The following is a 144,179-nucleotide window of genomic DNA, read 5'->3' on the forward strand; positions in this document are numbered from 1 at the left end:
TGTTTTATAGACTGTACAGTGGGATCCATGACTATTATCGTGAAAATTGTCCATCACCATGTTCGTGCACTTTATTCGACCCAATAAGAGCTTCAAGAATTAAAACAAAACTCTAAACAAGCTGTTGACAACTTCTGCCCCAGCATACATAATAATTCATTGCTTAAAAACACACAGGATGTGAGAGACAAATTAATGAAAATAGTCATGGATAATTTGCACGGTAAAACTCATGGATCCCAATGTACAATCTTTATATAAAAAGTTATATAATACATACATAATAAGGTTGTATGATAAGTTAACTACAGAGGAATGGATAAATTCATTTTGCATATATACCAGCACATTCAGGGTTCCATTATAATGAAGTGGCAGATAAAAATGCTAAAGCAGCAAGAATAATGGATCACAGAACGAATATATTACCATCACGTACAGATTTGTTACCAAGAGTTAAAAACAAAATTCAATAAGATTTGAAGGTATGGGTTAAACAAAAATTTACATGTTATTTACATAAAAATTTTCTAAATTTAAACAGTAAGACTCCATGGTTTTATAAGATTGAGATCAGGTCATCATCAGATTAAATCACCATTTATATGAAATTTATTTAGTTAATTCACTTTTGTGCAAGTGCAAAATAGACCAGGAAGATGCTCATCATGTTATATTTCAATGTCTACTTTATACCAATGAACAGTGTGCGAATTAACGGGGGGGATGCAGGGGATTCCCCCCACAAGAATTGTTATCGCCTCTAGAAAAAAAATGATTTGAAAGCATACAGTAGCTATACTATTTTTTAACTATGGAACAATCACACCTGAAAACAGTTAAATAACCTTTAAAACAATTGTATCCTACTTCGCGTCTGAAGTTCTATTTTTAGCCCATTGTTGTCGGGTGCAGAGGTTTTACAGAAAAACTTCCAAAGTAAGGCCGTTGCTCTGTCCATTGTCAAAAAATAAACTACGGAAGCCGCCATGGCAAGAAGAGCTAGCTGGTTTCGATATGATTCACATCTACGCTCAGATCACCTTCCGCTCACGGTCCGGTGAAACATTGTTGAATGATTCTTAAATAGAAGTATTCACACCTAGGGGTCCGATCACACTCAGCTCGCGGTCCGGTCAATGATGGAGGTGCTGTTCAACCCTCTGTCATGGGGGAAAATCATTCTTGATATCTATACCCTGTCCAAGATAACTGTGGAGCAGGGCCGCGCATAGCGGCAGAGGAGGAGGAGGGAAATCGGGTAATGAAAGCACAGCGTTGCCAACCGTACGGTCCTTACCGTACCAGTACGGAAATTTCATGGCATGTACGGACGTACCATCCAGACCTTAGTCCGTACGCTCAATGCACGGCTTGTCAAAATTTGCTCCTGCAGTTTTATCCCAAATATTTCCCTAAGAAATTCTTAAACCAATCGTACGGACCTGGAGACAAAAATGCGGTTCGTTTACCATGTGCGTTCGGTATTGTCACTTTCAAAAGTTTGCAATGCTTACAGAGGGAAGCAGGAAATCGGGTAACTCCAGTCGCCCATTACGCAATCCCGTTTCTCTCACTGTTCATTGGTGGAGCCATCTCGAGTCACTACTTGCGCAGAGACTTGTTCTCGTTCGCCTGGTCTACAGTTAGCTGGTACAGGGCATAGCTCCGAATCAAGATTAACAACCAACTTGTCCCTCGTTAACGAAAACGATACAACATTATTGCGCATTTAAGTGCAGGAAGGGGAATCATCACACAATGTGCGTATAGTCGACGTGCTAGCTACGTTAACGAGCGGCTGGCTTTGAAGTAGACTGAGCGCGCCCACCAGCTCCAACAATACATTCACCGCACGGTTGAGACTCCACGTGGACTACACGAGCAAAATGACAGCTGCGCCCATTGACTGGAGGCTCAGTTTGATTGGACTAAAACAACTCGCCCGCTGTTTATCCCCATCCACGTTCGTGGCAGCATCTCGCTTCAGATCTTACACGTTAACCAAGTGAACACGTCAACTATACAGTATTATATTTATAATAGCCAACCTCCGTGGCCGAGTGCTAGCACAGCCTGCTACTATACGCCAGGTATCCCGGGTTCCAATCCCGGCCTGGGCATGGATGTTCTTTGTGATGACCCTTCATCAATTTCACCATATCGTAACATACGGTAAGGTATGTGGGATCTAATCTGGGTGATGTAGTTCATTCATCATTCATCCTGACTATTGTCATACTCACTGCTCATGGTTGGCTTGATGGTAAGGTGCGAGAGGTAACTAGCCTATACACTTAAATGAATGGCAATTCACAACTCTTGAGTTAAAACCAGTGATGTGCGTCTACGCGTAAACAACGATAGTCTACATTCTACACGTAGACTATTTTATACACGTAGATTACGTAATCTATGTAAACAACATGGCGAAAGATGATTACTTAGCAAAGGGCAACGTGGAATTAAAAGAAAATTATACTGCGTATCAGTTGCTGATGTGTGAAGAGAACCTTTCATACTCTTTCTTCCAAATTCGAACAATTTCTAACCTAGGAAGAAACCTAATATAGGAAATATTCTAGTGTTTTGTGGGGAAAAGACCACTATTGCCTCACGACTGACATATGTTGTCTTTTTTGTATACTATTTATCTTCTTCCATAGTTGGTAATAGAAGAGAAGATACATTTTATTGTAAATAGGGTTCATTTCATTTCGTTAGGAACCAATATAGTTGAAAATGTCACTTTTCTTTCATGAAACCCTTGAAAATTAATTTTAACGCACTTTAAATTGTCTACGTAGTCTATGTAAACTACAACCCAATGTAATCTACGCGTAGATTACGTGTAGACAACGCATGTAGACGTAAACTTATAGTCTACGGCACATCACTGGTTAAAACCCCTACAGACTGGATCTGCATGGTTATGAATCAGGGGCGGCGCCAGTGGGGCGCGAGGGGGTTGCTTGTGCACCCCTTAATTTTCTTCCTCACCCCCTTCAGCACCCCCTACGTTCAACTAAAAACACTAACCCTTAGGGTGTCGTTGACATGTTGAGCGCCGAATGTTAAGTACTGAAGTGAGACCGTTATTATTGCAACAGGCAAGTACTGAAAGAGATGCCTATACACATACTTTCCTGTACTGGCGGCAGACTCTATACAGAGCAGCGGCTGTTTTTACTTTCGTCATCATTGTTATGAATATTTCTTCGTTTGTTTCTTCATGTGGTCTGTTTGGTTTTCGATAATTGCCTATAGCTTAATGTGAGTTGTTCATTTTCCTCCTGCTTGTTCTTCCTCGCACTGAAGCAAAAATTTCAGCTGCTTTCAAAGGTAAGGTATCGGGAAATTGTAGTTAATGCGAGTTGTAACGTGAAGGGCAGTTTTCTTGTTAACACGTTCTATGTATTTGTTCCACGTAACATGTCTAGTAAACGTACCATTTCAGGCTTTAAAACAAACTGTTAGGAAGATTTCCTATGTTCATGAAGAAATTTTACAGTTCGTTGTTGGGGATAGTGCGGCAGAAGGGATTTTAACGAAGACGAAGTTGCTGTGCACTTCGCGTTTTGTCCTGAAGTAGCAGACGGAAGGTGTTATGTATTTTGCAGTACCTCCATTGGTTACATTGAAACGGTTCAAAAATCGTTTTTAAATACAAGGGTAATTTCATTTTGTATTTCACTACATAGTTCAATAAGACTGTAACATGTATCTGAATGTTTGTACTGTATGACCACTATCTTGGAGTATAAGACTTCATCATGGACGTCCAGGGGGAGGGCAAGGGGGCACAGTCTCCCTGGAAAATGGATGTCAATCTAAAGTTATATACTTCACACATATAATTTCATTTCAGTCAGTAATTTATGTTAATCAGAGGCGGCGATTAGGAGTGTATGCTCCCCGCTTTTTGCTATTTTTGCCCCGCACTATGCTAAACCTTATCTACTAAGAGAAAGTAAACTGTCCTTGCTTCCCTTCCCCAGATTTGGCACCTTGCTTCCCCAGTTTTGAAAGGTTGCATGTGTCATGTGTGTTTCATGTTTTCTTTATTTTCAGCATCGCACCCCCTAAATTTCTTTCCGCACCCCCTCAGCACCCCTAGATGATTAATCCTGGCGCCGCCACTGTTATGGATAAATATACCTGTCTCTTTATGGCAGCTGAAGTTCTGCGAGGAGCTGGTTATGGACGTGACCGTACAACAGAGTCTGACTCGCGACTCGCTCCAACACATTCTTCCCCAAATCGTACATCTGCCTCTCTCTCCGCAATGCTTGCAACTGACCACTGACCTCTCTCTTCCAGACATTGATTCAGATTGATTTTACTAAACAAATGCAGAGTCAGACCTGTAGTCTCTTCCTTGGTTGCAATTGTTTACATCTGTTTACAACGATGGCGATCAAGGAAGCTTGGCAATGTCTGACAAGGCATTCCTCAGATGCTTCTAGATATTTCCTGTCTGGAAACATGATGGCTAAATGACTTGGATTTGGAAGTTCATTATATTGATATTTCTAATTATTTTATACAAGGTTCGCCCATAAAGAAACCGAACTTTTTTTTTTCTTAAGAAAGAAAATTTTATAATCAGCAAAGGAGGCAATACACTTTGGCCAGCGTTTGAACAGGTCTTGGAAACACTGTTGACACTAAGTATTCGCCAAAGGCGCGTAACATTTAATTTAATGTCCGCGACGTCGTCAAATCTTCTCCCTTTCATAGCCATCTTAATCTTGAGAGGAGGGAATAAATTAGCAGGCCATAAGCCCGGAGAATATAGAGGTGATTACTTTGAAGGTGATAAAGTCATTTGAAGGTAATTACTTGTTTTCTTTCCTAAAGAATTCGTTTATTTATGGGCAGAGAATGTAGATCGTTACAATATCACCATCCTCGCGATTAGCCAAAACTGACGAAAAAAGAGGGAGGGAGAGAGAGAGAGAGAGAGAGAGAGAGAGAGAGAGAGAGAGAGAGAGAGAGAGAGAGAGAGAAAGTCGAAGTGAAATCAACCAAATGAATAAATCTCCGCTTTCAGAATTCTTTTTATTTGTCATTTTCTTCGACCGCCAGTGCTGTAACTAAACAGCCGCAAACGGCAGGCTATTTATTCCGAAAAGTCTGTATAAGTGGATCACATTTCCAGCCACACGCCGTCTTTGAGTAGATCGCACAATGGGTATTTGGTCAAGTTTCGGTGTTACTAGTTCAATGGCTCTTTTGTGTATGGGTTTGGGTTTTCTTATAATGAAAATACAGTCAAACGTCGTTAATCCGGACTAATACGGGGTAAGTTGGCCGGTTTATCGAAAGACCGGATTAACTGAAATAACCTAAAAGAACAGAAGAAAGTGCATTAAGACTCCGTTTATAGCAACAAAACACGTTTATTATCGTGTATTTAAAGGGCATAGGCCAAAATACACTATAGCTACAGTGCAGTAAAGTACAATGCAATACGTACATACGCGATATTATGATGATGTGCGATTGTTGACTTCTAGCCACATTTAAAACCTTGGATTCTGCTTCTTTTCCATTTTGCCTTTTGCCTGTCCGGATTAACGAGGTTTTACTGTATACTGTTCTTAAATTACGTCTAAATGCTATCATCAGATTTAATGTTAGGTACTTAGAACTGGAAGCCAATAGTAGAGTTTACTATCTGGCAACATACACAAATTTGCATAGCCCCCCCCAAAAAAAAATAAAGGGAACAACCCTACAGATGATTGTACTGGCCGCAGCTCCAGACGCCAGAGCCTCGTTAGTCTGCAAGATGCAGTCCGGGGTGTACTGCGTGGAATACACCAGTGCTGTTGAAGGAGGACAATCTTCCACCACTCTCGTGGAGAGTCGGCGTCATCCAAGAAGTGTTTCCGGGAAGGGATAACCTAGTGCGCGTAGTCACCGTTCGTACTAGAAACGGAGTCTACAAGAGAGCATTAAGCAAAATTGTGCCTTTACCACATTGGGAAGAAGACACTCCATGAGCTAAATCATTGACAATATATCCCCTAGTGTTAGGTTGGATGTGAACATTCCAACGGGGGGGGGGGGAGTATGTTGGAGAATTATCTCTAGAAACTAACCACGATATATCTTTTTATGTATTCTTGTATTCGCACTTTTCTCTTGCTCATTTTGCTATGCATTTGTTCCTATATAACCAATTGCTTATTTTGTGTATATCCAGTGCTTTAAGAAACCTGCACTCCCATTGGTCAGTTCATATCGGGTGCGGTGCCTAGTTGCCGCCATCTTTGCGCGGTAGCTTAATTCCGCCAGTGTTCGTGCAGAAGTCACTCCGCCAACAGCCGAAAGTCACCGCGTTGCGGATATTCGTCAAAAAACTTAAGCCTAACGTGGTTACGTTTCATTCAGCATATCAGTGAAGTGCAGTGATATGTAGTTCAGTTTCACAGGAACATTACCGTGCTGATATCATTCAGTGAAGAACTAGTGACGTGTTATTGTAAAACCGGCTTCCAATTTCCTATATAAACAGTTTAATGAGGTAGGAGTGCAGGACAGTGTAATTACGTGTCATGTGTACATATTTATTATTAATATAACGTTATAGTTGTAGTAAGTGCCTTCATTTTCTTTACACCTTAAAAAGATCGCGGTGAACTCAGCTCTATGGTGATACAATCCATTCCAGGGAGACAATCAGGGTCCTACCGGGCAGCAAACGCAATCATTTATGGTCCTCCGCAGGCCGCGATCTCCTTTGTATTGGACATGAGGTACGTTACCATCAGTGATTTTAGTGACATTGTGTTGTGCAAACATTTTTTTCAAGTACAGTAACTACAAGTTATTGAAAGCATTACGTCATTCGTTGTAGAGCGCGAGATATTTTCCACGTGGCTGAAGGACGATCGGGACTTCCCCGACCGACAGCGCTCTCGCTGTTCACTTGTCAATGAATTTTCACACTCCGCTCCCTTCTCCCCTCCTGCTGTGTGAGGAACAGTCGGCGACCAGTGACATGACGTCATCCACCCGTGGTGTGTCGCTGAGTTATTTTTAGACTGCAGTTTTCTGTTCCCCCGCGGGACTGGCTTTTTCGTTCGTTTTCGTGCGGGAAACTTCTAAGCGAGAGAAAGTATCGCGGAGAGGTGCATAGCAGCCCACGCGTGCAGACGTGACATCACCATAGCGACCGTGAATCAGCTGTTCCAGTACTCGTCAGTGTCAACGACTACCCGCAGTGTTGCAGCCTAACCAGGATTTCAGATGCCTAGATGGTCCAGTGAATGCCAGATCGGTGAGTACAACAGTGTTTGGTTCAATATTTCCTCATTTTTTCCTTTCATTTCAATACGCATTGCTTGTCCCTCCCACCTTGCGGCAATGCAGACTTAGCACATCTTCTAAAGCAACGTGCCGCCTACAGGGGGCAAATAACGAGATTGCAGTCGTATATTAGCAGTGTTGATCCAGAGGCGCCGAACGTTCAACTGATCAAGGTTCGGCTGGAGCAACTGAACACATTATGGCCCAAGATAGAAGAAATTCAGGATTGCATTGAATTTGAAGCCACAGACGATGAACACACGGCAGTTCGAGAGACAATCGAACTTTCATATTTCGATCTCAAGTCGCAGATGCTAACATTAATTGAGGGAAATCATTCAAATACAGACGGCGCGGAAAATGAACAGAGGGCTTCGTGCAAGTCTGAAGTCAAGTTGCCATTAATAGACCTTCCACATTTCAGTGGAAATTACACCCAATGGGTATCATTCAAAGACACATTTTCTTCGCTCATACATGATAATTCGAATATTTCAGATATTCAGAAATTCCAGTATTTACGTGTCGCACTGAAGGGTGAGGCATTGCAAATCATTGAAAGCATACCAATTACAGCATCCAACTACGGTGTAGCGTGGAAACAACTCCAAGACCGTTTTGACAACAAGCGTCTCATAGCTGCTTCACACGTCAATGATATTTTGCATATAAAACCAGTGTCGAGAGAAAACGCAGAAGAGTTGCGAGCGTTCACAAACACAGCAATCATTTCCATCTCAGCGTTAAAATTATTAGCAGGAGATAGTTCACTATCAGATATAGTGTTAGTTCAACATCTTACCTCTCAGCTTGATGCCACCACATGAAAAGCTTTTGAATTAGAAGTGAATGATTCTGAATTCACCACTCTTGACAGTTTGTTTCAATTTCTAGAGCACAGAACTAAGGCTTTAGAGAAATTCAAACCAATTTCCAATGAAAGATCAACATTCAAACCACAGTTTAGTGGCAACACCAAACAACAAAGTCACAAACCTGCGCATCCTTCTCCTTCAAGATCGTATGTTTTTACTGTATCTCCTTCATGCCTGTATTGCAAGGATACTATGAAGAATAATAAGCATCCGCTGTTTGCATGCAGTTCTTTCAAAGCAGCTACTATAGCTCAGAAGTACAAATTTCTTCGAGACAACCAGATCTGTTTCAATTGTCTTGGACAGTCAGATCACCAGGGATTTAGGTCAGGATGCAAGGCAGGATCTTGCAAGTATTGCGGCGAGAAACATAATTCCCTTCGTCATGAAGATAAGAACAGCAGAGAACGTCAAACACAGAAGCAGCCCAGTAAATCCCGAAGTAAATCGGCAGTAGGCGATGATACTCGTTTTCAGGATAATGATGCCCAGACTAAAGCAACATATTGTTCTATCAAGAACAGAGAAACTTCGCAAGTTCTCCTAGCCACAGCAGTCATAAAATCAAGAACGCATACGGCGAGTGGCTCCCATGTCGTGCACTTTTGGATGGAGCCTCGCAGAGTAATATTATGACAGAGCATCTTGCTCAGCAGCTACGCATCAAGAAACAAAAACGCCGAATTCCAATCCAAGGGATAAATGAAGCTACAGTGCAAGCCTTTCACACCCTGGAGACGCAGATTAAATCCAGCATAAGTGGATTCACCATGGATATATCTTGTTCCATCTTGCCAAACATCACAGGTTCGATGCCAGCGCAGAGGCTCGAAACTTCCACATGGGGAATTCCGAGTAACATACATTTAGCAGATCCTAGCTTCCATACACCTGGCAACATTGACCTACTTCTGTCTGCAGATGTGTTCTACACGATTCTCAAGCCAGAAAAACGTTCAAGAACAGGAAACTATCCAGCGTTGCAAAACACTGAATTTGGATGGATTGTGGCAGGAAGGATTCCCAATGCACAATCTACGAACGGACCTTCGAAGTCAGTCTTTGTTCGCACAGAAGATACAGTCAATTTCCATTTACAGAGATTTTGGGATTTGGAGGAATTCCATGATAAGTTGCCTTCACCAGAAGAAATCGCCTGTGAAAAACATTTCCAGGAAACTACATCTCGTGATCGAGAAGGTCGATACACAGTCAAGCTACCCTTGAAGAAGGACAGATCCGTTCTTGGGGATTCTCTGCAAACAGCGATTTCACGATTTAACCAATTAGAAAGAAGACTTGATCGGAACGTGGAATTGAAAAGAGAGTACACATAATTCATGGTTGAGTACCAACAACTCAAACACATGCAACCAATTGGGACATTGGAAGATGTATCCAGAGACAAGGAGACAAGGTACTACATTCCACATCACTGTGTGATCAAGGAATCAAGCAAAACTACACGTTTAAGAGTGGTTTTTGATGGAAGCTCGCCAACAACTACGGGGGAATCGTTGAACAGTATACAAATGATTGGTCCCACGATACAAGAAGAATTGTTTTCAATCCTGCTCAGATTTCGTAGTCACAAAATCGCACTGGCTGCAGACACGGCTAAAATGTATAGGCAAATTAACATGCATTCAGAAGACAGACCACTTCAATGCATCTTATGGAGAGCATCACGTGACGAACCGATCCATGTTTACAGTTTGAACACAGTCACTTATATATTAAATTCAAGTTCATTCTTGGCCACAAGATGCCTCAAACAGTTGGCAGAAGATGAATCATCAAATTTCACAGTAGCCACTCATGTCTTAACACATGACTTCTACGTTGACGATTTTCTGGGAGGAAATCATTGCATTGAAGGTGCAATAAAGCTGCGTGAAAGTCTCACAGAATTACTCCAGAAGGGAGGATTCAATCTACGTAAATGGTGCTCCAATAGCAAGGCAGTGTTGCAATCTATTCCAGAAGAATTGAAGGTAGTACAGGACCTAGTGCAATTCGCACAGAAAGCACAAAAACATTAGGAATTTCATGGCGCCCATCCACGCTGAATTTCTTATGGACAGCAAGGTCGCCACAACAGTGGATGTAGGCTCGTTGAAGATCTTCTCAAAGCGCCAAGTTGCCAGCATAATTGCACTAGTGTTCGATCCAATCGGACTAATATCGCCAGTGGTGATCACATACAAGTCATTCCTGCAGCAGTTATGGCTCCACAATGTAGGATGGGATGATCCGATTCCTATAGATTTGCAGAAAACATGGCGTCGTCTTCATTCCCAGCTCACATGTATTAATGAAGTAAAAGTACCACGGTTCGTTTTGGCTCCAGGAGACATATAGAAAGTTCAAATTCACGGTTTCTCTGATGCATCAGAGAGAAACTATGGCAGTGTTCTCTTCGTAAGATCAATTGATTCAGAGGGACACATAAGTGTGAACTTATTGCGTTCAAAGTCCAAGGTGGCTCCGGTGAAGGGAACCACTCTTCCACGTTTGGAATTATGTCCGGCAGTTCTACTAGCCAAACTGGTACACAAAGCATTACCCATACTGCGTCTATGTATAGACATCATTTACCTATGGACCGACTCAAAAATCGTCCTAGCTTGGCTGGCGTCACCAGCCAGTAAATGGAAACCTTTTGTTGGCAACCGAGTTGCTATGGTACAGGAACTCACACAAGTCAGTGATTGGAAGCACATTCCATCAAAAGACAATCCTGCAGATCTGATCTCACGAGGAGTCGATGCAAAAACTATCAGATCACTTCAGCTTTGGTGGCACGGACCCACCTGGCTCCAAGAAGATGAGACACAGTGGCCATCATCCAGTTTAGCATTCCGTCCAGACGACAACACTATTCCAGAGCAGCGTAAGGTAGCAGCTACCACATTGGTCACTCATGTAACAACTGAAGAAGAAATCATATCTAGATATTCAAGTTTATCCAAGCTACTGAGAGTAGTGTCACTCTGCAAAAGGTTCATCAGCAATTGCAGAAACTCAAGAGAGAAAAGGAGTGAAGACCTTACCACCTTTGAAATTCAAGGCGCCACACTTGCTTGCATCAAGATAACACAACGTGCATTCTTCTCTCAGGAAATCAAAGATTTGTCTGACAAGCAGCAAGTACACAACAAGAGCATTTTGAGGAACCTTCATCCATTTCTCGACAATGAAAAAGTAATTCGTGTCGGAGGAAGATTGGAAAACAGTGAATTGGAGTTTCAAAGCAAACATCAAATTATTCTTCATCCGAAGAGTCATTTCGCGCAAATTCTGATAGCATCAGAACACAAGAGACTTATGCATGCTGGTCCACAGCTTCTCATATCATCACTTCGTGAGAAATACTGGATACCTCGCATACGACAAGTGGTCAAACAGATCATTCATCAGTGCAACATATGCTATCGTTTGAAGGCTTCAGCCGCCCAGCAGCTGATGGGGCAGTTACCCTCCAGTAGAGTGAGACCCAGCAAGGCATTCCATCATGTAAGCGTTGATTACGCAGGGCCATACCACATCAAGACCGGAGCCGCAAGAAGCAGATCCACAAGAAAATGCTACATTGCAGTTTTCACTTGTCTTGCCACAAGGGCAATTCATCTAGAGATTGTCTCAGACTTGACATCACAAGCCTTCATCGCAGCTCTACTGCGCTTCACGGCGAGAAGAGGAAAGTGTGCAAGTATTTTTAGCGACAATGCTACGACGTTCCATGGTGCTAAAAACGAATTGCAGGAATTACGTAAACTCTTTCAATCACAAGAGTTCAACAAGGACATCAACAGATTTGCAGCAGAAGAGAATTTCCAATGGAAGTATTCTCCACAACGCAGTCCATCATTCGGCGGGATTTTTGAAAGTGCAGTGAAGTCTATGAAATACCATCTTCGCAGAGTAGCAGGAAACGCCGTGCTAACATACGAAGAACTAGTAACTCTGCTATGCCAAATAGAGGCCTGCCACAACTCCCGTCCTCTTTCCACACTCATTGATTCTCATGATGAATTCAGCTACATTACCCCTGGTCATTTTCTTATTGGAGGTCCTCTAACCTCATTTCCTGAACCAAACATTACAGATCTGGCTGCCAACAGATTATCCAGATGGCGGCGCATACAGCAGTTCCAGCAGCGAATGTGGAGGAAGTGGTCTCAGGACTACCTGCATTGTCTGCAGCAGCGACAGAAATGGACAGCCGTTCAGTCGAATTTGAAGCCTGGCACACCAGTGCTATTGAAGGAGGACAATCTTCCACCACTCTCGTGGAGAGTCGGCGTCATCCAAGAAGTGTTTCCGGGAAGGGATAACCTAGTGCGCGTAGTCACCGTTCGTACTAGAGACGGAGTCTACAAGAGAGCACTAAGCAAAATTGTGCCTTTACCACATTGGGAAGAAGACGCTCCATGAGCTAAATCATTGACAATATATCCCCTAGTGTTAGGTTGGATGTGAACATTCCAACGGGGGGGGGGAGTATGTTGGAGAATTATCTCTAGAAACTAACCACGATATATCTTTTTATATATTCTTGTATTCGCACTTTTCTCTTGCTCATTTTGCTATGCATTTGTTTCTATATAACCAATTGCTTATTTTGTGTATATCCAGTGCTTTAAGAAACCTGCACTCCCATTGGTCAGTTCATATCGGGTGCGGTGCCTAGTTGCCGCCATCTTTGCGCGGTAGCTTAATTCCGCCAGTGTTCGTGCAGAAGTCACTCCGCCAACAGCCGAAAGTCACCGCGTTGCGGATATTCATCAAAAAACTTAAGCCTAACGTGGTTACGTTTCATTCAGCATATCAGTGAAGTGCAGTGATATGTAGTTCAGTTTCACAGGAACATTACAGTGCTGATACGAGGGGCGATCAGGTTGCTCTGACCCTAACATAGAAAGAGCAGCAATAGGGTTTCAATTTTGTTTTTATTTTTCAACATACTCCCCTGCAACTCCAATGCACTTTTCCCATCGGTGATCCAACGCCTGGATACCTTGCAAAAAAATTCTTCCGACTGGTCCTCCAACCATGAGTCCACAGCCCTTATCACCTCAGAATCATCAGAAAATTTTTGCCCACGAATGTCATTCTTCAAATGTTTGAACAAATGGAAATCACTGGGGGCCAAATCTGGGGAATAGGGTGGGTGGGGCAACAATTCGAACGATGCATCTGCAATAGCGGCCCTCGCAATGCGTGAGGTGTGGACAGATGCATTGTCCTGGTGAAGGAGCACACCGCGAGTCAACATCCCACGCCTTTTTTCTTGATGGAATCGCGTAATTTCTTGATTAGGTCACTGTAGTATGTGTCAGTGATGGTTTGGCCGCTTTGTAGATAGTCCACAAGAAGGACACCCTTGCAGTCCCAGAAAATTAAGGCCATCACCTTCTTGGCTGACGTTTGCACCTTGAACTTCTTCGTTGATGGAGAATGTGGGTCTTTCCACTCCATGCTTTGTGATTTTGTTTCTGGGTTGAAGTGATGGACCCATGTTTCAACCATAGTTACAAATCGGGCAAGGAAATCGTCTATATCAGCACGAAACTTGTCGAGAAGTTCTTGACTGATGAGCACTCGTGTACGCTTCTGATCTGGGGTGAGGTTTCGAGGGACCCATCTTGCAGCATTTTTTTTTATTTGCAATTCCTGGGTAATTATGTTTTTGACAGTGCCATATGACAGGCAACACATCTCAGCAACATGACGACGGACTCGACTTTCCTTCAGCACCATATCGTGGACTTGGTTAATGTTTTCGGTCGCCATGACAGCTTTTGGTGCTCCACCTGCATGTTCATCCTCACACGACTCTCTCCCACAATTAAACTCACGACACCATCTCTTCACCATACTGTATGAAGGAGCAGTGTCCCCTAGTGTATCCACCAAGTCCTCATGAATTTTGGATACCGTCCACTTCTTCTTCTCAAAATATTTGATCACCGCTCTCACCTCAGTTTTCTCCATTCTGGCACATTGACACAACTTCACTCAGTTATATCCCTGTAAAAAGGAAACTGTACGCTACTCAGACTTGCAATTCAGAATGGAAGCATACTAAGGATCACTAAACAATAACAAAATAAAAAATCAATCATAACGTCATTCCTTCTATGTTAGGGTCGGAGCAACCTGATCGCCCATCGTATCATTCAGTGAAAAACTAATGACGTGTTATTGTAAAACCGCCTTCCAATTTCCTATATAAACAGTTTAATGAGGTAGGAGTGCAGGACAGTGTAATTACGTGTCATGTGTACATATTTATTATTAATATAACGTTATAGTTGTAGTAAGTGCCTTCATTTTCTTTACACCTTAAAAAGATCGCGGTGAACTCAGCTCTATGGTGATACAATCCATTTCAGGGAGACAATCAGGGTCCTACCGGGCAGCAAACGCAATCAATAATATATTTATATAACTTTAATTTGTATAAATTTATAATGTAGAATTTATAATTTTATATGTGAGTGACACGTGGCACTTTCGAGGAGTACAATTAATAATCATCATACAAAATTTGAAGTTTCCATTTATTCGGCAGAAATATTATGCAGAATTGCGTTTTTTATGATTACATAAGAAGTACTTTAATGTTCGGATCCCACTTTAGACTGCAGGTCCAGTCCCGATTAGTCTTTCTGTGCATAAATTGGATTTAAAAAACAACAAATCATATCAAATTGTTACATGTTTCAAGCATAATATAAATTAGGTTAAGATTCTCCCCAAAATAAAATATTTCTCTTTGCTTAACGTGGACATTTTGTCTGTTGCTCTACGACACAGGACAGCGAGAACTTGGCTGCTGTTCGAAAGCTGCTGCTCTCGAAACCGATCGCCTGACCTTGGGGTGTTGCAAACCCATTGCAACGACCAAGCCGACTGAAGCAGGGGATAGGAAGAACAGCGTTGAACTTCGCTCCAATACTCCTCGCTGTAGAGATCAGGCCGTTGCTCCGGCTTTGCAACGCCTAGCTGTGCGTCTACTCATACACTGTGAAATCTCGCAGGTTTCCTCCTTCTTCTTTAACAGATCATAATAGAATTTGCTTTATGAAGCAATGAAGGGCAAAATTGTTTGTTTATGTTCAATATATTTAATAGGAAAACAAATGAAAGAAATATACTAACAAAACGTATGAAATTTTGTTGTAAAATATCCGGTCGTTGTGCAACACTGCAACAATATCAGTAACCGCCCCTGGTTTTGACTGTGGTAATTCAAGGAGTGGCGCTTTTTATGTTATTTTGGAATGTTCTATTTACGCAGAGATACGAAAGATTTTACTTTAAGCATCATCAGAAATTAATATTATTTTTCCAGTATTAAATTTGATTTCATAATTATGGGTACCAGATATTCGCATTCCATGCATTTAGTTGCTTCTGTGAGACGAGATAATATGAAATTACAAAAAGATGAAGGTGTAAGTTAGTTTTTTTGTAGAATAAAATTTCAAAACTTCTATTTCATCTGGGCATTGATTGAACATAGCCAGATGTCGGACACACCTGATACTGCCCTCTGACACGACCAGTGTTGCCAGTACACGTAATTTCGAAAAAATAAACACCTGTTTTTATGGGTATGTCATAATTAACACCATGGTTCGTCTGTAATGCATAAAATGCGTCAGAAATTGTGGATCGTTGGTCAATTCGATAAATAATCACACCGATAATTATCGAATTATTGCAAGTGACTCCTCAGATGTCCTTATCCATCTTTGTTTTTTCTTCGTACAAAAACGTTTTACACCTTAGTAGCTTTCCACCCATATTGAACGTTCATGTAGATAATAATTTTCTTGTTTAATGTTTAATACATATCTACATAGATACAGATAATGGCCAGTACAAGGTTCATGTCTCCATTGCATTTGTACAAAAGTTACGTACTTTCAATATTTCGGTTGCGTGTAAATGTTACAACTATGTCATCGGTAAGGCAATACGTACTTAATGGACTGGGTCGTATGTTCTGTATTCATCCCACGTTTGAGGTGGTGTGTCTTTTCGTCACTGAGGGAGCGAAGGGTTAATTTAACCTTGACAAAAACCCAGGAGAAACGTCACAGGCTGCGTGTTTGTAGTGAATATAATATACAGGGTGTCATTTTAATTACGCCCACGGACCACAGATTCGTATAGAGGACATCAAAACAAACAACTTTTCTCAGTACCATTTTTCTCATTGGTGCGTCGATTAGACGCTACAGCCGTTCAAAAATGACCGTTTTGCCGCCTGGATGCTGGCAACCCAACACAACATTTGATCGTATCTGTGACGTAATTTCCTGCGGCGAAACAGCACACGGCAGGGTTACAAGTAACACGCAAATTTTGTGAAAAATGATAAACTACCAACCACATTATTAGCTGTAAAACGAAGCGAGAAACGCGTCCAGAAGACCGAACATCATAGCCTACCAGCCAGAAGATAAGCAGTCATCTCAGGGGAAGGGAGAAGTGAACCAACGATATGAGAATGGTAAAAAAAAAACGCATTCAAAATCAAGTGTCAATATCGGATTTTGTCTCAGCCTACATATCAAATATCAACAACAATAGATTTTATTGGACTTACAGCTTACATGTTGCTGTTTACGCCCAGCTACATGTCAAATATTTTCAAATCTCGTTGCAAGGTTGATATCTACAGGTTTGTGTCCAGATGCCTTGTGGTACTTTTGTGCTGATAACGGAAGTAATCGAGCTTAACATTGTTACATTAGTGCTAAAACACGTACAACCACAGTAGCAATGTAATTATGAATCAGTAGCGAATATACTGTCCTGTTCACAGTTGCAAACTAATATATGTGTATCCGGTGCATAGATAAACACAGTCGTCGGAGAGCTTGTATCCCTGTATTTCCAACAATTTTTGCGCCACTTGCCTCATAATGCCCTGAATATACATTATATTAACCTATGTGTTGCTTACCTTTGGAATTTTGAGTTCTTTCATTTCTATTTTGTCATTTGTTCAGTGTGTCACAGACAACTAGTATCAGAAGGACGAAGTGGATAAGACTAAATTGTAAATGCCAACTTGGTAACTAGATTTGAAAATATTTGACATGTAAGCTGAGACAAAATTCGATATGACCACTTCCACTTGAATTCTATTTACTTTCTACCATTTTTCGTATCGTTTGCTTACTTCCTGTTAGGTTGCAGAATGTGTTTTCACGTTTCCTTTTACGGTACATAATGTGGCTGATTGTAGCTATGTCATTTTTCACAGAATATGTGTGTTCATGGCAACCCTGGGACGCATCGCTTCACGACGGGGTATACCGTCACAAATGCAATCAAATGTTGTGTGTGGTTGCCAGCATTCAGGCGGCAAAACGGGCTTTTTTGAACGACTGTAGCGCCGAAACGATGCACCAACGAGAAAAATGTTACGGAGAAATGTTGTTTGTTTTGATGTCCTCTACACGTTTCCGTTGTCCGTGGGCGCCATTAAAATGACACCCTGTATATGTGACAAGTGTTTGTAAAGAAACAGAAATAATTAAAATATAGACGTTTCTACTTGTAATTCATTCATGTATTTGGCTTTTTTTTCGAAGTGTCGCATTTGCCTGGCTTCTATCTATACTGGGAGAGTTAACTAGTGGCGTGTGTTGCTTGATGTATCTGCTAGAACTGCTGCTTCTTCGCCTGAAGTTCTATCTGTTTTAGCGGTGTTGTGGTAGATACTACTACATTGTTGTCCTAATGTAGTCCAACAATGTATTGGTTGATGTTGATTTTGGTTCACCTGCTTGTAAGTAGAGCTATTTCTTTCCGTTTCCTTTTTTTTACAGAATAAGTGGCCGTGAATAGAGTAAACGTACTGTGTGATGCAGACGTATTGCTCATGAAGTGCATTTTTAAAGTTTAATTAAACAAAATAATTATGCTTTTCACTATTTCTACATAATTAGAACACTCTCCTGCAGAACATTTAGGTTTTCAAGAAATATTAAACTCTGCACCTGTGCTGCCATCTCTTGTGTGAAATATGAATACTGTACATAAATAGCAGTCTCTTAAACTGGAGATTTCAACAGGTGGTTCTGAGGTATCCCAACAGGAAATCCTGTGAATAATTTCCAAGACTGGAGATAATAATTGAAAGTCAAATAGAAAGCAAATCCGTAGACAATAATGGTAGTAAGTTCATTATACAAGGGAGGAGAAATGTAGAATGGAACAGTACAATATAAGTCTTTTCTTTTTGGCACAGCGAAAAAAAGGGAGAGAGGAAGATCCGACATCGCCATGATAATTACGTCATACAATTATATGCTTTGGGGCAGATGGAAACCTTTTCCCTTTCACTTAGGAACAGTGTTTCCATAAGAAGAAAAAATCCCTTTCGTAGAAGAAATTTCCCACTGTGCACAGAAATATTCCCTTTGTGGGAGTAAACCTTGCTCTTCTGCATGTAAAATTTCATGTGGATTGGTTTGCTCTTCATTTCAGGGAAATAAGTCTCTCCGACCCAATTTCCGTCTTATCGGTTCACGAACATTTTAGACTGTTTAAGTAAGAATTTCTTTCTTTGCAGGAGAAAAATGTCCTTATGTGCAGAATTTCCTCTACTCAAGTAGAATTTCAGTCAGTTCAGGGAATTTCCTCATGTGCACGCTAAGGTTTACTTGTGTACAGGGGAATTTCCTTCTGGTTAGGGGAAAAAATGCCTTTTCTACATTTCCCTCGGTGCTAATAAACTTTCCACACTAAATTTGTAGCGAGAAAATCTAATATAATTTTATACTGGGAAACTTGAAGAACTTAGATTTTGTATTTTTATATTTCTGTCCTAGTAAAATTAGAATACCAAACACTGTTTATACATTTGATTTGGTTCATTTTGCTTCGCATTTCTGCCACTTTTGGCTAATCGCGAAGATGAGAATGAGTAATGATGCGATGAAACTGATACAGGACACTAAAAGGACGGGATTCGAACCCGTGACCCCCTGACGTCGTATCCCGCAGTGATTATTATTTTGCTACGGAGGTAGGAAATAGGCAAAACAAAAGTAAAGCAATAAATTAATTGAGTCCATTCAATTTCATATATTTTAAAGGTCTTAAACTAAAAAGAATCTGGTTAATTTAGAAAACAATTCCCAAAACCACTTTTCAAGGATTTGGTCAGAATATTTTTTTAAGGTTTGCTCAAAAAGAGGGAAGAGTCTAGTATGTTATACTCTGTCCCAGCTAACTGTGGAGCAGGTGAACAAAAACAAGTGTCTGCGCTAGTAGTGACGCGAGACGGCTCCACCAATGAACACGTGAGAGGGAACGGGATTGCGTGAAGGGGGAAAAGCGACTGTAGTTCGAGCAGAGTCTACTGCTTTACTCTGGCCACTCGATTCCCGTTGCTTCTCTGACGCTATGCGCAGCCTTGCTTCACAATTAGCTGGGATAGGGTATATATACTGGACGGAAATAATTCAGCGTGTCTGTCAGTCAAGAATATCAAGAAATTGACAGGTCAGGAAAAAGTCAAGAAATTATGCTGGTCGTGAAGAATTTTTCCTATTTTTTTACACTATAGAGAATTTACAGTGTTACATATATGTACTAGGATTTATTAAAATTGAATATTTGAAAATCTAAAATTGTAGAGAGTTGTGGTTAATATTTTTTCACTGTTTCTTAAGAATTAACATTCTTGTATGCGTGATGTTTTGTAAAAATATTAAATAAAGTAATGTGCCCATTCCACTTCCAGGATGAATTTTTACATGCATTAATAATTAAATCTCTTGTTTAAGTACAGCGTCAGATTTCCCTTGTAGTAGGGGTTTTTCATTGAATAAAAATATCTATTGGGGCCTTCCCGATGGCGTAGTAGCGTCGTCGCCTTGTAATCAAAGGGACACAGGTTCGATACCCGGTGGAGGCACATGCCCACTGTGGTTCTGATCCAACTTTAAACCGTAGGTCCAGTCCCGATTAGCCTTTCTGTGCATAAAATGGACGTAAATCAATAAGTCAATCAAAAATATATATTTTCTAAATTTTGGAAGTACACCTAAGAGGAAAGGTCAAGAAAAATTCAAGAATTTGGGATTTGTTATTTTGGTAGACAGCCAGTAATTTATATCAGCCACGACAATGCTAGAAAGGGTCCCCAAGTGAACGTATACAAGTGAAACGTTACGATCCCATTCACACAGGAGGAAGTGTAATCCGGTCCTTCCTATAAGCTGATGAATCTCGTCCGCGGGTGCCCTAGTGTCCGGGTGTCATCCTCCTTGGCCACCGCAAGAGCTTTCACCCTAATTGCACCGCAGGCAGCACTTTCTACAATAAATTATTCCGACCAGGAGTTGATGCACTTTTTTTACTGTCATTAAGATGACTGTTCCATTTCGTCAAAATCCCTACCTGCCGTTCGTCCGTTGCGAAATGATTCTGGAATGTCCAGTAGAGACATTGTAATTTGCCAATGACTGAGAAAGTGAAGAGTGATCTATTGGCGGAAGGGAGCAGAGGGGGCTATTATGAAACGTTACAGAGCAGCGCAGTTTAGTATGTCGTTGATCCTTTGCTAGAAAATCGATTGGCTGTTCTTCGTGCACCACTGCTGGGTGTCGACCATTGTCATTCCTACAGTACGTAGGAGTCATGTTTCTTACGGATTGTCACGCTTTCACTAACCAGATGGCAAGTTGATAAATTGATCATCCACATCTGTGTTTCTGCTTGTAGAATTAACATGTAATTCTTGTGAGGGAATGTCAACCTCCCTTTCACATAGTACATCCTCGACTGGAATGCGTTTCTTCCTATGATAGTCAACACTGAAGAATTATCAGTACCAGACTACCCCGTGCTGGCTTTCCCTCATAATAGTCTTCATATCTTCACTCACTAACATACAAAGAAACATAATCTTTATTTTATCTAAACATGTTGAATACATGTACAAATGTGCTAATATGAAATGGTGTTACAGTATTTCCCAGTTATTGACCAATTATCACCCATAACCATGTATATATAAGGTTTTTCAATAAGAACTATATGCTTTTACAATGAAATAAAATAAAAACTATTTCAGACACAACCAAACTTTTTGTATTATTTTGAAGCATAGTTTAATTACATTATGTTTTGAATAACACATCATGTAAAAACTAAATATGCTGGCCAAGGCAGAAATTTATTTTATTATAAAACATAAACTAAACGTAACGTTTCAACCTTCTAGCAAGGTCTTCTTCAGACTCTGTACCAAGTACAAATGTAACCAGGTACACAACAGGACGATATGCAGATATATACACAAAAACACTCCCCTCCAGACTATTAGAAAGTAGTTCTGGAACAATCTAGCAGGTGGCCTATAATGTAAGTGTCCACCTCGACTTCGTGCACACGAGTGAATTCAATGAACCCAATTTTCGATGACTTTGTGCAATAACTCGGGCCTATTGTCCCGAATGCAGCGTTCGATGTTCAATCTTAATGCATCAAGGGTTCGTGGTCTGTTTGCATAGACTATAGATTTCAAATAACCCCACGAGAAGCAATCTAAAGGAGTTATGCGGGGGTAAACCCAAGTCTTTTCCCAAAATGCACCAAATTGTCGTTCTTGAAACCCCTAATAGTTGAGCGCGACGAGGAATCTATAAATTTGGAACCTTCGCAATGCTACCTCTTACAGCAGCAATGTTCCATACACTTCTTGCATTTCGACCTCTTGTTGGTATTTTCGCATCGTGAAGAGTAAAATCCCTTAATTTGTCAACGGTTCAACGAATAGCAAGCACAGAAGGGCGATTAAGTGGACCGTAGTTTTCGCGAAGTGCACTTTGAGTATTCACAAAAGAACGTATATTTTCATATTTTTTTTTAGATAATAACCGAACGTTCTTGAAGCGTGTATTTAGCCATGATGAATTGTCACAGTATACTAAACACAAGTGACACCTAGTGACAGTTATAACATTTGAAGCATAGTACATTTCAAAATCATATCATTCTTATTGGAAAACCCTTTACAATATAAGTTATACTTTATATTACTTTACCCCAATTACTACTACTATAGTGCAGGAGGCCTTAGAAAGAGCGTTTCGCGGACTAACAGCAGACGTCGCTCGCACACTATTGCCGATACTCTCGTGTCGTCTGCTCCTCAGCCGAACAAACAGGCCGAGGTAGCAAGAGGCAGAGGTCACTCACCCTTCCAGAAGGGTGCAGCGAGCTAGCTGTGGCAACCGGGCTCGCTCGTTCGCGGACCTGATTGGTTCTCGCAGACACACCCCCTTATTGTCGCCTGCTGTAAGCCCGCGAAACGATCTTTCTAAGGCACCATGCAGTATAAACAACAAAACTAACTCTCACTAGTTTCCATACTAAACCACTAATTTTAAAAAAAATAGAAAAATATAAATACCTCTTCCACTATGTTTCATCATCAATGAAAAATACTGAAAGTCTAGTTGAATTAATTATATTAATTGTATTATACAATTAACATCATTGTTCTGGATCTCCGAACAACGATGTACGTGTAATGTTCATTTGAAAAGATAAAAAAATAGAGAAAAACTTAGACGGGGAACCGAAATTCAACGTACTGGTGTAAATTTCAGGTTCCAGGGCAACACGAGCATACCACTGAATATATGCGGGAGGAGGCTGGTGTACTTTCGGGTGTTCCCTTCCTCTAGTATACTCTGGACTACATTTTTCAGTCTAGCGAGGCTCTGGCGTCTGGAACCATGGCGAGTAAAATCTTCTGCGGGGTTTGTGATTACGTTCTGTCCAGATGTGTTTGTCCGTTCATTCAATTTCATACTATCAGCATTCTCATCTTCGCAATTAGCCCAGAATGGTAGATAAGCGAAGTAAAATAAATCAAATTAATCAATCAATCAATCGAAAAATATTAATTTTCATGAACACAGATGCAACATAAAGTATAATTTCTTGGAAAATCTATTTGGTAGCGGCTCCTTCGTGCACTATGTATTTAACCAGGGATCGGTCGGGTCGCTTTAGCCACGTCGTCGGTTGCGGGTTACTGCAATTTCTTTTTTTGAAAATTATTTTTTTGTACTTCTAATGAACTGTTTATTATATCTCTTCTTCCTTATTACATTTTGTTTCAAAACAACTGGTGTGACTCAGTTGTTAGCATATGCAGATGATGTAGACTTTTTAGGGGATGATATAAATACAATCAATTTTTCAAAACTGCTAAAGAGATAGGTTTGGAAGTTAACAAAGATAAAACTAAATATATGCTTACAGGCCGAAACCAAGTGTTAGCTAATAATCAAGATCTAATTATTGATAACAACTCGTTTCAACCAGTTTCCAAATTCAAATACTTAGGAGTAATATTAACAAATGAAAATTATATTAACGTGGAAATAAAAAGTAGGCTTAATTCGGGAAATGCATGTTACTTCTCTCCTCATAAACTTTTGTCTTCTCGTTTAATATCTAAGAAACTAAAAGTTAAAATATAAAAAACAGTAGCTTTACCTGTAGTATTATATGGGTGTGAAACTTGGTCCCTTACATTGAAAGAGAAACATAAATTGAGAATATTTGAAAATAAGGTCCTCAGGATTATATTTGTACCTAAGAGGGATGAGGAGACAGGTGAGTGGAGAAAGTTACATAATTTAGAACTACATAATTTCTATTCATGTCTAGATATTATTAGAAAAATTAAATCAAGAAGACTTAGGTGGGCAGGTCATGTGGCACGAATGGGAGCGGAAAGAGGAGTTTACAGGATTCTTGTTGGGAAACCTGATGGTAAGAGACCTGTAGGAAGGCCAAGACGAAGATGGAGGGACAACGTTGAGATGGACCTAAAGGAAATCGGTAGGGATTGAAAAGAGTATATAGATCTTGCTCAAGATAGGGACAGATGGAAGGCCTGTATTGCTGCAGCCATGAACCTTCCGGTTTAAGAAGGCTTGAGAGTTAGTTCAATTCGTTTAATGTTTTCAAGCAGCGTAATAAATCGTCGACACGATAACAATAGCGCATTTTTCTCAAAGCTGCCCTGAAAAACTCTGAGGCAGATCCACATGTGCAAATCTGATATGATATAATATCACGTAGACACTCTTCTAATTTTCTATTATATACCAAAGAAAGCATAGAGGCATTGGCGTACAAAGAATTCTAAAGGTGCTAGAGACAACAAACCATTAGAAAGAAGATTTGTGAACATTTCTCTACCTGAACTTAAAACCTACAGTTCGTTCTCTAAAATTACATTATATTATGTAAGTTATGTTATATTTCACCAAACCTAACCGTACCAACACAAACACACTTATTATTCTTTGCTTGACACAACGTAGCAGGAAATAAACCAATAAGGTCAGGGAATTGACCTTGTTCGTGCACCACTGTTCTTGTGCATTAACTAGTAATTTGTATTTATATAGTGCTTCCATCTACTGTACAAACACAGAACAGTAACTATTGTAATTGATGCCAGAGCATTCTGTCCCATAAATCTCTAGAGAGAGCGAACAAAAATAAATTACTGCGCAAGTAGTGACTGGAGGTGGCTCGATCAATGAACGTGCTAGAGCGGAAGTGAGTGCATGGAGGGGATAACGCGAGTGCACTGCTTTTTGCTTCCCACTCGTTCTCTCTCCTCATCTGCCATTATGCGCGGCCTTGTTTCATAGATTCCCAGAATAGAGTGTACAAATACTCTTGGAGACTATTCTTTCAGATTTAATTATGTGAGCTTGGCGAGTGATCCAAATTACAGGCTACCTCTTATTAGAGCATTATTGAATGAGCTATATGTTGTCATATTTTCCACATCAGAGGGGGAGAAATTGAATATCCCTGAGTTATGAAAATGTACACCAAAATATTCCCCCCGCCTGATTGTCGTCATGTTAAATCAGCTACCCACAGAGCACGATAAATTCGCACCCACACTTATAACGCTGACCAAAGTTGCAAGTGACACTTCACCACAAACTCCACTATCAGCAGTCTGGTCAAAGCACTTACTGCGCATGCGCGATAAGTAGGGAGGGATTTCGTCATGCATACCTTACGGTACAGTAGTGGATAGTTTCTTGTGCAACGTGTTGTGTTGCTCCGGTTCAAATATTGTATTGTTTGTGCTACATGGATCAGTGTTGCCACAACCAGTGAACTGAAATGCCCTTTCCAAGTTACAAAATTTCCCTTTCGCATTGAAATTCTCCCTTTATTTCAGAAAAAAATGGAATCGCCATTGTAAAACTTCAAATATTATTATACTTCCATGCAATAGAGAATATCAGTTCACAAAATACTATTATCGATTATAGAACTCACGATAGTCTAGGCGGTATGACGTCGGGCTGTCAAGCGGATACCCTGGTTCGATTCCCGTGGTTTGGGATCGAAGGTCGGGATTTTCAGGTCTTGTCCGGGGTTCACCCAGTCTCGAATAAATAAGTAAAGGCGACCGGAGCGTGGTGTTGATCACATCACCTCCAAAATTACCGAGATCGAGAATGCGTGGAGCCCTACCTCAACACCCCACCCTCGTATATGTGCCTTAATGGCACGGTGCAATGTACACAGTGAACTTTACCTTTTTCTAGGATCGACTACATTATTGAAAAAAAGGTGCCAATAAGAAAATATTAATGACAGCAAAAAATATACGAAATACGAATACTTTTTGGCATTAGCTGAGATACTACAGGCTGATTCAAAAGTCCCTTAACACCCCCTATGAAATGCAAAGGAGTTAGGCTGGGTACAAATGGTCATGATAGAAACAGGTTGAGCCCACGGGGAACCATATTAGTGTGTTCCAAGAGGACGTCCGCCATATTGAATTCAACTCAAAATTTTGAAATGGGAAGGGCGTGATGTGATATATAAAATTAGGCTAGAATTTCACGAGAAATGAATTGGTGAAGATACTTTCGACGTATCTTTAACCAGTAAAAAATTTATTAACGAATGCTTGTATACCCATTTCCTCCTTTTTGAGGGGTCTCAAGAAAAACATTAAAATACCTCTAACGCGTATCGCATCGAGATCATACCGACGTCTAGGGTGAGAAAGAAATTCACGTGCCATTGCACATGATTTCAATCTGATACATCCACGAAGAGTTGAGCATTAGGAATGGTTGTCTCGAACAATTAAAGTATGACGCTTTAATTGGAATGAAAAGTTCTTCACAGTGACTTAACTAATGTTTACCTTAATGAGGAAGTTAATAAACAGAATGTGCAGCTCTGTACAACAATTTAGTTGCTAGGTAATGGAAAGTTATTATTTGTTCCCAAAAGTATAATTATAGTATCTAGGGAATAAATTACTCACGAAGAATGTCCATTCATACTCTGGTATCTTTCATAAAATTTCCCTTTTCACCGTAAATTTTATTTCCATGTGTCGACAAATATATCCCCTCGTCTGGCAACACTGTCACGTAACTTCAAATGTTCAGATATTAGAGAAAGTGCCTTGCTGTGAAATCGGATAAGCTTCTATTTTGAATAGGAAGTTCGATGTTCTCCCATATGTGTGTTAAAGAAGCAAGGAAGAACTTTTGAATCAATTCAAATAGAATAGAAAGTATAGTAGATGTATCGAAAGGAGATTTTTGTTTTCCATCAGCTTCGGGGGAAAGATTTGCAGTTTTCAATTCCTCCATTCTTTAAGCACTTAAATAGCCTCATTAGGCATGTACTGTGGCGGTCAGGCGGAACTAACAGCATGGAAAATTATCCCTTCCTCACCAATTAAGTGACAATGCCCTGTTCCCACTTTTGTTCAAGACCAAGCCCCATGCAACACTTCTTGAGATTGAAAGTGACTTTCAATTGGGTCCAACAACCTTCGAACGTCTTAATATTCCAAAGGATTATCACCTCTGGGAACAAGATACATAAATGTAAATGCTTTCTCCTACAATCATTTTCTTTCCTCTCTAACTTTGCCTCTGGTCAATAAGCTAACGAAGCTATTAACAGGATATCCTATGTCTTGAAGACATATCATTGCCATCCAAACTTCAGAAATATAATTCCAAATACAGGGTGTCCACATGAAACCTCCCTGATTTCAAATTACAATTGTGAAGAAACTATTTGACATAGAGCCTTGTTGTTTTGAGTTGCCTTACATGATGCCGCAAACCGGAAGGCTCTGTGTCGAATATCTTCCTCACAACTCTAATTTGAAATCATTAAGGTTTCATGTGGACACCCTGTACATTGTATTCATTTAAGTTAACAATGTGTCATCATCTACGACATCTTCAAATTTTAACAGGCCTTTTCCTGGCAATACATTACATTAAGAATGTTTCACTATTTTTTTCAACCCTTATTATTTTTTTACAGTTTGAAGTGAAAAACATAATTGTCCTCTTTAATTTCGTGCAAACATGTTTTTATTATTTTATATATATGACCAAGAAAGTATTTCAATTAGACAATTACTTCGTAATGTTCTTTATGTTAAGTACTATTTTCTGGTAATTTTTTTTCAGACTTATAATTGAAAGTTGAAATTGTTGCTTACTGGCAAAACTGTAGGTAGGTAGGTGGCTGGACCTTGACTGGACTACTTTCGTGGTTGATTGATTGATTTATTTGGTGTTTTAAGTCCACTTTATGCACAGTGAGGCTAATCGGAACTGGACCTACAGTTTAAAGTGGGATCCGAACTGCTAGGTGACTCCACCAGGTATCGAACCCGAGACCCCTTGATTACAAGACGATGACTCAACCAGCGCCTATAGGGAGGCTACATTCGTGATGTCAGCTTTAGTATATTCTAAAGCCTACCCGGCGGATGCACATAGTAGTTTGGATCTCACTTTAAACTGTAGGTCCAGTCCCGATTAGCCTGTCTGTGCATTTAATGGACTAAGAATTCAATCAGTTAATCAATCTATCAATATATGTAATCATTGCATAATCTCTGTACTTGCCCCCCACCCCTAATAAATACCCAACTACGGAAAGCCCTGGGGTCGAGGGTAAAGACGACCGTCGATAGATGTCTCTCAAGTCCAATGGAGGACTAATTCGTCGAAATATCTGGATACTGTAAGAACTTCACGTCAAGAGCTCCGAGTTTAAGTTAATTATCGTAGTGACAGTGTTTGTGATTACGTGGATAAAAGTTTGCCCTAAATCGTCCTCAATATAGAATATTTGCCTCAATTTCAAGGGAAGTTTTGCTGAAGTACACTTCATGTTCTTTTATGTCGATAATTTTGGTGTATTTTCATTCAAATCTGTGTGAATTGTAATTATGTGATAGATAGGGAACGGTTATTGAAGTGTAACACCTTTCCAAATATAGTAGAGCGTCGATTATCCGAACGTCGGTCAACCGAACGACCGCTTAACCGAACTGTGTACTCGCTCGCACCTGTTACTCTCCCACCCTACCGTCCATCATCCCCCTCACTCCCAAACCAAGTTTCCCACAGTAGTCGCCGCACTGAGCCACCGCTGGCGGAACATTGCTTCTAATGGGGCCTTCATGAGGCGCTGCTGACCGGCCAAGCCGCCAGTCGCTGTGTTTCAACAATCAGAACACTTCTGTCGGTGTATGTATTGTTCATGCAAAATGCGTATGTAATATGTACATATTTTTGTTTAATAAACTGTACCACATACTATATATTCCTACTAAAGTTGCCTTTGTACGTTACTTTGTAATACTTAAAGAGATGCCTGTTTTTATGAATAAATTTACTGTACAGTACTTCTTTTTGGCAAATAAACATGTACAGTTCGATTATCCGAACAAACCAGTTTTCCGAACACCCATGTCCCCCAATTACTTCGGATAATCGACGCTCTACTGTATAGTGTATTTGGTGGCTGCACCGTTTACACCACGTTCTGGAGCGGTGTAGTAGTGTGTGGTCACGTGGTGCGTGCTAACTAATCAAATGAACGTTTAAAGGAGCAGACAGGCATTTGTTGAATCTTCTGAACTTGAACACCGCTATTCGCCTACTTGGTTGAACGTAATTTCCTTGCACCATCCTCACACCGTGATACATCTAAACGCACTGCCATGAAATTATGCGGGTGGCAGAAGTTCGCCTTGTTGCCACATATCTTTGTAGATTTGGTCTTTGTAATCCACTTGATACAAACTGACAATATTTGCTCCGGAGAAGAGTCGGTCTGATTCTCGTATAGATGACGCGATTACTTGGTTAACGTACAAGATCTGATAAACAGTGGGCGAGTTGTTTTCGTCCAATCAGACTCGACCTTCAGCCAATGGGCGCAGCTGTCATTCTGCTCGTCTACTCCACGTGGAGTCTCTGTCACATGACTGCGGATACGCTGTTGCCGTACTTTGCAACTTCAATGTGGAGACCGTGGGAAGGCGGAGGGACAAGGCAACACTGTGGGTTGAGAGTGTATGTTGCAGCTGGTGGGCGCGTTCCGTGGACTTCAAAGCCAGCCGGTCGTATAGCTAGCGCGTCGACTATACTAGGCAACGCAGCCCGGTTGACGTTGCCACACATTACGCGGGAACCAGCGGCTTTTGTCCCGCTCTCGCTTTGCTTTTCCCATATGTGGCAACAGCGCAATTCTGTCCAGCCGCCAATTTTCATGACCGTGCGTTTAGTGTCCAAACGTTCAGCGAACTTGACGGGGTTGTAAGCTCGCTTTTGGTGTGAGTGGTCTCGTGTTCGATGCCCTCTGGGAGATCCAAACTTTCGTGTTTTCCCAACATCAGAGGACAAATGGAAAGCTACATGAAAACCAGAAAACAGTGGTACTCGACGCGCTGACCATGTGACATCAAATAGAAAAATCGCTTGGTAGGCCTTGCTTGAAGGAAGGGGGGGGATTACTCCTAGTTTATGTAGAACAGGTGAAATGGTATTGATAGTCCAGTAATGCTAACAATCAAAGGTCCATCTTTGTCCATAGGAAGAGTAGTTTCAGGGATTGATGTAATGAAAGATGATCTTCAACCATAAATAGACGCAACGCAAGTCTTGAGGATGGCGGAAGTCTTGGTGCTCTAGTCGGTCGGACGTCTGTCTGCCACGCGGGAGGCTCGGTTCGATTCTTAGGGTGGTCGATCTTTATTTCTTGCATAAATCAGCTCTGGAGTTCATCCAGACTCGTCTACATTGATACCTGGAATTAACCTTGGATGATAAAGCCGGCAGGATCGTAATGCTAATCACATCACCTCCAAGAAAAGTGCCGTGATTGTGAATGTGTGGCGTGGCGCCTAACTTCCACATTCCCCTATGTGCCTTCATTGAGCACGGGGGACTTTTAACATGGTATTTATGCTTCTTAAGCTAAGAAGAGTAATGTCTATTAATGATCATAACATTAAAGTAGAGTAATTAATAATAGAGAGTATAGCCATTATTACATAAACAGGTTAAAATATGTTACAAGAAAATTCTAGATAAAATTATTATTCCATCGTTTTGCATCCATTTCCAGTAGTTTTTACATCCGAGGGCACAAATCAAGGGAGGTACTTAGTACCACAATGCCTTATAATAGGTTCACATTAATCTGAATTATTTTGTGTAGGGAGATAATGTAGACAAATGAAACCTTTTGCATTTAACTACAAAACAGAAATTCTTCGAACTCCAGCCTCTTGCGTCTGTCAAATTATTTTAGGCAGTAGATGCAGGGTTGTTCAAGTTCCAGGAATTTTAAACAAATTCAATTCCGGTCCAGGAGAGAAGATCAGCAAGCGTAAATGGGTTCTGGACCGTAAAAGAACACTTTCATCTGTAAAAAAATTCAATTCGGTTCAGGAACCTTCATTCCGGATCAATTTAAATACAGTCTAGGAACTTTTTCTTGCCCAAATTCGTATTCAAATGAAACAATACGCAACTTACACTGTGTAAGACGGCAATTATTCGGATTTAGGGTGTGCTGTACCCGGCGATTTGTGCTAAAAAAGCATAGTCTAATTTACTTGTATACTGATATGAGCGTAGAATGGAGCGCAGTATTGGACTGTAGGGCATTCGCCTCTCCGTCCCTCCCTCTGGCAACGTCACTGTTAACCCAATACTAACACTAAGCGACAAAAGTAAATATAATTCTGTACTAAGACGTGCTGTCTAGTTAAAATAACTTCAGTTTATATCTTCTACAAAAGAATGCGATTTCCTACGTTAATTTATCAGAAAATACTATACATTTGTATGTTATTATTATAATTATTAATTAACTTCCGTAGACTAGGCTTTTGCAGATGTTATTTCGAATCTAGATGTATTATTTTTTTATCGTGCTTTTGCGGCAAAAGTAATTGCAGTCCAGCAAGACGTGGTTTCTCAATACGTCGGCAGGTGGCAGCTCGTTGTTAAATCTGCCATCTGTAGCAAAGAAAGTGAACTACGTGAGCAGTTTATATCCATTAATACGAATTTCTTATGAATTTTCTTGACGTCCATGGATAGGCAATAATTTCTAAAGCAGCCAAAATTTTTGTCGTCTAAATTTTCACTTCTATTGGATGATTAAATGCTTCCTGATAGTAAGATAGCATGTGTAATATTTGGTCGGCATTTCGATATTCCTGATTTTCGACCCTAAAAACGGGAATGCGATTTCTAAAAATAGCAAATTGGGCCGTTGTTTTGCATTCCAAAAAAAAAGTACAATTAAATTTCGTAATCATCCAATATACTGGTGTCAGTTGTGGATCATTTTCATCCTTTATTTACTTATGTTTTCGTTATTTTTTATCCAAAACTTGTTTTTTCTACACTAAACAGGATATGAGCGACCCCATATATCTGAGAGTAAATATAGCTTGTCTGTCTAACAATCTTTACACCGTGCGAACTTGAAATTTTGTATTTTATGCAAAGCCTCATGTCACGACGCTTTATCCAGGTGAGAACTTTATCGTTTTAGTGCCATAAAAGCCTATGTGATGTAATTTATGTAAGGTACATGAACCCAATATGGCCTACATAAGGTTTGCGGTTGTTTCTAGTGGTGTACAAAGGCAGAAAGATAAAACTAGTGGCAAGATTCAAAAGGAGGGGGCATTTCTAGACTTTACTGAAAATTGGAGCCAATTCAAAGTAATAACATGGCTGCAGGAATGATTTTATTAAAAAGTTACATTTAGGCCATATTGGGTACATATGTACATGGCCTAGTCATATGTTTGTTCTTTCACGTCAAAATATGCAACAGCAATTGTAAAGAAAGTACAACTATGTTGTTTTTATAGGTAGATAAGTATATTGATGCACTTACATTATATTTACGTAATGATATATGAGATTTGCACAAAGAAATAACATTGTTTACAAACCAATAATCAAGGGAGTGACATATCTGGCCTTGTTACCAGAAGACCATGGATTGCACAACACAGTCTAGGCTAATGAAAGGTCCTATATATTCCTTATAATCCACACACTCTACGTCAGCGTAAGAGTATCAAATGTCACATTTGCACATGTCTTTAGGCCATATGGAGTACACTTTACATACTGTTCGTTATGAACAGTACTTTAGATTAATGTCTAAACTAAGTACATTGTTGTAAAGTACAAATCATGAGCTGTACTAGAGATATAAACACCTGTAACTTGGAAGATGTAGTAAGTAATAACTCGACTATGTAATATTAGGTCACGAAGAACACAATCTCGCTTCCTTGTCCTCAAGTTACTTCACTCTAAGTACAGCCAACAGGTTCAATCACGTCATTCGGACAGTCTAAATGACACAGTAGCGTCATCTGTTGAATTAACCTTGTAACTACTTGGAAACAGCAAATAGGCCATATTGGGTACTAAGCCATATTGGGTTCAGTTACCTTATATTTTGGCTCCAATAACACATTAACGTGCATAAACTGCAAATGCTCTTTTTGGTGGGTCAAAATACACTCAGAAATGCATAAATGAGCACTTTTATCAGCATTAAAATGCATCAGTTGGGAAGGTGTCAAGTGCATATTTTGGGTTCCGTGTGTGTCTGAGCTAAATGCGACGGTGAGGTTGGATGGTGTACAAATTATAGAGAGAAGAAGCGCACATGCTTTTACGGGATTCAAACCCATGATAATTCAATTGAGCATATAGTTGGTTCTACGGCGCAAGCGGAATATTATCTTGAACTGTAAACGCTTCACAGCGCTAAATGTAATCACTCGACCTGTCACCCAGTAGCTGGCTGGCATTTTTGATGATATAAGAGTTTAGTTCCGGCTCGTCACAATTTGGAATATTATAGGCCCTACTATAGCTCTGTCCAGTCTTATGGCGGGCGTCCTACATGCTGACAAGGGGAACGGGGAAGCGACCAATCCAGCGCGATTAGAAATACAGCAGCCTGTAGAACGAGGTGAGCACAGCACTTTCTCTCCGACGCGCTGTCTGGTTGGTCTGCTGCGAATTTCCCGCTCCTCACTTCCCTTGCTAGCATGAGGGCTGGCCACCGTAATACTAGACAATACCTATAAGCCCTGTTTTCATACGTTTTCTCCAACCTTTAACAATCATTCACACACAGTATATAAAAGGAATAATTTATAAAAGTTTCCGAGTTTTTCCCCAGGTGGCATAAACCTGGCAGGGCTCATCTGGGACAGCCCTGGTTCTTGTACGGGTGGGTTATGATCCTCATTGTACAGTCACAGACAGTGTTGGCGATTGGGTTCTAAAACTGCGGGGAGGGGGCAAGGACATTTTAATTGCCCTTGGTAGATAAGGTTTAGCATAGTGCTGGGCCGAAAGTGGCAAAAAAGGGGGGGTGGGCAACCGCCTTCCGTAATCGCCGCCATTGGTTACAGTGAAGTGTAAATTCGATGTAGGACTTCCTGTTATCATGGTAAATCTTGTATTTGATTAAATTTTAACCTGAGAAATTACGTCGGAGCACGATAGATGGCACACTCAAACAAGGATTTAAAAAAAGAAAAATCGTCAATGACAGAAAAGATATTGGAAATCAAGGATGTTAACAGTACTTATTTACGCCACAATTTAAGACCTTTCTTGTTTTGTGAGTTTAGTGTGTTAAAGAGTAATACATAATAAATCAGTACAAGTCAATTTATCTTATTATAGTTAATGTTATTAAGTGACTTATTTTTACATGATGTCGCACTTCCCGACTAGTGCAATGGAATGGTCCACTTTGACATATGACTTCTTTCTCACGTTTCGTAACTTCTAAGGCGGCGTTATTATGCAGGAATTAGAATTTTGAATGTGCCGTTGACAAGGAAAATAGATGAGCAAATTGTTGGAGACGAGATAGTGCATAATAATATTCATACTCGTACGACACTTAATACATTTGGGTTATCTGAAGATATTTTCTGTGTAAAATTTCCGCTGTTGAATTACACTATCAAACTAGAAGAGAACATAAGAAGTGTTGTAGAGTCAGAAACCTTGTCCTGGGTAATTCCATGTCAAATCATCCAGGTAACCCACCATCCCAGATTTTTGATGAAATTCAGTATACTTATAGAGCTTTTGATGCTGGTTACAAAAATGATATTTTTTTTAGATTGGTCAAGGGGTTCTTAAATAAGAAGCTTTTTAAAATCTCCGTGAAACGCCACATGCAGCTCCACTTTGAATGACACGAAGTAGTATATACATGATCGTATCTTCCCTCAGGTTTGACGTAGAACTTTCAAGTTTGTTTTCTTTTCTTCAGACTAGATGAAGCTTTCATTTAAAGAAGGTTTCAGATGAGTGTATCAATAACCATGTATTTTTATGTATTCTTTAGAAAAGGAACGAATGACTAACTTCAACAGTAAATTTCATGCAATGCCCCCCTTCAATTTCTCCCGAATTTTTTATACAGGTAGCACAGAACGTGTACTAATGACTGATGAAAAAACAAGGATGGACGGTTCAGAGACAGGGTGATAAAGAAATCGTTTGCATCAAATGATATTAAAAATTATTCTTATTAAAAAGGGTTATGTATTTAGTACAAAGCGTGAAGTACAATATGTTTCGAGGTATAAACTAACTAACTAACTCTCTAGCCTTCTTAAACCCGAAGGTTTACAGATTTTCTTTAGGTCCATCTCAACGTTATCCCTCCATCTTCGTCTTGGTCTTCCTACAGGTCTCTTACCATCAGGTTTCCCAACAAGAATCCTATAAACTCTTCTTTCCTCTCCCATTCGTGCCACATGGCCTGCCCACCTAAGTCTTCTTGATTTAATCATGCTAATAATATCTAGACATGAATACAAATTATGTAGTTCTAAATATGTAACCTTCTCCACTCACCTGTCTCCTCATCCCTGTTTTCCTAAGGATCTTATTTTCAAATACTCTCAACTTATGTTCTTCTTCCAATGTAAGTGACCAAGTTTCGCATCCATATAATAATACAGGCAAAATTACTGTTTTGTATATTTTAACTTTTAGTTTCTTAGATATTAAACGAGAAGACAAAAGTTTATGAAGAGAAAAGTAACATGCATTTCCTGAATTAAGCCTACTTTTTATTTTCTCTTTAATGTAATTTTCATTTGTTAGTATTATTCCTAAGTATATGAATTTGGAAACTGTAGTTATCAATAATTAGATTTTGATTGTTACCTAACACTTGGTTTCGGCCTGTACGCATATATTTAGTTTTCTCTTTGCTAACTTCTAAACCTATCTCTTTAGCTGCTTTGAAAAATATCTTAGCATTATTCTTGTTTGTATTTATATCATCCCCTAATAAGTCTACATCATCTGCATATGCTAACATCTGAGTCACGCCGTTTAATTTTAGTCCTTTGTTAGTTTCTTTTACTTTCCTAACAGCATATTCTAAGGCAAAATTTAAGAGCAATGGAGATAATGCATCTCCTTGTTTTAACCCATCATGATTTGTAAATTTGTCAGACACATTAATACCCACACGAATTTTACTTTCTGTTTCACTGGTGATGCTTCAAGGTATAATATTGAATATTTCCATTCACTATTGTGTGAAGGTAAGCATAGGCGTAACCTGGTGGGGGCAAAGGGAAGCGTTGCCCTCCAAATATATTAGTTATTTAAAATTTTCAAATGAAGTGTATTTTGTTCACCTCCTGGCACTTGAGAAACAAACAAATATAGAGTTATAACTGTGATTTTGCAAATGTATTTAGCAAGTAATCCTGGACATTATTTTTATGGGATGGAAACATTTTTTATTCTCTCACCCTAAAGATGGTTTCCAAGTAACGTACATGAAGGTACTACCTTATAATTTTTACTCTATTGTACTCTATGCATTGCCAAAATTTCATGTACTAAAAATTGTGCCGTTCACATTTTAGAGGAATATTTTTACCATTTCGAACACACTAAAGTATTTGACTTATCACGTTACCCTCTTTGACCCTTCCTGTGGACGCCCATGTTTCTTATCTTCGTATTGAAGTAATAATGTCTGGTCACAATGTTTAAAAGCCTTACAAAGTACTATACTAGCCCCCTCCCCTCAATTGATTAACTGAATTGATTAATTTTAGTTCGCTTGTGTGCCACTTTTTGCTAATTTGCGAAAATGGTTATGAGAGATAATATGATGAAATTAATGAATGGACACTCGCAAACATCCATGCCCAGGCCGAGATTCGAGCCCGGGACCCCTGGCGTCGAGTTTGGCAATGAACAGCACCATTGGCAAATATCAGAGTTGTTAAAATCCAGGAATTTTAAATAAATTGAATTCCGGTGCAGGAGAGAAAATCAGCAAGGATAAATGGGTTCTGGACCGAAATGAACCTTTTTATCTAAAGTATTTCAATTCCGCCCGGAAACTTTTTACCACCAATTTAAATACGGTCCAGGAACCTTTTATCAGACTGAATTTAAATTCGGTCCAAGGACCTTTTTTAAGGGTTAATTTAAATACGATCTAGGGAGACCATTATTCAATGAAACAGCGCAACTTGGATCGAATTTAAATTGTGCGAGATAGAAGGTTCCCGTTCTTCTGTTACGGAACCAATCAGAACGCATTAGAATGTATGGATCTCTAGATCCTTAATAATCCCAGTGTGATTAATTTCCAGGAATTGTAAATAAAGTCAATTTCCGTCCGGAAATAAAAATCAGGTACCTTTTTTCAGGATTAATTTAAATACGGTCAAGGAACATTTTTTTCTGGATCAATCTGTCCAGGAATCTTTTTCAATGAAACAATACGCAACTTGCACCGAATTTAAATTGTGTCTGAAAAAGTTTCTGGTCCTGTTGCTGGACCTTTAAGAACCCTGGTAAATACCCTATGCAGAAGGTGGACATCGCAATGGGAACCAGAGGAATCTGTGCTTTCTCCATAAACTTCTCCAACGCATGGAGATTTTGTCCAGTGCCCTAGCAGACACTGAACAGGGAAACACCAACGGTGAGAGGCTGTTAAACTCTTGCGTGCCCAATTATTCCGTTTCCCCCTCCCATTGAAGAGAGGAGTTCGGAAACGACCGCCTTTAACGCCCTTCGACGGTTGTCGGATGCGCAATCGAAAATCTAAAATACTTTCTCCGTCTTCCTGTCACACCCAACGGCGAGGAGAAGCGACATCTAGTGAGAATACTAACAGCGGACCAATTCCGATAGGGAAATTCATCGTTCGGTGGGATGTATAAGTATTCCCATCAACATTGGTGTCCGCAGTGGTGGTTAATAGTCAGCTAAGTCCCGTTTGGAATCATGCAAAAATTGGTTACTCATTCTTACCTATTCTCTTATGCATTTAATTTATCTTGTATCTTCTTTCTAGTTTTCGATTTTGTTTTTCTTGATCATTTCTTTTTCTCTAATGTCCGTCTGACCTTCATGGCGGAGTGGGCCTCCCAGATGGCGCAGTGGTAGCGTCGTCGCCTTGTAATCAAGGGGTCCCGGGCTCGATACCCGGTGGAGACACATAGCGGTTCGTATCCCACTTTAAACTGTAGGTCCAGTCCCGATTAGCCTTACTGTGCATAAAGTAGACTTAAAACACCATTTCAATCCATGGCGGAGAGGTTAGTACAGGGCCGCTACGACGCCTACGTTCCCGGGTTCTAATCCCGACATAAGCCTTCTTTGTGAGCGTCCCTTCATCAATTCATCATGTCATCTTCATCTTCGCGATTAGCCAGAGGTGGCAGAAAAGCGATGTAACATAAACCAAATCAATCAATCTTCCACTTGTTTTATGATCGTCTTTCGGCTCAGTGGAAGCGTCGTCGCCTTGTAATCAAGGAGTCCCGGGTTCGATACCCGGTGGTGGCACATAGCGGTTCGGATCCCACTTTAAACTGTAGGTCCAGCCTCGATTAGTCTTACTGTGCATAAAGTGGACTTAAAAAATACTAAATCAACCAAATCAAATCAAATTATGATCGTATTTCCTGTCTTCCTTAGAATCGTTCTTTCTTATGACACGTATACATGATGTCAGGATAACAGGTTTTCAATTTTAACCTTGCATGCTTCCTGGTGGAGGCACATAGTGGTTCGGATCCCACTTTAAACTGTAGGTCCAGTCCCGATTAGCCTTACTGTGCATAATGTGGACATAAAACACCAACTCATTCTATCAAACCTTCGATTCTCAAGTAATGAGAGTCACCTAAGTAGTTATGTTTCATTCCTTACAAAAACACCTAACAGGATATGGCGTGATTTTTAATTTGTCTCGAAATATTTATGCATCGCACTGTATTCAACTACTTAAGGACATTCGTCATTGTTTTAGTGAGATCTAAGGTTTCTTCTCCCAGTTGTCAACATAAAAAAAAGAAAACTTAAAACATTTCTTTCGCGGAGTTTTCGCTGTTGAGTTTGTTTTTTAAGTCCACTTTATGCCTTCAAATTGCTGGCCCTTGTATCTGAATGATTAGCCTATAACGATACCAGGAGTCTTAGTGTCGAATCTTATAGAAAAGGTTTCATCAGTTCACTCATCCTTATCGTTGCGATTAACCTAAAGGGTATAAAAAGTGACTGACTTCCAAATGTCGACCGGGGATAGCACTAAGTTCTTCACTCTGAAGGTCCGGGCCAGAGCAATGGTTCTCAAACTGTGGTACGCGTACCCCTAGGGGTACATGAACGACTTGAAGGGGTACGCGATCAGCTCGGAAGAGAAATGTCGAGAATACCCACACGACAACATGTTTGCTGCAGGTGTGTGGAGGAGACATCATTGTTTCAGACTTCATAGTTTTAACACTCAACGGAAACATAAGGCTGATTTTGTCACTGACACTGTTATCTTTGTTTCATATGTTTTGAAATAAAATACTCGTTCGAAATCTATAAAAAAACTAAATTTGGAACTGAATCTCAGTTTGAACGGACAGACAATGTTAATAACTTACGCAAACTCCGCGATCTAGCATGTAAATATTTAGCTACGAAACTTAAGAAGCATTTTTTTATGCGAAAGGAACTACAGTAGTACGACTAGCAGAATATATGTGCACAACCCGAACCATTTACTCTCTTCAGGCAAAAGTAAATACAAATGCAAGGGTCAACTGTGAAACTGTGCCGCGTGGTTGCATACATCCAAGATAGAAATCGATCTTTTCTGGGCTCCTACAATATAAACTAAGCTTCAGCGAGCAAAACATTTTTCTCCTTTATATCCTCTACACACTGAAAATTTTGTAAGTCTAGTTTGCAGCACTTCTTGACACTATGTGTAGTGCAGGTGTATCCTGGTATCAGGTTGTTACAAGGAAATGACGTTCAACCAAATAGACGAATAGCGGTTTTCAAGCTCAGAAGATTCAACAAATTCCTGTCTGCTGTCTGCTGCTTTACACGTTCATTTGATTGGTTAGCACGCACAACGTGACCATACACCACATTTACACCGCTCCACAACGTAGTGCAAACGGTGCAGACACCAAATGCACTACTCGACACCAAATCAACGAAATAGATGATTGCACCGTGTACCTAACTACATTGTATCAGGGTTTTTAAAGGTTCAGGAATTTTAAATAACTTCAATTCCGGTCCAGGAGAGAAAATCAGTAAGCGTAAATGGGTTCTGGACCGTAAAGAACCTTTTTATCTGTAAAGTATTTCAATTCGGTCCAGGAACCTTTTTACCAGATCAATTTAAATACGGTCCAGGAACAACCTTATTTTCAATGAAACAAAACTCAACATGGATCTAATTTAAATTGTGCGAGAAAAAGTTCCCGTCCTGTTACGGAACCCAATAGAACCCATTAGAATCTATGGGTTCCTAGACGTTTAACAACTCTGCCAACTGGACACGCGGTTGCAGAGAGTGTCAAAGAGTGCAGCGAACTAGACGAGGCTTGGATGAAATTGAAGAATGCACAATTTCAAACACATATGAACAGGACCCCCCCCCCCCCAAGCACAAGCCCCACAGAATATTATACTAGCTGTGAGTCCAGACACCATATACTCGTTAGTCTGTAACGATGCAGTCCACGGTGTACTTCGGGGAAGTAAGGATGACACTTGAATGCTTTCTGTGATCAAGGGGTTCCGGGTTCGGTGCAAGGTGTAGGCACATAGTAGTTCGAATCGAACTTTGCCTCCTCGATGGCTCAGTGATTTCGAACTAATGTAGTGTGGTCAAACGTATGGAGAAATATATCTGCCTCTCATCTTTCTAACCGCGTTCGATCTTTGTGGTATCTAGTAGTTCACGACGCCATTGCGACTGGTGCTCGAAAGTGGCGCTACCAAATGACTGACAGTGCTGTATGTTCCAATTGTCATCAAGCTGAAGACACTTTACGACATCGCCTCGTAACATGTCCCGCAACGGTAGATCAATGGAAGTATTTGTGTAAATGCCTTGGTACTATATGTAGAACATCGCCCGATACATTTACTGTAGATCATTTACTGTTACCAGACTTTGTGTTCTTCCCTCTTACTAAAGTACGAGCGGTCCAGATTTTAGTAGCTCAATATATTTATTATATTTTAGGACATAATTCAGAGTCAATGCAAATTTCGCTGCAATATCACTACAGTGAGAATTATTACCAGATGGACCAAGCTAACCGCAAAACACTGTATGCCTGCAAGAAATTTGCATACTTATTGTGTAAGTACACCTAATTATGTAATCTAGATCTGATGTAAGTGTAATGTTATCATAGGATCACGTAAGTAGTCACTACTGTATAAAATAAAGAATTAAAACAAAAAAAAAGTGGTAGCGTTGTTGCCTTGTAATCAAGGGGTCTCGGGTTCGATACCTGCTGGAGGCAAATAGTGGTTCGTATTCCACTTTAAACTGTAGGTCAAGTCCCGATTAGCCTTCCTGTGCATAAAGTGAACTTAAATCACGAAATCAATCAATCGAACTTTAAACTGTAGGTCCAGTACAGATTATTATCTGCGCATATAGTGGACTTCAGCATAGTGGACATGTACACTCACCTCAATTAGTACTCCGGCAGTTTGTTTCTTCATACAGCAATATATTGAGCATATTTCGAGGATATAAATCGTTCAGAGTTTGCCTTTCAAGTGGCACTAGTTACACAACTATTGGCATGGCATAACAACAAACTTTATCGATTATTTACGAACACCCTGTAGAAAAACAATTTAACGATAGAAAAATGTTTTGAATCGTGGCTGGAAATTACATGAAAAAATCATGATTGCACCATTTCGTAGTGGATTGGAAAAAAAATGAACACGAATTCAAAAGAGGAATGATTTACTTTCATGTAACCTCGAACGATTGTTTATGCTGCCACGCACGACACCAAAGGCAAAGAACTACTTTCGCTTGCATAGAGGAAACAAAAAAGCAAAAGTGAATGGCTGTAATATGGGCGAGGGGATCTGTTTAAGAAGGCGAGCATGTAGAGCCACGGGGCAACAAATCAAGAATCGTCACGGCTTGACAAGATTTTCTTCTCCTATTAAGTGAAGAGGCGACGAGGTTGGGCGTTCCATGCAAAGTAACTTTAAGCAAGCTTGTTATAGAGAGAGTATTTCCGTAACATCTTTGGCTGTTATGCATTTGAAGCATCGGTACGAGTCACAACTCTCGAAGCAGCCAATTAACCAAGCGAGCCGCTGACGTCATCTTAACCCCAGAACTTATCGCTAAGCTCCTTGCTCAGGTTCTACACGCCCACTAGGCTCGCTAGACAGATTCGCGCAGTCCTCTGGAGATGTTCCAAAAGTAATTCGACTCTACTTCAGCTGAATACAGTTAAGGCAGCTTGAGATCTGAAACCCAGAAGTTGCTTTTGCAGTAACGATATGATGTCATCGATACACACATCCATCCATGGTTGAGTTAATTGATCGATTTGGTTTTTACGTCGCTTTCCTGCCACTCTAGTAGATTAATCGCGACGATCAGAATGGTGATAGGATGAAATTACTGAATGGACAAACACAATCCGTTATGTATACCGTCAAACCAGTGGCGTATACGGAGTCCAAGATCTGGGCTATCTCACAATGTGACGTGGTCCTAGGCTATGAATAGAAATAAATTTACCAACTCCTAAGACACCCGGTGGAGGCACATGGCACAGTGGTTCAGATCCCACTTTAAACCGTAGGTCCAGTCCCGATTAGCCTTACTGTGCATAAAGTGGACTTAAAACACCAACTCAAACCAAACCAAACCAACTCCTAAGAAACCAGGTTGCCAACTAATAAGAAATCAGGTTAACAACTCATAGGATATCAGGTTGCAAACTCATAGGAAATCAGGTTGCCAACTAATAGGAAATCGGGTTGCCAACTCATAGGAAATCAGGTTGCCAACTCATAAGAAATCAGGTTGCCAACTCATAAGAAATCAGGTTTCCAACTCCAGAATCAGCATCACAATCTCACTGATGTGAATAATATTACTTACAATTTCTGATCGATTTTCCTCCTGTATTTTATTCTCTAGACTTCAGGCTTCGCAGATTGCCTGGCTAGACTAGAATATACGCTCCTGCGTCAAACGGAGTAACTTCGTATAAATTTTGGCAGAGATGTTCATATCGTAGACAGTGAGAAAATCGACAGTATAGCAGCGGAACTATTTTCCGCGCGCACGTTTGGGTCTATACATGCGAAAAGTTGCTGCACACTTAACCTGCCGCGGGGCTTAGTGATGTTTGTGTGTCCTTTAGTCTTATTTTTTAAATTATTTTATTGATTTTCATACATTCAACAAAACAAATTGAGCACATGTATCATAAGGAAACAAAGAGCAAGGTGTTTCGGTACAAAACATAGACAATACAATCAGTCATCATCTTCACTCCTACCGACATCTATCGGTCTCATGACGAAGTTACCCCTTTTGGCGGTATTCTATCCCATATATCTCTGGAGGAAGCGAACGAAAACAACTCTCCGCGCAAGTAGTGACGGCTCCACCAATGAACACGCGAGAGGGAAGCTACTGCAGTTACCAGACTTCAATGCGGCGTGTACTGCTTCGCTCTGCCCACTCGATCCCCACCCTTCTCTGCCGCCATGCGCGACCTTGCTCCAGAGAGAGAACCGGTGACCTTCTGGTAAGACATCCAAATATCAACCTAGTATACTCCGGTAATTGATCCTTCCAGGCCAACGATGCTCTGGCAACTGGACCCAGCATAACCCTCCGTAGAGCTGTGTATTGTCCTGTGTTTGTCGTCATACAGGGTGTATCATAAGTTATAGCGCAAACTGACACAGTTGAGAGTACACCATAATAGAAGAAAAAACGTCTCAGTAAACATGGGTCCGAAAACGAACCGTTTTCGAGATAATCGCGAATGTGTGGTTACAAGCCGCCACTGACTTCATTGTTTGTAAACGTCGTCCTAGTTGGTAAAATGCTAATAATGTGTGCGAATGTGTGGTTAGAAGCAGTCATTGATTGCATTTTGTAAACACCGAGCGCTTTACTCCTTGCGCGTTCCGAGGTCTGCTCTTTGTTTACAAAACATAACATTTCCGAGAGATGGCGTTGTCATCAAACAGGATGGATACGCAGTCTAATCGTACTGTGGGAGTCACGTCAGTTGTGCTGTACTGTGTAGTGAAATGGAACATTACAGCAACGAAGAGTACATGTTACCAACTAGGACGACGTTTACAAACAATGAAGTCAGTGGCGGCTTGTAACCACACATTCGCAAGAAAACGGCTTGTTTGCAGACCCATGTTACTGAGACTTTTTTGGTTCTATTATAGTGTACTTCCAACTGTGTCAGTATGCGCTATTACTTATGCTACACCCTGTGTGTGCTGAGTGACCCTTTACAGCCTCAGCTATTAATAGGTAAGGAGATTTTAGACCTCGGAGACAGTGAATGAATTAACTAGTTTCTAAATTGAATGAGGAAGTTTTAATTGACATATCTTATTTTCTTGTTAGGGGCGTGTCCTAAATTTTGCTTTACTTAAGGAACGTTTCCCGTGTTATGTGACGGCAAAAATTCCTCATATGTCCTTATCAAAATCAATCAATCAACCATAATACAGTAAAACTTCGTTAATCCGAACTAAGTTGACAGGTTTAACGAATGTCCGTTTATAGCAACAAAACAAGTTTATTCTTGTGTATTTAGAGGACATAGGTCTAAATACACTACAGTACAGTACAAAGTTTGCAAGAAATAGAATTTCATCAGTGGTTGACTGCCTTTTCTTTGGGAAGTTCTCTTGTTGACTTCTAGCCACATTTAAAACCTTGCATTCTGCTTTTGTTTTTCTTTTGCCTACCGGATTAAGCTAAGTCCTGGTTATCGGGAGTACAATCTAGTTCCCTGCACTTTTTGACACTTGTGTAGTGTCAGGCTGGTGCAAGGAAATCATGTTCAAGCAAGATGTACGCAAGAATAACGGTATTCAAGTTTTTAAGATTCAACCAATGCCTGCCTGCTGCTTTCCAAGTCCATTTTATTGGTTAGCTCATACCACGTGTCCATACTGAACACTATACACAGCTCTGGAACGGTGAAGACACCAAATACGCCACTTTACACCAGTGGTCGATTCGATGTTGCTGTTTGTAACTTACTAGACACGCAAGGTCAGTCAAAGAGTGTTGGGAACTATACGGGCATACTAATAACGTGCGAGTGTCTAGTATACAATAACGAAAAGGTCCTTCCCGATGGTGTGAGTTCTTCCAGGGTGTAAGAGGCAGATTGTATACTGGTTTGCATCGCACTTTTAAACTGTATATCCAGTCCCGATTAGCCTATATGAGCATAAAGCAGTTCTCAGTTAAACTTAAAGTATCAAATCCTCATCATCCCCAATTTTCTACATTTATCAATGTTTTTATGATCTACTATAATTCCATATTACATCTTTATCTCCAAATTATTGCCTTCTTTAATTGATACAAATGTTTTACTTAATATCCTGCATATCGAAATACAGGGTTACCAAAAAAGGGTAACCGAACACATAATACAACGGTTCTACATTTCGGTTACCTTTTTTTGGGCCACCCTGTAGGTCTTCTAAAACAAGAATTTAAAACCGAAACCTTTATAAAACACTGATTTATTACTTTGAATAATTGTTAATGGCCGTAATACCCGATAATGGAGAAAAATGCGTTTTTCCAATTTACCATTCTTCAAATATACAGAGTGGTCACAAATTGTGAGAGCATTTCAGTAAAAGAACCAAAATAATATTCATTTTTTTTGTGCGTCAAATAACAGAACACCTCCAACAATATACATACAAATAGTGAAAACAAAAATATTAGGAATTTAAAACGCCGCAGTGTTATTTCTATTAGTGTCACGTACAATATCGAGTCGATATTTCGTTTCACACCATATGTTTCTCCATATTTCGTGCTTTATTGTTAAAATTGCTTCCATTCTTCACTGTATGTATATATATATATATATATATATATATATATATATATATATTATGAGGTGGGTTAAAAACCTTTGCTAACATTGTGATATTAACATAAAATTCAAACAGGAATAGGAAATACACTTGTCTGTGAAAATAAAACAAAGAGAAGAAATATCACATTTAATTTTTCTTAAAAAAACATACAAATAATTACACATAGCCTACATAAAAGTATGAATTATACAAATTAATGGAAATAGGAACGATGATGCAAAAATGTACATTTAAAATTGGATGATTTGTTGCAACTGAGATGAGATTTCTCTTCAGTTCCAAAACTTCGAGATTTTCAGAAGCATTAATTCGCCTGAAAGAAAAATATAAATTTCATTTTTTTTCTGATAAAATTATCAATAATTAAAACATTGTCAGATAATGACATGCAAGAGTATGGTGTATGAGAGACCCTTCAGTTTTTGAGACAATACCTAAAAAAATGACAATCGTTACTTAACTCTGTCCAAGGAAGAAGGCGAAAATATTTCTTTCCATAATAATGTGTTTAAGTATACATAATTTGGGTGTTAAGCCTAGCATCTTTCCTTAAAACTATTGTTAGTTAATGGCAAGGTGGAATGATATAAATTAGGTTGATTTAAATCACATTAAATGGATAATTTATAGAATAATGTACATAAGGATTTTGTAGATACCAGAGTTACTTTTCATTAAAGTACATTTATCTTGTAATCATTTAATGGCGTTTATAAGTCTCTAAGAAAGGAAACAAAATACATGTACTGATACGAAAGGAAATTTGTAAACTGTAAACGCAGTCAAATTACTAGTGATTTAAAATTCAATAATTTATCTGGGCAAAAATAGCAAATTGAAAATACTAATCATGTTAAACAGTAAATGGAGTTATCATAATTAAACTGTAAATAAACATGGCAGCTAATATTTTGCAAACTATGATTTAAAAAAATTGCCAAAATTCAGCCACAAAGGCCGAAGGCTATTGTTGGTAAGTTGCGATGTTCTCACCATAATTTTGAATGTATTTCTAACTTTCTACCTCTCTATGGGTTGATCTGGCCGATAGATTGATAAAATATACGATGAAATGCGCACAATGATATATCAACCCTCTCTTCCAAGGAGGTGACATATTTTAAAAATTTAATCATTGGTGTGGTATATGTTTTTAAAGTCATATGAATATCTGGTTAAATTGGACTACCATATTATGAAGGTTATTTACGTCGATGAATAATAGAAATAGGTAGGACAGGAGATAGTGAAGGGTACTCTATAACCCAAAAAGAAACACTTATTGAAATTTTTATCCAGTACAGCATGTTACATAGTTTGTTACTGTTAGATGGCGCAACGTTAGAACATCAAGAAATTACTTCAGGGAATGTGTCTATGAAAGAGGAGTGTGACTTTCAGTAGCTGTATGAGTTTAATTTTATTATCTTTTCACATGCCTCATATATTTTCTAAGTAGAAATAGAACACTTTGTTAGATATATAGTATTAACGACAACGCCTACGAATGCCACTGCATCTAATAAATATAACACTGTCAGAATTATGTAAACCAAGAGAAAAAATAATTATAGACATACACAAGGTCACCCTTAGTTATGTGATTTTCTGAACTTAAATATTTTTAATGTCCAAACTCTCAACTTTGTTAAAAGTCATGTAAAAGTACTGTATATAAAATTTCAGTTCAATAAGTTAATATTAAAGTGGCCCCCAAAGTCCTTAAAGTTTAGACTTGAACCAATCAAAATTTCTATATTAAACTGTTTTTATCTTCTTAATCATGTTTTCCCCCCGAACATAGTACATAATATAATTAAAAGAGAATCTAGTTTGCAATAAAAATGGTTCTGGAAGGTTATAGAATCCTTCACAAGGTTCTAGAACTATCTAGAAAGATCCGTGGCATTTATATAGGTACCACCAGCATCACTCAACAACTCTCAGAAAGTCCAATTGAAGTCTTTTAGAGCCAATAAGGCAGCTTTCTAAGTTCAGACACAGATTTCAATTTAGAATAGGTATATTTGTTAAAATTGTAATGAGTTCTCGTACAACCCCCAGAAAATACAACGTACAATGTCGACGGAAAGAAGTCAAACAGAAATTAAGGGAAAATTCAACCAGCAGATTCCAGCGCTTTCGTGTTACACTGGGAGAGCAAGCTGCTTCCAGCTTAATCTTTCATAGATTAGCCGTAATTGTTACATTTCACGGAAAAGAACAATTGTTAGGTATATCTGAAATTCCAACATCTACAGAAGATCAATCTGAAGCTATTTACCACATAGTGGACAATGGGGCATGGAAGAAAAAGTACACACGTTTTGTTTTGATACAACTGCAAGCAACACTGGTCAAATAAGTGGTTATTGTACAAATCTTGAGAAATGTTTGATATTGATATACTCTACCTTCTGTGTTGATATCACATTTTCGAATTATTCTTGAAATGAATTAAAGAAATTATAATTATAAGGAACAAAAATAATAAATAGTTTTGATGCAGTAATGGCTGCAACTTCTGAACCAGATGTGGATTTGCTTAAAAAATTTAGGGAGATCTGGTCGACCATAGACAACAAAGAGTACGGTAGTGGGATAGAGCATGTTACCGAAGATATACGTGTCACTACGCTGGAATGTCTACAAGAAAAGTTAGTCTTATTAATTGGTTATGATATTTTTCGGTGGTTGTCCCCCAAAAGGAGTCTCATTTCGCTTTTTGGAGTTCTGAACTACACTTGCTGTATGGCAAAGGCTATTTACGACTATAAACTATATTTTACGAAGTTCAATTTAAACAGAACAAAAAAGAGTTTTATTTCCATGAATATGCAGTTTTCTTATCAGATTCAATTTACAATTTTGATTCCTAGCACCGCTGGCTGTGAAAACTCTTCACCTAGATTACATATTTTAAAAATTCAAATTATTCGAGTAAGAAATTAGAAGTGCTGCCGTCAAAAAAATGTAAACCACGTATGGCCTCTGTCACCAGAAAATGCGGCATTCGTAGTCTTTGATGATGAAGTTCTACTAGGCATTAAGCAACAAATGGCTTCTGCAAAGATGACTACAGAAGACAACGATGCAGAAAATCAAATTAAACGGTACATTGTTGGAAGTGAAGAACTCAACCGTTTGAAAGAAAAACACTTCTATGATTTTATTTCTGCTGGATCGATGATGATCATCTCAAGATTTTCAATCAACCCAAATTTTCTACGGAACTGCCCATCTACTTGGAAAGATGATGTCAATTTTCAACATGGGTTGGAAACACTGAAAAACATTGTAGTAGTTTATGACATGATAGAGAGATGAGTGAAGCGAATTCAAGAATATCAGAACATTCTGGCCAAGAATGAAAAACAAGAGTAAGTCATTGTTCAGATGGTTAGAAAACACAGAGAAAAGTACACAGATGCTACCAAACATGGCCTATTGAAGCAGCAAAATCTAATATATTTTAATTGTTTCTATTTCCATTTTAGACTTTATTTTGTGAAGTATTTATTTCTCTTGGGTTTCAATTTTTGCTGAACATATTGGCCAAAGTTTCTTGAACATAACTGTATGCAGAAAACAGTTGTATTTAAAATTGTCTTTCGGTTACGCTTGACTATTATTTTGGTAAAACATTGAAACTTTAATGCCTTGGAGGGTCGCCTTAAAATAGTGCAATTGAGCTGAAATTTGCAAGGCTTACTTTTTTATATATTGGAACAAGATTAGGGGTTGGGAGCAGAGAATTTCAAAAGTTGAAAAATAAGGGCCACCAAACCATGTTTTATTAATTAACTATAATTTTTTATTAAAAAACCTTTAAAAGATATGAAATTGTATGAATCCAATTACTTTTTTTTCACTATTGCTTAAACATGTCTAAGCGGTATTGAACTTGCATTTGTAGATCATTCCTATTGATGAATAGTAAGCCTATTCTATCCTGGTGATCAGTTTGAGATGTTAGAAAAAGAAACCATTATCTACAAGAGGTTAATGTAGATATCTGTGAGCAGTTTGTTGTAATAGAAGCAGCAAGGATGTAAGTTTCGAGTGAGTGAAGGTTTACATTCTTCAGCTGCGTGGTGGCAGTAGCATGCATGAAATACTCGAAAATACTCAATGTTGTGTCGTGACCACCACCTTTGTTACCATGCACATTAGCGCCGCCATGTGGCTGAAGTCTGTAAACTTCCACTCACTCGCAACTTACATCCTTTCTGCTTATATTACAACAAGCTGCTCGGAGATATGTACATTAACCTCTTCTATATAACGGTTTACTTTTCTGACATCTCAAACGGATCACCCTGTATTATTGCGAAAATAAGTGATTAGATGTATAAGATATGGAAATGTCATCAATTTTAGTGAAGCAACACAGGAATACACATTTTTTTTTGTGGTACTACAGTAACAAACACTTCTGGGCTTATTCGATCTCTTAACTTCCCCATAAGGAATACATGGGATTCCGAAAACTCTTATTCATCATATTTTTCAAACATCGTGTCCAGCTTAATAATCAACATAAGAAAACGCTTCCACTTGCAACATGGAGAGACATTCATACTCTTGGATACACCCATGGTTTTTTCCAGTAGCAGTGCCCATTCGGGCGATATTGAAATAAATGCACAATTGGTGCGTAACTGTATCTCCTCCCCTTAATGGATTCATTACAACACACGAGAGTCAGTGACGGTCCCTGTGACGCAGTGGCGGATGAATGTCTTTCTGTCGTGGGGGGTGTATGACTTCTTTTTTTAGCTGTCTCCCGTAGGTTTCACTGAAGGTTACTGATACACCCAGGACGCAAAATGTGTAAATAAATAGACACAAGTGTGCTGACTGCAGTAACACATATATGTGCATAAACTCACCTTTTGATGCATCAAAATACACAGAAATACATCCAAGTGCACTTTTATAAGCTGTTGTTCCATGTGCTGCATTAAAATGCATTATTTGAGCAGATCGGACAGGATCATTTCAAAGAAATGAAACCTACAGGTTTTACTGTGTAAATTGAGGCACCAAGAATGGATCAGCTTTGATGAATTTGGATGTAATTTTCAAGGTCATCTGTGGGGTGATGGATTCATTGTAGGCACCTGGGGGGGGGGGGAGGGGAAGAAGTTATTCGAAGGGCATTTTTATATTTCGCTGCTTCATTTTGGACGTCACGTGATCATCATTAACTTTCTTTGAATTGAGGATTTATTGTTAGTTTTAAATGTATCCCAACGTGTGACAGGGCAGATGTCCAGGAAGTATTCCCATTCTCACCAAACCTTCTCAATGACGTATCCGATGGCTGTGTCATCGTTCACCGGACATCACGAGTTCTTTCTGTGGGGTTTCATCAAAGACAATGTTTACTAGGGCTAAGCCGGACGGACCCGTCCGGGCTCCACCTGGGCCCTGGCGGGGCCCCGAAATTTGGCCATTTTGTGCGATTTTTCACTCCTAGCCTGGGTGTCTAAAATGAAAACCGGGTCGATTTTCGGGTACCTTACACCTTGGCCTAAAACATCAGGATCAGGATTTCGGCGTGGTTGCTATGGCAACGGGGCCCCGAGCCACCCAAAAAGTGGCCATTCGGGAGTGGATTTTAGAAACGCGCTGAAATTCCCATAGAAGTGCGGAAAGTCGAGTACGAACCGAATCGGCCCCGGGACCTGGCTACAGGGTCCCGAAAAGTAAAAAAAAATGCCTTTTTTACGTGGCCGCAGGTGCTGAAAACATGGGTCGCTTTGGGAATTTTTGGCGCGAGAACAGTGACAGATGGAGCAAATCCACTTGCTGATTTTAGAAAGAGGAGGTTTCGGGCTACCATGTTGTATTTTTTGTTTTTCTTATAAGGCCAATAGTAACGAAGCAGCGTCATTTTGAATTTGACTTTTTTCGAATTTCAAAGTCAAGTGACAGTAGGTGGAATAGGATTGTTTTAGGGTTAGGCCTATACTATAACAATGGTGTTCATTATAACTATGGTGTTTGTGTTCACAGTCTCCGACAGTCTACAAGAAGAGCCTTAGCAGAATTCAGCATTTCACAAACCTGTTTTATACGAATCCTGAAATCTATTGTGTTGAAAGCTTATCATTGACTGTCCACCTACTTTTCGTTCACTCTGTATTGATCATTATTGGTGTGTAAATATTATTTTCCCAATTATACAGGGTGTCACATAAGTAATAGTGCAAACTGCTACAGGTGAAAGTATACACGATAATAGAAGCAAAAAAGTCTCAGAAACATGGGTCTGCAAACGAGCCGTTTTCGAGATAATCGCGAATGTGTGATTACAAGCCGCCACTGATTTCATAGTTTGTAGACGTCGTCCTAGTTGGTAAAATGCTAATAATGTGTGCAAATGTGTGGTTACAAGCCGTAACCTTTACTCCTTGTGCGATACGAGGTTTGCTCTTTGTTTACAAAACAGAACATTTCCCAGAGGTGGCGTTGCAATCAAGCAGAACATTTTCGAGAGGTGGTACGGATTCTACCCACACATTCGGACACATTATTAACAATTTACCAACTAGGACGACGTTTACAAGCAATGAAGTCAGTGGCGGCTTGTAATCACACATTCGCGGTTATCTCGAATACGGATCGTTTGCAAACCCATGTTTACTGAGACTTTTTTGCTTCTATTATCGTGTATACTTTCACCTGTGTCAGTTTGAACTATTACTTTCGATACACCCTGTATGCTTCAATTTAGAAGAAATTTTCTTTAGAATATATGCAACAATTAGACTATCAAATTAGATGTTATGTTATCAAAAAAATAGTGTTGTTCGTGCAAAATTTTGTGCAAAGTAAAATTAAATTTTGAATTTTGAATAATTTCCAATATTGTTAGACTCGATGAAAATCTCAGGCGGCATTTGTGTCGGCTTGTATCGGTAGATGAATTCCTCAACTTCCACAGACACTGTCAGAATTGCAAAGGTGCATCGGGAACGTCACACAAAACATGCTTGAGAAGGTTATGTGAGAATGGAAATAGCTGCCTGGACATCAGTCCTACCATACATTGGGAGCACATCGAATGCATTTAAAGTCTGTGTAAAACTTCAAGTATTTCTCCTTCAAATGATGCTAATATCATGTCTGTCTGTGCACTATTAGTGAAACTGTAATATTATTAAATGGTACAATAATTTGCGGACACGGTGTATTATGAGGTACAGGTAGAAGTGAGATTATTTTCGTAACATCTCTGTGTGTTCTGCATTTGCAGCTTGGGAGCGAGTCAAAAGGTCCGAAGCCTCCAATCAATAAGCGAGCCGCTGACGTCATCTCAACCCAGCACCTATCGCTAACTCTCCCGCTCACGCTCTACACTGTTGGTAGGCTCGCTTGCTGGACTCGCACAGGAAAGCTGGAGATGTTTTGAAAGTAATCGGACTATACGACCAATATATTCATATGCAAAATAACTCCAGAACAAGGACGTATTTAGGGGGTCCGTACCCCCGAAAGATATATATATATATATATATATATATATATATATATATATATATATATATAATTGTTTAGCATTTATGTAATCGATGGTTATTTATTTCCGGTGAAGAGAAGGAATTGGGCTCATACGGCTTTGAAGGATATTACGAAAGATTTATGCACTCTACTACTTATGATAATGTGCATAGAAAATATTAATCAACAACTTTACTTTTCGTTAATTGTTATAGGTAGCTAAAAGTGATCACCGTGCAATTATTCTTGCCTAGTACAATTGGATCTAACACCGTTTTTGTTATTCAATCAATATTCAATTCTTTATCTATATAACATTAATTTTCATGCTAGGGCAGTTGTTTTTATACATATTTCGGCGGTCTTAATTACATGTTAGGTAATATTAATACATGCTGTTATCTAGTCTTTTACCATCTTTTTACCCATTCATGTAATAATAACAATACAAAATTTATTAATTTCCATATTTAATATTAATTTAATTTAATATAATTATTCTAATTATGTTATTATTATTAATATTATTGTTATTATTGAGGCACTTGGTCAGACCCCCCTCGAAATGTATTTCTAGATACGTGCCTGCTCCTGAACTAACCTATGGAAAGAAACTTGATATATTTCAGAAGTCACCTGGTCAGAAAAGTCTCGGTTTGGGCATTGGTGTATGTTTAGGACTGTCCTTTCTTTAATTTAATATAATCAGTATTAATCATCACAGTTAACCAACAGAGGAAGATAAACTATTAAAAAAAAAGTAACATTCACTTCCTGCAACTCTGACACAGTGTCTAGAATGAGAAACTCGAAATATCTTACAATTTGTACAGTAACTTACAGCAATGTAGTAGTTTGCCAGAGTTTTGTTATTCAATTTTCGATAAGATATAGATATTTTCTTGCGGTATTATTTTATATATTTTACCATTTGATCCTGGTCTTAGCGATTAACATATGAAGATAGAAACATCGACGTAGAATTAATCATCATGATTTTCGCCATCTATTGGTCAATTACATATAATACATACATATAATTTTCTACTTGTTTTAATCAAACTGTTCAGATATTTTACACAGCCTTTTACTAGAAAAAGCCTTTCTATAAAGAAAACATATATCTACAGGGTCCGTTCTGAAAGTATCCGAACTGTCCGCAGCGCTGCGCGAGAATCGGTCGAGGGTTCGGGTAAGCTGCGCCAGGTGGCAGTGGGGACCTTAACCTTCAAAACAAGGCCTCGCTCAGTTGCCTGCAAGCAGTGGTTGAGGTGCAATCGCTCGTGTTGTGTACACGGAAAAAACGTCGCGTCGAGAATTTGCAGTTGGTGGATTTGGTGAAAATGGAGCGCACTTTGGAACAGCGTTACGCTTTGAAATTTTGTATGAAATTGAAAAAAAAAAAAAACTTTACGGAGACTTTAACCATGCTACGGGAGGCTTACGGCGAGAAAGTGATGTCCCCCACGCAAGTTTACACATGGCACACGGCGTTCAAGGAAGGACGGGAGGTGCTCGAGGACAAACAACGCTCAGGGAGTCGTCCACGTCAAAAACGGAGGAAAATGTGGCCCGTGTGTAAGCTCTGTTAGACAAAGACAGGCGTTGCAAGTTTTTGAAATTGTTACCCAAAACTTGAACATGCGCAAAATCTGTGCAAAAGTAGTTCCGAAGATTTTGACAGACGATTAAATGCAGTGCCGTGTGCGAATTGGCCGCGAAATTGTGTAACGTGTTGACGGTGAAGAAACGTTTCTCGACCGAGTGATAACAGGGGATGAAACCTGGCTATTCGAGTATGAACCCGAAAGCAAGAGACAAAGTTCAGAATGGCACACCTCCGCGTCCCCTCGTCAAAAGAAGGCCCGGATGTGAAAATCAATGCTCCTTGTCTTTTTCGACGCGAAGGGGTCGTGCACAAAGAGTTTTGTACCTACTGGGACCACCGTGAATGCAGCTTACTACAAAACAGTGCTTCAGCGTCTCCGACAGAGGGTCCAGCGCGTCCGGTCTGACATCGCCGACAGGTGGGTGCTTCACCACGACAACGCGCCCGCTCACACGGCGCTTTTGGTAGGTGAGTTTTTGGCCAACGTACGCGTGGCAACGCTGCCTCATCCCCCTTACAGCCCGGACTTGGCACAGGCCGACTTATTTTTGTTTCCCAAGGTCAAAAGGGTGCTCAAGGGGAAGCGTTTTGCGTCAATTGAAGAGGTTCAAGCTGCCACTACCAAAGCATTAAAGAGGGTCTCAGTCAAGAACTTCCAGGACTGCTGTGAACAGTGGAAAATTCGCTATACTCGCTGTATTGAGGCTGAAGGTTCCTACATTGAAGAATATTGACAGCAGTTGTAATTGTCATCAATAAATTGTTTGCAAGTAAATAAGTTTGGATACTTTCAGAACGGACCCTCATACGAAAGGAAAATGTAAACACACTTACATTCCCTTGATTTAAAATTCAATAATTCAAAAATAGCTAACATTTTTGTAGAAAAATATACAAAATACTAATCATGTTAAACTATAAATAGTGTCATTATCATTAAGCTGTAAATATACATGGCAGCTAATATTAGGCAAACTATCGTTAAAAATAAATACCAAAATTGAGCCACAAAGAGTTTAAATAATATTTTAAGTTAGAATTATAGAGTACATCCAGTATGTTTTCAGTGGAAGAAAAGTGTCGGAAACGATTATTGTCTCATTAACACACTCAAAAAAAATTTCCATAGTAGGTTCATATATGTACAGTATCAGAAACAGAAAAATGTTTATATATACATATAATTTTATATTTGTTTTAATCAAACTGTTCAGATATTTTACACAGCCTTTTACTAGAAAAAGCCTTTCTATAAAGAAAACATATATCTATGATGCCAAAAACTATCCCAGCAATTTTAAGCGTGTTTTTCTTTTAAAAAAAAATAGATTTAAATAAAGAAATCAACAGAAAATATTTTTTACATAAAAATCATGTTTTTAAACCACCCTGGTTTGAAGTAACAGTTTTCAATATAAATATGAGTATATGGTGAAACACCTAAAGGTGTAGTCCTACACTCTGAATAGCACACTTTCCCCGCTTAAAATTCCATGTTCCTTCTACTTCAACATTGTTCACACACATGAAAATAATACGACTATAAGAAGGGGAATTAAATTTATAACTGACACAAGTGCGTAGCATAGAATTATCCAGAGTGCAGATCCAGTGAATACTGAAGGCAGCAATAACATTCAGTGAAACAATGCGGATATCTTCCGATAGATGGCAATACTAGCATATAAGTCGAAAAATCAAACGAACAATAATAGTTCCAAAACTTTTTCAATTAATCAAAGGAGATTTTCTTTCGATTAATGTTTCGTATGGATATACTGACGAGTTTAATCACAAAAATATTTATGATATTTTTTTTAGCGGCATACGTCTAATAACTTGTGCACTTACATGCACAAAGATTTGTGAAACATTCTGTAATTTATCATATTGAAGTTACTAGTTAGTTATCCAATTGTAGGTTGGCCGAATTCAATTAATGTTTTTCGAATATTCTGTCTGCATCTCTGATAATTTCCAATTACCTTTCACAAAGTATTTTACCAATCCATTAATCAACTTTTGTTTCTGCCGTGCCACATTAATTTCTGTTTGAAGGATTGATTAGTTTTTTAGTTTGTTGTAAGTACTGGAGTGCTGCAGAGTTTCATTCAATGTACTGATGATCCAGTGTTTGAAAGATACTAGTTACAAGTAACAGAACTGTAACTTTACTATTTTGAGGAAATGTAACTGTAACATAGTTACTTTTATCAATTAAAGTAACGTTTTCAACAGTTACTTTACGACACTTAAATCGTTATTGTGTCGTAAATTATTGGCGATTTTGTTACTTTTTCCTCTTTGCCATTCATTTGCCATACTTTTCTGTCAGACAGTTGGAAGCTGTGCTTGGCGAAGACAGTGGTAGAAATAGCTATGTTAAGAGGTATACGTACAATCACTACCTCATACTGTTTCCATACAGTTAGTAGAATTCCTGTCCGCCCCCAATGGAAATTTCTTAAATACAATACTGATAATATAAATATATGAAGATTTATATTATGTAGCAAAAACATAAATAAAACATATCCACATATTATTATCTTGCAATTACTGATTATTTATTTGCAAGAAAATTTCCAGCAGAAAGTAGCAGTAAAATTAACTGTAACTCTTACTTTCTGGAGCAAGTTATTGTAACTGTATCTCTATCACCTTTTGGATCGTTACTGTAACTTTTTGGAGCAAGTAACTGTAATTCTGTTACTGTTTGGAACAAGTAACTGTAACTGTTACTTTTTTTGACCACGTTACTGTAAATCTGTTACTTTTTTGACCACGTTACTGCAACTCTGTTACTTTTTTGGATCAAGTTACTGTAACTCTGTTACTTTTTGGATCAAGAAACTGTAACTTTAACTCTGTTACTTTTTGGATCAAGTAACTGTAACTCTGTTACTGTTTGGATCAAGTCACTGCACTGTAACTCTGTTAGTGTTTGGAGCAAGTAACTGTAACTGTTATTTTTTGACCACGTTACTGTAAATCTGTTTCTTTTTTAATCAAGTTACTGTAACTCTGTTACTTTTTGGATCAAGTTACTGTAACTCTGTTACTTTTTGGATCAAGTTACTGTAACTCTGTTACTTTTTGGATCAAGTAACTGTAACTATGTTTTTTGGATCAAGTAACTGTAACTCTGTTACTGTTTGGATCAAGTCACTGCAACTGTAACTCTGTTAGTGTTTGGAGCAAGTAACTGTAACTCTGTTACTTTTTGATCACGTTACTGCAACTCTGTTACTTTTTGAATCAAGTTACTGTAACTCTGTTACTTTTTGGATCAAGTAACTGTAACTGTAACTCTGTTACTTTTTGGAGCAAGTAACTTTAACTGTAATTCTGTTACTTTTTGTAGGAAGTAACTGCAAACGTAACTCTGTTACTTTTTGGATCAATTAACTGCAACTGTAACTCTGTTACTTTTTTGGAGCAAGTAACTGTAACTCTGTTACTTTTTGGACAAAGTAACAGTAACTCTTACTTTTTGGATAAAGTAACTGCAACTGTAACTGTTACTTTTTGGAGCAAGTAACTTTAACTGTAATTCTGTTACTTTTTGTAGCAAGTAACTGCAAACGTAACTCTCTTACTTTTTGGATCAATTAACTGCAACTGTAACTCTGTTACTTTTTTGGAGCAAGTAACTGTAACTGTAACTCTGTTACTTTTTGGAGCAAGTAACTTTAACTGTAATTCTGTTACTTTTTGTAGGAAGTAACTGCAAACGTAACTCTGTTACTTTTTGGATCAATTAACTGCAACTGTAACTCTGTTACTTTTTGAATCAAGTTACTGTAACTCTGTTACTTTTTGGATCAAGTAACTGTAACTGTAACTCTGTTACTTTTTGGAGCAAGTAACTTTAACTGTAATTCTGTTACTTTTTGTAGGAAGTAACTGCAAACGTAACTCTGTTACTTTTTGGATCAATTAACTGCAACTGTAACTCTGTTACTTTTTTGGAGCAAGTAACTGTAACTCTGTTACTTTTTGGACAAAGTAACCGTAACTCTTACTTTTTGGATAAAGTGACTGTAACTGTAACTCTGTTACTTTTTAGATCAAGTAACTGCAACTGTAACTCTGTTACTTTTTGGAGCAAGTAACTTTAACTGTAATTCTGTTACTTTTTGTAGCAAGTAACTGCAAACGTAACTCTCTTACTTTTTGGATCAATTAACTGCAACTGTAACTCTGTTACTTTTTTGGAGCAAGTAACTGTAACTCTGTTACTTTTAAAAAGTAACTTTCCGAACACTGTGGTAATCTTTTGAAGAACTGGACGCCATCGGGTGTCCTGATTAAGGCATGATTGCATGTGACCCATCATCTATTTAAACAATTTTATCATTCATCCTCATCGTCGCGATTAGCCTAATGAAGGTAGAGGGACCTACTTGAAGTATGGCTACATTACAGAGAATGTAGCCTCTTATGTTTTTAAGATGTTGGTTAGAATTTCTTGGTTGAAAGCCACGTGATGCACATACTGGGACTGGGAGTACAGTTTAAAGTAGGGTCGGAACAACTGTAACGTATCCCCATAACCTATTCTCACCTAGGATCTCATGACTACAAAACTACGACGAAGAGTACTACTCTTTCGGAGAGGATAATCGACAGGTTTACACAAGTCACCCATCCATATGCACTTTCTTTAATTTTTTTTAGTATTTATTAGTGTGAGTTGGCAACGTGTGCAATAATGTTGTAGTAGGCCTATTCCTAAACATACATTTAGGGATAGATCTACCAGAAGAATAGTAATGCTGAAATAAAACACACTCGTTGATGGCACTTGACTTTTAGTATTTATTTGAAATCAACAGGATATAGTAGTTGAACGTAACTATAGGTTTCCTACGCAGACGATGTGAGCATCCTTCTCATATGGCACTTTTCCAGACTGAAGATTCTTCGTTACCCTACATGAGGCAAAATTACATTAGAGATATTTTGGATATACACTTTTGAATGTGTCCCTAAGTTGAGGATACGTATTCGTTTACGTTGGCGTTAAACATATTCCTTTGTTAATGAAGAAAGGTAATGTCGATTGTAGCTAATTGGATACGGAATGTTTATGCTCTTAACTACTAAAATTCCCAAGATCATAAAAAGACAGAGAGCTTATTTTTACATAGAAATAAGGCCATGTCCGAATCTGCAAGTTCTTCGAAGTTGTCCGAATCGAAAGGCTGCCGAGTAGTACAGTTGCCACTTTTCCCGCCAGGTGTCAGTTCAAACGTCACCCACAGTGCACTGGGTTGCAGGCGCGCGATACGGAATCAGCGGTCAGGCACCAACTAAAAACTATGTTTTCCACCAATTTACTACTGAAATTTAAAATGTGGCATGTGATTACTTAAATTTACATTTTTTCTAAATACAGTGTTAACGATAAAATTGTCAAGTAGCACTGAGTTTTATATCGCCTATTCAATAAACAACGTCTCTACAAAGTGAATGCTATAATTTGGCTGCCAGGGTAACGCCAGAGCGAGTTAAAGTAAGCCTTTTCCACCAACTTCACTTATGCCGCAGCTTTGAACTATAACATTAAGGTGATTCCGTGTGTGGAACATTGATCTAGGGAGCAGCAACTGCTGATTCGGACACGGCCTACACAGGAATGTAATTATTCATCGCTGCTTTCAAGTATCGGACTTTACATGTCGGTATATTTATACCCACACACATACATACATACATAGGTACATATATATGGGCTGGCCTCACATCACACCAACAAACATTCCCAGAGCAGAGGAAGCATCAAGACAAACAACTTCTTTTTGTGATATTTTGCTCGCTAAGACCTCTTGTCGAACGTCATGGATTCATGGTTGCTACTGATATATATATATTTTTTTTTACATCGGAACATACTAAAATAGTTGGACGCTGAGGAAATATTATCATGCTGAGCAAACGAGGCCAGCAGAGTGAAATTTCAGTGTTTTAACTCCTTCCCATTAAATCAAGCGTACCTCACAATCCAAAGAAGAATTTCCTACGTTTCTGTCCGGAGTTAATCATAATCCATTGTCGCTTTTGCAGTGATTTGTTGCGCAGCCTATTGTTGAGTTGGATTAGGTTATTTTACGTCACTTGGCTAATCGAAACGATAATGATGAGTGGTGATATGATGAAGATACACTCGCAAAGAATACTCACGCTCAGGTCGGAATTCAAACCCGGAAAACCTGGCTTCGTTCAGTTAACCACTCCATGTTCAGTCTATCGTATCTTACTTACTTACTCTCTAGCATTCTTAAACCCGAAGGTTTATGGCTGCAACAACATCAGCCTTACTTCTGTCCCTATTCTGGGCAAGACCAATCCAATCTTTCCCATCCTTACCGATTTCCATTAGGTCCATCTCAACGTTATCCCTCCCATCTTCGTCTTGGCCTTACTACAGGTCTCCAGGTTTCCCAACAAGAACCCTGAAAACTCTTCTTTCCTCTTCCATTCGTACCACATGGCCTGCCCATCTAAGTCTTCCTGATTTAATTATTCTAATAATATCTGGACATGAATGCATATAATGCAGTTCTAAATTATGTAACCTTCTCCAATCACCTGTCTCCTCATCTCTTTTATATACAAATATTTTTTTATGGATTTTATTTTCAAATACTCTTACTGTAATTTATGTTCCTCTTGTAATGTAATGGACTATGTTTCACATCCATATAGATACAGGTAAAATGTACTCACTACAAAACTAGTATTTTCCGACAGAAAATATAGCGGATAGTGGCACCCATGAATTCGCGAGAGGAGAGAAATGCCGTTTTTCGCGGATTCGTAGCGCCGAAACGTGGCTTCAATGGGAGAAACCTTACCAAGAAAAGTTGTTTGTCTTGACGTCTTCGACACGCTGTGAAAGTTTATGGGTGTTGTACAGCGACGCCCTACAATATTAAAATAAGCATAAAATGTACTTACATTTGCGAAACCTTTCAGCCTCCAAGACTGATTGCACTTCCGCCAGTTGGACTTCCGGTACGAGACTGAATTCCATTCCCATAACCTTGAAGTGGTGGTGCATAGTTCTCTTGACCTCCTACCAGATCCAAATTACCCAGGTTGCTAATTACTCCCCCTAATTGGTTACCTGGGAACGCTGCTTGGTTACCTCCTTGAAAACCAATGGCACCTTGACTTCCAAAAGGTCCTCCTTGTCCACCTGGTGGTGCACTTTGTCCACCACTGAATCCTCCTTGTTGTCCTTGGCCTCCTGCGTACCCTCCGGGTCCGCTGATGAACGCTCCTTGCACTCCATCCAGCAAGAACTGGCCACCACCGTATCCTCCTTGTCCACCACCGAATGCTCCTTGCACACCGTCAAGTCCCAACGGTCCACCACCGAATCCTGCCTGTCCACCACCGAAACCGGTTTGGCCACCACCGAAACCGGTTTGGCCACCACCCGTGCCGGACTGGCCGCCACCAAAACCTCCCTGATTACCTCCTCCTCCAGCTTGTCCAGGGGGTACGTTCATGCTGGTCGGTCCTCCCTGGCTGATGGGACGCCCCTGTGGCCTCAGGAACCCGTTCTGGCCTCCGAAAGGCACCACCTGACCGGACGTGATGGTGTTACCGACGCCTCTTCCGATGTTCGCCGTGCCGCTTGCAATTTTACTCGAGAAAGGCCTGTTGCTACCACTCTGCACCCCGAACGTGGCAGGCCCTAGGCGATTCCCTTGGATCCCCGGACCCAACTGGGGGGCTGGAATCGTCCGGATAGCTTGAGCGGACACTTCCGGACTTGCCGTTCCGCCAATCGGCGCATGCGCGTGAGCCACCAATGGCGATCCAATAGCCAGAGTTCCAATGTCCAGCGGTGCCAATGCTATGCCGTGAGCCATAACAGGATACCCAACGCTGTAGACCAGATTGTGGCCTATGGGGCTGTAGGCAAGGTAGCTCATGCCTCCTCCGTACCCAAACCCTCCATACCCAAACCCAAATCCCCTTTTGTCCTTCCTGGATCCGTCTTTCTTCTTAGTGCTCGTTCCGGTTATTTCCTTGTGTTCTGCTTCTGAAGCGCTGTATGTTGCCAAGTAGGCCAGTGACGTCAACACCACCTGAAAGAAAAAAGGATCTAGTATTAGTAGAAGATAGAGTAACTTTTCATAAAGCAGAACACAAAATTTCAACAGTATACATTTCTTGTACAGTTCACGCGACTGGGAGACGTCCCGCCAACCATTGTCAGCAATCACGTGTGTGCTTCCCAGTGACGGCTGGCCAAGTGCAACAAGTGCAGATGTTTTCACCTAATTTTCAAATTAATATTGACATTTTTCATTTGCTTGTTAAATTAAACTATTTCCCAGCAGAACGCACACGATAATACTCAAATAACACGCCGCTCGGCGCTACGCACGTATTGAGTTCGTCCCAACCCAAGAGCAAACACCGCTAGGTTGCGGAAAACTTAGCCGGTTGTCATGGCAACGGTGACGTCACCTAGCGTTGGCCTTGAACGGGTGTCGCCTTCTAGATGAAGCAGTTCTCTCGTCGGAGAAAACATCGCATCCAGTGCTTGTGGCAAAATCTTCGCGTTCTCGCGAGATCTTGTTCCGCGTGTGTGTTTCGCGTTTCCTATCGTGTGTTGTGTTCATGTGTTGAGCTGTGGTTTCTACAATGAACCCAGTAAATGACTTAGTGTGTAATTTGTTGCAGACACCATTTTCCAGATGGACGGATGAAGACAAAAAAGACGTTTTAAATTGGGGGGGGGGGGGGCACTGGCACTTACTATTTGTTTTCATTGCCTATAAATATACTTCTTCACCTGTTATTTTAGGCACGAGCCGCTACTTCCACCAACTAAGAGGGGCGTAGGTGGCAGCACCTGCTTTGGTTCTCTGCCAGCCATAGCTCGTCGCTCCCTTTGCGAGGGAAATTTGATGACTATGTTCAAATTGACATTCACATCGGAGAGGAGAGATGGACAAGTGACACATGCTTAGGACTTGCGCAACATGCACTATCAATCATCATGTTTGTACCAAACATACGGGCGTTGAAGATTTGATAGTGGCTACGCTGCTGCATATACGCCATGAAACGGAACCGGCGCTTGTCGCTTATACCACAAGTTAGTATGATACCTAACCCACCTCCCAGCAAATGGACTCTTTCTTCGAACACTAGGCGCATGCGCAGTGACGAGATGAATATAATATCGTTAAGCCCGCTTTACGTAGACGAAATCATTTTCCTTAGCATTTTAACATTTATGCCATGCAGTGACGAATTAAGGTGGGTGCTATTGATGCTGCAGCATTAGGCCCATTCCTGAAATAGGCCCAGATGAAAACATACGACAGTTTTCGTTTGCTATATTAACCTGAAAAGAAATCTTTGAATGAAATTCGGAGCCCCAATTTCGGACGCCTAGACACAGCGTTACTTATTATACAGTTACTATTATTCTTTGCGCTGTGACGTAACTATTTATTTATTTATTTACTTCTTCTTTTGGATGGCGAAGTCACAAGCCTTTTCTTACACTTAACCATCTCTACTTAACATTTTACAAATTTAGTTGAAATATCTAACAGTTGCGAAATATAAAACATCAAAATACAAAGAAAAAAACACAAAAGGATAAAAACACACAAAAAGAAAGAAGAAGAAACACAAAAAATAAAAAAGACAAAACCCAAAAATACACATGCTGTAAGAAACGTAAAAAATGCACGTACAGCATGAACACACACAACAAAAATACTTAAAATACAGAAAAATCGGTCGGTGTTTGCCCTACAAATGTAGGCTAGATCAAGAAAGGTTTCATTTTACTGTCTTTCCTTGTTTCAGTACTGGTAGGTTGCCTCCAGAAGATGCTTTCTTAATTTTGATTTGAAATTGCCGAGAGAAGAAGAGTTTCTTATGTCATTAGGGAGGTCGTTCCACGCTCTGGTGGCAGTGACAGTGAAGGAATTTGCATAAAACGCTGTCTTGTGGGAGGGGATGGTGAGCAGGGAGTTGTTTCGTGAAGGGGTAGCAAAGGTGTGTGCTGCGCTTAGGGGTTGCAATCGTGAAAATAGGTAGGGGGGTTATCTTGAATGCACTATTTTGTAGACCGCTGTAAGAGCGTGGAAGAGACGGTGTGTTGAAAGGTCGAACCAGCCTAGGTCTTTGAAAGCCGAGGTAAGGTCGTTGTGTTTATTGTTCACCGAAGATTTCAAGCATCAGGCTAAATTTCGTCTTAATTCGGCCATGATGATATGACCAAAATGCTGCCGTGTAAAGTGAAGAATCTTATGGCATTTCAGATACCGTGGCATATTTCATACATAGGCGTGCGCAGACCCTCTGATTAAGGAGGTCAAAAGCCTTAATGAAAGTTCAGTCGTTCAAAGTAAAACCTCATTCCATCTCACTGTCTTATTATATTGATGGGTACTAAACATTGTCGTATATGGCGTGTGTCTGGATCCACCAAAAATCAATATTACAAGAATTCCAGCTTTCCTGGCACAAAAGTTTTCTGTTACCCTTTAATTTCCTTTTCTGTGGTTCATACTAATTTACACATAAATATGATTTCGCACAGCAGATTCAAAACAACTACACACAGTTTATTTATTTCCAATGTGTGACCAATTTTTTCTGCGACCACATAGGTGTAACACATCTAGGATAACGAAAAAAAAATACGCGAGTCTTAATAACAAGTAATTTACTGGAGGACGAAGTGAGGAAGTCCAATTACATAGGAGGTCCTCCCCGATAGCGCAGTAGTAGCGTCGTCGCCCTGTAATGAAGGGGTATCTGGTTCGATTCCCGGTGGAGGTACATAGTGGCTCGGATCCCACTTTAAACTGCATGTCCAGTTCCGATTAGCTTTACTGTGCATAAAGTATACTTAAAACACCAATTCAATGAATCCAATTACATAGGAAATAAACCCGCCAAAGTCGTTTGGAACTTTCGTCGGCTTGAAAATACTTTATTTTTTTTTAAGGCGAGGAGATACAGTTACGCACCATGTGTGCATTTATTTGAATATTGTCGGAATGGACAATGCTACTGAAGAAAAACGTGTGGGTACAAGAGAGTATGAATTTCTCCACATGTGGCAGGTCAAGGCGTTTTTCAAAGTTGATTATTAAGCTAGATACGACCTGTAAAAATATGACGAAAAGAATTTTCGGAATCCCATGTATTCCTTATGGGGAATCAACTTCAACATCAAGTTACGGCTAATCAAATGAGAGTTTCTTCGACTTTTCTGCTGGGAAATCACTTCTTCAAACTGCCTCTTCCCGATCATATCATTTTCTATTCCATCGGAAGTTTGATATTCCCAAGATAACAAATCAAAAAATACTCCCATATGACCAATGCATTTCGCCTTGCCTCCTGGCAGTGTTGCCAAACCTGGTGCGCATAAATGAGCTAAATATCACCTTAAATGGAGTTAAAACTGACTTTCAAGGAGCTAGATTTACGAAGTTCTTCCTAGAGTAATGTTATTTGTCAAAGGGGTGGGGCGCTGCTATTTCCGTTAACTCTAAATTGATGACAATTTACTCTTAGATTTCACCATCTAGATCCAGCGGCATCACCCATCTCATGGTCGTACGAAATCGAATATAAAGGATTCCCTGATAGCAATATTATGCCAATTTCACGTCAACACGGTGCTATATAAAAAAATGTAGCTGGGGATATAAGAGGGGATGGGGCGACGCAGCCAATATAACAATATCACGTGACTTGCAAAATGTATAATCATGGCAAAAGTTGGTCTATGTGGGCCGGAACCAGTGATGGTATCATAGTGAGTCACGGGGGCGGGCGCCCCAGTTCACAGGCAAACGAGTGCACGAAAGAGCCAGATCTGGCTCCAAGAGAGTTAAGTTGGCGACACTGGCTCGGAGGGAAAAGCCGGGCGGAGACTGTCTCGCATGCCCTTAAAGATAATAATATTGTTTAATAATGATAAATAAGATTTCTCTACACTAAATTTCTAAGTGAGTGTATTAGGAGGGACAACTGACCCCTCCCCCGTGCGCACGCCTATGAAAATCAGTAGTCGCAGTTGCACAGAATGCTCCTCCCCCTCACCCCCACTTAGACCAGTGGCGTGTTCCATGCATAATCCTCATAAAGTATTTAATTACAACATCGTGTCTACTGCTATCATCCTAGTGCTGAAATTCACCTTTGTAGTTTTATTGAACACTTTCCTTGATCTGCGCTCCGAAAATCTTCCTTTTCTTCACTAATCAAACAATTAAGTTAACATTACACAAGTATTAATTGCATCTAATCATTTATACAACTCGAGATGAGATCCAGAATGAGACATGTATTTGTAACTTGATATGACATAGAGATACAACAGCGAGTCAGACTCTGTTACTGAGTCATTCCATGTCAAATCAACAAGAAAAAATACGTTTTTTGAACATTTAGGATTCGATGTTTAAGATTCATTTGTTCATCGTATCTATTAAGATGACAACAAATTGATTTATTTTTTATTTTTTGGGTTCTTAGGTTTTGAGCTATTGGCATTTTGAAATCTTTAAAACATACCATCCCATTATGAAATTTTTCACACAAATAGTCAATTGACGTCTTTGAAAAGCATATATTTAAAAACAAATAAAGGTTTTTTTTTTGAGATTTAAAAAAATGTTCAGTTTTTTTTAAGAAAATACAAAATTCAAATACCACAGTCATGTTGGATTTCAAATTAAAGCTAATTAAAGACAGAGGAGAATGACACCAGTTTGAGCTCTCTAAGTAAAATAGTTTTAGATCTACAGATTTCAAAATGTTGCTAAATTTTGGAATTTTTGCTTTTTTTGAAAGTCAAACTCAAAAACTTCAGAGCCCAAAAAATCTGAAATTTTGCATTTTTGTCCAGTTTTCTGGTACTACTACTGTTACAAAAATTATCAATTTGTGGGATGTCAAGGTTCAAACCACTACTGTGTTAAATCTGGGCTCGTAAATTTGTGAATGTACACACTTTTTCATATTTTTTTTAAAGTTTGGAGTGGGACAAAGAAAGGCACAAATTGAAATCCAATTAAAATTACCTAATAATATGAAAAAACAGAGTAACAAAATTAAGGAGGTAGTTATTCTAAGTATTAATGTAATTATGTTTATTCATTTGCATTCAGTGAACGTGTCGTAACGTGGCTACAGCTTGTCTGGTTCCAACGCAGTAACCTTCAGATAATGTGAAAGTGTTTATTTCCCCTTAGGAAAGATTCCCATTGCACACTCGAATCCATGTGACTCACACACCCGTGAGTCCTGATGCATGCGTCTGCTCATAGATTTCGAGCACGTGAATATCGCGCTTTCGTTTTTCTGGAGCAATCTGAACATACATACGTGCAAGAAAACAATCTATTGCATATGTAAAGTGAATTGTGATGCTCGAGTTCCAAGAATTTTTTTTAAAAGTAGCATGCTCTAGGTTTAATCCAAAGATTAAGCCAATTCAAATATTATTATTACGTAGTGGTAGATGTAATTAATCCAATCCCTGTGGCGGAGTGGTTACCACAGCGCTCTACGACACCAGGGATCCTGGGTTCGAGTTCCTGTCTGGGCCTGGATGTTCCTTACGAGTGTCCCTACATCCATCAATATCATCATCCATCCTCATCGTCGCGATTAGTCAAAAGTAGCAGAAAAGCAAGATAAACCTAATCAAGCAAGGAAGTACATTTCGTTTTCTTGTGGAGCATTAAAACTTTGACTTTTTACCAGTTACCATTATGCTTTAAATGGAAAAATTTGAAAATTGAGCATGCACAATCTTCCATTGTATTTTTAAGAGTTAAACGGTAGTCTGGGGTCTGACAGAACCCCAGTTAAATTTCATTGCCCGGCCATTTCGTTCTACGAACTCTCTCGGGCGAGTACGCTCTCTCAGAACTCTCCCCCCCTTCCCCAAACGTTATCAGTAGACATCGAATTTATAGGTTCTAAAACGTGTGCTTTTAGATTCCTAAAATAGGTTAAAAAAACCTAAAATAGGTTCTAAAAATCCTAAATAGGTCCTCAAAATCATAAGTTAGGCTAGAAAAATCCCGAAGTAGGTTCAAAAGAACTTAAAATAGTTCAAAATTCGAGGAAAATGCTGATTAGGTATAGTCACCGACAATGAAAATGGGACACCTATATCTTAAAATACGTACTATCCTGCATAACGTTATGTGTGTTGCCTAAACCTAAGGCGATGGAAGGACTTACCATTGGGAATTTGCTATTAAAATCCATTCTTCCCCGTACAGTTAGGCAACAATCCTTTTTCATGATATCCACAGTCAAACTCTGCAATTTTGTCTGTGGGGATCATCGTATATGCTGAAAATAATATTTCAACAAAACCATAGCCAGTGGTGCAACTTCAATGCTGAAATGTTAGTTTGCAAGGCGTGAATGCCACGAAGTACCAAAGTGACGCGAAAGTGATCAAGACCACACAGATCAGACTACTTTCGATTGTACAGGTAACAGTGGCACCAGATATTTGAGCTTTGAAAAATCACCATGGACTTGGAGGAAGGGAAATCGACAGAGAGTACGTTTCAGACACGTTCGTCATGAATTTGTTCGTCACTAAACAAAGCAAATAGGCTACCTCTGAGTGACATAAAAATCCTGTAAAACCTTGAAAAATATATAAAAACCTCAAAAAAGGTTCGATTTAGGCGCATAGCCCTAAAATAGGTTCTAACAAGCAATATAGCTTTTTTTAGGTACTATAAAACTTCATCAGTTGTTGCATTTATAACGAAACGCTGAAATAACTTATTATTTCTTACATACCTGTAAAGGAAAAAATAGGTTAAAAACTAAAATCCTAGGTCTATTGGTTTCGTTCCAGTACTGGCCCTTTTTTTTTATAGTGATATAATGCAAGTTCAAATTTCTTTGGATGTGTATATGTGCGTGCGTGTGTGTACATAAATGCATACACAACATTGATATTTCTTTAATGGGTATTACCAACCTACAAAGAAATTGTACATAAATAACGCAATTATGAAACGGAGCTCTATTTAATCTTGGCACTGTTTTGGTTTGTTCGTTAATACTACGTTGTTGTTACGCTATCTCTTTCTGGTTTCAAATTGCTAGAATTTTCCCCCTAAAATTCTGCAAAATATGACGCGTATTATGCTACACATTATCCAGCTCCGAGTCTGGTAACGAAAAAAGTATGAGGGTAGACAACACATGTAGACGTAAACTTATTTTACACGGCACATCGCTGTTTGTACATAGAGATTTAAGATAGAAAAGAATAGGTTTATTCCTACTTTAAGAGTGTGAATTGATCTTTGCTTTTGTTTTATTCTTGGAATAAACTTTTAGAAGGCTTCCAAACGTCAACCTGTTCCACGTAGCACACAAGGTAACTGGAATGCTGCAGGTTTTGACTCGCAGCAGCCAGTATATTCCTCTGTTGGGCGTGTGTTGTTTCATCCATAAATTCTTGTGTTTCTCTCTTCATCCATTTAAACTTAATCGTCGCGATTAGTCAAACGTGGACGAAATGTGACGTTAAATAAAGTAAATCAAGTTATATCGTGAGTGTTAGCATACAAGAAATTACCAGAAATGGGAATATTCATTTCCTTTAAGAGCACAATGTAGTTTAATAAGGCGATACGATTCCTCTACACTAAATTTCCACGTGAAAGTATAATTACATAGAGGCATGGACGTTCGGGAAAGGGGGCAAGGATGGTCACACCTCCCACCTAGAAAATGAATGTCAATCTAAAAGTATATATTTCACAATAATTTAATTTCAGTCACATTTTACATTAATTTTTATAATAAGGATCCAGGAACGTGATAATTTCAAACTCAAGTAGTGTTTTTTTCAGGGGCAACAATATTATGGGGGTGGCTCGGTTACCCTCCTGCAAAAGTACATTGTTTGCGCCTCCCTGGAAAAATCTGCTGATGTCCATGATTAGGGGGAAATTGCCCCCTCTTTCCCCCGTCCGCACGCCTATGATTTCATGGCATTTCTCTAGGAAAGAACAGACTATTTCCGTAGCATAACCAATCAGAAGCGACCTCTAGGTTGTAATGGCTGCCGCGTGAAATGTAAGCAATGGATCACTTCACATTTTTAAAAGCCGATAACTATTCAACCGAGAGGAATAACGTTTCGTGTAAAACGGATTTAGGTACAAAAGCAATGGCACTGCTTAAATACATATTCTATAGCGATTACTGTACACGTATGGAACAACATTTTAGTTGTTTCAATTGTGAACACCGTGCACTCATCATAGATGGTGTAACTTGACGTGCGTTTCATGTTGTAGAATATTATACCTTGTAATGGCAAAGGCTACCGAAATTTTACATGAAATGCTTCCGTGTAAAGTACTATATACTAACAGACGTTTGGAAGCATTTATATAACATTATGCTAGAAAAAATTTAAAGAAAATGCTTTCGTCTAAGGCATGCCTTAAAGTTGGCAACAACACCTATTGATCTCAAATTGTTGACCAAGGCAGAATTTATTATCTAAAAACACTATTTACTTGACGATTGAATCTTATAGCAAGGTCTTACCCAGACTCTGAACCAAATTCAAATAAATCAAGATTTGAATTTGGTCAGACGTAGTAGGCCTATATCAGCAATGTATCTTCTTGTCCGAATGTCTTTCTACATATTTCAGGGCAGACACCAAGGAGAACAAAGCCTTTTGCAATGACAGTTCCGGAAACTGCAGATCAATGCTCTTCAATGCAAAGGAGAAAGCTGTAATGGATTTTACGGTCATTTGCCGTGACTAAATAGCAATACATCACTACGCGAACTTGTCCTGCGTTACACATTGTCTCCTTGTCAGCAATCTGTTATTTCTTCCCTGAGTACAAGCTACACAGCATTCTCAGGAAGTTTATTTTTTTCTTTACAAAACTTTCTAATGCATCATTTCACTCTAAGGGTGCACCGTTTAACAAACAAGACTGTCTGGTTTAAACTTTCATGCGAGTACCAACATAAATATAACTAATATTTGTGTATTCAAGACACGTCTATTGTGCGCCTGCAAGATTTTTTCTCAGGTGGGGGGAGGTGGGGGAATAAGATTTCACATCCTGACTTTCAGTCATAGAAACTTACGTACATTTAATATTTTTATTATTATTATATTTATTTTATACGTACAATTGAAATTGAATTGAAAATACTTTGGCATTTTGACAAGTTCAGACTTGTTCACTTTAAATAGAAACTGAATTCGCCTTACTTACTGTATAAACATTTATAAACTGTTAATAATAGTTCTTTGTCTATTTTTGTAATTCACGATGCGCATATGTCAAACAGAGACTACTCAATCGGCTATCCTTCATGGCAACTGATCCATGTTTTAACGTGAAGAAGGGTACTCTAAAAATGCAATTATAATTGACGGCGCGATATATATCAAAGGAAAAGGATCGTATTTAAAAGAGGCTAATTCTTGATATCTTCTGTACTGTACGTGTCTGAAATTTCTTTAAATTTACAGTTTTTATTCCAGAAGTGCAAGAACAATCACTTTCGGAGAAAATAGTGTGTAGAATTCGAGGTTTCCACCACATCGAGAAATGACGAATTTCTTCAGTCCCGAACGTCGGGATTATAAAATTTCACTTCTAAATCCCTTCCCTCACATCTCTAGTTACGGGAGAGAATATGATTCGAATGGCTGGTAAAAATGTCCTCTCGTTATTTTGATGGACAATGTAGTTATAGTCGACGCGCTAGCTACGTTAACGACCGGCTGGCTTTGAAGTCCACGGAGCGCGCCCACCAGCTGCAATAATCACATTCAACGCACAGTGTTGCCAGACATCAACTCTACGCCACCTTGTCCCTCCGCGGACAAGCGCCTTCCCACGGTATTCACATTGAAGTTGCAAAATACGGCAACAGCGTATCCGCAGTCATGTGACTGAGACTCCACGTGGAGTAGACGAGCAGAATGACAGCTGCGCCCATTGGCAGAAGGGTGAGTGTGATTGGACGAAAACAACTAGCCCGCTATTTATCCCCACCCACGTTTGTGGCGGCGGCTTTCTTTAGTTCTTCGACGTTAACGAAGTAAACCCGTGGACTATAGTTGCTGTAACTGACAGCCTGTAAATCACAAAATAAACAAATAATTATTATTTGTAATAAATTATCCCTACAATCTCACCATTCGAATTACATGAACATTTTCTAGATATCTCATGTGGGGAGTGCCTCCTCTGGCCCCCTTGCGTGAAACAACAATCTGCTTTACTCGACTTAGAACTATTTCGAAAAGGATTGGCGTAGAGGCGGAGTGATGTGCGTCTAGGCGTAAACAACGATAGTCTACATTCTACACGTAGACTATTTTATATACGTAGATTACATAATCTATGTAAACAACATGGCGAAAGGTGATAACTTAGCAAAGAGCGCCGTGGAATTAAAAAATATATATACACTGCGTATCAGTTGCTGATGTGTGAGGAGGACTTTTCATACTATTTCTTCCAAATTCGAACAATTTCTCACCTAGGAAGAAACCTAATATAGGAAATATTCTAGTGATTTATGGGGAAAAGACCACTCTTGCCCAGTGATATGCCGTAGACTATAAGTTTACGTCTACATGCGTTGTCTACACGTAATCTACGCGTTGATTACATTGGGTTGTAGTTTACATAGACTACGTAGACAATCTAAAGTGCATTAAAATTAATGTTCAAGGATTTCATGAAAGGAAGTGACATTTTCAACTATAGGTATTGGTTCTTAACGAAATGAAAAGAATCCTATTTACAAGAAAATTTCTCGTCTCTTCTTATCAACTATGGAAGAAGATAAATAGTATGCAAAAAACAACAACAGATGGCAGTCGTGAGGCAAGAGTGTTCTTTTTCCCAGAAAACACTAGAATATTTCCTACATTAGGTCCTTTTCCTAGGTGAGAAATTGTTCGAATTTGAAAGAAAGAGTATGAAAAGTTCTCCTCACACATCAGCAACTGATACGCAGTATTATTTTCTTTTAATTCCACGGCGCCCTTTGCTAAGTTATCACCTTTCGCCATGTTGCTTACGTAGATTACGTAATCTACGTGTACAAAAAAAATTTACGTGTAGAATGTAGACTATCGTTGTTTACGCGTAGACGCACATCACTGCTCTTGCCTCACGACTGCCATCTGTTGTTGTTTTTTGCATACTATATGTCTTCTTCCATAGTTCATAATAGAAGAGAAGAGAACTTTTGTTGTAAATAAGATTCTTGTCAGTTCGTTAGGAACCAATATAGTTGAAAATGTCACTTTCCCTTCATGAAACCCTTGAAAATGAATTTTTATGCACTTTAAATTGTCTACGTAGTCTATGTAAACTACAACCCAATGTAATCTACGCGTAGATTACGCATGTAGACGTAAACTTATAGTCTACTGCACATCACTGCTCGGGCCCCGTTAAAAGTTTGTAAATTATCTAGCAATACATTCAGTGGCATTCATATTACCCCCATTTTTGGGAGGGGGAAACAATATCCTCCTTACATTCTTTTATTCGAATTGTGACCGTTTTAACCCCCTTCACCTTTCAAAAACCTTGACAGACCCAAGAGTCAAGTTTTTAGTGGCGGTTCTTCTGTCTACGTTACCTCCCCACCGAAAAGAAACAAAATACACTCTTGTAGCTTTGAGTTTTTAAGTCCACTTTATGCACAGGTAGAAAGAATAATCGGGACTGGACTTACACTTTAAAGTAGAATTCGAACTCCTGGTATCGAACCCGGGTCCTATTTATTACAAGGCATTCCAATATTACACCATCGGGTCGGTGGAAAAGTGGAAAAATAATATGCACGGTGACAGGTTAAGGTAAATGTAGAATTCGCCGTGCACAGTGGCGGCGATTAAGGGGGGGCGAGGGGGCAGTTGGCCCCTTTTTTGTCCCCGCAGCCGCACTATGCTAAATTTATCTACCAAGGGAAGGTAAACTCTCCTTGCTCCCCTCAGTTTTTACACCTTACCCCCCCCCAGTTTTGGAATCTAATCGCCGCCCCTGGCCGTGCATATAGCACCATGCCATGGAGACACATTTACAGGATTATGGGAGGGGTGGGAGTAGGGCCACACACATTCTCGATCTCGGCTATTTTGAATGTGAGTAATCAGTAATGCTCCGGCCGCCTTTAACCCGCATGTACCTATTGATTTGAGGCTGGGTGAGCCCCACAACCGGTGGCAGGTCTATGATTGAAATCGAATTGTGGGTGCGTCAGGACTTAGGCTGTGTGCACCCGTCACAATTACACTGGGTCAAGCCCGTTATCACAACTAAAATCTCAGGACCAAATGCTCCATACGCAGGTAGAGGGAGATTATTTCCATAACATATTTTGCTGTTATGCATTTGAAGCTTCGGAACGAGTCACAACTCTCGAAGCAACCAATCAACTATGCGAGCCGCTGACGTCAACTCAACCCAGAACCTATAGCTAAGCACCCTGCTCAGGCTCTTAACGCCCACTAGGCTCGCTAGACAGACTCGCGTAGTCTGCTGGAGATGTTCCGAATATAATTCAACTCTAAAAAGCTGTCTGTAATGCGACACTCATCAAATGTAAGGACAAACAGAGATCTCCACAGATAATTATTCTGGCTGTGTGTTCAGGCAGCCTGTTGGCCTGCAGAAATTTATTTTACAGTGTTGCACTACGTGGAAGAGAGATTGACATTTGGGTGGTTGTGCCCCCTGACAGGTTTATTGCTAGTTGTTATTTGTACTATTTCCCCCATCATTTTTTTCTAATACGGTTGCCCCGCCCGAAAAAGAATCCAGCTACGCCACTGACCATGGCACTCGCTTTTTAGAAATTAATATTAAATTATTTTTGGCAAATATGTAAATTTGATAGTTTCGTAATAAGGTACTGATGTGGAGCGAATGAAAAACCATCAAATTTAATTCATGCACTTCAGTTGATATAACCATGTTTTGTTTTCTTGGCTATTGGATGGGCGAATCATCTGACTAGATGCATTTGAATGCATCAAGAAAAAATGAAATATTAAGATAAATCCGGAAACACAATACAATGCATTTTTACACTTGAATCAAAATTTAATGCATTTTCTTGCATCCATGCAATATTTGATGCATCATTAGTGGTTTGCTTTCCATGTATTTTTTCTGTCATTGTTATTCTAGTTAATTTGTTGCTAAAGATCTCAAAAAATTCTCAAACAGCAAGATCAAGGTGACTCACATTCAATACACGATTCAATGGGGGCTAAATAACATTATTTCCTGGGTTCCAGATAGGAATCTTCATTATAAACATTATGAGGGTTAATTGTATTATAAGAATTCCAAGTCACTTAACTTTGTGTACAAGTACTTTTATGAAGCATTTGACACATTTTATTGAGTCGAGTATTATAAGTAATATTTATTAAAAAACTGATGCATTTTAGTGCATATTCAATATCTCTTGCATTTTGATGTTTAAGGATTTATGCACTTTTCGCATTATTTAATGCGTTTACTTATTTGCTTGTAGGAACAAAATTGAACCAAGAAAATCTTGAAGATGAAGTATTCAGAGCTTGACGTGGTTCTAACTAACTAACTAACTCCCTAGCCTTCTTAAACCCGAAGGTTCATGGCTGCAGCAACACAGGCCTTCCATCTTTCCCTATCTTGAGCAAGTTCTATATAGTACTCTTTTCCATCCCTACCGATTTCCCTTAGGTCCATCTCAACGTTGTCCCTCCATCTTCGTCTTGGCCTTCCTACAGGTCTCTTACCATCAGGTTTCCCAACGAGAATCCTGTAAACTCCTCTTTCCTCTCCCATTCGTGCCACATGGCCTGCCCACCTAAGTCTTCTTGATTTAACTATTATAATAATATCTGGACATGAATACAAATTATGTAGTTCTAAATTATGTAACCTTCTCCACTCACCTGTCTCCTCATCCCTTTTAGGTCCAAATATTTTCCTAAGGATATTATTTTCAAATACTTTCAATTTATGTTCCTCTTTCAATGTAAGGGACCAAGTTTCACATCCATATAATACTACAGGCAAAATTACTGTTTTGTATATTTTAACTCTTAGTTTCTTAGATATTAAACGAGAAGACAAAAGTTTATGAAGAGAGAAGTAACATGCATTTCCTGAATTAAGCCTACTTTTTATTTCCTCTTTAATATAATTTTCATTTGTTAATATTACTCCTAAATATTTGAATTTGGAAACTGGTTCAAACGAGTTGTTATCAATAATTAGATTTTGATTATTACCTAACACTTGGTTTCGGCCTGTAAGCATATATTTAGTTTTCTCTTTGTTAACTTCCAAACCTATATCTTTAGCAGTTTTGAAAAAATATTTTAGCATTATTCTTAATTGTATTCACATCTTCTAAACGTGCGGTTAACTTCTCGCTTTATTCTATTATAATTGTTTAGATTTGTATCATCAGAGTTATTTAACCACCTAAGTCTAGCCTGATTTCTTATTTCTATTAGATTATGACATTCATTATCAAACCATGACTTACTTTTTCTCGGTTTATGGTATCCTATACTTTCTTTAGCTGCTGATTCTATTGCATTACGTATGTGCTCCCAATTCTTATTTACGTCTGTTTCATTTATATTTTCATCATCATTTAAATCCTGCAAAACATCAAATCTATTTGACAGTTTAATTTGGTAATCTTTCTTAATTCTTGCATCAGTAAACTTTCCATATCAAATTTTAGAACTTTTAGATTTTGTTGCTTATGATTTATCACTGAGAGTCTTTCTCTTAATTTAGCAATTACTAAATAATGGTCACTGGCACAGTCAGCACCTCTATGTGTACGAACGTCAATTATACTAGTATGCCTTCTCTTATCAATGAGAATATGATCTATCTGATTATGAGTTTTACCATCTGGAGAAGACCAGGTATATTTATGGATATCTTTATGTTTAAAAGTTGTACTTTTCACAATTAAATTCTTTGAGGTTGCAAAAGTAATCAATTTTATACCATTAGGCTATCATTACTTAATTCATGAAGACTTTCTTTACCAATCGTGGGTTTAAAAGTCTCTTCTTTGCCAATCTGTGCATTACAGTCACCTAACAGAATTTTCATATCATACTTAGAAAATTTATCAAAGACCTGTTCTAAGTCTGTATAAAAATCATCTTTAGTATTATCATCCTTATCTTCCGTTGGTGCATGTATGTTTATTAAAATAATTTTACACCACCTACCCTGTAAAACTGCATATGATATCCTATCATTAATAAATTCTACTGTTTTAAGAGCCAAGATAATTCTATTATGTATGAAAAAGCCTGTTCCAAAATTATGATTTTCAGTACCACCATAGAAAAAAGTATAATTTTTAATTTTACAATTCCCTTCTCCTGGCCACCTAACTTCCTGGACAGCTACTACATATAATTTATACTTAACTATCTCATTAACTGTACACTGAAATGCCCCAGGCCGGTAAAGGCTCAGAACATTCCAGGTGCCTAATTTAATATCCTTATTCCTAATGTAGATCTTATCCTTAGTCCAGGGATTTTGCAGATTCCAATTTATTAGTATTATAATTGAGAATATATAAAAGAGAAAGTAAGAAACACGCATGTTAGTCACATAGTAGTGGCTCCATATCTACACCAGAACAAGTTTTCAGCAAGTCATTCTCTAGTGCATTGATCCTTTAAGAACAGCAGATTCTTCTGATTGGAATCAAAGGCTTAGCGCACCTAGAATTCAGGTTCTGACTTGCCCCGCCAGAGGGGGTTAACAAAAAATAAGAACATGTACATAAAAAATAAGGATTTGGTAACATGCACTGCCTCATGTCAATTACCATCACTTAACACTTTTACAGAGGCTTTAAATCTTCACCTACTCCCTGTTAAGAGATAGGATTTCAGTGTGAAGGTCCGTTGACACTCGACACACTCATGAGGAAAAGATGCTCGTTGTTATTTCAAGAACGAAATTCCACAATGCCTGTTTTTTTTCGAAAGGGAAAGTTGAGGAATAAGATTTGGGAGGACACCTTTCTCCTTTAGTACATGAAGAGAAAAAAACAGCCAAAAACTGACCGGAGTGGGTGTCAAACCAATTCCACAAATTATCGAAAGTATAATCCTAGTTTTGCGGTCGCTGTTGACCACAATTTATTTTCACGATTTTCAAGTCTGTCTCTATTTGGTGTTGCAGTTATGGTCAGCGAGTTAAGGTACGAGATTGTAGATCCAGGACTTTACAGTATTATTATCATCATCACAATTATTAATAATGATAATAATTATTATTAGTTCAGCACAGGATACATCTCCAAATGATGTTGAGCATAATATATTATGCATATAAGAAAAGTATAGAAAATATCAAATGAGTATCAATATAGTCACCTGCGTTAAAATGGGACACCTTGAGCATGAAATTACCGCTTCCCTGCAATGCACTGTGCTTGTCACCGAACTGTAAGCCGATATCATAGCTTCAATACTAACGTTTCAATTAGTCCATATGCCAGGACCTCAAATTTAGGCAATCGGTACAGAGGGATCCATGAGTATTACCGTGCAAATTGTCCATGACTATTTTCATCAATTTTTCTCTTACATTATAAACGATAGATTTTTGTGTGTGGTAGTGCAGAAGCTGCCAACAGCTTGTTCTGAGTTTTCTTTTAATTCTTGAAGCTCTTATTGGGTCAAATAAAGTGCCCAAACATGCTGATAGACAATTTGCACGGTAATACTCATGGATCTCACTGTACCACTCGGGGGGATGGGTTCTCATATGATTTTTTTTTCAAGGTGTGGATACCTGGAACTGAAAAATCTGTGATAGCATCTCATAACTCTTTGCTTTTATATAATATTATTGAATTAGTAACCATAGCTGAAAAATAATGGTTTTTCATATTTTTTATAAAAAGCGTATAAATTGATCTCAATATTTGACTAAATAAATTTAATTTCATCAGACTTTTTAATTCAATATTATTTTATAATAATTATAACTATTATGTGTAATAATATTAATATAATCCTTACAATAATAATACAACTTTATGTTTTACTTACAATTTTTAATAATAATAGTGGCTAAATCTTAAATATGCATGTATGTTATAATTTAGCATAAACAAAAGCTGATTATTTATATTCATCATCATCTTCTGAATAGGTGTCATCACTCATTGATTTTCACATGTGGGTAGTCGGCACCTGTCAGTGCACCTGATGTTATTTAGACAGAAGACGCAGTTTGTAGTTCTAATGAATTGGTTGGTTAATTGATTTGGTGTTTCAAGTCCACTTTATGCGCAGTAAACCCAATCAGAAATATATATTGCATTGTAAATAATGTTGATTTTGTTTGTGTCAATGTCTGGCGTTACAAAAATTGCATTATCACTAAAAGGCACTGTAGTTATCATGCCATTTTTTTTTCAAATTGAAGCTTAAGGTATGTTCTAAAAGGCTATATAATAATATTAGTGGCTTTTTCACTGCTTCTATTAATAAACCATTATTTTAAAAAAAAATTATGTACATTCACATGCCAAGTCATCACACACAAAAAATGAATTTTTCAACCCGACCATTTCAGATTTACGTGAAGTTTGGTGAAAATTTTAGTCCTCAGTGATACACGGTATTCATACATCAGGGTTGCCAACCTTATAATAAATGTAAACTTTATGAGCTTACAAGGTTTAATAAAACAATTCATAGCTTTGCTTCCAATTATGGTATAGCTTTCATGTTGGACATGTTTTGAAGCTAAGGGATCATAGTTTTCAGAAAGAAATATCTTTATATAAAAATATTGAAATTTTCACTTCAAAATCACATGATGTGGTATTAATATAATATAAACTTGTATGTACGAGGTTTAATTTTGTGTGGAAGTAAAGTATGTTAAACAGTTAAATGCAGTCTCTGGTGTAAGTAAATTTGTGATGACTTTGGAAACAGGAATAATAAATAAGCAGACAGTACAGGTAGCATGCCTTCATTGACTGTATATAAGGTGTTTCATTGTCGTTCTACACTTGTTTCAACAAGCACACACATGCACTCTCTCTCTCTCTCTCTCTCTCTCTCTCAGATATATACACACACAGGGTAACTAAACAAAATTGCAATAATTATTGGGAGAGTACAGCGCTACAAAAGAAACTGATGATTCATTTGGTACGTGAAAGTTTTCCTCATGTATTAATGGTTCATTAACATGTTTAAAGGTCTATTTACTCATAAGTTCGAAATCACTTGAACATCAAACGTGTGAATATCCTTTATGAACAATGTGACTTCTTTTCGCATCGTTAATATTAATTATATCATATGAAATAGGTCATGCTCATGTCGTTTATACGAAACCTATGGAAAAAGTAACAAAGACATGTGAAAGATTTATTTTCCACGTTCGTATGTTGTGAAAGTGTTACCTTGCTAATTTTTGAATGACAATAATATATTTTTCCTTGCTATCTTTCTGTAAGCATGGCCGTAGGCAGGAAACATTTTGGTGGGGGTTCCTTGATAATTGTTCTCATGTTTGTCGCCAGAAATATGAATAAGAGAAATAATAACAACACGTAAAGTATATGATAATAAGGAAAATTTCATAATGATAAACCAATTTAATTCCAAAATAATAATAATAATGTATTGAGGAGGCTTACTCAATCCAGCAGATGAGTGAATATCCAGCACAAGAGTTTTTTTTATGTTTCATTCGGTGTGTACCGAAATGCACAATTATTATGCTTTGTTATTAAATTTTAAATACCAAATGAAAATCTTTAAAAATTAGAGGGATATTTTAGTTATAATGTTTTTGTTGTCCGACGTTAAAACTCAATTTATGGAATTTTGAAAACTCTGTGTGTAGCCTGGTGCATGTATTATAACCTCAATCATGCTACAAAACTGCAGATCCTAGGTTTGAACTCCTATCAAGAGGGATTTTTAACTTTATCGGACAGGGAATTTTAAAGTTAGAAAGGGAATTTTGGCACAATCATAAGGGAATTTTCAGTCTAACCCAGGAACAACACTGGAAAGAGGACTGCAAAGTGAAAAATGGAGGTGGTGTGGGTGGGCTACGATTCTGAGAATAAATCCTCTTTTGCTCAAGTTTCAGAATTCCAAATGTATGAAAATTGTAGATCGATCATTTGAACATTGCCTCCTTGTATTTTTGTGAAGCTTCGAATAATTTTTTTGAAAATGAGTTACAGACTTTGGTTTCTGAACTTCAATTAATCCAACATGTCAGAAGTTTCGGGGGGGGGTTGAACCCTATAAAGCCCCCTCCTCTAAATACGGCCATGTTTGTAAGATATTGTATGTAATGATATAATAGACGCAAGATGGCTGTACAATATTAATTATTAAATTTCTTTAAAATGTGATAAGCTAGGGCTAGGATTTTTATAACCAAAAAATAACCAAAATATGCAAAATAAAATATGCTCTTATGACCAAAAATTTTACAAAATATGCACATGATTTTAAAAATATGCCCTTATAACTTGACTGTCTCAAATATTAATATCTAACATTTGCTGAAATATTTTCATATGCGTACTCTTATATTTAAATCACTTTATGTCCCTGAGTTGCAATGCACAATTAATACTTTCTGTAAATTTTCAATTAAAAGGGAGAAAGATTTTGCTGCAGTCGAAAGGTAAAACCTTGAGTCAACATGGGGGTAAGAACAAATCAACTACAAAAATGACTGTATATTACTTGAAAAAGCGAAAATATGCTGAATATGACCGAAAATTCATCAAAATATGCTCTATCCCGTAGAAACGGCCAAATATGCCCTTAAAAAGCACCTTAATTCAAGTAGTTTCTTCACAATATGAATTTCTATATATTTAGGGAACACATCACTCTTACCAAACAAAATATGCTGTCATGAAAATCCTATCCCTAGTGATAACATTAACAATCATTTAAGAAAGAAAATACATCACTATTTTGGTTATATATAGATTTCTGTTAAGCTTGTGCTAATATGAATTGTATGCAAATTGAATTCTTATAACAAGGGCTTTAATTAACTTGAATCCATACTACTAGCTGTCGAAGTAGAACTTTAACTTCTGAGCAGAATATATTCGGTTGGAATGCATGTGATTTTAGCTTTTCACATCAGTTAAATGGGATTTTCAAATGTTGAGTCCTCCCTTCCTTAGAAATGAACTAAAATTACACTAAATATCTTTGGGGTTTGATTTTTGTTTCAAGTTCACTTTATGCAGAGATAGTCTAATCGCAACTGGATTGGACCTACAGTTCAAATTTGGATTCGAACCACGCTGTGCTTCCACCGGGATCGCACCCTGGACCCCTTGATTACTGATATTTTTCTAACTGAAAATTCTTGCCTTTAAAGCATTGCACTCGTATATCGAATGCTGCAAGACAACTTTAAAATTTGGACCTCCGATACATGCTAATTGTTACTGGGAGACAACCCCAAGAATTGGAATCACGAATGCTCCACTGATACGTTTCACCTGTATTAAAAATATTTTGAAAATAATTTGGAGAGGGGTTATTGAATCCTATTTTTTCGGTACTGAGCGTCGCCCTTCGTCTACTTTTTTGTTAATCAAGATGATTACATGCAAGTAGTGAAAGGGCCCTTCCAAATGTTATCTTACATTGATTCTTGCGACAATGTTGATGAAGATTTTAAACTTATCAATAGTAAAGAAAGAAAACTGCACAATATCATTAAGAAGTTATCTAAAAGTTACTGTGGTAAATTGAATTGAGGTAAATTTAATTTAATTCTGGGAGAGTGGCGATACCACCCGTTTTCATCTACATTCACATGAAAATAAACGGAAGCTCAATACTACTGTGCCAAGCAATATCTGCTTCTTGTAGCCTTCTTCTTCCTTGACAAGCTTTTTAGATCTGGGTAAGAGTCCACCATAGTTATTCTAAATCAGAGGGCTTTAGATATTTTGAATATATCATATTCAGAATTTAGCTATATGTACACATTGTGAACCTGTGTTCACACAAAGACAAATATCAAATTTCAAGATAACACCATTCATCAAGGTAATACAATTTAGAAATATCAAAATTACTATTTACTGCATTAAATTACGGGATGTCAACGTAGCCCTGATATCCTGACGATCTTGTGACCGAAGACTCCGGGTTCGTATCCCGAGAGTATCCCTTCCTTCATTGTAATTAGCAATAAGTGAAAGAAAGGCGATGTTAAACACAAGAATACAAATGCTAGAATTTATTTGTACCTCTTCAATTCTTCATATCTATTTTCCGGGGCTGACAAAATATATCTTTTTAAATTCCCTGGTAAAGGAAAGCCGAATGTAAAGAAAATTCACGCTTCTTCCTAAACAGAAACTTCCACTACACCGTGCTTGCAAGAGCCTCCCCTGGTAACGACGCATTGTAATCAAGAGGTCCAGGGTTTTGATACTCGGTGAAGGCACATAGTTGTTCGGATCCCGCTTTGAACTGTGGATCCAATCCCGGTTAGCCTATCTGCGTACACAAGTGGACTTGAAACAAAAAAAAATCAAACGTGTTTGCGAATTGAATGCACATAGTCGTGTATTTACAAATACTGAAAGAAACACTTTTGACCCAACTTCAGAACGTCCTGCTGACCCCCGTGGCGGAGTGGTTAGTACGACGCCAGGGGCCTCGGGTTCGAAGTGGAAGAAAAGATAAGTAAAATGATCCAAACCAGACCAATTAGGACGACCAATACAATCTTACGAAAATATCCTATCGTGTTACGTTTCCGTTCAGTTCGTGCAATCATTTTAAGACACCCACTACGTCACTAACGCAAGCTTGTCCGCTAAGATTTTTGCTCAACATGAGATACTTCAAACGCGTGTCTCATCTTGTTAGTTGCAATTTACTTGATCAAATTGTCACAGAAAAAACAGGTAATACCTCCCTTGCACACAAACTTTACAAATACAGCGTGTCCCGCTTATACCAATAATAAAATAAAAATTCATAACTTCTAAACAAACTGTCAGAATGATGTGATTGTTTCATTTTAAAGAATGACTCAGAAATTTTTCTTTTAGCAGTTACGCATGCGCAGTATCCAGAATGTCCTGAATTATCAGTTTCTCAGTAGACATTCGTCATGTGGTCGCCACAAGAAAAGATGTTTTGTGTTTTAACGTTGTCTGAAGTGAAGTCTGTGACACTTGTGTAGAGACGATTTCGTGCACGTTATGGTTTGGGTGCTAAAGAAGTAGTTCCATCGTACATTTCAATAAAGAAATGGGAAAAACAGTTACGCGAAACCGGTTCATTTCTCAAATCTCGTTAGAGACTTCCTGGACGAGCATTTCAATGGAAAATGGACAGGAAGAGGTTCGGATTTTATTGAATGGCCCTCACGGTCACCAGACCTCACTGTGTGTAATTTTTGTTGTGAGGGTGTGTTAAGGACAAAGTTTACTGTACACCGGTTAGAGATTTGTAAGACTTGCGTGAAAGAATTGTGGTTGCAGTAAGCAACATTACCCCGCACATGCTTCAAAACGTGTGGCTTGAGGCTGTCAACCGGTTTGACATTTGCCGTGCCACTAACGGTTCACATGTGGAAGTGCGCTAGTTTTCTTGATTTGTAAATAAAAATTCTGAGTTGTTACATGTTTGTACAAAGTTTGTACAAAAAATATTCGTAAATAAAAAAGTTGTGAGTTTTTCTTTTATTATACGTATAAGCGGGACACGCTGTAGTTGTGTATGTTACAGTGGCTACAGCCGGATTGCGCACACTTTTCCGGTTTTTTCAGTGGTATCTGATAAGCCGTTTTCAAGCTGTCACAATGTACAGGATTGGGCACAAAAAAATGAGACGATGTTGTCAGATGTAAAATGTTCTCAAGCCGTTCTCACTTCTGTTGTCTTTGTTTGTGTGTGTGTGTGGATTATGTAAATTGGTATTAAAGTTGTATCGACTTGCTACATTTTCTGGTCAAATTATATCTTTATTTAATCCTTAAGAGATTTACAATTTTATTTCTAGTTTCTCTCTCTTTCTCTTCTTGTCTAAAGAGAAAACAGTTTTGCGCACAGACTTTAAAGCTATCAAAGTGGCAACGTTGGATCAAAATCTGTGCGCAAAACAGGTCAGTGAGATTTGTGCGCAATTCTGGATCTAAAGTGTGCGCAATTCAGTTGCGGCGGTTACAGTCGATATAATATCAGAATCACTGAGACACCCAAGTCATTACTCAGGGAGTAGATATTCACTTGCAGAACTGTTTAAAATAGGTTAGATATTCGCATGTAGCCAAATCTCGGGCACACTGAACTGAATTGAGCTGAATTGATTTATTTGGTTTATTTTTCTTTGCATTTCTGGAACTTTTGGCTAATCGTGAAGATGAAGATGAGTGATGATATGATGAAATTGATGAAGGGACACATCCACAAAGAACACCCGGGATTCGAACCTTACGTAATAGCTTTGCTAACAACTCCGTCACGGCGGCGGCAACTGAGCTGAATTAAGCATGAGAGGTTCTTCATTAGGCTTTAAGGGGGGAAAAGCCTGCCCAGTGTGTTCACAAGTTTCCTCTTTCCCGACTGAAACGTACGGTCACCGGCAAGAAAAGTGAGACACCTTGATCCTGAAATACTCATTTCCATACAAGGTGTTATGTGTGTTGTCTAACTATACGGCAGAGGCGTCTCGTGAACGCATGCGGTGAATGCTGCGCATGCGTCAATTGTGGGAAAAAGGACAGCTTGCTCTGCGACGACATTCATGAGCATTTCTACATTCTAATATCTTCATATAGGAGAAGTATTTACTTTACACGAGAGCGCTGAACTAAGCTTATATTACATTTCTTGGATCTGAAGTGAAAGAAAGTAATAATTATTTTCCCACAATTAACGCATGCGTCACTTCAGATCCAAGAAAGCTTAGTTCAGCGCTCTCGTGTAAAATAAATACTTCATCTATATGAAGAAATTAGAATGTAGAAATGCTCATGAATGTCGTCGCAGAGCAAGCTGTCCTTTTTCCCACAATTGACGCATGCGCACCATGCACCGCATGCGTTCACGAGACGCCTCTGCTATACGGCGGTGGTAGAAGTTGCTATTCGCTGTAGAGTTAGGCAACACGCGTAACGCCTTGCAAGGAAGTGAGTTTTTCAGGTTCTAGTTGGCTCGTTCTTATTGCCGGTGAGTGTACATCGATACCGTTGATAACGGAGTCAAGGAAACGGTGAAGCGTTCCAATTTTAAAGTCTTCCAATTTTGAATTGGTCTGAACTGAACTTGAGTTTGTCACATATCACCTAGTCGTTGAGATTTTTCTTCCAACAGCAGGAATGTCTATATCCAAGTCATTACCTAGGTACATATTTCAATTTGTTTGTGGGTTTTGAAGAGTAGCTGTAAGGTGTTTCATTGCCGACATAATGTTAGTTTGTATTTATACTTTTGTTATTTAGTGTCGCTTGTCTGCCACCTTTGGCTTGATGAGGGATTATTAAATTAAATTGATGAATGGATACTCAGAAAGACAACCAATGTCCAGATCGTGACTGTGTCTTGTATTTTTCATTTTCTTCTTTTCATAAACAAATGGAAGTTCTTGCCTTTTTGTTTATTAGTGGGCGGAGTTACACTGAAGCCCATAGGGTGGCCATACGTCACGTTTTGACCGGGACAATCCCCGTTTCAAAGACGTGTTCCGTTCCAGTGGCGCAACCACAGAGGGGGCAGGAGGCATTACCCCCACAACCTTCGACGGAAGTCAAATCTAGGGGGGCAAACATTGACGGCTAAGAACACCTGCGGGGGGCAGAGAGGAGAATTGCCCCCTTCGATTTCAAATGTTATGCAAATAAAACATTTCGTAAAATTTTCTTGCTCGCTTGGCTCGCAAGGCCTCCTTTTTCTCACTTTCGTCAAGTTCAGAGCCGTAGCTAGGTGGCAGCTCGAGTCAGCCATGGGGGCCGAATGATCTAAATGAAAAAACGTTGTGAAAAAGAGAATGCTTTGGTACCCCGTGATATTATTTGTGCCATATTAGGGGCAAATAGGAGGGGACCAGGGGGGTGCAAACGTTGACGGCCAAGGGCACCTGCAAGGAGACGCAGAGGAGAAATTGCCCCCTTCTATTTCAAATTTTATGCAAATTAAAATACATTTCGTAAAATGGTCTTGCTCGCTTCCCTCGCAAAGCCCACTTTTCTCGGTTTCGTCAAGTTCAGACCCTTAGCTATGTGGTAGCAGGAGTCGGCCATGGATATCGAGCGATCTAAATGAAAAACAGTTGTTTAAGAGAGAATTCCATGGCGTCCAGTGAAATTATTTGTGCCCTATTAAATCAATATTGTTTCGAATTGCAAAAATTGGATCTAAAAATTTTCCTCCTCGCTTCGCTCGCAATGTGGTTGTTTTCTATAATGTAATGTATTTAAATGACATGTGTTGTATGTGTGTATTGAATAAACTTTCAATATGTACACGATTAATGTTAGCATGTTGCATATGTAGTGATTTGCTTTATTTTACTTCGCTTCTTGTGCCACTTTTGGCTAATATGTGAAGATGGGGATGAATGATTATATGATGAAATTTATGAATGGACATTAACAAACATCCACGCCTAGGCCGGGATTCGAACCCGGGATTCCTGGCGGATGTTGCATATGTGTAAGACATAAAAGTTATACATGGTACAAAAAATGTTATCTACAGAATGCATTTATTATTCATTTTCTGCAATTCAAAAATACAGTTTCTGTACTTCTTTTCAATTATTAGATAATGTGAAATTGACGGTGTTGAAAACGTATTTCAAATCGTTTGTTCAAAACAAATGATTTAGCACTGACTTCTACCTCGTCTTTGTGTAATTTATGAGGATAATAACGTTTTTGATATAGTACTATTACTACTACCACTAATAATAATAATAATAATAATAATGTCATTATTGTTATTATCATTATTTGATTCTTTTATTTGATTTAGTTTATTTTACTTCGCGTTTTGTGCCTCTTGGCTAATTTGCGAAGATGGGGATGAGTGATGAAACGATGAAATTGATGAATGGACATTCACAAACGACCAAGCCCGAACGGGATTCGAACCCGGGACCCTTGGCGTCACAGCGCGATGTGCTAACCACTTTTTTTTTATGAAGGAAAGCCCCTATGCGGAAGCTTACCCCATCACACTTCATTCACTCTTATCATTTCATTCATATTTCAATTTCAGGACTTTTCAGGACAGACAATCACAAACATCCAGGATTCGAACCCGGGACCCCTAGCATCGTAGCGCGATGTGCTAACCACTCCGCCACAGGGTCTGGCTATTATTATTATTATTATTATTATTAGTATGTTTATCCTAGTACTTGCCCCCCCAGACAAAAATTCGTGGTTGCGCCACTGTCCCGTTCATATTATATAAGTCTAGGAGTTATATTGAAAACAAGTCTAAATTTGAGAGACATTTCATGCTATAAAGGGGGAATTGTTTTGTGTCTTCCGTTATTTGTAGAGCAGTGAATAAGCATGAAGTTTCTTTACGGAATTTCAACAAGAATTTAAGGTTGTCTTGACACAAACTCAAAAGAAAAAATCTAGAGTTGTGTGTGTGAATGTCGGATAAGGTTTTCGGGGAGATTTATAAACGGTTGAGGAAGAATAAAGGTGCTCTCAAGAAGATTGGTTCTTCTGATAAATACTTCTGGCATTACTCAACTTCAACGTAGGATTAACATCATAGGTTGTTCAGAATGAACGAGAAACGCTATGTAAGTCATACCGAAATTATAATAATTAATATATTTTGACATTGGGAGTTATTATTTATGATGTATCAATTATGTGATCCATACTTTAATAAATAATAATACGTTAATAATACGAATAATTTTATAATTAGGCCTAACCGATTTTTCAGGAGGGGATAATCTGATCTCCTAAGGATCAAAATATGAAATATTTTCGTTTAACTATTAAAATAAATACTTACTTTTTTTGTATAAAGATAAATTTATTACCAAAAGAAAGCTTAAACATTAATTTTTTATTTGTGGAAAAGAGTATTGGACAAATGGTGACAGTTCATGTTTTCACATTCAATTATTCTTGAAGCGCTCAGAAGTTACAGTTTGAGCATTACCATGATCGTTTTCTGATTAATCAAATTATCACATAAACGGGCATGTTAATAAACAAAACTGCCGATACTGGGCAGAGGAACCCCCCCCCCCCAAACCTTCATGAGACGCCATTACATTCTCCTAAAGTTGTCGTCTGGACTGCCCTATCCAGCCAATACTCAAACTGTAACTTCTGAGCGCTTCAAGAATAATTGAATGTGAAAACATGAATGGTCACCATTTGTCCAATACTCTTTTCCACAAATAAAAATTTAATGTTTAAGCTTTCTTTTGGTAATAAATTTATCTTTATACAAAAATATTAAGTATTTATTTTAATAGTTTTAAAAACGAAAATATTTCTGAGACACCCGTTATTATCGTCACCCTAACCAATAAGCAAGAAAGGACACAACTTACAGCGTTATTTTTTAAGGGCTGTAAATCACTTCCCTCAACACGATAGTAATGTGATATGATGAGATGGTAAAAATAACAAACATATAGGACCGACACAACACGAACCCCACATAGGATTATACTGACCGAGCTCAGTCGCCAGAGCCTCGCTGGTTTGCAAAATGCAGTCCAGGGTGTACTACGTGGAAGGGAGATTGATATTTTGGTGCCCTCAGAAAGGGTTCATCCCTTAGACCCATAACCATCACTGACAGCGGTGCCAACTTTTGAAAAATATTTGATGGGCTGAAACACTTGAGTTATAAATTTACAAAATGAAAACTCATAAATCATTCTTTCCATGTAGCTATAATGATTTTAGTTCACATCTACAATGTATTCTTACTTATTACTTTTTTGTAATCTGTTATTTATTCATTTCAATAAGCAATACGCCACGAATAACGATTACAAATAAAATAATAATAACACCTCAAAACTGTGTGGAATCGATCCCCACGGGTACATTTTTGAAGGACATCTCTTTGACCGGCTTGCAGAATTATGTAAGAACCGTGTTGTTTTCGTTTTCCTCGATTTTGTCTTCCTGTGATGGCTAAGATGAAGGACTTTTGTTGGTTGTCTTATAATCAAGGAGTATACGGTAGAATCGCATATATAGGTGGCGCCACAAGTACCAGGATGTGCTTGTGCAATCCCAGTTTTATCCCCGGCAGCCCCATATGTATTCTTATTTCTAATAATGAATCACAGAAGGTAATAAATACGAATAATAATAATAACACTGCAAAATTGTGCGGACTCGAGCCCCACGTGCCCATATATGTTGGCACCACTGATCACTGACATCCACGATGTATCACAACCATGATCACCACATAGCCAGAAGATGAGCATCACATCATGACAAAAGTAAACACAGGACCACACACGCGTAGAAGTAGCACCAGGTACTTACCAGCAACCACCTCATATTGCAATGCCTTCTGGGTAAACCAACACTGACAAAATGTAACACTCCTTTGCGATGGGACTGACGGAAGTGAACAATGCTAACGAACAGATTCTATGTTATATATCCTCGCCTGCATGCGAGACCTACGCCCGCCAAATTCCCACCCATTCCTGTCACAGGCTTCCTTTCTCTCTCTTGGCGCAGCCGCTAAAGAGAGAGGGAATTTAGAGCGAGAGAGAGAGAGAAGAGAACGAGCAAAAAAAGGAAGGTCCCCTCTTTCTCAAACTCTTTGGCTCTCACAGCGCATAACAGTGATGTAGAAAGCAAATTATTGAAGGACATCTCTTTGGCCGGCTTGCAGAATTATGTAAGAACCGTGTTGAATTGTTTTTTCTCGATTTTGTCTTCCTGCAATGGCTAAGGTGAAGGACTTGTGTTCATTGCCTTGTAACAGGAGCATACGGTAGGAGCGCATCCATAGGTGGCGCCATGAGTACCGAAATGTGCTTATCCAGTTCTTGTTTTAACTTCGGCAGCCATGTATTGTTTCTCGTCTTTAGTTATGTATTATAGAAGAGAGTTTATAATGCATGCTATAACGAGGGTGATGTGTTTCGATTTATTAGTGGCGACAACGTCATTTGCAATTTCTCCGAGATAATAAGTTGCATAGTGAAATCATAAATAGAGACCTTGTTTAAACAAGCATAATATGCATATACATATACGATACAGCAATCGTTCCTACCTTTGTAACACCTCCCAGTATTCAATGGGACAGACACTCAGCAGTGTAGCCACAATCTAAGATTACAATTTTCCTTTGCAAAGACAACATTTCCCCTTTTCCCCTAATTTTATCCTTCATCTAAAAAAGTATATAGTAATAAGTAGCAGCAGCAGTAGTAGTAGTGGTGTTTATGTTGGTCCAACTACCTACATATGAAAAAATGTTAAATTAATAACGAACATGCTTATATCCAGTTTCCGGGTTTATATCCCAGGTTCGAACCCTCGTCAGGCATGAATATGTACGATTGTGTTTGTTCCGTCACCAATTTTATAAGTTTATTATTCATCCTCATCGTTGCTATTAACCGAAAATGCATAAAAGTTATATAAAATTAACAAAGTAGAAATACCAAGAGGCATATACATGCACTCAAAGGAGTAGGTCGATGTTCGTGGCGGAGCGGTTAGCACAGCGCGATTCGACGAGAGGGGTATCAGGTTCGGATCCCGGTCGGGGTATGGGCGTTCGTTCTTCCACTCTCGCGTATAGCCAAAAGTGGAAGAAAAGCGAAGTTTAATAACCCAAATCAATAAAAAACAATAAACATTTTTTTAAAAAAGTGTTAAATTTTTTATAATCATAAATTTGACGACCCTAGAAATCGGCACCTGTGAGGTCGGTTAGGTTACTTATATAAGTACAATCAATGACGTATTTAGAATTTCCTTAGGATCTCCTTAGGCTGAATATTCACCTAGTTCCTTGTGTTTGTGTCGTAGGAAAGTCATAAGCTACCTCTTTATAAACATTTTTTTTTTGGTTCGAGTATATTTCAGAGGATTTTAGCACGAAAGTTTCCCTTAATTACGCAGGTTAATGCATTAATTTTATTTTTGTATTTATGGTATAAAACGTCCTGACAATTTCCATGAGCCAAGAAAGTTTCGGAACCACTGACTGATCTACAACAAAATCCGTCAACCACTTCCAAACAGGTCGACGGACCTTGGGATGGAATATTGCAAAATTGAACAACAGATGGCTCTGGTTGAAGATTATATAGTAAGTTGTTCTAATGGAAGATAGATTACTGCAAATAGTAATTGATTTCATAAAGTATTGTAGTAAGTAGTTTTATCATGTAATTTTAATGTTCTTCTCTCTGAGATGAAACTCTTATTTGTAGATTATATGTTCACTCCATTTCTTACTGAAAGGAAAAGATTATTTGCCATTACAAAGTTATTAGATCATTGTGTTCGTAAGTACCAAGTAACTAGTAATACAAAATGTATCAATTACAATTGCTCGAAAAATGCTGAAGAGAGCTGTGATGGATACATATCGTATCACTGGTTACTTGGTACTTCAAAAAACAGTGTAGTCAAGTGTAATGGAATTCAGAGGGACAAAATTTGATTTTCCAACCTAATGTAATTTCATAACAGAACAGTTAAATAACTTACATCACGTCTTTTAGTCGCTTGCAATGACGAGGTTTGAACCTATGCAGACATATCGCTACTTAAATGAAATAACTAATTGATTTAGCATTTTTTTAAGACTTTGAGGTATCATGAGAGTAACTGTAGACCACATGTGATACAGCAGTGAATTATTAGTGATACCTCCCCCTCCCCTTTTACTTCCCTTGCTGGTGCAATGTGTACAATGAAATGGAGTTGCGCGGTTGGGGCGATTGTAGAAAATATGCAATTGATAGGGCAGCGTATACCTGTCTTGAATCTGGATTTCTTAATATTCGAAAAGCATTCAACGAAATATGTTTCAGAAATACGCCAGAATATCGTAAGGAAAATATTTGCAGTCTTTGAAGAACATTCAGTTTGGCGTTCTGCTGAGTTGACTTGTTGACATACCCTCGTACAATTTTGCACGGAAACAATAGAGCCTCAAAATAATTCACCAAGGCCGCCTTATGCAATGATACGTCCAGGGCTGTAAATTATACTCCTGCACTTTCATCTACTTCTCATAACTGGTTAGTTGATAATATACCAGGCGTCGAGTGTCAATGGAGCACAATTACTGATAGGTGTTGGTTTACTTATGACATTGATGGTTCCAGTCATTGATATTTAGGTTCCCGTGGAAATTAACTTTCACTGTAAAACGCTAATCGAAGCCCTCGGGTACCTCAAGGCTTTACCGTTTGTATTGCTCCCGTCAAGGACTTTGGTCTTAATATACAGCCTCTTTCTTTCGGGAAGGTGGAAATAAGACACTTGTGATCGATAATGTATTGACGTTATATAATACGCCTCTTTCAATAGTACACGAATTAATTAGAAATTTAGCGAAATTCAAAGAAGAAGAATGTTTTTGCTTGATTGATTTGCTTTATTTTACTTCGCTTTTCGTGCAACTTTTGTCTAATTTGCAAAGATGGGGATGAGTGATGATAAGATGAAATTGATGAATGGACACTAACAAACACCCATGCGGGATTCGAACCCGGGACCCCTGGCGTCGTAGCACGATGTGATAATCACTCCGCCAAGGGGGCGGCGAACATTATTGTTGCATATGAAAATTGGTATCGTTTCATTTACCTACTTCCCATACAGAGTTACTCACAATGTTGTTCGTACAGATGAAGTGTGAGAAGTAAATGAAAGCAAAAATCACAATTAGGTATTCTCCCTACATGTACTTATAACATACAGGATGATGTATTTACAACAGTTTGTTCCCCCATAAACATTATTACTAACGAATGAACATGGCTACATTTTATCACAAATATGCTACTTTGATGTCACATTTCTGTTCGTACAGTTGCAATGAAAGCAGAAAAACAAACATAAAAATGTTACAAAATGAGACAGTTTAATAGCCAGATGCATTACCCTTGGCCTTAATAACTGTTTGGCATCTCCTGTGCAAGGAAGCGACCAAAGTCTTGGAGATGTCTGGGCTGATTCCCTACCACTCTAATGCTACGGCCCTTTTCAGATCTTCTTTGACTTTCACTCATCTTTATGGACACGTTTCTTTATAAAAATGTCCATAAATGCTCAATTGGATTCAGATCTGGACATTGAGCTGGCGTTTTCAACTACTTTGGTACATTCAAAATCAACCAGTCCGTATTGAGTTGAGCAGTATGTTTGCTCTCCTTATCCTGCTGAAACGTGAACACACGTGGCATCCTCATTTGCTGGGCACGTTTTTCACGTTATTCTTCAGAATATTATTACAGACATGTTTGTCCATGATTCCACCAATGACTTGCATATTCCCAACTTCTTTAGTCAACATACAGGCCCAGAACATAATGGATCCTTCACCATGTTTTACCGTAGGCCTTGTATTGGCAACATTGTCCTGCATATTTGCCTTCCTCCACACTCTGATCCGTGATCAGGTTTATTTTGGTTTAATCGGGCAAGATCATGTTGTCCTAAAACTTTTGATCCTTATGTAAATGCTGTTTAGCAAATCCGACTCTGTCGATACGTTTGTCCTGTACGAACAACATTGTGAGTAACTGGGTGAATGTGTGTGTCTATACACACACACACACACACACACACACACACACACGCACGATATGATCCACCATTCTTCTTTGTTTTTTTTTCAGATCTGAGATGAGGAATGACGTCATGTGTGCCAACAGCAGTTGCAGTGGTCATTGGAAATATCGTGTGATAAAAACTGAAGCGTAGTGCATCCACCTGTCCCCAGGGGGCGAGAGTATACAACATGGCGGACAAAGGAAGACTTACGACCAGTGATGTGCGTCTACGCGTAAACAACGAGTCTACATTCTACACGTAAGACTATTTTATACACATAGATTACGTAATCTATGTAAACAACATGGCGAAAGTTTATAACTTAGCAAAGGGCGTAGTGGAATTAAAAAAAAAATACTGCGTAACAGTTGCTGATGTGTAAGGTGAACTTTTTATACTATTTCTTCCAAATTCGAATAATTTCTTACCTAGGAAGAAACCTGATATAGGAAATATTCTAGTGTTTTATGGAGAACAAACCACTCTTGCTACACGACTGCCATCTGTTGTTGTTTTTTGCATACTATCTATCTTCTTCCATAGTTGGTAATAGAAGAGAAGAGAAATTTTGTTGTAAATAGGGTTATTTTCATTTCGTTACGAACCAATTTAGTTGAAAATGTCACTTTCCTTTCAAGAAAGCCTTGAAAATTAATTTTAGTGCACTTTGGATTGTCTACGTAGTCTATGTAAACTACAACCCTATGTAATCTACGCGTAGATTACGTGTAGACAACGCATGTAGACGTAAACTTATAGTCTACGGCACATCACTGCTTACGACGCAACAGCGATCAGCAACTGTGCTATTTTTCGCCGAAACAAAGTGCATTGTGGGGACTCAGAGGCGCTTTCGTGCACATTTTCAAACTCGGTGGACCCCCTCGAGTAAAACGATGCACAAATTGCATGAAAAGTTTCTAGTGGAAGGAAAAGTACTGGAATCAAAGCGTGATCGTCGTAAACCTGTGCGTTCGCCTGAGAATGTTGAAGCCGTCTGCGTCGCAGTGCAGAGAAGTCCTGGCAAATCGACCAGAAATGCAGCAACACAACTTGGGATATCAAGACGTTCTGTTCAAAGGATTCTTAAAAGTGATCTCCACATGTATACGTACAAGATTACCGTGGTGCAAAAACTCACAAATGAACAGAAACAGAACCTTCGCTAATTGGGCCGAGGGTAACAATGCAACACTGTCCAACGTGTGGTTTTCTGACGAGGCGCACTTCCATTTGGATGGTGTGGTTAACAAACAAAATGTGCGCTTATGGGTAGCTGAGAATCCACGAGTGCTTCATCAAAAAGTTAGCCATGCACCGAAATTTACGGTCTGGGCCGCTATCTCCAGTCACGGTCTGATCGGACTCTTTTTTTTGAGGAGACAGTAAACAGTGAACGTTACTTGACCATGCTCCGCAATAGTTTTATTCCACAGCTTCTTGCCACAGCTTTACCTTTCAATACGCAGTGGTTTATGCAAGACGGTGCAAGGCCACACACAGCAAATATTGTGCTGGATTTTTTTGCACGACATCTTCAATCTTCGTGTAATTTCAAACAGATTTCCTGATCGTTTCGCTGGTGGACAATCCTGGCCCGCAAATAGCCCAGATCTCAACCCCTGTGATTATTTTCTTCGGGGTTTGTTGAAGGACAAGATTTTCGGAAAAAACCCTCAAGATTTAATGGAACTGCGAAGACTTATTGTTCAGATTTGCAGTGAAATTACGGAACCCATGTGCCGTAGGCTAATTGGAAATATTAGTGTTCGCTTGACTGAGGTTAAAAGTCAAAACGGTGTCCATATTGAGCATGTATTACAGTAGTACGTTTTTCCAAAGTGTAACCTTTGTGTCATTTATGTCATTGAGAGATTCGTTATAGTTTTTATTCAACAACAAAATGGTGGATCATTTCGTGCGCCACCCTGTATATTACAATTATTCAAAATATTGATTGACATTAGTGGGTGAGTATTCAACTCCAGTTATGTACCATTAATGTAGCAGAATTTTGCTATAGAACAGTGGCAGCGTTAAGAGGGCGTGGGTGGGCAGTCCCTCCCCCCACACACTTTTTGCTATATTTGTCCCCGCACTATGACCTTTTAATGGTAAGCTTTGACTAACAAGAGAAAGTAAATTCTTCTTTCCCTCCCAGTTTTACATCATAGTATTGAAAAACCACCTGTTATGGAATCACAAAATACAGTTTTTTCACATATTTGTACAAAATCAATGAAAGCTTTGATTCTTTTCATACAACTATACTATTAAGTACATAACTTCCAACATAATTAGATTGATTGATTTGGTGTTTTAAGTCCACTTTATGCACAGTAAGGCTAATCGGGACTGGAGCTACAGTTTAACTGGGATCCGAACCACTATGTGCCTCCACCGGGAATGGAACCTGAGACCCTTTGATTACATGGCGACGACGCTACCCCTGCGCCATCGGTGAGGCCCAAGATAATTAGACTATGCAAAAGTGTAGGACGACATTTCAAGACTGCGCGACCGATAAAATATCCGTAAAAGCATCGGATGGTACCGGTAAATATAATCCAATCGATACTTCCCGATACCAATACATACATTGGCATCGACATATATATATATATATATATATATATATATATAGATTGTAAAATTGTTTACATACCCTTTCCTCTGATATTATTACATACATACATATTTTTCATATTCTACGAGAAATATACATACATATGTGTTGTTATTTGCTGTATTTTATATTATGTATATATGTACATGATTGTACGTACGTATTACAGTATCTCCCTCCAAGAATTATATGTACTATCATAATTTTCAAAATTGAAACTAATTTTATGTGTAGAAAGAACATCAAGCAGAACATAGTACATATTATATATATTTTTTTTGTGTTCATGGAAAGAATATTATTCTGGAACATTTTCCAACCTTTAATAAATCTACCTTACATAGAATACTTTGATAAAATTATTACTATCTTTATTATTATTATATTGTAATTTGTCTACTAGCTGGGTTGTAGCATGTAAAATGCATCTAAATGTGCAAGAATAAATTTCTGTAGTTCTCCCGCCATCTATATTTTGTTCATTACGAACGATTGTTATAAGATGTTTATAATTGTTATAATCCAGTATAATATAAGTAACACATCTGAAAATACATTTTTATTTGTGTTTGCTACGAGAACACTCAAATTTACGCACTTTTATGTTATGGTTTTATATTTCCGTTATATAACATTTAAAGCCTATATAACTTCGAGTATGTTTTATTTTAACTTCTTTTTTCAGATTTTGTCTGTGCAAAACTTAATTCATAAATGGAAAGTTTCAAACCAATTTTAGTAATATTTTAAATTTTATGCTGAAATCACGAGAAAATGAGTAAATAATGTTGACAACCTTTTTCTTTGGGTATATTGTAAAGAAGAATTACAAAATAGAAAATTAAGTCTCTGTGGTGAGTATCATAGGAGTTGTGGTCTTAAAACTCAAGTGATGCATGAAATACAACATGTCTGACGTTTTTTCAAGATGGCGAATTTCTCAGAAGCACGGGACGAGACGGGACAGGCTTTTAAAAATTCGAGACGAGACGAGATTGATCATGTGTCCCGAGACAAACGAATATTTTCGAGACGAGACAGCATTTCACAGCATTTCCACGAGACGAGACAGGCCAAAGTCTCGTCTCGTAGGCAACACTAGTTCTGGATACGTTCAGAGGCATTTACTGTCCAGGGTTGGCCCAAACTATGTCAAAATGCATCAAACTGTTTTGGATAAGGATATAGAATATACGGCTAGCGAAAATTTGGTTTACAATAACCCATTAATTTGTATTCTTTTCATCCATTACATTTTATATTTTCACATGTAATCATTTCAGAGATAATTGACAAGAACAAATGGTAATTGTATTGAGAATTACAGCTCACTTCAGTAATTATCGTACGAGCAATTGAAGGATATGCACAGTTATTAAGTAATTATGGTGTACTTGAAAAAAAAAAAACTTTCGAATAGGAAATGTTTTCACTGGATTTTTACATCTTAACGGTTCTCAATATATATGTTTATGACAGTTTTTTACTACGATGGAAGAAAGTTTTGGAATACAGGAAGAAACATCTTCACAGCAATAATAATTTCGGTTTCATCCCACAGAATCAGTTCTCACCTCCTACATTGTTAACGTGTAGCATTGTTGCACTAGGGAAGCTTCTCACGTGTTCCATGTCGTATTCTTTTACACACTTCCCATACACGTCAAAACGCGGGAACAATGATCAATATGATAGTAACCAGTGTTTAAATTGCTTGACAGAACGATACAAAATATATCAGAAACGTGTGCAGTGGCGTACCTGTGTATTCTTAAGGAGTTAAAAGGGGAGTTAACCCCCCTCACTCCTCTGAAACATCTTGCATGTTAAATTGATGCAAGTATACAATACAAAATCCGCTACTCATTTTCAAACGTTTGCAATTGCTGAAACCCCTTCACTTCTATATACGATTTATTTATTGCTTTTTCAGCCACTTTTGGCTAATCGCGAAGATGAGGATTTGTGGTGATACAATGAATTGCTCAAAGAACGATCACGAAGACACATGGCAGGAGCGTATATTCTAGGCTAGCTATCTGCAAAGCCTGAAGTCTAGAGAATACAATACAGGAGAAAAATATATCAGAAATTGTAAATAATTTTTTTTATATCAGTGAGATGATGATGGGATTCTGGAGTTGGCAACCTGGTTTATTGTGAGTTGGCAACCTGATTTCTTGTGAGTTGGCAACCTGATTTCTTTTGAGTTGGCAACCCGATTTCTTGTGAGTTGGCAACCCGAACTTATTTCTATTCATAGCGTAGAACCACGTGACATAGATAACCAAGACCTTAGAGTCAGTATACGCCAGTGACACATGGGTAGCACACAACACAAATCTCACAGATAACTATACTGGCTCCGAGTCCAGACGCCAAAGACGCCTTTATATTGGTTTTCGAATTGCAACTAAGCAGAATCATCTGCGTATAGATATAGTCCATATGATAAAGCCGTAACACTCAACGTAACTTGTATATTGAAGTTGTGGGACCTTGATTTATAAGCTGTACAGCTATGACAAATATATTTGTGGGTAAAATATCACCAGAAGAAAAAGAAAAGGAACTATTTCTCAGAAGTCACGTGGTTCTCTTTATATTAACTTCATTCTTGCAGTGGATGGAGTGTATACAAGGGCGCACACAGGATTATTCCCAAGGCGGGGGATATCTTCTCCTTCAGTCATATAACCGTGGCGACGATTAAGGGGGCGAGAGGGGGTCACTGGCCCCCCACTTTTGGCCATTTTTTCACCCGCACTATGATAAACCTAATCTAGAAAGGGAAATATACTGTCTTTGCCCCCCCAGTTTTAGACATTATTATTATTACTCATATTATAATCACCATTATTATTATTATTATTATTATTATTTATTATTACTTTACTAATCATAAAATTCAAATTTGAATTGAAAATAATTTGGTGTTGTTTTCAAGTTCAGACTCGCGACTTCCTGATGGCGCAGTGGTAGTAATCAAAGAGTCCCGGGGGTGGAGGGACATAGTGTTTCGGATTCCACTTTAAACTGTAGGTCCAGTCCCGATTAGCCTTTCCGTGCATAACGTAGACTTAAAACAACAATTCAATTCAGGTTCAGTCTGAGTCTACTACTTAGATAGAAACTAGAATCGCCTTGCTTCCTTTCCATAAACATCGTTCACTTTGTTGATGAACAGTTCATAATCTTTTTGTACTTTTTCACAATTCACAGATACGCGTATCAAATAGAGACCACTTAACCTACCGTTCTTCATGGTACCGCTGATCCATGTTCATACGTGCCGAAGTAATAATTAAAAGAATGACGGGGTGTGAATTATCAAGGTAAGATCCTGATTTTTTGTAATCCCGAACAGCCGACAAATTCCAAATAATCTTATTTAAAAGAGGCTATTTCTTGATATTTTCTACACTATAAGCACAGATTAGGGTATAGAAGAAGAAGCGAAAGTGCGAGTGGTGCTCTCAGCGCCTCTTAGCGGATTATTTCAAAACTTCTTGCGAATGTCGATTCCCAGCGGAGGTCCGTGCACCGGTTTTCCTGCCTTAGTTGAAGATCTGCGTATAGTGTCTGAAATTTCTTGAAATAATAGTGTGTAATTCAAGATTTTCAGCGCATGGGGAAATTTCGAAAATTTTTCATCCCGAAAATTTGCCGTCCTTGTCAGGATATGCATTTGTTGGACACGAGAGTTAACTGTTGTAACTGACATCCATGAAAATCGCGGAAAACAATGTTATTTGTGATATCGCTACAATTTCACCATCCAAATTACGTAATTTTTTTCCAGATATCTTAGGAGAGGAGGGGGCGGCAAATGCTCCCCTGCCGCCAATGCGGGCGCCGTTGAGTATACATAATTTCTTACATTATGGGGTCTGATTTATATTTTTCTTCCTCTGTTAATGCTTCGTTTATATTAGCTTCAGAGATAGAGAGAGAGAGAGAGAGAGAGAGAGAGAAAGAACTTTCACAAACACAAGCTCTCCTTCAATCTACACTTTTGTATTGGGTCAATGAATGTACCAATTACTTTTTTATTACTTTTTTACTTGCCAGATTTGACAGGAAAGTGTTTGTTAAATAACCTTTCTGAAGGAGAAGGTAGTTCGCAATTATGTTTGCATTATACTCTTCATCAAGAAGAAAGCAATAATCGCTGCCGCGAGATCGTGAAGCTGAAATAAGAGAAGCACTACACTAATGCCCCACGTAACGTTAATTAATGCGCTCATTGCCATTAAGGTGTATTAAGGTAATTTATCATTCGTCATGTTTCTCCCCCCAGGTCTATTGCTTTGCATCTAAGCAATTTCATTGGTCACTTGACACGCACCTTCTGCCTTTAGGGCTTTATGTTAGTCTGGTTATAACCCTTTTATCGGACTTCTGAAAGGCTTCTAAGGGTTAGTAGGACCAAGCCCTTGCGAGGTATGTGATGCAGGATTTATTTCTAATTATCACCTATGTAGGTTTGAAATGAAAGATCATTAAGATCTTTTACTCGAGGATTTATTTGAACTTCCGATGATATACAAACACTTTCAAACAGACAATTCACCCGGTACAACTTGTAGGCCTAAACCTATTAGTTGTACCGAAGTTTATAACCCTGGTCTTTTTGATGATGCAGGAGAACGCCTTATTCAGAGTTGGGTTTCTGGAATATCTGCCAAATGGAGCACAAGTACACCAGCCAATCCGAAGATTGAAGCAAGATATTCCCCAACGTCCCCTGAACCATCAGCCTTTTGGCAACCAGGAGAATGTCCCGTAGGCTTTCAAAAGTCTAGCTCTTTTATATCATATTGTTGTTTACAATTTACCATGGTTACTACATAGTTGTTTAATACTTCCATAGTTTCATCATTTTTCCTGAATTAAGTCAAACAATTCATTTCCTATTGTAACATTAACAATAATACATTTTTAAAAGAAAAGATTCCAACATAGATTAATACAATACAGATTGAATAGTTTTTTTTTGCTTGGAAAAGCATGTGTTGACAGGGGCGACACACACTTAACATTCAATAAGAATACACCACTTTCCTGCACATAGAAAACTATCCGCATAAACTCGATTGATGCACCAAAACGTGTTTTTAGGCCTTTACCAAGAATCAGGTTTACAGTTGATGCATTCTTGTATATCGTTTGTAAAGGTAACGTCAAAATGCATCATTATGATGCAAGTGAGTATTTCCTTTCTATGTCCTACTGTTCTTTAATGCATCCATTGATACATTATTGATGCATCTTCCTGCAAGATGCATTTCAACACTTGGTCTTAGCTGACTTTATGCATTTTTCGATTCAGCTGATGCATTTACTTTTGTGTGTGTACCTGTCGATAATATAAATCTGTAAATATAAATGGATTTAAGTTAAATTATCTGTGTGTAAAATATATAATTTTAATCTGACATTTATTTTCCAAATAAGGACAGAGCCTCCCTTGACCCCCTTTCCGGACGACATAAATTATATATTTTACAAATATAATTAATTCATTCACACTAATTAGCATTATTATCAGGAGTGATAATCAAAAGTAAGACCGGTACAGATAATAAAAATTAACATGAAGCATTCTTGGTTATAAATGTATAAATAAATAAATACTGTTAGTTAATGACTTTCAAAGTGATTACCTATACTCTGTCCCGTCTATCTCTGGAGAAACAGAACGAAAACAGGTGACTCCACCAATGAACACGTGAGAGGGAATGGGATTGCATGGAGGGGCGGAATGTGACTGAAGTTACCAGCCTTCACAGTAGCGTGTACTACTTCGCTCTGCTCTCTCGATTCCCCCTTCTCTGCCGCTATGTGCTGCCTTGCTCCAGAGAAATATTTGACAGGGTTTATATTCTATCCTTAGATTTTGTAATAAGAGAACAGCCTATGGTGTGTAATGATTATTTTTAAGATAGATGTAGCAAATTACCGGACTTGTGTAATAATGGAAATCGTTACATATGTCTGTCTGAAAAATATTGCAACAAAGTTTATCAAATTTTCTGATTAAAGGTTAATAATTAATACAGGGTGTTCCAAAATTAATATTGGGGTTTCAATGAAGTGTATCTTCTATTACATATACATTACAGAAATGAAACATACCTTAAAAGGAAAGAAGGTAACTCAAACTGTTTTTGTCTCTACTTCGCAGGTGATGTTTCGTAACTCCGCCGCAGCACGGCGCTAGTAGTAAATATGGAGATGACTCCTGAGCGTAAAGCCTTGTGTGTCTTGGAATTCGCAAGGTGTAACTCAGGAATTGGAGTGCAACGTGCTTTTCGGCGGAAATATGGATGTGATCCCCCATCGGACAACAACATCCGAAGATGGTAGAACTAATTTAAGAATACGGGATGCTTGTGCAAAGGGAAGAGCTCCGGAAGACCACGTCTATCAGATGAGCAAGTGGAACAGGTCAGAGCAAGTTTCGGTCGGAGTCCCAGGAAATCTGTAAGGCGGGCGAGTCGAGAACTGTCAATGCCGTCCACGACTGTTCGGAGGGTGTTACGAAAGAGACTGCACAAGACGCCGTACCATCTACATCTGTTACAGGCCCTAAAGCCTGAAGATAATGTGACGCGTGCCAACTTCTGCGAAAATGTGCTGGACATGAAAGATGATTTTCTTACACGTGTGATCTTAGTGATGAAGCCTCATTTCATCTTAGTGAACGAGTGAATACTCATAATGTGCGTATTTGGGGGTCTGAAAATCCACACCAAACAGTGCAGCACATGAGGGATTCGCCAAAAGTGAACGTCTTTTGTGCTCTATCCAAAGAACAAGTGTATGGACCTTTCTTCTTTGTGGAAAACACTATCACTGGTACTGCTTATTTGGACATGCTCCAGCAACTGGACTGTGAGCAAAAAAGGAATATCTAGCAAAAAGACTTTCATCGTGAAGTACTGAATTGGTTGAATGTTGATTTTCCCCCAACGATGGATCGGTCGTCATTGTGAGGATGACGTGGCTCTTCTGCAATGGCCCCCAAGATCTCCCGACCTCACCCCCTGCGATTTATTTTTGTGGGGGTATGTAAAGGGTAGTGTATACGTGCCACCGCTACCTGCCGACCTCCCTGAATTGCGACGCAAGATTGATGCAGCTGTGGAGTCTGTTACACCAGACATGCTAGCTTCAGTGTGAGAAGAAATTGCCTACAGACTAGAAGTGTGCCGTGTCACAAGGGGATCCCACATTGAACACTTGTAACTTTTGACAAAAAACTGTTTGAGTTACCCTTCCTTTTAAGGTATGTTTCATTTCTGTATTGTACATGTAATGGAATATAGAATTGATTAAACCCCGATATTCATTTTGGAACACCCTGTATAATGTTAAACAATTTTTGAGAACAACTTTTGAGCTCTTTTTTCTAACCAATTAGTTTTATCGCAATAAAAGATTAAGCGAACGAACACAACAAAACAAAAAAATGTACATTTTGTCAAGGAATGAGGACTAAAGGTGCCAAAAGCGAAAGTGTTGGGAAATCGCATCGTCCCGCACATCAGCCCGTAAGAACGTTCACACTAGTGACCTCTTTACACGCCCTTTGAACTACTTAGAGGGCTACCAGCCACTTTTCACGTTCACCACATTATCAAGCATGGCACATTTCACAGTTTAACGTGGAGAACGGTATTTTTAGTCTTCGATTCACAAACTACAGTAAATGAAAATTCCCGAATATATTCCAGATCGAGAGTTGTAGTTATATTGCACCATTGAGCCAAGGTCGTACGAAAGTTGTTTTTCCACTGAAGAAAAAAAAAAACATTCGACTCGCCGTGGAAAAACCAGAACTGGCGAATAGAGTATGCACTTGACTCAGCGGTAAAGCCAAAGGTATCATAAACGAGCTCTGGTTGCCAATGCATTCCGGAAACTTTAGTGAAAGCGTTTTGGCTATGGACTGAAAGGTGTGTCTCATGACTTTTTCCATCATGTAGTTTATGCCAAAGTGTTGTGTGTGACATATGTCAAATCAGGCAGGAGTTGGCCCTCATAGTCACCAATTTTGATGATATTTGGTACACAGCTTAGCTTTGCTTCAAAACTGACACCTGTGAAAGGATTTTTCTGAAATATGATTATTACGTATTATATGAGAGTTGATCAAATAATAATTTTTCACAAACATGCAATTTTCAATTTCGCTTGTCTCTGGAACGAATAAAGATACAGAAGCGTTCTTGAGCTCGTTGCAAAGAGAGAATACAGTAGAATATTACGAGATAGACCTTAATCTAATTTGAACACTACGTTTAAATATTCAAAATTTGAAGTTTGAACATTTTCATTTTTGGATGTTTTTACCAACCGTCATTCCACTTTCAACTAAGAAAGTCTTATTGTTGTGTTTTTCCACACAAGAAAGAAAAATTAGATTGAAATTCGTCCTGCACCAGTAATGAACTGAATAGCAGTGGACCTATGCTGAGACTTTTCATTTGGTACAAGATGATAAACCACTCGATTATTGTCTTGTTTATACACAGCATGAAGGTGACGTCCGATGTTTTGCACCCAAGAAAGTGTCTTACCTTGAGTGTTTAAGGGTGTTGAATTGTACTGTACTGGCATCACGATAGAATCTAGTAGTTAAGTCAAAATTTAGAAATTATCGTCACATTACTTAAGTTTTCTAACGGTGGAAGCGGCCCCGGCGCCTACCCAGCGTCGAATAACATGGGTACCTGGGGGAAACCCTGGGGGGTAAAGGCGGTCAGGGGCGTGATGCTGATCACATCACCCCCACTCACGACCGGATCAAGAAAGTGTGGGGCGTTACCCCCACACCCCCTATACGCCTTCATGGCGTGGTGCTATGCACAGGGGAACACTTTACCTTTTTTACCTTTACTTAAGTTTGAAAGTTTACATTCATGAGTAAACTCAGGCAAAATACGAATTTTATGTATAACTTAATATCACGTAAGGCCCAAACTTCCTATTCTTTGATAAATTGTACAAATAAACTTTACACCCGTGAGTCTATGGAACGCTGAGTCTGAAACTCCACGTCCTTGACGAGTTTGTAAGATTCTGCTTCCTAAGTCAAAGGCACAATCTTTCAACAAACTTGTGATTAACCCGTAAGAGTGAGCTTGAACTTTCTATTGTGAAAATGTAGTGAAATAGGTCAAAATCTATCAGTAACTAAGAACAAACGCTTGAACATAAGCCAAACTTTACATTCCTTAAGAAAATTAAGTCAAAAGTGAAAGTTTTCATCTTCAGAGGAAGAAATTGTAATAAATTCGTGGACAAACGAAGGTTGAATTGAAAACATTGTTTTTCTACATTAGACGATAGATTGAATCTTTACAACCCTGAACAAGCGATTTTTGAACGAATGTTAGGATAAGGTAGAATCTTTACATCCCTGAACAAATGATTCTTTCTTTGTTTGAATTCTTGTTTTTAGTCTACTTTATGCACAGATATGCTAATCGGGACTCATCTACAGTTTGAAGTGGGATCCAACAAGCGATTTTTGAACGCATGAGACGATAATCTAGAATATTTACATCCCTGAACATGGAATTCTTGAACGAATGTTACGTAGTAGAATCTTCACGTTCCTGAAAAAACGATGTAGGCATTACCTAGAACTTTTACATCCTTGAACCAAATATTCTTGAACAACTGTTAGGGTAAGGTAGAATTTTATATCCCTGAATAAAGGATTTTTAAATGAATATTAGGATGCGGTAGAGTCTTTACATTGCTGAACAAAGGATTCTTGAACGATTGTTAGGATACGATAGAATCTTTGCATCCCTGAACAAGCGATTCTGGAATGAATGTTAGGATAAGGCAGAATCTTTACATCCCTGAACAAAGGATTCTTGAAATAATTTTAGGATAATGTAGAATCTTTACATCCCTGCACAAAGGATTCTTGAACTAAGGTTAGGATAAGGTAGAATCTTTACATCCTTGAACAAACATTCTTGAACGAATGTTAGGATAATCTAGAATCTCTACACCCCTGAACAAGTGATTCTTTAACTAATGATAGGATAAGGCAGAATCTTTACATCCCTGAACAAGCGATTCTTGAACAAATGTTAGGATAAGGTAGAATCTTTACATCCCTGAACAAAGCATTCTTGAAATAATTTTAGGATAATGTAGAATCTCTACATCCCTGTACAAAGGATTATTCAACTAATGTTAGAACATTGTAGAATCTTTACATCCTTGAACAAACTATTCTTGAACGAATGTTAGAATACGGTAGAATCTCTACATCTCTGAACAAGCGATTCTTTAACTAATGATAGGATAAGGCAGAATCTTTACATCCCTGAACAAGCGATTCTTGAACGAATGTAAGGATAACGAAGAATATTTACATCCATAAAGGATTCTTGAAATAATTATCTAGAATCTCTACATCCCTGAACATAGGATTATTGAACTAATGTTAGGATAAGCTAGAATCTTTACATCCCTGAACAAGCGATTCTTGAACGAATGTTAGAATAATACAGAATCTTTAATGTGCAAGTGAAAGCAAGGACAACAAGCAGCAGGAAGTCGAGAAGTAGAAACGATAAGTAGTTGTAATGTTGGTTATATTTACACGAGAAAACATGGCCGTGCATTCATTTTTGTCATTTTCAGAAACCTCTTGACAGACGTCCATTATTGGAGGTGAACGTAACTGGTTGTTTGAGCAAGTGACATGCTCGAATGACTTTTTCCCTTTCAAATATTCACTCGGGAGCTCAAATTTTGTTCTTTTATGTTTGCATTGGCTCAGGCAAGCGATTGTGGGTTTTAGCAAGTGCGGTACATTGTAAATTGGGATCGTGAGTCAAGATCACTTCTTTCAGCATTGGCAGAAGGAGCTGTAATCTTGAATCCAGCGTTTGATTCCATAATATACCCAAAGTGGGAGGGAAAGTAAGAGTTTTTTGTGGTTTTGGCCTTGTTTCGTAACTTCTGGTCGATTATGGTAATGATTCTTGACAGTTTAAGCACCAACCAAGCGTAATATGAAGACCTCCATTTTTATCATTATCTGTAACATTGAAAGAAATATACCTGAGTCTTGAATTCTCAGCATTGGACAGAGAAAACGACAAGGTGTGCATTTCACATTAGTGTATTCCTGGTGGAATTTGAACCCTGAGTGTATACTCTGTCCCGGGAATCTCTGAAGCGCGCGAACGAAAGCAAGTCTCTGCACAAGTAGTGACTAGAGAGGGCTCGACCAATGAAAACGTGCGAGGGAACAGGATTGCGTGGAGGGGGAAGCGACTGCTGCTACCTTCATTTGGTGCAAAGGTACATAAACCTTAAACTTAAAACTCAGCTAGCTTATCTACAGGGTAGGGTTCTTTGTAGACAACGAAACCAGACAGGATTCCTTCCAATAGAGACGTTTAAACGAATATATTATTTAAACACAGGATACATGGAGTAAGAATTTTACATGATAAGCTACATTCTTCTATAATTTTCTCGTTTACAGTCAATTTTCATCTCAATATTCTTCCTTCGTAATGGGCAGATCTGGATCGGGACTTCCTTCTTAATGGACGTTCTGGATCGGGACTTCCTTCTTGATGGACGGCCTGGATCGGAACTTCCTTCTCAATATGGACGGTCTGGATCTGGACTTCCTTCTCAATATGGACGGTCTGCATCTGGACTTCCTTCTCAATATGGAGGATCTGGACTTCCTTCCTGATATGGAGGATCTGGACTTCCCTCTGGATTTCAATTTATTTCGGTTTTGACTATTTAATGAATTCCTTTATCCTTTTCCTCTAAGCTTTGGGAATAATACTAATATCCTCCCTTGGGGCTGCAATTGGAACGCCCCACCACTAACTAGATACAACAAAGTGTATACTTGGTGCAAACGATTTAGACGCGCATCCAAGTAGGTTCTACGGTTAAACCGCGCAACCAAAAAGTGCTGTGGGGTGTCGATCAGAACGCGCTCGCCACTGATGTAAACAAAATTTCCCCTATAGGAATGGTAAATCAATCATACAGATGCAATATCTGTTCAAAGACACAAACTTGTATCAGTGCTTTGACTTCCTTAATTTTCATATTAACTTACATGTGATCACTGATTTGATTTATAAAATATATATTAATTTGCTTCTTTCATATTTATTCTTTGTCTTCTTATAATATATTCTATTGTTTTTCATCTTTCCAATTTGCTTTGTTCTTATTTATAAAATTATTCACATATATTATGCCAATTCTTAACCTTGCACGTCTGGTGCTGCCATCTCTATTCGTCTTTGGCAAACTATTCACATTACTTGGTCCTATTGGGTACGTAACACTGCAGCTCCCAGCTGTTTGCATCAGAGTGTACTGCTTCGCTCCGCCCGCCTCCTCCTTATCCTTCTAAGTGACCTTGCTCCAGAGCTGATCGATATAGAGTATAGAACACGATTACATTTAACTTTTTCTGAAACTTCCACAAATTTGAAGATGATATTTATAACTAATATTCTCGGATTTATTTTCATCACGAGTTAAACGTTAATTCTAATTGCATTTCTGTGTAAACATATTATATTTCTGCACATAATGTAGGATCTTTAAAATTTTTCGAAGTATGCGGGTATTATATAGCATGGGAAAATGACTAAGAAATAGCGGTGTACGACCGCCAATTGCCTTTGCCATCCAATTACCTTTAAAAATAACCATGACCGTTTTTTAAGTATTAACGACCATTACATAGTTAACCTAATTAGTGAAAATTTTAATGATTAATTTGAAAAAAATATATTTTAACGGTGCATACAAAGTTCATAATCATTATATACTTTTATGCATGCTAAAAAATAAATTTAAACAAAAACGTCTCGTTTTTGTAAATTGGCATAAACACTATTAATTTTTAACGGTAAAATACTGTAAATGTTACGGTAACTTCTAGCAGGAAGGGGGGTGGTCCCCGCATCCTTCCTTGCAAATACCACCCCGAAAAATTATTACGTAAGAGAGAAGAAAACAAGAAAAACATTTCTTCAGAAACGAATTATTTCGTATTTACTAATCAAGAAAGAAACATAATTATCCAACATTCCAAATAGAAGTCTTTATTTCATTATCCCTTCAAGTACAGGGTGACCCAAAAAAAGGTAACCGAATTGTAGAACCGTTACCTTGTGTGTTCGGTTACCTTTTCTTTGGGCCACCCTGTATAATGTGCTAGCATATGTCAGGTACGCAATATGCTTTGCAATGCGTATGCTGTCTTTATACTACACTACATAATGTAACATGTATAATCTATAGAGCAAATCAATTTTTTTTTCAATCTACTTTTCTCTCTGTTTCAGGTACGTGCGCATAATCATAGAGGGTGCAGTGAATCCAGTTTTCTTAAAACAAAAGATAAAGTAGTTAAGAATGAATTGCAAAGGTTATAAATATACAGATGAAATTGGAGAAATGTATTATTTTATTATTTGGCAATAACAAAACTTAATTAATTGGGCTGAATAATAGGTTGGAAAATTCATTCATTATAGCAGTTCTAATAAATTAGGTGTAATTAAAGTTGTGAAAATAATATGCTTAAGTAGACTATGCTTTATATCGTGAATCTCTGGAGCAAGGTCACGTACAAAGGTAGATATGGGGAGAAAGCGAGTGGGAGTAGCGAAGCAGTGCACGCCGCTGCAAATGCCTGCCAGTGTAACGCTTTTACCCCTCCACGCAATCCGTTCTCTCGCATGTGTTCATTGGTCGAGCCTTCTCGAGTCACTACTTGCAGCGATTGTTGAAACAATGCGATCTGGGCTTACGCAACAGCAACAAACGTATTGTAAAGCTAAGTTTCCATTCTGACAAGTTCCATACTCATGACACGCAACATGCGCCGGCGCATGTTGCGCGTCATTTAGTGCACTGTTTCCAATTCTAAACTACTTCTGCGAAATACGCCAGCAACAACACTGGAGTGCAGGACCGGAGTGTAGCGTTGTGCAGTGCTTTATAGTAATCAGCGTTTCTTCTCTTGTATTGTAATAATGTGGTGGTGATTTAACTTGTGTAATGATGGACAATACAGCTATGGCGGGTTTTGTGGTTATGGCAGCACCATGAACTTCTAAAGAAGAAGCGAAAGCGACCTAGATGGTGGATTAGAAGTTTTCTAGCGAGAAGAAATTCGGATAACTCCATATAGTCCACAAAACAAACACTCACGGACAACTACACAACCAACTACAACAACTACATTCAAATAACAGGACGTTGTGTCGTGACGCCGCTTCAGTCCGAACAGCGAGCACGTGTTTGTAGTCGCGTCGTCTGTTTCTACTCTAGTGCGCATGCCCGTGCCCCAGGAACTACTGCAGGCTGTTTCCATTGTCCGCGGCGCATGTTGTGCGTCAAAATCGTTTGGGGCAATTTTGTTCCCAGCACTTGCGCTGCGGCATGTTGCAGACAGACATTTCAACAAATGATTGGCGCATGCCGCGCGTCATGTTGCGCGGCAAATTTGTGGTATTGGAAACGGGGCTGTACTTATCTGCTAGATTTAGACTTTTATTTTGAAGATTTTTAGAATATATTTAACCTAATTGTGTGCCAGTGACGAGTGAAGCAGTATTGAGTGTCAGTGAAATGGCGAAGCCAAATGAAAGTGGCAGCAAACTATGGAATGTGGTGAGATGTTGCAAGAAAGATTTTAATGGTAAGATTATTCGCTGTACTTTATCTTTAAAAATAGGAAATGAGAAAGGACTATAGTTTATTTTTGTAAAAGTTCAGGTGTGTCTCGGTATGAGGCTGGTGCAAGGAAATGACGTTCAACGAAGTAGACGAATAGCGGTTTTCAAGTTCAGAAGATTCAACAAATGCCTGTCTGCTGCTTTAAACGTTCATTTGATTAGTTAGCACGCACCACGTGACCATACACCACACACTACACCGCTCCAGAACGTAGTGCAAACGGTGCAGACACCAAATACACTACTTGACACCAAATCGACGAAGTAGACGAATTGGTGTTGCACCGTGTAACCAACTATATTCCTTTTCCAGAATGTCTGGAGTAAGAGAACGCGAACTCTTCCTGGGCGCACGTTGCGGGTGTGTGCCTCATCCATTGAACGCGCCGAAGGTTGGGGACGCGCGGGAGGGGACGATTCGACTAGCCAATCGCATCCTTGTCTACCTAGTCTGGCCCCGCCCACAAGCTTTCTCCTCTGCGCGTCGCTACTCCAGACATTCCGGAAAAGTTGTATAGACGAGTGAGTGCAAATAGAGTAAAAATATGTAGACGGGGCTATTATATGAAGTAAAAGTAAAGTGCTCCCCTGTGCTTTTCACCACGCCTTCAAGGCGTATAGGGGGTGTGGAGTTAGGGCTCTTATATTAAAAATAAACTAACTGTACAAACCGATACAACATAAAGAATCTCCAACAGGCCATTGTAAACCAAGACCTGCTTTCCATTGGTGACGCGTGGTCAGAGCGACACCGCTATGTTCTACCTTTCATGACCGGTTAAAACAACCTCATTGAAATAAAATGCTAAACACTACTCCATCCGACCATAGCGGCAATATCACATTCCAGTTCCTCTAGCCTCCCTAATTTATTCCAATGGTTGCAGTTCTGCTTCATTGAACTCATCTTTCATCCATTTTATGCCCCGAAGAAGTGCGTACAAAATCGAGAACAAATTTCCCCTCATTATAATTACAGAACTTTCAGTACTGATGGTTATTTCTTGATTATGCATTCAAGCTAGCGACTTCCCTGTCAATTACCTGGTATTACCTGTGAGAGTCTGCGTTCCGTCGGTACTCGGAGATTGATTACATCCATCGTAGCATCAAGGGCGGAACATATTGATGGGAAGCGGGACAATTATGTGATATTTTTCATCTCTATTGTTAGTTAATTATTTAAAATGCACTTTAAGCACAGATAGACTAATCGGGACTAGACCTACAGTTTAAAGTGGGGTCCGAATCACTATGTGCGTCCGAACTCGGGACCTTAACACCACTAATTGTATAAGGATGGGGACGAGTGTTCAAATTCTTCGCAATAACATCCACATAATAGTACTAATAATAAAACTATAAACATTTCAATGTTTTCATTGCAGCGCTGTACCTTCTTGATATATTTTTAATATACGTATGTTGTGGATATTGGAACCCTTGTATACAATGGCGTAGTAATATCTTCGTTCAGATGTGCTTCACTGGTCATGATTAAGATCTTCTCACATAGTCATACACATATTTCTTCCCGTTTCTGTACCTCTTTCTACCTTTTTATTTATTTCCTCAATTCTTTCTATTTCTATCTTTCCTCTCCTACATTTCCATCATAGTTTATCTTTCGCTACATCCATCTCTCACTTAGTTTATTTCTCTATATTTCTTTCTCTGCCGCCTTCCTTCTCTGTTTTCGTTACTTTTTAATTTTTCTTCTTCCCTTTGTTCCATTCTATTTCCATTTCTTACTTTGCTTCTCTATCCCTTTCTCTTCATTTCATTCTCTCAGTCAATCTGCTTCTGTGTGTATGTTTGCCCCTTTCTCTTCACTTTATTCTCTCAGTCAATGTCCTTCTGTGTGTCTGTTTGCCAACTTGTCTTCACTTCATTCTCTCAGTCAATCTCCTTCTGTGTGTCTGTTTGCCCCCTTCTCTTCACTTCATTCTCTCAGTCAATGTCCTTCTGTGTGTCTGTTTGCCCCCTTTCTCTTCACTTCATTCTCTCAGTCAATGTCCTTCTGTGTGTCTGTTTGCCCCCTCCTCTTCACTTCATTCTCTCAGTCAATGTCCTTCTGTGTGTCTGTTTGCCCCCTTTCTCTTCACTTCATTCTCTCAGTCAATGTCCTTCTGTGTGTCTGTTTGCCCCCTTCTCTTCACTTCATTCTCTCAGTCAATGTCCTTCTGTGTGTCTGTTTGCCCCCTTCTCTTCACTTCATTCTCTCAGTCAATGTCCTTCCGTGTGTATGTTTGCCCCTTTCTCTTCACTTTATTCTCTCAGTCAATGTCCTTCTGTGTGTCTGTTTGCCAACTTGTCTTCACTTCATTCTCTCAGTCAATGTCCTTCTGTGTGTCTGTTTGCCCCCTTCTCTTCACTTCATTCTCTCAGTCAATGTCCTTCTGTGTGTCTGTTTGCCCCCTTCTCTTCACTTCATTCTCTCAGTCAATCTCCTTCTGTGTGTCTGTTTGCCCCCTTCTCTTCACTTCATTCTCTCAGTCAATGTCCTTCCGTGTGTCTGTTTGCCCCCTTCTCTTCACTTCATTCTCTCAGTCAATGTCCTTCTGTGTGTCTGTTTGCCCCCTTCTCTTCACTTCATTCTCTCAGTCAATGTCCTTCTGTGTGTCTGTTTGCCCCCTTTCTCTTCACTTCATTCTCTCAGTCAATGTCCTTCTGTGTGTCTGTTTGCCCCCTTCTCTTCACTTCATTCTCTCAGTCAATGTCCTTCTGTGTGTCTGTTTGCCCCCTTCTCTTCACTTTATTATCTTAGTCAATGTCCTTCTGTAAGTCTGTTTGCCCCCTTTCTCTTCACTTCATTCTCTCAGTCAATGTCCTTCTGTGTGTCTGTTTGCCCCCTTCTCTTCACTTCATTCTCTCAGTCAATGTCCTTCTGTGTGTCTGTTTGCCCCCTTCTCTTCACTTCATTCTCTCAGTCAATGTCCTTCTGTGTGTCTGTTTGCCCCCTTTCTCTTCACTTCATTCTCTCAGTCAATCTCCTTCTGTGTGTCTGTTTGCCCCCTTCTCTTCACTTCATTCTCTCAGTCAATGTCCTTCTGTGTGTCTGTTTGCCCCCTTTCTCTTCACTTCATTCTCTCAGTCAATCTCTTTCTGTGTGTCTGTTTGCCCCCTTCTCTTCACTTCATTCTCTCAGTCAATGTCCTTCTGTGTGTCTGTTTGCCCCCTTTCTCTTCACTTCATTCTCTCAGTCAATGTCCTTCTGTGTGTCTGTTTGCCCCCTTCTCTTCACTTCATTCTCTCAGTCAATGTCCTTCTGTGTGTCTGTTTGCCCCCTTCTCTTCACTTCATTCTCTCAGTCAATGTCCTTCTGTGTGTCTGTTTGCCCCCTTCTCTTCACTTTATTCTCTCAGTCAATGTCCTTCTGTGTGTCTGTTTGCCCCCTTTCTCTTCACTTCATTCTCTCAGTCAATCTCCTTCTGTGTGTCTGTTTGCCCCCTTCTCTTCACTTCATTCTCTCAGTCAATGTCCTTCTGTGTGTCTGTTTGCCCCCTTTCTCTTTACTTCATTCTCTCAGTCAATCTCCTTCTGTGTGTCTGTTTGCCCCCTTCTCTTCACTTCATTCTCTCAGTCAATCTCCTTCTGTGTGTCTGTTTGCCCCCTTTCTCTTCACTTCATTCTCTCAGTCAATGTCCTTCTGTGTATCTGTTTGCCCCCTTCTCTTCACTTCATTCTCTCAGTCAATCTCCTTCTGTGTGTCTGTTTGCCCCTTTCTCTTCACTTCATTCTCTCAGTCAATCTCCTTCTGTGTGTCTGTTTGCCCCTTCTCTTCACTTCATTCTCTCAGTCAATCTCCTTCTGTGTGTCTGTTTGCCCCCTTTCTCTTCACTTCATTCTCTCAGTCAATGTCCTTCTGTGTGTCTGTTTGCCCCTTCTCTTCACTTCATTCTCTCTTATTCTCCTTTTGTGTGTGATTTCAGATCGACTATGGGTGGGCAAGATAATGGAGGTACATTCCAGTTTCAATTACTCTGTGGCAACACCCCTGTCTTGTCACCCCCAGTCAACATCCGTGGGGGAAAGATTAGCACAGTACGCTACGACGCCAGGCGCCTCCGGTTCGAATGCTGGCCTGGACAAGGGTTATCTTTGTGAGTGTTCCTTCATCAGTTTCTTCACCACTCATCCTCATTGTCGCTGTTAGCCAAAAGTGGCAGGCTAAATAACAAAATATAAATTGTCACGCTCAGTTTTTTGCACACGTTCTTGAGAAACTCGGTGAATTATGAGTTACAGAAATGATATTCCTTTTATTTTTTGTGTGAACCTTATGTATATCAATTCTACAGAACCACGATAAAATACAAATTAGAGGTTGGATGTCTTCTTTCTGGTCTCAAGTAAGGAGTGGAACTATTTCTCCTGTACCTCTCGTTCCACTGGCGTGCCCAGGAATTTAGAAGAGGAGGGGGAGTTACCTATACTCTTTTAGTAGTCAGTTCTCATTTTGTCATCTTTTCCTTCCCTTGAAATTATCTTGTTTAGGAATTCTGGACCACAACAAACCTTCCTCCTTGGGCACGCCACTGTCTCGTGCTCATCTCCATGTTAATTTGTATCTTTGGATTTCTGCGTCACTACAATTCAAGCTGTAATCGCAACTTCAGCTTGTCTTCTAACTGGGATATACCGACATTTCATACAAAAATGGCGCCAGAGGTGATGTTGAATTCTAGATCATAAATTAGCACGGTTTACTGCTTGTATGTCACTGCAGACATGGAATTAATTGTACCGAAAGACATTTCTGAAAAATGGTGCAGCAAGAGATGCAGTAACGAAAACGGAAGAGGCCAGGAAAAGGAGCTAATGATGGTACTTTCACTTTTTTACCACATTAGCTTACAATTCGTTTGCAGTGGCCCATTCATCGCCGGTCTGAGACCCGAACTTGAAAGGTCCTTGGAGCTGTCTGCAAAAGCATTGGTTTTTCCTTTCTTTTTCTCGATTCTGCCAGTTCAATGCCTTGTGAAAGAGTTTTCGCCCCCACCATGTATTATCGCGTCGTTATTGTCAGGACTGTCCGCCAGAGGGAAGGGCGGTCCACTTTGACCGAACTGAAAGTGCTAATTACAGTGTAAGAAGAGGTGAATTAAAATGGCGCGGAGAAAGGCCCCTTTTGCGGAATGGTGGTCCTTTTGGTGTCTTCACGAAAGTGAAGGAATGATTTGTCTTGCTGTTGGTGTGGCTCCTTGTAGCTTCTTCCGCCTTGGTATTAGAGAGTTGGTTGCAGTTGGTATTGTTCGCTGCTACAGCGACCTAACTTCAACTAGCCCGTACCCAAGATGGGGCCATAGCCCCTCTTGAACTCAATGTGAACCTACGTGTGAAAACCTACTAAAATAACATTGACGATATTTTTCAGATTTTGCAAGAATTTCGATTTTGTCCTTCCTTGAGATCGATTTGAAAATTGTGGGTGCGTCAACGCTTAGGCTATTTTGAATCCGTCACATTTCACGGGGCCCAGCCCCTTACCATAACTAAAGAAAACACGTTTCTGAGGACAGAAGTATTATTACTGGGTTCATAGGCACCGACTTCATGGGGCTTGGGGGCTCGAGCCCCCCAAATAATTTTGCTTAAGAGAATCTAATGTATTATTTTGCTTCTCTTGTAAAGTTTACTCTGAATTGCTCCACATGATCTTAACTTTAAATACACATTTGAAATGTTCTAGACCATCAACTTTGGGAAGTGACCGCTAAACCATCAACTTTGGGGAACTATGACAAGAGACAGCGAAACACATGACTTATTACTATATACTAAGTATATAATTATGAGTATTGTTAACATTTTTACTAAAAAGAGTTTCAAGAGACGATGTGCATGAACTAGGGTAGTGGATGGGACGTTCGGGCTACAAATGGCTCTAACGTGATATTCATAACGAGATCATTGATATACAAGGGTTGGATAAAAAGTAATGGCAACACTGCTGTCCCGTGAAAGGGGTGAGTCACAGCGCCACAAGCGTTTCGTGGCTGATAAAGGAATGTCAGACGAGGAAGTATAGTGAGTGGGAGCGATTGTATGTTTTTCAGTCAAAAACAGCAGTGCTCTGAAGCAGAGGACGAGAGTGCAAGCGCCCTAACAATATGTTTAGGCAAGAAGAACAACGTCTCTCAGGCAGACGGTCAACGCAGCCTACTTCTGCACCTTCTTGCAAGACCACCTTCGTCTCGCATTAAGAAGGAAGCGACGGCACGGTGTCCCATCATCCTGCTTGACAATGCAAGGTGTCACACTGCGAACAATGTGACGGCGCTCCTGCATAACTGGTAGTGGGAGGTACTGGAACATCCGCCGTATTCACTGGTATGAGACCGTGTGATTACGACCGTCTTGTCAAAATGAAGGAACCACTGGGCGGGAAGCACTACGACACGCGCGAAGCCATCATACGTGCTATAGGGCGGTCACTGCGGGACATCGACAGAGATGGACGCGCTGACGGTGTACGACGCCTTCCATACGTGTGACAGAAGGTCGTAGAGATGAGGGGCGATTACTTTGAAGGAATGTAACACGTGCTCCTCTGCCAATACAGTCAAGTACCAATTATACCAGTGTTGCCATTACTTTTTATCCAACCCTTGTATTACGGACATCTGTTTTGCGCTCTGTGGTAGCAGAATCTGATATTATAAGTCGGGAATATTTTGCTATTATGGTTGACGAAACTTGTGACATATCCATCCGTGAACAATTGACATTTTTCATTCGAACTGTAAATGAAAATTTTAATATATTTGAGGAATTCATAAGCTTTTACGAGATTCCGAACACTGAGGCCAAAACTTTAAAAAGGGAGGGAGTGAGTCATTCATTAATTTATTTCAGTGATCAGAGCCCCCCCCCCCCAATAATTTTGACAAGTCGGCGCCCCAGCCTGGGTTAGAAGCTAAGGCTGTAAAGGTACACTCAATACACATGAGGACCAAACACAGGACAATACACATACAGCCCTACAGAAGACTCTACTGACCGTACGTTCAGACGCCAGAGCCTCGTTGTCCTCCAAAAAGTAGTTACCGGGGAGTACTACGTGGAAGTGAGGTTGACATTCGGGTGCCTTACCAGAAGATCACCCACTTACACGCCCGATTTTGTACTTGCATAAATTAATGGGTTCTTTCTGGAGAGAGGCGGGTCTAGAATTCTTCAGTATGCAATATTGACTATTTTTATAATGCAAGGCTACCATACGTACCGATTTAGTCGGGACAGTCCATTTTGTGTAATCCCTGTCCCGACTTTTGCGAACTGCAGTCGTTAGGTAAAAATGTCCCCATTTTTTGGTTAACTCACATCGAGACATGTTTTGCATTATACATTATAAAACTTATTGAGTTCCCCCAGGAACACTCACCGCAACACATTTCAACTACTTTATAATTTCTTGACTCCGTTGATAACGGAATTGATTTCCTAGTTTATATGAATGTATACATGTACCTAAGTATAACAAATTCATTATATGTATATATTATTAAATTTTCAATAATTGACATACATTTTATGACACACATACATTTATGTATAGCTATATAAAATGTTTTGGTCTTCTTTCTTTTTTGAACTTTAGGATCTGTCCCACCCCCAGCCCCTCAAAAGAAATCTTGGGTATGGGCATGCTTCAAGCCATTGGTCCATTTCGAGTAGATAAATAAGCATCACAGAATAATTTATATGTTCAAATGAAAGCCTGTTTTGAGAGGACCAGTTTAAAAGAAACCTCATCATTTTAGCACAAAACGTTCTCACAGACTAACGATTTTCAGAAAAAGTCGAGAAATCCAATATGGCGTACTTCATTTTAAAAATGGCGACAAACTCGCAGCGGGATTTTTTGAGACTTTCTGTTGTCTCGAATTTCCATGACGGTTCGTATTTACACTGGACTAAATTGGCAATTCCAAACTGGAGATGTCGCTAATTCCCGCCAATAAGCTTAAGGGTCTTAAGAAGCATCTTGAAGCTTCAGTTGATCCTTAACTATACTTTGACAATCTTATATTAACAACTTTTTGTAAGTAAAGTTGTTATTTAATTGGAATTTATGCGATTCAAGGCGAAATTCTTCGCACTTGTTAACAGCTACCAACAGAATGTTTATACTTTTCCAATGCGCTAAGAAGCAGGGGAATTTACAAACAAAAGATTCAAGACTCTTATATATACTACAGCACACATACAGGGTGTCTAAAAAAAATAGCGCAAAATAACATATTGCAATTATTTATGAAGTTTAAAGAAAAACGTTTCAAGAGAATTTCATCAAGTAGTGCAAAATTAACACTAAATGATTTTAAACTAGATACATTTTCCTATTTTTGTCAGGAATATAACGTCCTACTGAAATTTCATGAAGAACTAGATCCATTTTTGAACACTACTTTGGCGTTAAATTCAGTGTCTTTCGAAAGATGGATGCAAGATGAATTTTTCTAATTACCTTACCTAGTAAACAATTATGCGGGCAATAGAAACTTATGTGTATGAAGGAAAAATCTGAATTAATTTCTGTTTACAAAGTTTTTGTTTTTGTTAATAACAGAATGCAGCGGGCGTGAGGATAATACATATAAATTTGACTTCCAGTGTGCGCTTTAGGAGGTAGTATTTTAGTGTTATTGATAAATGAAGCCTTCCGTTTTGTCTTTACGTTCAGAATTCAGAGTTGAGAGTTCTCGTTCCATTAATGTAACTGACCAAGATGAATAAACACACCTTGTTTTAGAGAGCAAATGGATATGTAATACCTCACCAAACTTAGTTCAGTAATTAATCTTGCTAGTGTTTCTGACAGGTGCAACGAAGGGGGATTATAGTGGGTCAGAACCCCCTCCCCTTCTTTGAACCTCAATTGCTGACAAGAAAAGAACAACCCTAATTATTCCGATTTGCTTTGCATTCAAATTATTTTTTTCTGGAATCGAACTCCCTTCTTTCGTCTAGCCTTTCCGGTTTGAACTTTTATGTCCAATTTATGCACAGGAGTCTAATTGGGACTGGACCTACAGTTTAAAGTGGGATCCGAACTACTATGTACAGTTACCAGCAATAAAAATGAGACACCTTTATCCTAGAATGTTCGCTTCCTTGCAAGGTGTTATGTGTATTGCCTAACTCTACAGTGATAAGTGGATTTTAATAGGAAGGCTCTTCCTATTGGTTGGCCTTCCAACCAATAATATTTTGCAACTACTGTAGTCCTTCAATGAATGTAACGTCAATACCTAATCACCATCATCCGGGCGTACCCAAGGTAGAGCTTATGGGCGTATATCCCTCAAACCCAGCTGGGGAAAAAATGAAATTTGAGAAGTAAGATGTTACCCAGTTTAAAAATGTGCCACAGGGAACCCCAATACATCTTCACAGCTCCCAAGCAGACTGGTTTAAATTTTTGTTTATTTTACATCGCTTTTCTGTAGCTTTTGGCGTACCAAGACGATGTGGATGAATGATGATAAGACGAGATGGATGAAGATTAAATGGGCAACGCAAACAAACCCCCCACACAGGATTATCCTGGCTGTGGTTCCAGGTGCCAGAACCTCGTTACCAATCCACGGTGAAGAGAGGATGACGAAAGAAGGAAAGAAGGAAAGAGAAAAACAGAAGTATAAATACAAATAATTTTACGAAACAGAGGAAGAGTTAAGGCGATAGAGAGAAATGGAGAGATGAAATAAAATAAAGAAACTGAGAAAGAGAAAGAGAAAAAATATAGAAACAGTGGAAGAAGAAAAGATAAAGATAGAAAGAAAATAAGAAAGAGAAGGAAGAGATAAATAAAAAGATGGAAACATTAAGAAAGAGAGGAAGGAAATGATAGAGCAACAAAGGAAGGAAGAAATAGAGAAAATAGAAAACTGAAAAGAGATTTGGAAACAGAGGAAGGTAGAAAGGAAATATATAAACCGAAGGAAGGAAGGAAAAGGGAAAGACGAAAAGAATGTACGAAACACGAAGAGAAAAAACAACAGACAAAACAGAAAGAAATAAAGAAACAGAGAAAAAAGAAGAAGACGATGAAATAGAGAGAATAGAAAGAGATTAGAAAAGAGCAAGAGGGAAAGAAAAACGATAAGAAATAAGGGAAGAAAGAATGAAATGGATGAACAAAGATAGATAGAATTAAAGAGAGGAGTGCAAAGATAGATGAAGAGAAACTTATGATGATCACCAAAGCAGAGTCCACCTGAAGTTCTCTGTCTTAGCCACTAGAGCAGGCTGCTGTCCTCACGTATTAACCCTTACCAAACATTGAGAAATTAGAAATACGATATATCATTTCCACACTCACTGGTTGTAACTCTTTAACAGTTCGTTCGCACAATTTGTATAATAGATGGCGGCAGATGCGCAATAACATTGAACCTGACCTTTACGCCTAAGTAATGAGATGGAAACTGTGTCACTGAACGAGCAAAATATTGCTTTTTATTACCACCAACAGCTTCAATATATTCACAAACTTGACTTTCAATTTCATGTATCCATCCGCCTCCTTTTTAACTCTCCCTCAAATTAGCTGCCGATTTCTCATCTATTTAGTTCTTTGTTCTTGTTTCTCGAACTCCCATATCAAAATTTTCTGACTGCTTCCAAGTCTGTATAATACGTGATGCGTCATCCGTGCGAACTTTAGCTTTCTCACACTTGGAAGCAGATTATCACGGTATACATCAAAGCGGAGGAACTACGTCATAAACACGGCTGAAGAAATGACGCTTACACACTGTGGTTTCCCCCCGTGACTATAATTCTGGTTGAAGTGTTGAAGAATAATTATCATGGCCTGCACCGACGAAGCCCCATTTCACTTTCAGACCTTTGGTTTTCACACAAGTTGTTTCTGCAGAAAGCTGCATTCTTGCAGTGAAGGATGGAGTTACATGTTTTGCACGGTGCATGCCATGTTTGTCACAGAACAATGGCAAGTTTTCGGAAAGTGAGATGCATTTTTTAAGTCATAAATGTTCTTCTCAGTTACTTTTTCAAAATTGAGGAAGTATCTCCTCGTCAATGTTGCCAAGTGCAGACGAAATGCGTCAAATATTGGAGGGTAAAGAACTCCAAACATATGAAGCGTTGCAGATATTAGGGGCGAACTCGACAAGAGTACATTTTTCTTTTATTATTGTATTATGTACACTGAAGACTGTAGGAACTCATGCAATGTCTAACAGGAGTCTGCCTCGCCTCTAATACTCTGAAATTAGCTTAAGAATAGGACAAATGTTTGGAAATTTTCAAGTTAAGAATTTAAGTGTCGTGTGACAATTACAGCTACTTAGTTTTAAAAGTACCTACTTACAATCGGAATTCCTCAAAAAAGTAACTGTTACTTTGGTAAATTTCTCGTATCGGACAAACGGATTTCTTCAAATTTACAGGAGAAATTACTTACCGAATGCAGTTTCTTCATACTTGTGGAAGTTCGGGGAAGTGTTTTCTCGCAATGTTCATTGAATTTTGCGGGTAAATCATCTATTTTTCGATATAAATGTGTGACCGATTCACGAAAGCTCTTGCATCCATTTACTTCCAGGTGGATGTAGTCTATGTGTGACGACGTAATCCCGGTCAAGTGTTTCCAAACACGTGTTTTTGTAACTGAAGAAGGTATGTTTACGCAAATGGTTTGTGGGGTTATGTATCAATGGTTCGTGGGGCTATGTGTCAATGGTTCGTGGGGCTATGCGAGAATGGTGTGTGGGGCTACGCATATTTTTTTCGAAACCAATTTTTAACTATTGTAACCTATACGTGACCTAACCTAACCTAACCTTACCGGAAATGGTTCGTGGGGCTATGAATGAATGGTTCGTGGTGCTATGCGTCAATTGTTTGTGGGGCTACGTAGGTATTTTTGGATGCAGTTGGGTGACCGCCATTTTGTGTGTTACCGCAGGCAACAAGAAATGAAGAAGAAAACTTACTCGATATGTCGCAAATAGAGCTTATTTCAGTGAAATAAGCGATGTTTCTCAATGCAGAATACGTAAGTACGAATATTCAAATTACATGAACTAGCAAATTTCAGCCGTTTGTCCTTTACGAGAAATTTACCGTTACTTCTTCCAAAAAATGTTATTTTGTTCCAGTGAATAAATATCATGGATTATTATTTCAATATAGGCATTTGTTTCAAGGCACAATACGTCGCTATGTCCAGTAATGTTTCTTTTCTGGAAAGCTGAAAATGTCATACCTTGCCACAATGTATTGATATACGTCTTCTATATCGTGTACTTTCGGAAGCCTCGAAGACAAGATACACTGGCTGACAAAAAAAAAGTGAAGCACCCAGAAGGAGTGGTCGAAGATTACCCCATTTCGGTATACCTGCATACCATTGATGTGTGAGTAAATGATTAGATGTACTGTCACGGTATCTAGTGACATGTGAAACGCAGTTCGATATAAATTATTTTTGTTTATTGATTCATTTTATGTTCCAATACAAAAGTATGAGGTTCTTTATATTGTGGATAAATTTGTATCCGAGCCAGACGTCGGGAGTTGGGGACGGTTTTTTCCTGAGTGACAGCTGAGCTGTCATTGCTTTGAAGATGACATATTTGCACCAACACGGAGAAGGGAAGATTATGTAACGACCCTGCTTGGTCGCCATTTAATTATCATTAGACCTTGCGTGGTCACTATATTCTTTTTAATCTGATGAAAGAGTTAAGCGGAATGTCCCTGCGAGGCGTACGCTTTTAGTTTAAATGTATTCTGAAAACGTTAACGGTTCCACCTCTACGTTTACGAGCTTCACTCATTATTAGACCCTGCGTGGTCGCTATATTCTTTTTAATGTTATCAATTATTGTCATTTACATTGTTCAACGTGTTGTTTAGAATAGCAGAGTCCTGCGAGGCTCATTATTAATTGTATTATCTGAATGCACACAGTTTTAGTTTATATTGTCACGTGCATCTAGTGATTTTCCCACTAGTGATTTCTCAATGTCAAAACCTTGATATTCCTCAGTACGAAGTTTGCAATATGTAAAAAAATGAGTTAGCAACGCGTACTTGTAGTTAAAATTTTCACCACCCATGCGCCACCGCGACTATAAAACCCAGCGCAGCGAGACCGGAGCTCAGTTGGCTTCCGGATGTCAACTGGCAAACATCTTGGGAAAAACCGGCCATCCAGCCAGAAGCCTAGCAGCCATCCCAGAAGGAAGGAAGGAGGAAGAAAGAAGAAGAAGAGCCTAGCAGCAACCTAACTACCCGGTCTAGGTGCCAGGTTCTACCTGCCTGGCTTGTCTAGGAGCACCTAGACCTCCTTCCTAACCTGCCGCCCTTGTACAGGAGACACCGGTCGGCTTGCCGATTCCTAGCTAACGCCGGGGGTGTCGCGGCATCCTTAAATCCTTTACCCAGCGCCCGCTTGTCGGAGGTGCCGGCTGGCTACGGCCAGTTCCTAGCTGTGGTTGGGGGTACCGCGCACATACTACTTTCTCTTACAGGGGAGTCCGTGACGTCAGCAGCGAACAGCGCCCTAAATAAAATTAGGTCCCTATACTCCCCCTGGCGCCTCACTGCGAGGAATAAATTGAATGGTCCCTTCCCCCCTTTTTGAATCCAGAAGTGGTGAATGCACGTGTATGGTAAATGTAAATGCACTTAAGTGATAAAGGTTAAAGACTAGTGTGCTAACAGACGTTCTTACGATAAGTTTATAATAAACATATATATATATACATATAAAGCTGTTGTTCACGTTTTACCCAGCAAGCCCTGAGATATCTAGAATCTGTGTTCAACGACTGGTAAGAAGTTAGCATTTATGGGTAGACTTTTGCCGTCCTCCTAATTGAAGTGTTTAGAGTGTGGTGGGACGTTGCAAAAGAATTTGGCGCCATAACGTGGGGCCCGCCAGAACTGTGCAATTAAGTGAAGTCAACCTAACCGTGCATTAAAAGGACTGTCCAGTGAAAGTGAAAGTGTGGACTGTATTAAACATGGACCAAGAATTTACTGGTATGAACCTGAGAAGTAGAGGGAGGAAGACCATGGATTCAGAGACTGGATATGGTTGCTGTGAAGAACTGGGAGAAGAGGCAGCACATTTCCAGTGTTGCCAGTGCCAGCGCCAAATTCACTGGAGCTGTGATGGAAAAGATGTGGCTTCCTTCCCCGCTGTAGGAGTTAAATGACAGACGTGTGAATCTGCTCCGCAGACTCAAGTAGCGGAGACCGCAATACAAGAACCAAGTCCGCTGACCTACCCTCCATCAGACCATTGGTTATTGGAATGGCTGACGAAAGATAGGGAAGACAGAAAGAAGGAGAGACTTGAAGAAGAAATACGCCGAGAGAAGGAGAGACTTGAAGAAGAAATACGCCGAGAGAAAGAGAGACTTGAAGACGAAGAGCGCAGAAAGAAAGAGAAACAGGAGGAAGAGAAAGTGCGCAAAAGAGAGGCAGTTCAGGCTGAAAAGCTGAGAAAAAAGGAACTGATAGAACTTAGATCCCTAATAGAGTTTCATGAAGAGAAAAGGGAGCTTGAGAAACGAGAGATTGAAGAGAAAAGGGAGCTTGAGAAACGAGAGATTGAAGAGAAGAGAGAGCTAGAAAGAAGAGAAATTGAGAAGAAAAGGGAAAAAGACTTTGAAACTCTCCGAGCTTTAATTGAGAGCCTAGAAGAAATAAGAAAGAAAGAAAAAGAGGAAGAAGAAGCCAGAAGACGAAGAGAAAAAGAGGAAGAAGAAGAGAAGCGTAGGAATGAACTGCAAGCCCTCTTTGCCCAGCAGAGGACTGACATAGAAGGTCTTAAGGCCGGAGTAGAAAGTATTCAAATTACTTCTCAGCAAGAGATAGCAAAGGTTGAGTAGAGAGTAAAAGAGGTACTTCAGGAAAGACTGGAACCATTATCTCAGTGGCGCGGACAAGTAGAGATTACAGTGGAGTCCATTGAGAAAGCTGTCCAAAACTTGGGTGACAAGACCGAATCCATCGAGAAAGTCGTGCAGGAACAGAAGGAAGTGATAGAGTCAATGACCTCAACTCTGCGGAAGGACGTAGAGCAGGCAGCTGAAGAGAAGGTGAATTCTCTTAGGGTAGAGACAAGGAAGCTTGAAGTATCTCTGCGAAGAGAAATGCAAGATCAGACAGGAACATTTGTTCAGAGGGTAAGCGAACTTCAGGTTCAGTTCCAAAGATTGAATGTTCAGCCAGAAACCACTCCAGATGTTCATTCCAGCCCTTTTACTCCGGATAGAGATCTGAATCCGGATGCTACTCCTTATGAGCCGTCCAGGTTAGCTGACAAACCTCTATTCGCTGCCAACAGAATGAAGGCTGACGGAAGAAAGAGGCCTCGATACGATGATACTTCAGATGGATCGCCACCTAGAAGAAGGCCAGCTTTTAAGATGCCTAGAATGGCGGATATCGCCCACATTCCTAAATTTAAAGGCGACATTGAGGCTCAGTCAGCTGAAAAATATCTTCGGGAGCTCAACGTCAGCTTTGAACTTATGCAGGTACCCGAGCATTATAGGCTAGAGTTGCTTCCTAGAGTCTTCACTGATAAAGCTGAACACTGGCTTGCAGGAAATATTGACAGTTTCGTGAATTATGCTGACTTTTGCGCCAGGTTCAAAGAAAAATTCGCTTCTGAGAAGGCTAGACAACGGCAGCTAACAGCTGTGAGAAACAGGAGATATTCCAGACTTGTCTACGAAAGTATGGAGAGCTTTGCCTGGAGCGTTTATGCGGCCTATAGAAACCTGAGTGATAACTTTAATGAGGGAGAAGTACTTAATTTGATCATCGGGCAACTTCCTTATAGAATGCGAAACCTTTGTTTAGCACATGCGCCTAGAACGGCAGATGACCTAACTCATTTCCTCAAGGATTTTGAAATCTATGATGAGCCAGATGCATGGAGGAACAAAGATGAACCATTGGGAAAAGAACAGAATCCCTCAAGGAACTATAAAGTCCGGAACATAGAAACGAGGTCAGAAGGTAATTATCAGCGCCCTCAACGTTTCACTAATGAAAGAGGAGGCAGGCGTGATTTCAGAAGAAACTCTTTCCGACCTTACCAAAACCAAAGACGCAGATCTCCTGACCCAAGAAGGATCCGTGAGGGTAGAAGTAGCCCTAGTCCTCCGAGACGACGATTTACGGCTGAGCAGAATGAGATTCGCGGACCTCCATCTCCTAGACAAAACATTACATCGGAGCAGGAGGAGGCCGTAGAAACAGCGCGGGAGTTTCGTCAAAATCAAAGGTCCCAGTCTAGCCAGACAAACTAGGACCTTGTCTAAATGCTTCGTTCCTGTTTAGGCAAGGGACTTCGATGGAGCGGCCCAAATTAATAGATAAAGATGTCCAAGAGTTACTAGTAAATTTCCAGCTAACTGAAACTGAAGAGACCATTTTACAAAAGGAATTGAAGTCTGCAAGGGAATCCAAAATTAGATACAGATCTCCAGTTGTGAAAGCTAAATTAATGGACTTTACAGTAAGCTGTGTGATTGATACTGGAAGTGAATGCTCGATCCTTAATTATTCAATCTGGACTAAGTTAGTAGATAAGATACCTGGCATACAGATCCAGAAAGTTGCGATTGGTAGATTTCTCTGGAAGTCATAAGAAGCGTGACATCGGAAGTAGACGTGTGGGACTGGAGATCGGAATTGTGAAATATATTGTTACAGATCTTCTTTTAGTCATCAAATTCATCGATCAGCACGATGTAGAGATGCGATTCAGAAGAAGCTCAGTGAAGTTATTTTTCGGGAGAACTCCTGATCATGAGGAAGGGAATCCTCTGAATATTGAAGCAGTGCGGTACATCCACATGGTCCAGGAAGAGGATGTTGAGATGTATGAATCCGCGGACCTTCGACGGAAAGTAGAGTCAGTAGATATTTTGACTGGTTCCCAAACACAGGAGTCGAGAAGTTTGCTGGACTGTACTCTGAAGAGAATCTCTGAGAAGCTCGTGCCAGTGAAGGAAGATAAGTGTGAGATGTTGCAGTGCACCGAAGCAGTTCTTTACCCGCCGTATTCTGTGCCACTTTTCCTGATGGAAGTTCTGGAGAATGAACTGTATCTGTGGAAGACTTGGAACATTATCCGACCATCACGGTATATTTTTGTGAGTGTGTTGGTTATCAGCTCGCTAGTTACTTTGTTCTACATTCTGTGTCAGATATTACAATGTATTATTCTTGGGTCATTAATCCATGTATTCATGCCTAACGAAGTCCTTCATCATTACAACTGGCCTTTCAACGAAGCAGACCGCAAATCTCCAACTGGAACCAAAAGCTATTTCTAGCCAAGTCCAAAGAGCGCACCAGAAATATCAAACGAAAATTTAAGACTAAAGGCCATGCGCTCGAGCTGCACGAACACGACTTGGTTCTTCTTCGAAATCATAAGCTTAGTTCGAGGAAGAATAGAACAATAGCTAAGCTCTTCGAAGTGTATATTGGACCTTATTTAGCCACTGATCTTCGGAACAACACAGCAATGTTAGTTCACCCCAGGACCAGGCAACCCGTTGACCGAGTCAATTCGACAACCTTCGCCTCTACAGGAGTTCATCGGAGCGAAGAAGAGAAGTGATAGGGGAAGAAGATGACCTAGTGACTAATGTGTAGAAGAAACAGACTCTTATTACCGTCATATTTTCTATTGAATTTTAAATTAATGTTTCATGAAAATTTTTCATAAATTGTAAGATTTAAATTTCTTCAAAATTTTCGCCCGAGGAAGGGGCATATGTAACGACCCTGCTTGGTCGCCATTTAATTATCATTACACCTTGCGTGGTCACTATATTCTTTTTAATCTGATGAAAGAGTTAAGCGGAATGTCCCTGCGAGGCGTACGCTTTTAGTTTAAATGTATTCTGAAAACGTTAACGGTTCCACCTCTACGTTTACGAGCTTCACTCATTATTAGACCCTGCGTGGTCGCTATATTCTTTTTAATGTTATCAATTATTGTCATTTACATTGTTCAACGTGTTGTTTAGAATAGCAGAGTCCTGCGAGGCTCATTATTAGTTGTATTATCTGAATGCACACAGTTTTAGTTTATATTGTCACGTGCATCTAGTGATTTTCCCACTAGTGATTTCTCAATGTCAAAACCTTGATATTCCTCAGTACGAAGTTTGCAATATGTAAAAAAATGAGTTAGCAACGCGTACTTGTAGTTAAAATTTTCACCACCCATGCGCCACCGCGACTATAAAACCCAGCGCAGCGAGACCGGAGCTCAGTTGGCTCCCGGATGTCAACTGGCAAACATCTTGAGAAAAACCGGCCATCCAGCCAGAAGCCTAGCAGCCATCCCAGAAGTAAGGAAGGAGGAAGAAAGAAGAAGAAGAGCCTAGCAGCAACCTAACTACCCGGTCTAGGTGCCAGGTTCTACCTGCCTGGCTTGTCTAGGAGCACCTAGACCTCCTTCCTAACCTGCCGCCCTTGTACAGGAGACACCGGTCGGCTTGCCGATTCCTAGCTAACGCCGGGGGTGTCGCGGCATCCTTAAATCCTTTACCCAGCGCCCGCTTGTCGGAGGTGCCGGCTGGCTACGGCCAGTTCCTAGCTGTGGTTGGGGGTACCGCGCACATACTACTTTCTCTTACAGGGGAGTCCGTGACGTCAGCAGCGAACAGCGCCCTAAATAAAATTAGGTCCCTATACTCCCCCTGGCGCCTCACTGCGAGGAATAAATTGAATGGTCCCTTCCCCCCTTTTTGAATCCAGAAGTGGTGAATGCACGTGTATGGTAAATGTAAATGCACTTAAGTGATAAAGGTTAAAGACTAGTGTGCTAACAGACGTTCTTACGATAAGTTTATAATAAACATATATATATACATATAAAGCTGTTGTTCACGTTTTACCCAGCAAGCCCTGAGATATCTAGAATCTGTGTTCAACGACTGGTAAGAAGTTAGCATTTATGGGTAGACTTTTGCCGTCCTCCTAATTGAAGTGTTTAGAGTGTGGTGGGACGTTTCAATTATCTTCGTCGAGACCGGGCTTCAAATCGCAGCAGAGAGCATCTCCGCGCTACACTCTCGCGTGATCATTGCTTTGTGTCCGTGAACTTTGTTTCCTTACGTACCGTGAGCGAATTGCAGATAGAGAGTTACCAGTGTGCGCCTTATTTTGGTGAAGATTACGCGGTGATTTGTTTTTGCCAAGCGTGGACTACATAATAATGGAGGGCTAAAGAAGATAGAGAAGGGAGTCCGTCGACTCCCCTGACGCCTGCAACGACGCAGAAGCCAGCCAGACGACGCCAAAACCAAACACTGCCCAAAGCCCGTTACCAGAGAGAGAGAGAGAAGGACGTTTCCAGATCGACGTTCCAACCAAAGCCCGAAGGACGTTTCCAGATCGACGTTCCAACCAAAGCCCGAAGGACGTTTCCAGATCGACGTTCCAACCGAAGCTCGTTACCAGAGAGAGAGAGAGAGAGAGAAGGACGACTCCAGAACGACGTCCAATTGATTCCCGACACTAGAGATATTCCGAACCGGCACGTGACCACGTACACCCGACGCTAGTGACAAGAAGAACGCCCGAAGTACTGAGGAGGTGCAAGTACACCATATCGTCGCAATTATTCTTCGTCGCGATCGACCTCGGAGAACAATTTCGCCACAAAGGAACCGTGTGCAAGTCCCGCGTCCAGGAGAGATGAATGACCACGCAACGTAGCAGAGTCTGGTAGAGTATACTTCAGAGGGTCTATGTCCATGTAAACGTGCATTGTTAGTATCAACACCGTACTGTTAATGCCGAAGTCTCACTTATTTGCAAAGTTACTCAGGAAACCCCGAACCTAATTTCCGTGTCTGATAATATTTGGTATTGTTGTAAAAAAGGGTTATTTCATGTTCAGATGTTCTAATTTAATTGTCTGCATTCAGGATTAGAAGCTCCATTTCATTTCTTAAATATTTTGTGTAAATTGTCAAAGTGTGCTCCATTTCTTGTGTAACCGACCGCCCCGTCGCGCCATTTAATTTGTCAATACTTGACTGATGAGTCCTTTTTAATTGTGGAAAGCGTAATTTTTATTGCAAGGTCGTGCGCATGAAGTAGTATTATTTGTTGCATAGTGGTTTTTGATGTAATTTTTGCTCGCGCCGACGATTGATTTGTGTATTTCCGGCAGCTGGAGCCAATTAAGTTTTTGCATCCCTATGTAATTGTGTAGTTGTTCTCATTGGACGAGAGAGGCTTATGTGTATTACCCCCGTCCGAGAAACTCGTATAATGTCGTGCTTACGACTGGATGCATACGTTCATTCGAACGAAAGATTTAACCACGCCGACCCAATTGTCTTAGTTAACCGCTTTCCGAGGGCTGGCACTTAAGTTAATTTAAAAGAGCACAGGAGCTGGCAGACAAATGCCCTAAATTCACATTAAGGTTTAAAACAAAAAGGGAATGATATGTTAATGAGATCCGTGATTTGTATCTATACTTCACATGTAAAAATACCTCATGTGTGTGAAAGAGAGATAGAGTGAATGTTGTGAGAATTTGAGGAGGCTTTGTAAACAGTTGTTGATTGCAACGTTTTTTTTGTTGTTACAATATATATTCACTTTTTACCGTTCGTCAGTGTTGTTATTTGACTTTTTTTTCAGGTACCAGATATTATGCTATTAGTGTTTTATGATTGTTCGAATCTACATATCAAAGGTAAACAAAACAGTGTAACATTTCAAGGTATTAATCTCCGCCTCGCAATAGTTTGACAATAAACGACCGTCTCAGTACCGAACTTGAAAACCTGGACCGAGAGACACGACCGGTTCTCCGTACACATAACAACGTTTGGCCCCGTGCCGGGGTATGATTGACACGTCATTTCGGGGACCGTGAGTGCACTCGTTACAGTACAAGGATCTGTAATGTGTAGAACGCCCACCAGAGGGCATTTGTGACGTCACCTCCTGTTGCTGATAAGGTGGGACCAGTCACCTGCTGTGAGTCAGACAGTGCAGCACGAAGTTCAGAGAGGAAAACGAAGCACCGGCGATGCCTCGCAGACGCGTTAGACAGTCGATCCAGCAATTGACTGCATTTGACAGAGGCCGCATTGTGGAACTGCATGAGGCGGGTTGGTCGTATCGGGCAATAGCCAGGCATGTGGGCCATTCAGATGTCACAGTGGCCCGATGTTGGAATCAGTGGGTACATGAGGGCACCCATGCACGTCGTGCAGCTTCAGGTCGACCAAGAAACACCACCCCGAGGGAGGACCGTCGTATGGTGCTCCAAGCAGTGCGGAATCCCACAACTTCGGCACCCGTCATCGGAGAACATGTACTGGAGACTCTACAACATCCTGTGAGTTCCCGCACAGTGTCTCGACGACTCGCATCCGCCGGATTCGGGTCCTACCGCCCCATGGGCCGGTTGCCATTGACACCACAACACCGACACCTGCGGTTGGTGTGGTGCCGTGCTCGGGAGGCATGGACAGAGGACGAATGGCGTCGCATCATGTTCAGTGATGAGTCCCGCTTCTCCATGACCTCCGATGACCATCGTGTGCGGTTGTGGCGGCGTCGAGGGCAGAGGGCACATCCTGCCTACATTGTGGAGAGACACACAGGTGTGACCCCTGGCATCATGGTGTGGGGAGCCATTGGATATGCGTTCAGGTCACCTCTAATAGTGCTTCGGCAGACTTTGACAGCACAGCGATACGTCAGAGACATTCTGCGTCCACACGTCCTACCCCTTATGGCACAGCACCCTGGGACAGTGTTCCAACAAGATAATGCACGCCCACACACAGCCCATGTGTGTATGGACTGCCTAGAGCATGTTGAGGTCCTCCCGTGGCCAGCATGATCCCCGGACCTCTCCATCATTGAACATGTGTGGGATGACATTGCCTAGTGCCAACCTGCGGGATCTGGAGGGACAGCTGCAACACCTGTGGACGAACGTGCCTCAGGAGAGGATCCAAAAGGCTGTTTGACACTATTCCGAACCGCATAAGCGCATGCATTGCGGCCAGAGGGGGTGCGACACCCTACTGACCTGGAGCCACCATTCCACCTGTAACTGCCAACGGGCTTGTAATCAGTTCAATAAAGGTACATGGACTTTCAGCATATGTAGTTTCATTCACGTCCAACCACTCCTTCTGGGTGCTTAACTTTTTTGTCAGGCAGTGTATTTTAAATACTATTTTGTTTTGAAAACCGATAAGTATATACAGGGTGTCATTTTAATAGCGCCCACGGACCACAGATTCGTATAGAGGATATCGAAACAAACAACTTTTCTCAGTAACATTTATCTCGTTGGCGCATCATTTCGGCGCTACAGTCGTTTAAAAAAGCCCGTTTTGCCGCCTGAATGCTGGCAACCACACACATCATTTGATTGCTTTTGGTGACGTCATATCCCGTAGTGAAGCGATGCGTTCCAGGGTTGTCAGGCACACACATATTCTGTGAAAAATGGCATAGTTACAAACAGCCACATTATGTACCGTAAAACAAAGCGATCAAACACATTCTGTAACTTAACAGGAAGTAAACAAACGATACGAAAAATGGTAGAAAAAAAATAGAATTCAAGTGGAAGTGGTCATATCGAATTTTGTCTCAGCTTACATGTCAAATATTTGCAAATCTAGTTACCATGTTGGCATCCAGAATTTAGTCTATCCACTTCGTCCTTCTGATACTAGTTGTCTGTGACGCACTGAACAGATGACAAAATAGAAGTGGAAGAACTCAAAATTCAAAAGGTTCACATAATATAATGTATATTCAGGACATTATGAGGCAAGTGACAAAAATGGTTGAAAATACAGTAACAGTAAAACAAGCTCTCCGAGGACTGTGTTTATCTACGCACCGGATACACATCTAATAGTTTTCAACTGTGAACAGGGCAGTATATTCGCTACTGATTCATCATTACATTGTTACTGTGGTTGTACGTGTTTAGCCGTAATGTAATAACGTGAAACTCGGATACTTCCGTTATAAGCACAAAAGTACCACAAGGCATCTGGACACAAACCTGTAGATATCAACCTTGCAACGAGATTTGCAAATATAATTGACATGTAGCTGGGCGTAAACAGCCACATGTAAGCTGTAGGTCCAAAAACATTTATTGTTGATGATATTTGACATGTAGGCTGAGACAAAATCCGATATTGACACTTCATTTTGAATACATTTTTTACCATTTTCCATATCGTTGGTTCATTTCCCCCTTTCTTTAGATGACTGCTGATCTTCTGGCAGGTAGGCTATGATGTTCAGTCTACTGGACGCGTTTCTCGCTTCGTTTTAAAACTAATAATGTGGTTGGTAGTTTGTAATTTTTCACAAAATTTGTGTGATCCTTGCAAAACTGTCGTGCGCTGTTTCGCCGCAGGATATGACGTCACAGATACGATCAAATGTTGTGTGTGGTTGCCAGCATCCAGGCGGCAAAACGGTCTTTTTTGAACGGCTGTAGCGTCGAATCAACTCACCAACGAGAAAAATGTTACTGAGAAAAGTTCTTTGTTTTAATGTCCTCTATACGTTTCCGTGATCCGTGGGCGCCATTAAAATGACACCCTGTATAAATATAGTTAATGGCAAAAATTAAATAATACTCTATCTACATTAGGAGTATTATATAAGGTAATGGTAAAGCTAGTCCTGGCATTCCAACATGCCGTACAGGCATATGGTGAGGGGGAAGTAGAGGCAGGGTCCCACACATACAATCACAATCTCTGTCATTTGTGGTGATGATGTGATCAGCACCACACTTTGGGTGCCTTCTCCCGCAAAGCTGTTCCATGCAGGAAAACTTTTCCCACCTGGAGGTCGGCGTGGCAGTCAAACGCGCTAGGATTGTTAACAAATTATTAAATTTTGCAGTATTCTGAATAATTTCTGAGCTCCCCCAGTATTTTTCGGGTAATCATGATAATTTTTTGGTTCCATGATACTTTAGAGAGAGTTCAAGTCCCTCTTTAAGTATGGCATAAACCTATGACATATTTATATGACCAGGATACTGTCGAGGCTAAATCTAATCCGGTTTAAAATCACGCGAAGAAGTAGGCGTTTGCAACAACAGGCTAAATCTTGTTTATCAAAGGCTTATTGAAAGTCAAAGTTTCCTTCTCAAACAATGAGAGAATGCTATTCCCTCATCTGCTATCTCTTGGAAGAAACAATGCTTGGAAAAACCAGTGGCTTCTACTCCTCTCAGGCCTCACCCAAAGCATCGCCAATCACCCTGCCTCATCGAGTAAGATAAACTACACGTCAATCAATCAGTCTGGATGATTGGACTTGTGTAGGTGCCTTACTTTGCGCATGCACTTTCTAAGTCTGCTCAGGTGACCTCACCCTCTGTGCATCCAACGCAACAGCGCTAGTTCCTGTTACGCCCACCGGGGGTGTCTCAAAGAACTATATGGGTGAACTGGATGTAGTTCAACAAACTCTGGAGAATGGACGCCTTACAAGGACTTCAGTGTGGGCAGGTATCCGCTCTGGTTTCTTGAGGACCTAGTTCAGTTTCCGGTGCTGGATTACGAGGTCCGTGCAATTAGAACTTCTTATTATGCACGGTTATTGTTCAATTCACATGTAAGCGTGGAAATGAGAGGCTACTATTGTTGAGTAGGGTGCGATATAGTGTGTGGGGGGCTAAAAATTTCCACACACCAAAAATTTCCTGTGGGGGAGAGTTTATGTTAACCTACAAAAGATAAGCAATTAGTTACGACCTCAAATATATATTACTGAGAAAACTATCGAAAACACACAAAGTGGCGTGCTTGTGAGTGTTGATATCTCTCTCTCTCTCTTTCAAGAGATCGTTAACAGATATACACCAATAACAATGCACGCACAACAAAAATAAAATAAGAATGCAAGACAAAAACAACAATGAAATCTAATTTATTTATATTAATATAAAGGAAAGACTAAATAAAACGTATACATAATAAAAAAACATTTAAACTATTTCGTAATTTATTGACATCTTTAAAATAGTTAGTAAAGGAATGCTTTGCTACTGAATAAATGTGATAAATATAAAAATAACAAATTATAATTCCTTTATCCGTATTTAATAATACCAATAATGTATTTTTAATTATTTATTGATGTATTTTTACATGTAATATTATAAATATGTATATATTTGTGTGTGTGTTTGTAAATTAAGATCTTCCTCCTCTCGCCAGTCTTAATCAATTTCGCAGCCTGTTGTTGCACAATAATACTACCCAAATAGTCTGGCAAAAAGCATAGGCATTATATAGATTGTTGCAAAAAAGTTAACTGAACATTGTGTGTGCATTTCTTGTTAAAAGTATGGAGTCTGGGCTTCACAGTGTTCGATGCTTTTCAGTGGGGTAACACCTGGTGGATATCTTCTGCATATTCGTGTCGAAATTCTGGATATCCAGACGATAACATAACTAACTTGAGACTAGATACTAGCAATGATTCTTCCCACAGATATCAAAACATTGAATCAGTGAGTGTACAATGAATAATTGCTCAAAGCTAACCAGTCATAACGAATTTATTTTATTGGTCCAGTTTTCAGTTGTCACCTATCATATGATAATGATAGGTGTTTTATTTTCTTTATTTTTCTCTTCTGCCTCTCATGTTTTCAATTAGAGCGTTAAAAATACCGAATCAGTATTAATAGAACACTAATAAATAAAATTAATTTAGTTTATGAGGTTTCTATGACATGGCGCCATATTGAATAATATTATAACTACATATGCAAGTTGAATCAGTACAGAGTATTACCCTTGCATGTCTTAAGTTTTATGTTGTTCTAAACAAGAGATTAAAAATGATTGCATTATCAAGATAAAAGTAAACTTCATGTACATAAAATGCAAAGCTTCTAACTTCGTTTAATATTTTAAAGGGGAAATACATAGATTTACCTAACATGTTCTAAGATTGCAAATGCAAGAAGAATACATATTAAATAACAATTACTTTCTGAACAAAGGAAAAGTAGGCAGTAGTTCTTACGACGCAAAAAATAGTGAAAGGCGGCTAAAAATATCAAGTGCGTGCGTGTACAAGTTATTATTGGATCACAGATTTAAGCCCTTGAGTTGGAGTATCAAGTGGCGGATGTACACAGAGGGACTTTTTTCAACAGTAAAATCTTGTTTCCTTTTCTGCAATGGAGGTTTCTCCTTTCCTGTGTTTGCATTACCTGTCCGAATGAAAGCACTGTCTTTTATTTTTTGGCTTTGTTTTTGTTATGGAAGCTGAGGACAAATTACGATAGCAATTGCAGATTCCGTGTGCAAATAACAGGTCCCTGCTGTTTATCGTTGATGTGGAGTGGTAAGGGGAAGGGGGGAGGGATTGTAAAAAAACAGTTGAAAGGAGAACGGATTAAAAAGGAGTTTGTCTTTCACCTGCTAGGAGCAAGAACAGGGTTAAACGGAGATTGATTAGCGTGTGGGATTGGTCTAGTCAGTAGGTGCTTCCCCGATGGCCTAGTGGTAACGTTGTCGCCTTGTTATTAAGGAGTTTTGGGGGGGGTCCATACCCGGTGGAGGCACATACTGGTTCTGATCCCACTTTGAACTGTATTTCCCGACTCGATCAGGGGCACCAACTTCACAAATATTGGGGATTGGACAAGATTGACAACAATATTTCTTTATGTACAATGTATATACTTCTTGAGGATCTTGAGGGAGGCAGAAAGTGCCTTGGCCCCCATAAGTCGGCGGCTATGGTCTGGATTAACCTTTCTGTGCATAAATTGGACTGAAAAACCTCAAACTCGCTTCCTGATTCAGCCAGCAAAACATGCCTTTATATAATAACATGATGTGGACGGTGTTATTACATTTGTATCGGGAATCTTTGGAGCAAGCAAACGAAAGCTCCACCAATGAACACGTGCGAGGGAACGGGATTGCGCGGAGGGGGGAAAGCGACTGCAGCTACCAGCCGTTTTCAGCAGGCAGCTCTGCTCCGCCCACTCGCTTTCTTGTCTTCTCTAGCGTTATGCACGGTCTTGCTCCACAGAGTCCTGGGACAGAGTAGATGTAGCGGTGGATTAACGAATTCCTCTCGTTTCGGTGGACTAACCACTGCGTTCGCTGCATATATATACTTAGTAATACAAGTCTCTTTCAGGGGCGACAGATGTCATCACATTAAGCACAGAAATGTATCCTGTTAATTCCAAGGCTCGAAATATTTCACTATATCTAAAAAGATTCTAGTGCTTGAAAGTAACTAGTTACAAGTAACTAAGTTACAAGTAACACTTTTTTGAGAAAATGTAAAATTAACTAGTTACTTTTAAAAGTGAGTAACTGTAATTGTGTTACTTTTTTACTATAGAAGTAACGTTTTAACAGTTACTTCTACAGTTACTTGCGACACTTAAATTGCTATGTAAGTGTCATAAATTATTGGCGATTTAGGACTCAAAGTGAGCTGGAATTTAGTTTCTGCTGTGATATAAAAGCCAATCCTTTGATACATTAATTCTTGCAAACAATAGATGAAGAGGAAAAGAGAAAGTAGTTGCAGTAAATGTGTCTCCTGGCGGTGGTCAGTCGGTAGGCTCCAGTCAAGTGCCAGGAATTACAAGGTTTATCGTATGTTTCATCCTTCGTTTGGTAGACCTGAATTCCAAAGCGATATACACACCTCGAAAGAGGGTAGGATTTCCCAGAAGCGGGAAGATAAGCTTCTAGGAGGAGAATTCCTTCCTATTGCTGACAGTTTTCCATTGTCAGTTGTGTGCTGTGAAGTGCCTCTTGTTTCTGTAGTTTGTTCCTTAGTGACCTTATAACTTCCCCTATCCGTAAGCAGCATCCGATAGTATCTTCCTTTGCTATAATATCGGATTATGCTGAAAAGGGACGTACTGCAATATTTCAGTGTTTTCATGAAATAATTCAACGATACTGATAGTATGAACCAAACTGAAGAAGACGAGAGCTAGCAATTGCGCATATGAATGAAAAACAATCCAATTGTTGCCACGTGATTTCATTCAACTCAGTTCCTGATAATTTAAAAATGAAAGTGAAAATATTTCCAGTTAGAATTCACTTATTTACGATTATTCAGAATTTCTGGACATTTTGAAAAAGTAATATATTTTGGTAAGTGCTATTCGTTTAAGATTTAAATGAGAACCCATTTTCTTGAAATAACAAACACGACAGATCTCACCGTTGTTATTGATACAACAGTGAATTACAACACTCAAGTGGCAAACTAACGAATCAGGAAGACTCTAGCCATCATTCTTGCTTGTTTATGTAATCCTCTCAGAGAGAACTGAAGGGGTAAGTTTAAAATGCCATTTTCACCTTCATTGATAACGCACAATTATAGGCTACTACATTATAATTTTTATAATTTTCTGGTTCATAAACACTCGAAATTATACAACAAATTTATTTCTCTCTGACACGCCCTTTATGCGAGACAGACCTCCCTTCTTGGAATATATTCTACGTGAGTGATATATCTCTCTCTCTATATATATATATACAGTTTCTAGAATCCCCCCCCACACTGCAATGGACATTCCTTAAGAAAAACAATTATAATAAATACAAATGTTTAAGTCGCAGTACCTCAGGGTGGTTAGCACAACGCACTATATGTCAGGAGTCCCGGATTCTAGTTCGTTTCGGACATAGATCTTTGTGTTTGTTCCAATGAGAATACAGAATACAGAAAACAGAAAATTGGCATATGTGAAAATTCAGATGATGTGCATAACAGGGCATACTACCGCATAGGGTATCCCTTAAAAAAAGAAAAGTCGCTTGGGTGCCTGACTACCATGCGAGAGATCCCGGGTTCGCTATTTGGTGGGGGAGAATCTAGATTTTTTCCACCTGTTGAAGCGGGTCCAGCGCCCACCCAGCGTCGTATAAAGTGGATATCTGGAGGAAATTCTGGAGGTGGGGTTAAAGGATGCTAGGGTCGTGGTGCTGATCACACCATTGATTGATTTGGAGTTTTAAGTCCACTTTATGCACACTAAGGCTAATCGGGACTAGACCTATAGTTTAAAGTGGGATCCGAACTACTATGTGCCTCCACCGGGAATCGAACCCGGGACCCCTTGATTACAAGGCGACGGCGCAATCACTGCGCCATCGGGGAGGCCTGCTGATCACATCAGCCCCACCTTCCACCATGATCAAGAAAGTGTGGTGCTCTAACTCCACACCCCCTATACTCATGGCGTCGCGCAAGGCACAGGAGAGCACTTTATTTTGTAATAAATATAAATATACGAAGACTTATATTATGTACCAGTAATATAAGTAAAAGACATATTAGTCTTCACAAAATATGTTATTACAATTAATGATAGATTCGTGTAATTTGGTTGCAAGAAAAGTTTCATCAGAAAGTAACTGTAATAGTAACTTAGAGTTACTTTTGAAGTAACTGTAACTGAGTTACTTTTTAAAACGAGTAACTGCAACTGGTTATCTTTTTAAAGGTAACTTTCCGAACACTGAAAAATTCAATTTAAGACCAAACAATTTACAACCCCTCCTCACACCCATGCCTTGGATAAAAGTTCCATTTTCCAAAAAAACAAATATCTTGGTGCTCTGCGCGCTTGCTAGTGCTAAACTTTCTATATGAATGTGTGAACGAATGATGAGCAATAATTGAAACTTAAAACTCCGTTTATCATCGGCACATGTTCGAAATTCTTTTGTGTTACGTTGTTCATCATGAAAATTTTCCTCACTTGCAATATATTCCTTTCAACTGGATTAGACGAAACGGGATATCCCATTTCGCCTAAAATGGAGGACAGCTGTCAAATCTGATTGACAAGTGCTGGTAAGGCATTAGGCGAAATGGTGGTCCATAAGTGCACCTCCGCTAGCTAAAGAAAAGAAGAAAATTATTGCATTCCCTTTTTGTAAATTTACAGTCTGGCTGTTTAAATTTAACGGTAGAATACCGTAAATTTCACGGTAACTGCTATTGGTGCGCATGTCTCTGTCTTTCATGGCGGTTGTGAGCACAGAGAAAATATTTAATGGGAAATTAATTCGATTATAAACTTTCTTCCATCCGTCGGCACCAGGAGGTACTTTCACTGACGCCTCGGCCACGGTGTGTTTGGCACTGGTCACTGCACTGGGATGGCCTTGGCCTTCGAAGTGGGTCAGTGGCACCCGCTTTTTGGACAGGAGCTGTCCTTCATACTAATGACCAGCGGGTTGGGAAAAGCTTTAAGCAGCTTTCTTCCGAAGTTTCTGATTCTGGTAATTTATCAGTTTTTTTGTCAAGTCAGAAATGCGATATGTCCAAAGTCAGTCAGCTGTGCATTTTAGTTGTGCAAACAGGACCAATCAAAATGGAGTGTCCAAAAATCAGAAACAGCCCTAGGGAGGACCAACTTGGACACTTGTCCAAGACCCCGCCCTTCGCGGGAAAAGGATAAAAAATAATATGACGCCTTGCCTAGTACTATACTGAACGCAACTCCAACAGGCGGCTGAACTTGAAGGCTATTTCTGTGCTCCAATCATTTTCGGGGGCGTGTGGTCCGATGGGTGTCAA

General features: G+C 39.3%; 1 protein-coding gene across 2 annotated transcripts; it reads right to left on the reverse strand.

The window, feature by feature from the left end:
• Positions 1-46,213: 46,213 nt before the first annotated feature.
• Positions 46,214-92,032, reverse strand: LOC145980662 (uncharacterized). 2 transcript variants are annotated; one of them, XM_083113715.1, is made up of 3 exons: positions 91,863-92,032; positions 62,181-63,322; positions 46,214-46,412 (listed from the first exon to the last, which is right to left on the reverse strand). In XM_083113715.1, exons 1-2 carry the CDS (start codon positions 91,875-91,877, stop codon positions 62,195-62,197), a joined length of 1,143 nt encoding a protein of 380 aa, XP_082969841.1. In that variant the 5' UTR covers positions 91,878-92,032; the 3' UTR covers positions 46,214-46,412; positions 62,181-62,194. The 2 variants fall into 2 exon arrangements, with proteins under 2 accessions (XP_082969841.1, XP_082969842.1); XM_083113716.1 differs by lacking the exon at positions 46,214-46,412 and adding an exon at positions 60,017-60,151.
• Positions 92,033-144,179: the final 52,147 nt, after the last annotated feature.

Source organism: Lepisma saccharinum, chromosome 28 (assembly GCF_977018435.1).
Source record: "Lepisma saccharinum chromosome 28, izLepSacc3.1, whole genome shotgun sequence".
NCBI classification, from domain to species: Eukaryota; Metazoa; Arthropoda; class Insecta; order Zygentoma; family Lepismatidae; genus Lepisma; species Lepisma saccharinum.